The sequence below is a fragment of the Prionailurus viverrinus genome, chromosome C1 (genome assembly GCF_022837055.1).
Source record: "Prionailurus viverrinus isolate Anna chromosome C1, UM_Priviv_1.0, whole genome shotgun sequence".
Classification (NCBI taxonomy): Eukaryota; Metazoa; Chordata; class Mammalia; order Carnivora; family Felidae; genus Prionailurus; species Prionailurus viverrinus.
The window spans coordinates 98,253,985-98,395,070 of NC_062568.1; the positions used below are offsets into that span (position 1 = coordinate 98,253,985).

General features: G+C 44.6%; 2 protein-coding genes across 11 annotated transcripts; one reads left to right on the top strand and one right to left on the bottom strand.

Moving 5' to 3' along the window:
- Nucleotides 1-13,394: 13,394 nt before the first annotated feature.
- CC1H2orf76 (chromosome C1 C2orf76 homolog) lies at nucleotides 13,395-109,962 on the bottom strand. 10 transcript variants are annotated; one of them, XM_047872248.1, is made up of 8 exons: nucleotides 69,426-69,578; nucleotides 69,188-69,308; nucleotides 65,594-65,798; nucleotides 54,333-54,477; nucleotides 38,852-38,902; nucleotides 33,782-33,819; nucleotides 24,673-24,754; nucleotides 16,355-16,557 (listed from the first exon to the last, which is right to left on the bottom strand). In XM_047872248.1, the coding sequence occupies exons 4-8, from the start codon at nucleotides 54,463-54,465 to the stop codon at nucleotides 16,481-16,483; spliced, it is 381 nt and encodes a 126-aa protein (XP_047728204.1). In that variant the 5' UTR covers nucleotides 54,466-54,477; nucleotides 65,594-65,798; nucleotides 69,188-69,308; nucleotides 69,426-69,578; the 3' UTR covers nucleotides 16,355-16,480. The 10 variants fall into 10 exon arrangements, 8 of the variants coding, with proteins under 8 accessions (XP_047728204.1, XP_047728196.1, XP_047728199.1 ...); XR_007154987.1 differs by lacking the exons at nucleotides 65,594-65,798; nucleotides 69,188-69,308; nucleotides 69,426-69,578 and adding exons at nucleotides 13,395-13,429; nucleotides 15,368-15,533 and having other exon boundaries at nucleotides 16,426-16,557; XR_007154988.1 differs by lacking the exons at nucleotides 65,594-65,798; nucleotides 69,188-69,308; nucleotides 69,426-69,578 and adding exons at nucleotides 13,404-13,425; nucleotides 15,368-15,533 and having other exon boundaries at nucleotides 16,426-16,557.
- Nucleotides 81,210-86,667, top strand: DBI (diazepam binding inhibitor, acyl-CoA binding protein). The gene is made up of 4 exons (XM_047872250.1): nucleotides 81,210-81,336; nucleotides 82,376-82,493; nucleotides 84,906-84,968; nucleotides 86,371-86,667. Exons 1-4 carry the CDS (start codon nucleotides 81,328-81,330, stop codon nucleotides 86,442-86,444), a joined length of 264 nt encoding a protein of 87 aa, XP_047728206.1. The 5' UTR covers nucleotides 81,210-81,327; the 3' UTR covers nucleotides 86,445-86,667.
- Nucleotides 109,963-141,086: the final 31,124 nt, after the last annotated feature.

Sequence of the window (141,086 nt, forward strand, 5' to 3'; positions counted from 1 at the left end):
ATCTACGTAAAGTGCTCTGGTGAGGCCCCACACGGACTACACACTCACTAAATACTAGCTATTAAGTACTAGCTGTGACTACATTAGCTGTTACTACACTATTGCATGGTCTCCCTTTTCATGGCTTGGCTTGGCTTGCAGAGGTTGCTGACCCTGGTTGTGGGAAAGATACTCAGACGTGGCATTTTCAAATACGGCTTCTGCCACTCATAGGAGGTCTACATGAAGGGAGCAGCCACCAGCCAGAAGTCAAGCAACTAGCACACCCCAGTTCTTAACACATAGATGCCACAGGTTCCCTCTATGTATATGCCCCCCCGCCCAAGACCCACCCCTCACTGCACCCCTGTGCGCCTGAGTGCACACACTTCAGAAGGTACTGGAAGGATGGCTAATCATATATTTTTTTCATAAGAGCTGAGACACACGGTCAAAAACAAGGGAAATTTCATTTTTTGTTCAGAAGAACAAAGAAGATTATGACCTTGAAGATCTGTAAAGGGGACATGATGCTTGTTCAAAGACATTAAGGATCTTTTTGATTACTTGAAGCTTTTCTTTTTTTTTTTTTTTTAAGTTTATGTATTTATTCTCAGAGAGAGAATGTGTGCACATGCACATGTCACTCCCAGGCAGGAGACTGGAGGTTTATTCTCTGGGCTCTGGGACCTGGAACATTCTGGAGGAACAAGTCTCACCCAAACACAGAGCACTTGTATGGAGCTTTTAAACACCTCAAGCTTAGGAGCACTGGGGTAGCTCAGTCAGCTAAGCATGCAACTTTGGTTCAGGTCACCATCTCACAGCCTGTGAGTTCGAGCCCCGCGTCGGGCTCTGTGCCGACAACTCGGAGCCTGGAGCCTGCTTCAGATTCTGGGTCTCCCTCTCTCTGCTCCTCCCCCATTTGTACGTGTGCTCTCTCTCGAAAATAAACAAGTGTTTAAAAAAAATTAAAATAAATAAATAAATAAACACCTCAAGGTTAAATATAAGTGGACATTTAGGGAATGCCTCTACGATGGAAGAAAGAACCCAAAGCCAACAACTGGGAAAAGGAATGCAGAGAAAACAGAGACACTATGAGAAGCAGAAAAAACATTTAAATAAAATAGCAATTATTAATATCTTTAGAAGAAAAGAGAAGATATCATACCCATAAAATAAAGAAAGGATACGATAGAAAAGAAATACAGAACGAGAAGGAAATTGAAAATATGATAGCAGAAATATTTAAAAATAGAAAAATAAGGGGGTGGCAGAGTGGCTCAAGTTGGTTAAGCATCCAACTCTTGACTTCAGCTCAGGTCATGATCTCAAGGTTTATGAGTTCAAGCCCCACATTGGGCTCTGTGCTGACAGTGTGGAGGCTGCATGGGACTCTCTCTCTCTCTCTCTTTCTCTCTCTCTCTCTCTCTCTCTCTCTCTCTCTGCCCCTCCCCTGCTCTCTCTCAAAAATAAATAAATAGGGGCACCTGGGTGGCTCAGTCGGTTAAGCATCCAACTTCAGCTCACATCATGATCTCATGGTCCATGAGTTCGAGCCCCGTGTTGGGCTTTGTGCTGACAGCTCAGAGCCTGGAGCCTGATTCAGATTCTGTGTCTCCCTCTCTCTCTCTGACCCTCCCCCATTCATGCTCTGTCTCTATCTCAAAAATAAATAAACGTTAAAAAAACTTTAAATAAATAAACTTTTTTTTCTTTAAATAGTAAGATAAAACTGAGTCAACTTCCCAGGAAGGAAAACCAAAAGACAAAAGTTAAAAGTTTAGAGGAACAATCCTGGGAGTCTCATATCTGGCTAATGAAAATGCCAAAGAGAACAAACAAAACAGAGAAGAAAGAAATCACTAAAGAGCCTATACAAGAAAACTTCCCCAAACTCAAAGATACGAGTTTCCAAATTAAAAGTGTCTCCCAAATGCCCAGTCCCCCAAATCTAAAACACACCCTTCACCAAAGAGAGAGGAGTTAGGTCAGGAAACAGTGGTAAAGTCTTTCAGTATGATTGATTTTTTTTTTAACTTGGTAAGAAGTTACACACATTTTTTAATTCTCAAAAAAGAGGGGTGGATTCTTTTGATAATTTGGAAGTAGAGTTTCATTCTGTTCTCTATTTTTATTAAATTATCCTTTTGGCTGGTAACAGAAATTGAGTGGCTATATTATCTTTCCTTAAATATTAAACTGGGCCAACCCTAGCATGTTGTATATGAATTTGTGATAACAAACACATGTATAAAAGACATCTTTCTCTTTTTCTTTCTTTCTTTCTTTCTTTCTTTCTTTCTTTCTTTCTTTCTTTCTTTCTTTCTTTCTTCCTCTCCTCTCCTCTCCTCTCCTCTCTTCTCCCTTCCTTTCCGTCCTTAGTTTTTATTTAAATTCCAGTTAGTTAACATAGAATGTAATATTAGTATCAGGTATACATCCTATTTCTTCCTTTTTTAAGTCTGATTCCAGGTCCCCATCTGGCTTGAAATTCAATCTCAGCCATTAATTGACCTTTCTTATCCTCTACCGCAAGGTTATGCAAAGGTCCTGGGGCGAAGTATTCTAGGATTCTCTTTTAGTCATCAGTTCACAGTGGCTTTCCCAGAGGAAACTATTGTTGCTATCCATGTGGTCCCGAGAAGCTGAGCAACCGGGCATATCCTATGAGGAATGGAGGTCTGGAGTCTTGAGTACAGTGGGAGGGCTTGTCCAGTTGGGGGTAGCAATTTCCTCCCCAGAACACACAAAACTGCCAGTGGTAGAACTTGCCCTGTGGAATCATTCCAGCCTCCCGGCCTGCTCCTCCTTCCCCTCCATCTCAAGACTTACGGCAAAATCTGCCTGACCAGCTAAGGCTCCAGGAAAGACTGAAAGAATCTGCCTTCAAACTCTTCTGCTTTCAGTCTTAAAGCACCCCTGGGTGAAAACACCAAAGAGCCTGACCACCTTGGAATGACGGGAGAAACGAATACAGAGAATTGCATACAAATTCCTATCTCAATAAACTACTCTGTCCCCTTGGTCTGGAGACTTGAGGAAGGCTAGTCAGCAGAACCTTTGCACACGGGTCTTAACATGTTTCTGTCACACATGGGAGACCTGAGACCAGGGACTGCTCATGAGGTCACGTGAGCCCCATTCTGCCAGGGGCTGTAACCGTTTGGAAAAGGAAGAGCTGGGAAGGAGCTGATGAGCTCCCGCCTGGTGCGGGCCTTCCTAGGACTGTCACATGTGACCCAGCCTCTCCTCAGCATCTTGGCCTGTAAGCGTCTACCAGCTACGGTGTGTGCATTAAAGAGCTAAGTGGCACTGACAGGACTGAGGACCGCAGTTAGACCCCAAGAGAGTCCCCAGAGCTATACAGAGACCCTGCCATCTCGGGCCCTGCCCTCCGCCCTAGAGTTTTCTTCCATCGGCCAGACTCGAGCTCAATCATGAAAAGAACATGCAGAGGAAGTTCTGCACTGTGGCGGGCTGGTTCTTTATTCTGTTCACTACCTAACAGCTGTATTTCTTTAATAATCTAGAAATAAACAAGGCTTTTTGTAAACTATTCAAAGGGTTAATGGTATCGCCTCATCGCATGTGAGCACTTCCAGCCTCCAGAAGGGACGAGATACTACCTCGTGCAAAACAACTGCCATGTCCCTGAGGCAGCAGTCACCATGCTTCCAAAGCTCTGGGCTCTGCTGCAAACTCACCTTGTCACCTGCAGAAGGATCGTTTCCAAGCCCCTCCGCCGAGCACAATGTCTTCTCTAACATCACTGGTTTGGAAAGGGATTTGTTTAAGCATCTAAGCTCAGCTAAACAAAGGGAGTTGCACACAATGCAGTATCCTTGGATGCTTTAACAAAGGATCTATTAAAACTTGCTTGCCAATTTTCAATCTTTAGCTTCCAAAAGTAATGCTCGACAAATAAGCAGGGGAATTTTCCAAAGCATTAATGCGTTGTTGGTATTCACTTTAGAAATAAGTAAGATTATTGAAGTCTAACCGATTAAAGCTAGTATTGGTTTTGAAGTAATCAGGCACTGACTTTTGAAAGAAATCTGAATTTGAGGCAGTAGCCGTCCCATGATCACTTTCGAACAAGAGTACAACATTCCATACCATTTACAGGCTGAAGGCTTTGACTTTCAGCTAAAGGACTCCAAGGCTGATCTGACAGGTGGACAAACCTCCCCAGCAAAGCACAGTCACTGACAAATGTCCAGCCCTCTCGCCTTTGAGACTCCGAGGCCCAGGCAGACTCTGCTGACACCTGGTGGCAGACCGTGAGTTCAAAGCTGATTTCCCTCCACCTGACCTGCTGCCTGGATTTCTAGTCTGTGTAACGTACACCTGCTAAAACAGCAGGAAAGGTGTTTTGTGGAGGAAGAGCTGCTCTACAAGATCTAAAGATTAATAGCGGGGCATTAGCACCACTGAAGAAGTCTGGGCAGGTACCAAGAATATTCACACTGCAAAGCCTGGCTTTGCAAAATTGTTCTTCCCAAAGATATTTGTCTGAGCAACCTCTGAATCCACTTCTGTATCTGTTCATTCTACCACGCCTCCCCTGCTCCTGTTCTTTATGGCCAAAGAATACAGAAAGGAATGGCCTTATTCTTACAAAAAGGAAATTTATTTATTTTTTTTTAAATTTTTTTTTCAATGTTTATTTATTTTTGGGACAGAGAGAGACAGAGCATGAATGGGGGAGGGGCAGAGAGAGAGGGAGACACATAATCGGAAACAGGCTCCAGGCTCTGAGCTATCAGCCCAGAGCCCGACGCGGGGCTCGAACTCACGGACCGCGAGATTGTGACCTGGCTGAAGTCGGACGCTCACGGACCGCGAGATGGTGACCTGGCTGAAGTCGGACGCTTAACTGACTGCGCCACCCAGGCGGCCCACAAAAAGGAAATTTAAATGGCTCTGCTGATGTTAATGAACTCAACCCTAATTGGGAAAAACTCCAACCAGAAGAAAGAGGACAAGTACAGGAAACATTTGACTGGTAACATTTGACAGGTAACATGCCAAGCGTTAGCTTCATCCAAGGGCAAGGCACCCAAGGAAAGGGAATGGGAGGGAAGGTTTTGTGGAAAATGAAAAGTTGAGTCCTTGCCTGGGTCCCAGGAGCAGTACTGGGCAGTATTATGGGAGATGACAGGTGCAGGTGGAAGGGAGAGAATTCACAAGCAGTGGAAAATACCTGACTTGTAGGAAAAGGCCTGTCTTTACTTCCCAATGTGCTTCTCTCTTTTGAGAGAGAGAGAGAGAGAGAGAGAGAGAGAGAGAGCACAGCGCCACACACTCGAGCAAGTGGGAGAGGGGCAAAGAAAGAAAATCTTAAGCAGGCTCCATGCCGAGGGCTAAGCCCTACGTGGGGCTCGATCTCACAAGCCTGATATCATGACTTGAGCTGAAATCAAGAGTCTGATGCTTAATTGACTGAGCCACCCAGGCGCCCCACTTCCCAATGTTTGATGTGGGATAACCTTTCATTCTGTGCCTAAACCTTCCCTCTGTGCAATGAATCTTCTTTGTGCAACAGCAACGTGACAGTTGTCCCCAAAATAGAGTATGTGTGTGCCAGGCACTGAGCCAGGTCATCTGACCAAAACCTCAGAGCCCTTCTGTGAAGTCAGTGCTATCATACCCCATTTAACGGGGAAAGAAACTGAGACGCAGACAGACTGGGCGGCTGGCCCGATGTCACACCTCCCAACTAGTGACAACATATGCATTCTTCTAACCCAGGGCCATCTGCCTTCAAAAACCCTCCTCTTTCCTCCTTCCTCACGCTCGCCAAAACCAAACACTGGGGGAGAAACAGTTCCGATCCATGCCAAGGTGCACCACTGGCCGTTTTGAATTTGTGTCATTTCAAAATGTCACCACAAGTTCACTTCTGGGTCACTTGTAAAACAAGCAACTTTGCTTTAAGGTAAGTGGGTGGCGGGGGTGGGGGAGGGGGGAGATCCTGCTGTAATTTGTACAGTTGTAGGATCCACGGTTCAATTCCAGCAGAAACCGAGTACAGCTTTCCAGGGACAGTGCAAACAGAAACAAATGACAGTCTAGGCCACCTATGTTGCCTCTTGTGAATAACCACCACGGCGCTTTTTCCAGCTCACGCGAGAACCCCGCTGCAGAAAACACCTGGCAGCAGAGGGTAGCCACAGGTGCCGCAGCACCCAGCTTCAGGCCAGTAAAAACCAGCTAACTCTTGATGAGATGTTTCATCTCACGTTCAATTCCTCAATTCCATCCAAGACACATATGCGCGCAGGACTGCTGACCAATTACAGCCTACGTCCGTGTATAAATGCGGATGGCCGTTCTTCAAGTGCAGAAGCTTCTCGAGTGTCTGATCAACACGGGTCTCCTTTGCTATGAAATGAGCTTCAAGAATCTATAAAGTTTTGCTTTCAGGCTCTAATACAATCTCAAGGTCATTCATTCATTCAAGAAATATTTATGCTGCCCCACTAAGTGCCACAGACTTCTATACACTGGGGGCATTCTAACAGCAGGAGACAGACCAGAAAAAGATTTTTTTTTTTTTTTTTAGAGTTAGAGGGGCAGGGAGCGCTGCAGGGGGCAGGCTTTTGCTATTTTATATGGGGTGAGCGGGGAAGTCTTTAACAGCATTTATGCAGACACCTGACAGAAACAAGGGTAACTCACAAAAATAACGAGGATAAAAGGCATTGCAGGCAAAAGGAAGAGTGAGTGCAAAGGCCCTGGGCTATGAATGTGTTTGGCATGCACCAGGAAGAGAAGCAAGGCCAAAGCTATTCAGAGAGAGGAGAGATGCCGGTTGAAGTCACATAAGCTTAGGGGCTGATCACATAGGACCTCACAAATCTCAGCAAGAAATTGGCTTTTTTCCTCAGCAAAGCATGACAGGATTTAGGTTCTGGAACAATCACTGACTGCTGGGGGAGGGACACCGTAGCAGGGCAAGGAGTAGGAGCAGGGGGGTCCCAGTTAGAAGGCTCTTGCAGTAATCCAGGGGAGAGATGGTGATGCCTTGGGCCAATCAGTAGCAGGGAAAAAGGCGAGTCGAGGCTGGAGGCTGGATATATTTCGCAGGTGGAATTGACAGGGCTGGTTGATGGACTGGATGCGGGATAGAAGAGGAAAAAGAAAAATGTCTCCAAAGTTTTGGGTCTACACAAACGGACGAGGGTTCTTTCCTTCGGTGGGGAAGACCGAGGGGTGACCAGGAGAGGGGAGAGAGCTCAGAAGCTTGTTCTCTGACATGTTAAAGTCTGAGATGTCTGTTAGCTCATTCGCCACCTTAATGGAGATGTAGAGTGGCCAGTTAGAGGTACGAGTGTGGGGCTCGGGGGAAGATCTGGGCTGTGGGGTAATATGAGGAGTCGGCAGCATGTAGTTGGTGTTGAAAGCTGTGAGATGCCTGAGCTCATCACGGAGGTAGATGCAGTCGGAGAAGCCAGGGGGACTGGGCGTTCCAGTATTGGAGGAGATAAGGGCGGGCGGAGGAAATGAGGTTGAGTGGCCAGTGGAGCGCGAGGAAGCCACAAGAAGCAGGGGTTTGCAAGAGGAGGGTGTCCGTTGCTTTTGTGTCAAATGTCCCTGACAGGTGGACTCAAACACGGAGAAGCATATTCCTCTGGCAACAGGGGAACCACTGGTGACCCTGCCCGGCGCCGTGTCACTAGACCGAGGGGGACAGAAGCCCAACCAGAGAGAGTTCAAGAGAAGCTGAGAAGTGGAAAAAAGGAGGGTGTGCAGAACTCTGTCAAGGGTTTGTGTTAACAGGAAGATGGGAGTCACCCCAGCATGTTCACATGCCGGTGGGAATGACCCGGAGGAGGGGTGAGGACAGCACTGTGGTGGTGCTTGGGGGCGGGGCGGGGGCGGGGAGCATGCCCAGACGGAGGACAGACTTGGAAAGGGGCACTGCTGCTGGCTCACCACCGTCACAAGCAGGGGGACACGGTAGTGGGAGCAGGAGCAAGCCACCCGCCGATGGCCTGTTTTCTCAGTGAAACAGGAAACAACAGGAGCAGCCCTCAAGAGGAGAGGAGGGGTCAGGGTCGAGGGTCGAGGGTCAAGGAGAATGTCCACTGGAGGACGAAGGAACCAGGGACATGCGGGGCTGCTGGGCAGCGTTAGGAACTTACTGGAGCCCGGCACTCACGAACCAAAGCTTTGTCAGTCCACATGCTTGTATCCAGCCGTGTGCAGGCATTCCAGGCACAGAGTGGGACTAAACCCAGGGGCATGGCGGATGAGGACCAGAGAATCTCCGGGGAGGGGAGGGGCAGTGAAAAGGTGGTAGGGGCCACGAACTCTAGGCCCGGTGAGGCTGAAGAACCGCTGAGGGGGTGGGCACTGGAGGGGGAGGGACGGAAGGGCAGGGGGCCACGGTTGGAAAACGAGAGGTGTAGTTATGAAGACCGTGTTGCCTACTGGGGTGTAGCTACTGATGATGACCATGGCTAAGGTGTGACTGCGGGAGCAGGAGGCCGAGACTGAGTACGGGATCAGTACATCGCAGCCAGGCTGGTCAGTGACCGGAGAGCCCCGCAGTACCGTGAGGCTTCTCTGTACTGAACCCTGACCAGAGCGGTACTGGAGAGGTGACGGTGGGCCAGGAGCTAATATGGTGAAGGAATGGGGGGCGGGCGGCCGGGGGCCTGCAGGAGTCTGCAACGGGGGGTGGGAGGTAGGCAGTGCATAGTCTGATGGCACTGGGAGCAAAGTTGGGGGTTAGAGGGAGGAGGAAGGACAAGGATTAGGAAATTAAATGAGTTTTTTTGTTTGTTTTTCACTAAACAGAATTTAACGCTGAAAGGATAGGAGAGAGCTCGTGATCTTTCTGGCTCCTACCACAAACTCCCCTCCCACAAATGCTGGCAGGGCACAGAGAGAGGTGGAGGGTGGCAATGAGTTTGATAGTGTGGGTCCAACGTGCGCGATGGGGGCTGCCCAGGCCTCCAGAACCCAAGACCCACCGCCTTGACGGTGGAGTTCAAAATATTAACCTCCAACCAATTCAGGAACTATCCTGCCAGCTTCAGTTACTTATGCTAATCTAACGAATCAGAAGAGTTCTGAGGAAAGTAAGGGAAACTGTGAAAAACCAGTAATCAGAGCCCTGCCCCCAACACGCATGCACACACAACAAAGGAAAGATGACAAGGGTCGTACCTCGAACACCGTCATCCTCAGACTTATCTTCCCACTACAGATGCGAGTCCACAGTCTCAGACACCCCCTCCTTGCCTTCATATGCAGCGGCAGTTTTCCAAAGGGGCCCAGGCAAAGCCGCCTCTCTGGGTGTCCCAACGAGGCAGGAACATCCTCACCTCCCCTGCCTGCATGTGGAGGAGGCAGAAAGGAAAGCAACTAAAACAGCTTTGCTGAGGGAAAGCTCCTCAAACTCGCATACAGCGAGGCTTAGCTAAATGTGGGACTAAATGTGGGACTAGGGCCTGTATGTTCCTGTGGCACAAGAACAATTGGAAAGGGCACAGAACCATGCAGAAGGGGTGCCAACCAATAACCATGGGACAGCGTCTCTTGGCCGACACCCTTGCTACCATGTTTCTCCAAGGGCCCAATATTGCTAAGTATGGCATTTGAAGGCAGGAGGAACCTGTTCTGTGACTTCTCAGGTTTTAGGTCTTGGGCGAGTGTCTTCATGTCTGAGAGCATCAAGGTTCTTGGTGCCTTGATAAAGTTGGTGGCTGCTGCAGTGCTCATAATAAGCATAAGACACTGTGCACTTACCTTTGTGCTAGCCCTGCGTGCCCCGTAGGCAATGTCTTGCTCGAGCCCCAAAACTCTGTGAGGTGGGCATTGGCTTCTCAGTCTACAGATGGGGTTCTGCTCGGAGTTCTTTCCAACTTGAGGACTTATGAGATCATACCTACGACACCTGCAGTGTCTGGAACATAGTGATGATTCCAAAGGAAAAGGATACTCCTGAACCGTGTTTAAGAGAATGAGAATATTTTAAATATCAAATGAGGGGTGCCTGGGTGGCGCAGTCGGTTAAGCGTCCGACTTCAGCCAGGTCACGATCTCGCGGTCCGTGAGTTCGAGCCCCGCGTCGGGCTCTGGGCTGATGGCTCAGAGCCTGGAGCCTGCTTCCGACTCTGTGTCTCCCTCTCTCTCTGCCCCTCCCCTGTTCATGCTCTGTCTCTCTCTGTCCCAAAAATAAATAAAAAACGTTGAAAAAAAAATTTAAAAAAATAATAAAATAAAAAAAATAAATATCAAATGATAGCGCTTTAGAATGCATGTGTAAATAATGAGATATATGCATAAAAAAGTATGGCATATCGGGCTATGCAAAGGAATGACCTTGGAAGAAGGGGATTTTTACTTACCTTAAAAGTTGGTTGTTTTTAACAAGCAGATGTTACCTGCTTGTTAACCAAAATTGGGGAGCCTGGGGGCTCAGTCAGTTAAGCGTCCGACTTCGGCTCAGGTCATGATCTCACAGTTCGTGGGTTTGAGCCCCGTGTCGGGCTCTGTGCTGACAGCTCAGAGCCTGGAGCCTGCTTTGGATTCTGTGCCTCCCTCTCTCTCTGCCCCTCCCTTATTCATGCTCTTTCTCTGTCTCAAAAAAATAAAAATAATCAAATAATAATAAAATAAACAACAACAGAAAAAAACACACCAAAATGATCAGAAACACTAAAAAACCTATATAGAAGAAATAACCCTAGATGGGATAACCAAAATGTTACTGGAGATTGCCTAATGAGTTTTTTTCCTTGCTTCTTTTAATTTTTTAAAATTAATTTTTTTAAGCAGGCTTCATGCCCAGCATGGGGCCCGAACTCACAACCCTGAGATCAAGACCTGAGCTGGGATCAAGAGTCAGACGCCTAACTGACTGAGCCACCCAGACGCCCCTATTTCTTTTCATTTCTATACAGATATTAGTTATTAGTAATTCTTAACACAAATACATTCTCCTTATAAACATTACAGGCTTTTACGATTTTAGGACTTTCACCTCCCAATTGTGGTCCCCTCCCTAAGAGGTAATCAGAGTTACCAATTTGGTGTATATTCTTTTTTGCATATGTACATATGTGTATACAATGTGTATATTCATATATATGTACATATATAGACACATTATAGGTATTATTTTGTGCCTTTAAACAAATGACATCACAGTTTGAGTCCCTCTCCAATTCCATCAAGATGTCCCGAAGACAGTCCCATGTCAGTAAATAATATATGTGCCCCTCATTGTTTCAAATTAAGTAGTTGAGAATCCAGATACACTGTACTTTGTTTACTCTGCTATGACTTTAATTAGGTTGTTTACAGTGTTTTTCTATTGCAAATAACACTGCAGTAGATTCCCTTATAAATGCCTCCTTCTGCAGGCACGAGAGGGTTTCCCTGGGACAGATTCTGGGAGGTGGAACTTCTGGGTCAATGGAATCTGCACTTTTGGTTTTTTACTAGCTACCACAACCTAAGGGACTGCACACGAATTTCTACTCCCACTGACAGCGTGGGTACACATCACTGCCAATATTTATTACCAAACGCTTTTTTACTTTTTGCCAACTTGACGAATGAAAATGTATCCTTTTGTTTTGAATTTCCTTGAATAACACCATGTGCTCCTTTTCACATGTTTATAAGCCATACAGGTTTCCTTTTTCATGAACTCCTCCATAAAATGTGTCTGTTTTTTTGTGGCATGTGTGTCCATTTCTCATAGACTTATTATAATAACAGTTATTCACATATTCAGGAAATGAATCCTTTGTCTATGTAAAATTTTTTTCATGTTTATTTGAGGGGGGGAAGGGGCAGCGCGCGCGCGAGAGAATCCCAGGCAGGCTCCTCTCTATCAGTGCACAGCCTGACTCAGGGCTCGATCTCACTAACCCAACAGTAAGATCATGACCTGAGCCGGAATCAAGAAACAGACACTTAACCGACTGAGCCACCCAGGAGCCCCATTCTTTGTCTACTTTATAACTGCAGATATGGGGCACCTGGGTGGCTCAGTCGGTTGAGTGTCCGACTTCAGCACAGGTCATGATCTCACGGTTCGTGGGTTTGAGTCCCACATTGGGCTTTGTGCTGACAGCTCGGAGCCTGAAGCTGCTTCGGATTCCATGTCTTCCTGTCTCTCACTGCCCCTTCACTCACACATTTTTTTAAATTTACATCCAAATTAGTTAGCATATAATTATCCTTCTTTTCTTACAAATACATTTATTATATACTAAGTTTCCACATACATTAGTTTTACTTGTTATTCTTTTTTTTTTTTTTTTTTTGGTCTATTTCTGTTATCACTCCCCAGTTGTTTTAATTATACACCTTTAAAGCATATTTTGACACCTGGTGGGTAACCCCCCTTCCTTTTTGCTTTTTCAGTTGATCGTGGCTCTTTTCACATATTTCCTTTTCCAAATAAAATCTCTAAGCCAGTTTGTCAAATGCCAATATAAATCCTTGGGGGTTTTGATGGAGGTTACACTAAGTTACAGGTTCGGTACAAACCTACGTCTTTATGACACCGGGGTTTCCATCTATGAACATGTGATCCCTCTTCGCTTAGGTCTCTTATATCCTCTAGGAACATTGTGTGCACACGTCTCAGTAGGTTGGTCATCAGGTGCTCTGGAAGTCTCTCGTTACTTCTCCTAATGTGTCACTTGATACGCTTGGAATCCTGTTGTCTGCAAAGGGATGGTTTACCTCCTCCTCTCCAGTATCTGTGCTCCTTATCACTTTTCTTATTGTATTGGCTACAACAAGACCCGCGGAACAATTCTGGATAGTCCCAGCAGCAGTGGTCACCTTGGTCCTGCATCTTCTCTGATAGGTCTGCCTAGAACACTTGTCCAGTAAGCGGGTTCTCTGTGGACAACTTTCGCTAAGCGAAGGGCACATCCTTTTCCTGCCTTTCACTTATGCCCGGGGTTGCAGATCATCAAATGCTTTTTTGGCAGCTACTGAGAGAAGTGTAATTTCTTTCTCCTGTAATCTACAGATTTTGTGAATTACTTTGATAGGTTTTCTGTAGTTTTGAACCAATCTTCCATTCCTGGTAAAAGCCCTCTTCAGTCATAAGACATTTCTAGTTTTGATTTCCACACCTGTGTTTATAACTATATGTAACTGTCTAATCAGGAAAATACACACCAAAACAAAGGACTTTGTATGCATCTTTTTGCATTATTTGTTAAAAAAGAAAATATACAGGTAAAAAAAAAAAAGGCTTCATTTTTCTTAGAAAAGAAAAACTCGGGGCGCCTGGGTGGCTCAGTCGGTTGAGCATCTGACTTCCGCTCAGGTCATGATTTCGAGGTTCATGGGTTCGAGCCCCGCATCGGGCTCTGTGCTGACAGCTCGGAGCCTGGAGCCTGCTTCAGAGTCTGTGTCCCCCTCTCTCTCTACGCCACCCCTGCTTGTGCTCTGTCTCTGTCTTTCAAAAACGAATAAACATAAAAAACATTAAAAAAAAATGAAAAACTGGTGTGTAAACTGAGTGCAAAATGAGCAAATGTAATGCGCTCTAACCTGTTCTTCTCCTCACCAAATCCCCTACTTGGGTCAACGCCCTCGCCATCAAGCCAGCCACTGGCTCCGGCAAGAATCACCAAGTCCCCACTCCTCCTTCTGCTACACCCTCCACACCCAGCCCTCACCAAGCCCCAGATTCCCCCAGTCCCTCCACCCCACACCTCTAACTGGAGGCCACAGGGCTGACAGGGCAAGGTCAGGACTTCAAGATACACCCAGGTCCAATCCCACTGTACACGACTGCATCACTTTGGGTGAACTACCTTACCTCTCTGGGCCCCAATTTCTTTATCCACAGATAGATATGATACTATCTAGACTGAAGAGCTGGGGTAAAAAGTGAATGAGATAATATATGTAAAGTACCCCACAAGATGCTTGCCATGTAACGCGTGACCAAATGTCAACACTATCTCGCGAGAAAGTCTCCTCCCCTCCCCTTCCCCTGTGCCGAACTCTGGAGGTCAGGCCATCCAGACTTTTGCCTGGTCCATGACAACTGTCTTTCTGCCTTCTAGATGCTGCGGCCAAAGCTCCCTTTCTAAAATACGAATCTAGTCCTATAATTTATCTGTTTAAATCTTTCCATTGGCTCCCTACTACCTACTAGGTAAAGTTCCAACTCCTTAGCGTGATAGATAAAGCCTAGCTCAACCTCCCTTCTGGCCTTCTCTTCCTCCCCTCTGGTGCAAGGGCCTTCCACTCTAGTACATTGAAATCTGTAACTTCCTGCGGAAAATCCCAAGTTCTTTAACAGCATTTTGCCTTTATACATGCTGGTCCCTCTTCCTAAAAGCTTTTCCCTTATTTTCTACTAAGTAAAAATTCCTATTCAATCTTTTAAGAAAAAGCTCAATGGATACTTCTTTTAAAATAAAAATTAGGGGCGCCTGGGTGGCTCAGTCGGTTGAGCGTCCGACTTCAGCCCAGGTCATGATCTCGCGGTCCGTGAGTTCAAGCCCCGCGTCGGGCTCTGTGCTGACAGCTCGGAGCCCGGAGCCTTGTTTCAGATTCTGTGTCTCCCATTCTCTCTGACCCTCCCCTGTTCATGCTCTGCCTCTGTCTCAAAAATAAATAAACATTAAAAAAAATTTTTTTTAAATAAAAATTAACCAAGGGCACCTGGGTGGCTCAGTTGGTTAAGTGTTCAACTCTTACTTTTGGCTCAGGTCATGATTGCAGTTTGTGGGACAGAGCCCTATTTCGGGCTCCATATTCACAGCATGGAGCTTGCTTGGGATTCTCGCTCTACCCCTCCCCAGCTCTCTGCTCTCTCAAAATAAACTTAAAAAAACAAATAAATAAAAATAAAAACTAAGCCTGCACAGAATATAGAATTAACTAACTATCCCATCATCATTGTTCCCATGGCAGCTTCCACTGTTACTATATTAAAATTACTTGCTTAAATATCTTTCCCCACTTGCTGAGGCAAAAACTGTGTCTTATTTAAGTGTTTATTCACTCCTCGGGAGCCTGGGTCATTGGTCCATTCAGCCCTTTTTTAATGAATGAAACCATGAATAAACTTTCTCTTTTAAATAAGGCTCTACTATACTAAATCTTTCAACAAGCCCCAAAAAACCATATTTTGATTATGTTAATCAGACTTTCAAAGCTGATTTTTTTTTTAAGTTGGCCTCTACCACAATGAAACCAATTTGTCCTACTAGCAATTTTGAGGGTTCTTGGAATAATTCTAGGGCCGACTAACTTCGTAGGAGTTCTCATTAGATCCACATGCTGTCCGAGAGGCCCCTTTGAAATCAGGACTCTTTAGGAACTGGTAGTAGCCATTATAGGGAACCCAGAGTATTATATTATTTTGAAAAAAATGTACCTTCCATGACTTAGACTTGTTCTCAGTGAACAATTTTCTTCCAGAAGTGCAAACATCCTGCTACCTTTTCTCTCCAAAGAAATGAGTTTGGTTCTATTATAGTTTGCTCCTGAAGTAAGGAAACACAGCTCGGGGGGTGGGAAATCAGTCGTGTTATTTGTGTGGGCTGAAATATGAAAAGAAAAGAAACACTCTTACATCAGAAAACCTCTCACTGTGGCCAAAAGGATGCCACTGGTGGTCATCAGAGACTCATAATCTCTGCTAACCAAAGACGGTAACGGTCCACAGTGGCTCTAATGGAAACCATGGGAAGAACACAAAATGAACAGAATGACCTTAGTCTTAAATTCTTTTTTTATTAAAAAAAATATTTTTGAAATTTATTATTTGAGAGACAGAGAGGGTGGACACATGCAAGAGAGCACGTGTAGGGGAGGGGCAGAGAGAGAGAGAGAGAGAGTGGCAGGGAGAGAATCTCAAGTTGGACGCTTAACCGACTGAGCCACCCAGGCGCCCCATCTTCCAATCTTTTTAAGGAACCCAACATGCAAGCCACCCAAATAATCCCTAATTTCAGAAAAATAAGTTATGACTAGAGAACCAATCGTCCATGATGATTTTTGGATAACCATTTCTTTCACTTAAAAAAAAAAAAATCGGGGGCGCCTGGGTGGCGCAGTCGGTTGAGCGTCCGACTTCAGCCAGGTCACGATCTCGCACTCCGTGAGTTCGAGCCCCGCGTCGGGCTCTGGGCTGGTGGCTCAGAGCCTGGAGCCTGTTTCCGATTCTGTGTCTCCCTCTCTCTCTGCCCCTCCCCCGTTCATGCTCTGTCTCTCTCTGTCCCCCCAAAAAAATAAATAAACGTTGAAAAAAAAAAAATTAAAAAAAAAAATCGTATGTTTTTTTCTCATAAATAAATACATTATTTTACAACAAGAAAAAAAGAAAAAGTACAGACCTGCAGGGACAGAAAACACCACAGACTTCAGCAAAAATCGCAGAGCCTGCGATTAATTTTTTAGGTTTATTTATCAATTTCAAAAAAAAAAACTCACTAGTGGGATAAAGAGCTTAAGACAGGTATGCAAAAAGGGAGCCCCCAAAGGGTTTTCACCAGGATGAAATGGGATTAGCTTTGTAGTTCTTATAATCTTCTTCACAGAAGAATGCAATTTCAGTTTCATGAGCTGGAAAAAAAAAAAAAAAAAGACAATGGAAAAAAAATGTTAATGTAAAACTAGATTTTTAAGCAAGTATTGAAATCCATATTACTCTGATTCAGTGTTTCAGACGCCGAAAGTGAGAAAAATGAGCTACTTGTTTGGTTTCACATTTCATCAAATCAACAAGAAGTATCGGTTGTTGTTGGAAGAATTCTGAACTCGAATAATTTAAAATTAAAAAGAAAAAATACCCAAGAAAACAATTAAAAACAAGAATTCGTACAAGACTCTGGTGTCCAGGAAACCATAAAATTGCTCATGTTATAGACCTCTTAACAGTCCTAGAAAATTAACGTTTATTTTTTTTTTCCCCAAATTTGCTGCTCAGTTACTGAAGGCGGAGGAAGAATGCTCTTTTTTTCTCTCTCTGAAATTAGCCTGTAGGTATAATAATTTAATACTTAGAGGATCAGTAGAATACTTTACAGATCACTTTACATTCTCCCTCATGACCCATCAAAATATGTGTCTGAAGAAGTTAATTTTTTGCCTGCTTATGACTAATTCATGAGGCTTCAACAATATGCAAAGTGAAAGACACAAATTGGCTTCTACCGCAATACCTTCAAACACCTCTAATTATTCACAGGGGATATAGCACAGCTAAAGGACCCACAGAGGGGCAAAGCAGTCACATTCTTTCAACCCAGCAGGTCAAGGACTCCGTCTTCTAAAACAATAAGTCAGCAACATTATTAATTCAGACTGGAGACAAATCTGATGGAAAGCCTTCCAATTATTAAACATGCAATTCTTTAAGGTGTGCGCCAACAAGTTCCACATTCGTTTTTTAAATTAAACCAGAAGTTAATACAGTCTGCTTAGCTTTTACAGAAAGAGCAAAAGGGCCTTCAGAATCTCGACAAGAAAACAGACAAGATTATTTGTAATGAATACTGATCACTCAATTAACATATCCTCTAAAAACAGACAAGTAAAACTCTTCAAGCCAAATAAATAGGATAATAGGGAAAGATGCCAAGGATTACCACCCCCGGGTCTCTTAGTTTACCAAACTCATCTCATCGCTAGAATTTACCACAAAAGAATGAAATTAAGGAGCTTGGCACAGCACTTCAGTTAAAAAAAAAAAAAAGTGCTGGTCTTAAGAATATCAAATTTATTGTTTCTCAATCATGAGTTGCCCGTGCTCATTACAGAAAACACAGAAATGTGGAAAGAAGAAAATAAAGACACCCATAGTCTCAGATCCTCATTCCAGTCTCACTGCATCTTCAAGATTAAGTGAAGATGAATCTTGATGAAAATCAGATTACAATCTCGGCACAATGAGCCTGGGGGTGGGGAGGAGGTGGGCAGAGAGAAACTGAGAATCGGTGAGGAGGGGCTGTAAACAAATGCAGCCCAGGCAAACCAGAAGCTCACGTACAGCTACATTTTACAAGAAAACAGCCTTTAAAAGAATGGCTAAGAGGCCCCGCACTTGGAATCAGTAAACTGTTGACAAGGGGGCTTCAGAAAATTCAGTATTCAAAGAGAAGATGTTTTGGGGTCTGTCCTTTCTATAAAAAGCTCCCGGGGTTTCCTTTTTTGAAGTGAAGCAAGCTCAAAGGTAGACCTATATCATTTACAAGCGATGCTAATCGTTCTTCAAATGGAGAATGGGCAAAAGGCACCCTGTTCTTAATAATCACAATGCAAAGTGTTATCTAGGATGTGCTATTTACATACAGAACTTTACACAGTGCTTTGCCCACACAGCACTTTGCTCAATACACACTAACTGTAATTACGGTTTTCACTTACTGCAGCTGACATTTATCTGTACCCCTTTTGAGAAAGGGATGCATCGTATGGTTCCTCAGTACCGCAGTAACAGGTTCAGAATAAGCGGATGTAAAGAAAACACTGACGAAGCATTTTTGTTTTGACATGCAGGTTTGCTCAGGTTTAATTAACTTACAGATCAACTCATTATTTATCTAAAGTATTTACGCCTTCTCCCATAATACAGGCTCAAAATGAGATCCTCCTAAGATCAAGATTTTATTTCCAGATGAATACTTTTCCTCAAAAAAAAAAAACAAGACTGACAAATGGATTACACTCAAAAACTTCAGGCTGGTAAAACTGATACTCTTAAAAAACTGGAAAACAAGACACAAATTCAAAGCAGATTACTCGGAACATTAAAGAGTAAGACTTAAGATGTATTGTAAACTTTAGTAATGTGGTCCTCAAACAAAATGGAATGTTTTTTAAAATCAATAAAATTCTGTTGAAAATGTTTGAGACAACGATTTCCTGTATTGAGGATGCAAATTTACTTGTGAATTTAAAATGAAAACAAATTACAAAAGATTTTCAAGACCTCTCCATAATCACCCTTTCGCACCATCATCCCTTAAATTCTTGCTTCTCCAATTCTATTTAAAATGGCTCCAGAAGAACCCTCGGGAAGGCTACTGTGTGCCAGTCCCCCAGGGCACCTGATTTTAAATTAAATGTGCTGTAGGCGACAGGGCACTCGGGTGCACAGCGCCTTGGCAAGTGGATCTGAAATGAATGTAAAATCTAAAACGCAATAAATACATTGCCAGTTCATCCTTTGTCTTACTATCAAATGATATCAAGTAGGAATCCTTCAAATACCACGCACCATTTTAATGCAGACTTTCAAGTTTGCTGAAATGAACATAAGCCAGGACATTCAAACTTTGAAAATGAAATGAATAATTGTATGCCATGTGTCCAAACAGGTCAGACACCATATACGTTCACCTTTAAAAGGAAAATAATAATGACTTTACATAAAAGGATGTAAGAAAAACCAATTTTAAATGTGAAATCTCAAGGAAAATTGAAGGCAATCTGCTTAAACTCCTTAACTAGCTTATTTCAAAAAACTCATCCATCGACAAGGATTTATTGCAGTTTCAAACTCCCTGGCCTGTACTAGTCAACACCAATGTAGCATAAGGCACAGTAATTGTTGTCTGAGAAGAGAGACAGAGACCTGTGCGCTGACTCTGTGGGACAGATAATGATTAAGGCAGTCTGTAATGTGATAATAAGTGCAGATTATGGACACACATACACACACACACACACACACACACACACACACACACACACACACACAAAAATACGGGAAGAGTGAGGTTTGGTTTCTGCGGCCATTTGAGACCAAAAGGACAAAGTTCTGCCCTCTCTCCTGGTCCAGGAATACATCTTACCCTTGCCAGATTCACAAAATCCCAATGTACAAATCATTCAAAACTGTGCTCACAGCTGAGTTATATTTCTAACTTTGCACCAAAGGGATCCGGCAGAAAGTTCCCAAACACAGTGGTTTTTATTTTATGTTTGCTTCAAGCGTCTGGTGTTCCTGAGATCAGCTGGCAGAGAGGGTTTCAAGCTACAGTTTGAAGAAAACGAATAGTAAAAGAAATCTGACCTTTGACAGACTGGACACAGGCCTGTGATGTCCACAATGGTGAGGGGGAAAGGAAACAGTCCAGACCTCTTGCTCTGGAAGCCCAATTTCCTGGGTCTAGCACTTACTTCCCTGAGTACCAGACTATCACTGTGTTGATGTTTAAAGTACAGAACAGCCCCCTTCCCGCGCTGTCAAGGGAGGAGAGCACGTCCGCCCAAAGATATTACTACCCAGAAGAGAATGGGAAAGGGACCCAAACCTTCAGGAAACACAAATCAAACACGAGCCCGATAAAGGAATGGAAGCCAAAGAATCCCACAATATCAGCTGTACGTGTGAGGTCATCAGAAGGTGCTGGGCACAGGGTCAGGGATCTGGTCGTGGGCAGGCACCAAGAGGTGACATGCAGGAGGAAAACAGACCACAAGGGAGCTTTGGAAGGATCACAGGATCTGGTTTTACGCAAGCTCTTCCCTCAGATCAGCACTTCTGGTTTGGCCCACTGTTATCTTGTCTTAAAATATTTCCATCAAAACACAACTGGTTGGAAAGAGTTACCCTGCCACCATTTCTTTCCTAAGGAAAGAAGACTCAAAAGATAATAGTGGCAGAGTGTTGCAAAAGGAAAGAGATACCCCCAAAATACTTACATGCAAATCTACCACTTAGGGGAATCAGTGCACAAAACCACAATCATTAATAACAAGGTAAAAATCTTTCGATTACAAATAACAGTTCTGAGCCAAGCTTTCTTCTTCCTTCCAAAAAGCAAATCTTTTTACTTCTGTCTTTTAGCTCTGAGTCCGCAAGCGAAAATTTGCCCTGACGTCAGGCGCAGAATATACAATTGGGATCTGCAATGCAGATGAAAGGTCGGAGCAGGAACTGGAGAATTTCTCCGTGAGAAAAGAGATCTTCAAACAAGTTTGTTCCCCTAATTTCCCCTCCACACACACAGTCCTTCTTTCCCTTTCATGAATTCTGCAGAAAAGTCATAATGATAAATTTGTTACATTGGCATTATTCCCATGGCAACTGGCTGTGATGGCAGAGTGACAGCTCTACAGCAAGATCAAGTGGTACAAAGGGAGAGGGACGACTTCGAATTTTTCCCTTAAACCTCTTAAAAACCTAACCAGACACAGCACTGAGGGAGCGGCAATTCCCTAGAAAAGTCGCACACTTCAAGGGTCGTTTTTACAACTCTACTCCCACGTAGAATTTTTGGTTGGTCTCCAGGGCCCGTCGCCTCCTCCTCTAGGTGTTAAATGAAGCTTCTCCAGGGTACAGCTACACGGCCCCAGGCAACATGGAGGGACGTTGTGGGACAGGAGAGCCACTCAGGCTGGGCCTAGCGTCACCCCTGAGCAGGGCTAGGGGCTTGCAAGGTTCTTGTACCACCCTGGGACTCGTGGAAAGGATCTGATTCTCCCCAAAGACCCATGGCTTTAAAACAGGAATGACAAAAAGGTGGATTTGATGCTTACCTTCACAGGTGGTTCATTACATGAGTCTGAAAGGTTTTTTTTAATTTTTCTTAATGTTTATTTGTTTACTTTTTGAGAGAGAGAGAGAGCGCACACGCAAGCGAGCTTGTGCAGGGGAGGGGTAGAGACAAAGGGAGACACAGAATCCAAAGCAGGCTCCAGGTTCCGAGCTGTCAGCACAGAGCCTGACGTGGGGCTCGAACTCACAAACTGTGAGATCATGATCTGAGCCGAAGTCGGACACATAACCGACTGAGCCACCCAGGTGCCCATACAGGAGTCTGAGATTAATGACAATTAAACCAACAACTCACATTTGCCAACTGCCTTCTCCAAAATGGTTTCCAAACAAGTATTTCTGACGGTCTCTACGGACATCGTTCCAGATGCTTTCATAGATTTTTTTTCATTCAACTCTTAAGACAACAGTCTGACACAGGTCTAATTGGTTCTGTTTTGTGTTACAGAGATCAGAACATTCAAAAACACTAAATGCCTTCCCAAAGGTCACAAAATAAGTGAAATGCAGAGCCCTCACTCAAACCAATTTTCAGGAGTCTATTCTTTAAAATTGGTTTCTTAATTTACACATTAAGTATATGTGAACTGTGTAAAAATTTTCCACTACAAGAACAATTAGACAATATGGAGAGGAAAAAAAAAATCAATTGTTTAAAGTGCCACCACCCGAAGAAACATTTCTAAAATTTTGTTACATGATCTTTTCTCCATATACACATACAGATGTGTAAACATATATTTTAAACAGTAATGGTATCACACAATATATTCTATTTCCATTCAGTAAAGAAAGCTCTACACCAGTGATTTCACAAACAGGGAAGGTGAGAGAACCCCTGCCACCCCTCTGAAGGCACATCTCAACCTCCGGGGAGTCACAGAGTTTGAGGAAGCGTACTCCTGCTGGCCTGGTAACAGATACAAGACAAAGTTAAGGAGTGAGAAAGTCTCATTGGCCAAACTGACCTACAGGAAGTTAGAGGTAATATACATTCCCAAGAGTAGTACAAAAGAGCATCCACTTCCCAACATTCTCTTGGATACTACCACTTTTCTTCATGTCTGCTAGTCTTGAAACCACTACTTGTCAGGGAGCCTGGGCAGCTCAGTTGGTTAAGCGGCCGACTTTGGCTCGGGTCATGATTTCACGGTTCATGGGTTCGAGCCCCATGTCAGGCTGTATGCTGACAGCTTGGAGCCTGGAGCCAGCTTCGGATTCTGTGTCTCCCTCTCTCTCTGCCCCTCCCCTGCTCGTGCTCTATTTCTCAAAAATAAATATTTTTTACAAATGTTTTTTAATGTTTAAAAGAAATAATAAATAACAAATTGGTACTTGTCCAAGGTCACCCAGCCAGTAAGTGGCAGAATGAGGTTGTAAACCCAAGCGCTCTGGCTCCAGTCTCTAATTCTTAACCACTAGATTACTATTGCTACATAAAATAGCATCTATCATCATGTATCTCTCTCTCTCAGGACTAATAAGGCTGAACTATTTTTCATATGTTAGCTATTTCTTCCACCAGTAGGATTTCTTATCTTTTTCAAGCTAATTATAAGAGCTTTTATCAATTCAGGCTAATAACTTTTTTGTCATATACAAAGTATTTTTTCATAGTTTGGTGCTCCTGCTTTAACTCTGTTTACAATTTTTCGTTTTTACGTGGTCAAATATATCATTTCGCCCCGATTTATGGCTCTGCCTTCAAAGTCATGCTTGGAGAGCTCTTCTCCCCATGATTATGAAATTACTAAGCTACATTTTATTTAAAAAAATTTTTTTTTACATTGTGACATTTAATCAATCCACAACTTATTTTGGAATAAAGATTGAGATAAGGATTTAAATTTTATTTTCCTGAATGCTTTGGCAATGGGCCTGACATCATTTTCTGGCTAATTCACTCTTTCCCCACTTATGTGAGATGTCAAAACTGTATCGTATTGCGAACTGTGACTTCTTTTTTAGTTTGCTTCTGATCTTTTCCATGGAACTTTCAATCCGTACATTAATACCACAGCAATCTGTTATAATAATTACAGCTTTATGCGTTAGTAACAAGCGGGGCTAACTTCTAGGTGCTGTATGCGTCAATAACACAGGTGCCACTTGCTGTAATAATATAATAGCATTTGAAGAAATAAATGCCAAAATAAAAACCGTGTTTTCAAACAATAGCAATCTTACCTATTTATAATATGAAAAGACACTAAATCCAGCTAATAGTGGAAACAAACAGGGAAAGTCAGTCTAAGATTTTGTAACATGCTATTCAAAATCCTACTTAAATGAGAAGACATGTCAGGAACTTACCTTAGCCACACGGATCCTTCGAAACTGAATTCCTGACATATGTCACTAAAATGACTCAAGAGAACACCTGCCAAAAAGATGGAAAGCTTCCTAACAGGGACCTCACTTAGAGTACCCCTTAACCAGTACATGTAAATAATTATGAAGGAAGTGTGATCTGTGCTGTTTCATTAGAGTCACTGACCGCAGAGGTACGTCAGAGGCATAGTGCCTTTAACTGCTCACACCTCTGAAAATCTTCACTGCTATTGCCAGGTGATCTTTAGGTGTACATACACAGAATTAGAGTGACATCTAATGGTCACAAAACATGTCACATGGTATTTCTTTAAAACAGAACCACACGCAGGTTGAAGAGCTAGGTGGGGCCCCTTTTCAACCGCACACACTAGGCTCCTGCTTGAAATTCCACGGCTTGGTGGCCCTGAGTGATCCAGAAGACTATTAGAAACTGCACTGCACGTTATACAAACAACATCTTACTTCATTATTCCACGTTACTTCTACCAGGTCCGTTTCTCTCAAACCGTCAGTTCAAATGATGCTGATAAAAGTAGGTTATTAAGTGAGTAATAACCTGTCAATCACTTAAAATAACTCTCAGCAGAATTCTGAGCATACCTGCTGAAAAGAACTATTTGCATTCTGCACATTTGGAGAGCAGATATCTCCTGCCCTCAGTCAAATGATCTGAATGTACATCATTCTCGTCCTCCTCCTCTGAATAATTATCAGGGAGTGTAAAGAGCACCCAGGGTAGCATTTACTTTGCCGTGAGTTATCCAAACATCAGCCGGGCGTCAGCAGAGAGGCTGGGGGAGCCAGCGCCCCTCCAGGACCGCAGGGCCCCTCTCGCTTACCGATTCCAGCGGCTCGCAGCGTGCTGTCTTCCTTCAGCATGAGTCTGTCGTCATCTTCCAAACTCAACACAAGCTCATTCGTCTGGAAAGAAAGAAAACCTGCATCTTACCAGTACTTATAGGTGCTTTGTGTTTGGTAAGACTTCTCGAAGACACAGGATTGTCACCCTGGGTCACGGCAATAACCGGAGTCACATGCTGTTCCCACCACCGACAGGGCAGAAGCACACACATGTGAGCACCCATTATGTGTGCTCGCTCCGCAAGGGCTGGGGAGCACAGGGCTTTGGCACCAGGTCCAGATTAAAATTTGGTTTCTGGGGCGCCTGGGTGGCGCAGTCGGTTAGGTGTCCGACTTCAGCCAGGTCACGATCTCGCGGTCCGTGAGTTCGAGCCCCGCGTCGGGCTCTGGGCTGATGGCTCAGAGCCTGGAGCCTGTTTCAGATTCTGTGTCTCCCTCTCTCTCTGCCCCTCCCCCGTTCATGCTCTGTCTCTCTCTGTCCCAAAAATAAATAAACGTTGAAAGAAAAAAAAAATAAAAAAAAAAAAATTTGGTTTCCACCAATGCCCCGCTGTGTGTTCTCAACAAACTACACAGCCTCTCCAAGACTTAGTTTCCTCCTTTGTAGAAAAGGGGAGAGGAAGGAATCTTCTCTTTTGCCCTGTGGTGAAGATGAAATGAGATGAAACCATCAATAGGTTATCCGTCACAGAGCAAGGACTCTCCACGTTAGCTGCTGCTATTCTGTTGTTGCTGTCGTCATCGTCGTCATCATCATCATCATCATCATCATCATCATCTCATCCTCACAGTATTCCAGGAGACCACCATCACCATCATTACCACCACCACCACCATTATCATCATCATCATCATCTCATCCTCACAGTATTCCAGGAGACCACTATCACCATCATCACCACCACCACTACCATTATCATCATCATCATCGCCACAACCACCACCACCATCATCACCACCACCATCATCATCACCATCATCATCATCGCCACAACGACTACCACCACCATCATCATCATCACCACCACCACCACCACCACCACCATCATCATTGCCACAACCACTACCACCATCATCATCACCACCACCACCACCACCATCATTATCACCACCACCATCATCATTATCATCATCGCCACAACCACTACCACCATCATCACTACCATCATCATCATCACCATTATCACCACCACCACCATCATTGCCATAACGACTACCACCATCATCATCACCACCACCACCACCATCATCACCACCACCATCATCATTGCCACAACCACTGCCACCATCATCATCATCATGACCACCACCATCACCACCACCACCATCATCACCACCACCATCATTATCATCATCACCACCACCATCATCATTATCATCATCGCCACAACCACTACCATCATCATCACTACCACCACCACCATCATCACCACCACCACCATCATCATCACCACCACCACCATCATCACCACCACCACCATCATTACCACCACCATCATCATCACCACCATCACCATCATTATCATTGCCACCACCACCACCATCATCGCCACAACTACCACCATCATCATAATCACTACCATCACCATCATCACCACCACCATTATCATCATCATCACCACCACCACTGCCACCACCACCATCATCACATCACAACCACCACCATGATCATCACCACCACCATTATCATCATCATCACCACCATCATCATCGCCGCCACCGCCACCACCACGATCATCACCGCCACTACCATCACCATCATCATCATCTCATCCTCACAGTATTTCAAGAAACAGAGAGGTTACGAAACAGACCCAGAGTACATGGAACTGAAACCTGAGCTCTGGCCAGCTTGACTTCAGGGAAAAACAAGCTTACCTCCATGTATCTAAAAACCTTGCCCTATCGAGTAAACACATGATCCCATGTCATATTAACTTGATCCCATGTGATATTGACTGTAACCTTTCACGATGAGGTTTCAGGTGGTAGTGGATGAATCTGTCCTCCAATGATTTTTCTTTTTTTTTTTTTTTTTTTTTTACAAATCCAGTTAAATATTATAACTATAGGAGAAGACTTGGAGTTGATATCTGCCCCCAAAAAGCACACAGAGATGAACACACAGTCCACTTGTCAACCAGAATGCAGCTGCTTAGCAACATAGTCTATTTCTAGAATATGGTTAAGAGGGAGAGTCAACAGAAAGGCCACTCCAGCAGCCAAAATAGAAGGCCCAGAAGCCATGCTCCACAGTTCACAACTTCACCTACTAGAGGGCACAGGGCTTGATCTCCAGAGCACAGAGATTAAACGGGTGGCGGCGAGGGGGGGGGGGGGGCGGGGAGAGGGGGAATGTTATTTAAAACAAATCATTTTAGAATAGGTAACATACTCATAATACAAAATTCTCCAAGTGCATATGGATGGAGTGTAAAGTACGTCTCCTTCCAATCCCTGTCTACCAGGTGCCCAGTTCTCCTACAAATAACTTCTACTAATTCTGGTGTATCCTTCCAGACACTGTCTCTGTATATGTTCATGCAGGCAGAAATGTGCATGTAAGATTTTTCAAACAAATAACAGCACATTGTACGCTATATTCTAAGACTTTGCTTTTTTCTCTTAAAACATAGCTTAAAATCATTCCAAATCGCTATATGAGATGCCTCATAATTTAGCAAGGCTGCAGGGTATTCCACTGAAGAGACACAAACACACATACACACACTCTGTCCTCACTGATGGCCATTAGATTGTTTCCATCTCTTGCCACCGTAAAGAACCCTGCAACAAATAACCTCTCATACGTGTGTCATTTTGCATACATACAAGTTTTATGGCGAAGATAGATTTTGCACAAGTTTTAGATGTAAGATAAATTCCTAGAAGTAGAACCGTTGGGTCAGAGAATACACACAATTTTTTTTCTGGCAGATATTGCTAAATTATGCTTCACAGAAGTGGTACCACTTTACAGGAACTCTACCAATTGCTGAGAGTACCTGTTTCTCACAGCCCCCCTGACACGGCGTATTATCAACACCGTCTGATCTTTGGCAACCTAACAGATGAAGATTATGTGCAGTCTTAATTTGTATTTATTTTGAGTAAAGCCATAAATATTTTGTTTTTTAATGGGCTCAGAGGATAATTTTTTTAAAAAGACTTTATTTTTAAGTAATCTCTATACCCAACATGGGACTTGAACTCATAACCCCGAGATCAAGAGTTACATGCTGTTCTGAGCCAGCCAGATGCCCCTCAAATGATAATTTTTTAAATAGAATTGTAATACACACACACACACACACACACACACACACACACACACACACTAAGAAAATTAGGCCTTGTCTGTAATATAACTTAGAAAATTTTGCTCCAAACAAAAGAGACTCATAAATATGGAGAACAAACTGAGGGTTGCTGGAAGGGTTGAGGGGGGATGGGCTAAATGGGTAAGGGGCATTAAGGAATCTACTGAAATCATTGCTTCACTATATACTAACTAATTTGGATGTAAATTTTAAAAAATCAAAAATAAAGTAAAAGAAAAAAAAGAAAATTTTGCTCCAGTGTTCATTCCTTCCTTGATTTTTTTCTTATAATGTTTTTTTTTTTCTAGTAAAAGTGCTGAATGCCTGTTGAATAAATACATGAAGTAAACTTAGCAATTTTTCTTACAGTTTCTGGGTTTTCTACATCTTACTTAGAACGGCCTTCATTCCAAAATTCCTTCTAAAATTTCACATTTTCTTCAAACATGTTCATCAATTTCATTTCTTCTAAGCTTTTAATTATGGAGAATCTCAAACATACACTGTATACCGAGCAGCATACTGAACCCTCCACGTACCCATCACCTGGTGTGAACAAATGATCTACCCATGTTCAATCTGTTTCATCTACATTCTTACCTGTGGGCTCTACTGTCATACTTAAGTCATTAACCCGATGGATATTTCTTTTGGCATGAAGAAAAGAATACGGATTCAATTTAGCTGTTTTCTGGACGTCTCCCCAGTTGTCCCAGTAACACTTACAGAATCCTCCATATTTTCTCTACAGCTTTGAATTTACTATACACTAAATTCCCATATATATTTGGGTCTCTTTCTGTACTTTTAATTCTGTGCCATTCACCTAACAGTTCATGTACTACGCTGTTTTATTTACTTTAGTTTAATCATATGGCTAATACATGTCAGGGCTGGCCACTCTCCTTTCTCTTCCTTTTCCTGACTGTTCTTACTTTTTGCATATTAGTATTACAATCAGCTTCTTTAATTCATATATATACACAACTGCTGCTGTATTTTATTGGGGTGACATTAAATTCATAAGTTAACTAAGAGAAAACAGACATCTTCAAGCTGGTGCATCTTCCTATTCAAATACCCTAAGCATTTCCATTTAAGTCTTATGTTGGATCCTTTTGGTGTGTCTATTTTTTTTGTTGTTGTTGTTAAATTGAGGTAGAATTTCACATAAATAAAATGCAAAGATCTTAAGGGGAGTTCAGTTCAATGGACCTGGACAACTGAATAACCCTCACTAGCATTTTGAAGTTTTCTTCTTAAAGATCTTGCACATTTCTTAAAAAATGTCTTGCAGGATATGACTTCTTCCTCTCATAAACTTTTTTTTTTTTTAATTTTTTTTTTCAACGTTTATTTTATTTTTGGGACAGAGAGAGACAGAGCATGAATGGGGGAGGGGCAGAGAGAGAGGGAGACACAGAATCGGAAACAGGCTCCAGGCTCCGAGCCATCAGCCCAGAGCCTGACGCGGGGCTCGAACTCACGGACCGTGAGATCGTGACCTGGCTGAAGTCGGACGCTTAACCGACTGCGCCACCCAGGCGCCCCTCCTCTCATAAACTTTTAACAAGAGTAGTTACCTGGGTTCCAAACTCACAAAATAGGAGAAATTAGAGTTTTTATTTAAAAAAAAATTTTTTTTATGTTTATTTATTTTTGAATTTATTTGAGCACAAGTAGGGGAGGGACAGAGAGAGAGGGAGACACAGAATCCAAAGCAGACTCCAGGCTCTGAGCTGTCAGCACGGAGCCCAATGTGGGGCCCAAACCCAAGAACCTCGAGATCATAACCTGAGCCAAAGACGGACGCCCAACCGACTGAGCCACCCAGGCGCCCCTAGAGTTTTCATTTTAAAACTCTTTAATAGGAATTATTCTGACTTTACAAACAGCCCCATAATACACACACAGGTACATTTTCTTGATAACCATGAATCATATTACGGTAATTATTTACACTGTACTATTGATTGACTCATTCATTCAACAAAAACTGAGCTCAGGGGGCACCTGGGTGGCTCAGTAGGTTGAGCATCTGAGTTCAGCTCAGATCATGATCTCGCAGTTCATGGGTTCAAGCCCTGTGTCGGGCTCTGTGCTGACAGCTCAGAGTCTGGAGCCTGCTTTGGATTCTGTGTCTCCCCCCGTCTCTCTCTCTGCCCCTCCCCTGCTGGTGCTCTGTCTCTCTCTCTCTCAAAAATAAGTAAACATTGGGAAAAACAAAAAACAAAAAACTGAGCTTGTGAGCTCCAAACAGTAGGTTCCTCCAAACAGGAGGCTCTCACAGGAAGGTATCCAGATAGTTTCATTGTAATAGTGGGAAGAAATTTCTGTAGATACCTGGTAATTAAGAAGTCTCTAAAAGTAGAAAATTGAGGAAATGGGGGAAATGCCTTTGTGATCAAGGTCATTAAGACAGTTGGAAGTCTCTTCCTCTGGCTGAGGAAGGAGACTAAAACTACAGCTGGGTTGCTGGGTTGTTGGAAAACTGATGGGCTGGTCGCTGGTCCAGGGTTGCTTTACAAGCCCCACAGATGAGGAACAGAAAATGGAAAACAGGGGCGCCTGGGTGGCGCAGTCGGTTAAGCGTCCGACTTCAGCCAGGTCACGATCTCGCGGTCTGTGAGTTCGAGCCCCGCGTCAGGCTCTGGGCTGATGGCTTGGAGCCTGGAGCCTGTTTCCGATTCTGTGTCTCCCTCTCTCTCTCCCCCTCCCCCGTTCATGCTCTGTCTCTCTCTGTCCCAAAAATAAATAAACGTTGAAAAAAAATTAAAAAAAAAAAAAAAAAAAAGAAAACGGAAAACAGAATGCAGATGGGGAAATGAGAAAAATGACTGGAAGCTGGATAAAGCACGAATGAGGGCTTTGGGGTAAAGTTTTTCTTAAGTTTTAAATCTGTATCTGTAAAAATATATTAACCCTTTTCCTTATAAAAAGCTGAAGAGGAAACGTGGAAGAACCATCCCTGGGGTATATAGTCTGTACTTAACTAGAACGGTTATGGCTTAGATGAAAATTTATAAAGCCAGATTCCAGAAACATTCTAACGCAACTGTATTTCTTTAAATAAAGACATTGTTCAACTGGAAAGATAAGCTCTAGTTGTATAACAATTGTATAATTGTATAACATGCCAGGTTGGAACATGTGTTTAAAATATAAGAAACAGGCTCCTGGGTGGCTCAGTTGGTTAAGCATCAGACTCTTAGTTTCGGCTCAGGTCATGATCTCACAGTTCATGAGTTCAAGTCCCATGGTGGGTTCTGCACTGGCAGCACGGAGCCTGCCCAGGATTCTCTCTCTCCCTCTCTCTCTCTGCCCCTGCTCCACTCTCTCTCTCTCAAAATAAATAAACTTAAAAACCATTTTTAACATAAGAAACAATTCTAATAGATTTCCAACTACAAGAGGAAAATTTCCTGATTTTTTTTTAAATGTCATGATATTGAGTATTTGAATATTACGAATCAGGTCTTTGTACCTAATCGTACGATCATATGGACAAGTCCCACAATGTAAAAATGCAACACTGAATGGAGAATGACATCACTCTATTTCACAACCTTTTCAAAGAGCATATTGTTTCCTTATAACTTTATTATATATATATATGTGCGTGTGTGTATGTATGTATACATATGTATGTATACATGCACATATGTATACACACATATGTATGTATGTATACACACACACACACACATATATGTATACGTATATATTTTTCTCCCTCTACAACAAGCCCAAACTTCCTATTCTCCACATTTTAGAGACAAGGTTGTAAACCCTCCTGTCCCAGAAAAAGAATGAAGTCGGCGGCCATAGTGGAGGGACATTCTAGCACTCACACAAAGTGCAGATTCCACACCGCAGCCCGGACACATGTGGCACTGAATTTTAAAGCATCTGACAAGGGGTAACGTCAAATTGGTACATATAATCCGTGGTATAAAAAAGTAAAATTACTGGAAAGAACTAGTCCCACCAGCACCTTGATTTTAGCCCAGTGAAACTAATTTTGGACTTCTGGCCTCCAAAACTAGAAGAGAATAAATGTGTGTTATTTTAAGCTACAAGAAAAAACAAATGTTTTTTGAAGGTACTAATTCACAGTTGATAGCCATACCCTGATGCCATTTTCTTTGTAATGTCTGGTATACATTTATTTGAAGGCTGAGTTTATGGTAGGCATCTATGACTAGAGAACACAATGAAACTAGGTGAATTCAAAAATAAATACTTAATTCAAAAATCAATGGTGTGCCTGGGTGGCTCAGTCGGTGAAGCATCTGACTTCGGCTCAGGTCGTGATCTTGTGGTCTGTGAGTTCGAGCCCCTCATCAGGCTCTGGGCTGACAGCTCAGAGCCTGGAGACTGCTTTGGATTCTGTGTCTCCCTCTTTCTCTCTCTCCAGTTTACCCTCTGTCTACTCTCAAAAATAAATAAACATAACCAATTTTTTTAAATTGTTATAAAAACACTCTTATGAACGAGGCATTGTGCTAGATATTGGGGATATGAAGAACAGATTATGGTCCCTCATCCTTGACTAGTTTGTATAATAGACTAAGGTTACAGCTTTAATGAGGAGTCGATGCAAAGTCATTGACATTCAAGAAAAAAGATCGCTTTAGCCTGTACGAGAAGCAAATCTTTGATTGTGGCTTTATAAATACATTACTCTAAAAAAGTAAGAAAACAGACATGTAAACACATGATAAATAAACAGCTTTCTCCAAGCAGGTTAAGATACCATTAAGACTGCAGGCCATGCCCTGCGTGCAGCTTGAAGGCGTGTTCCCAAGAGCCGGAGTCCTGGACCTTCTCTTACACACAGAAAGAGATAGGTCAGAAAAAGCAAATTATTTTTACCTGCTTTTGGCTCTTTTCTTCTGGTACACAATTAAGAAAATCAAAGATATTGAATTGCCAGATAACAAGTGGTTTCCTCTTTTTTTTTTTTTTTTTGTAACCTAAATTTACTTTACCAAGTTTTATGCTTATGTTTATTTTATTTTAAATATTCGCTTGATATAGAACATGTATTCTTTGGGATGCCTGGGTGGCTCAGGTAAGCAGCTGACTCTTGATTTTGGCTCAGGTCGTGATCTCACGGTTCATGAGTTTGAGCCCCGCTTGGGATTCTCTCTCTCTCCCTCTCTCTCTGCCCCTCCCCTGCTCATGCTGGCTCACGCGCTCGCTCTTTACATAAATAAATAAATATTAAAAAAAATAACATGTATGCTTTTTTATAAATTTTTCTTTTAACGTTTATTTATTTTTGAGACAGAGACAGAGCACGAACGGGGGAGGGTCAGAGAGAGGGAGACACAGAATCCGAAACAGGCTCCAGGCTCTGAGCTGTCAGCACAGAGCCCGACGCGGGGCTCGAACTCACGGACCGTGAGATCATGACCTGAGCCGAAGTCGGGCGCCTAACCAAATGAACCACCCAGCTGCCCCCATGTATGCTTTTTTAAAAATTAACACTTTTTAACAAGATCTACTACTCACAGGGATATGATAATTAAGAGGTCATTGTTACAGAGTCAGAATTTGCCCAATGCGGAGAATGGGGCATGGTGAGGTTGTTTTTTTTTTCCTTAATGGAAAAGTAAGGCTGTAGGAAGGGTACTTATGAAATAAAAAAATGCTACTATAATGGAAAATATTTTAGGAGTGCATGTGTTTGTTCCCTTATTCACTGAAGACAGCCGACAGCGATTACCTTCTACGTGCCAGATGCCGTACATATGAAACGTACCTTTGATCTATGTGCTTGATGAACAATCTTGAGTTTATCTGAAAGAAAGAAAGAAGTATTTTTACAAAGATTATTCTAAAACTTCATTTTAACAATTTGCAATGGAAAGATACAGCTACAGAACTGAGACACTTACGTCCTTGCCTTACGACCAGTCCACTTAAAAATGTAGTGCAGTAGAAGAAAAAGCACCACTATAGGCCATTAAAGATCACTGTGTTTAAAGACATCTGAAAGCCGTGGCCTTTGGCACACACAACTATATGCCGTAACCTGCAGTCACCTTGGCACACCTTCCCCTTAGAACAGAAGCCAGATGGGTCATGTCATTCTGTCTTGTTCCTGGGGGGACTTGCAGAATGCTACAACGAGCAGATAATGTAAAAAAAATATCGGACATTAACGTAAGCAGTTCAAAACAATCTACCCGGCTCTCAGAATGCATACAAGTGGCAGGAGGTCAAAGGATCACCCTGGTAATCTGGCCAAGGCTGCTAATGCCCAAAGAGTACCAGTATTTGCCTCCTGGGTTTCAAATGATGCACAGGCTCACACCGTCTAATCTGCTTTATTCAATCCTCCTTCACTCTTTAATCTGTTTACCTTGAAGTCAGGCCACACTGTGCTTTTCCAAGAAGTAATTTCTCCGCATTGGGCAAATTCTGACCCTGTAACAATGACCTCTTAATTATAAATAGGCTCAGCATTCAACAGGCTTAAAGTCACAAAGTTTCCAATCCTTCACTTGGTTTTCTTTCACCATTTAATTAGTGTACTGTGATTACATGTATTATTATATCTGGATAAACTCTTAAGCTTAAACTAAAATTTATTTCTATCAATCATGCCGTTTGATTCCATAAGGAATTCCAATAGTAAAACAAAAGGATCTACTTTAAAAAAACAGGCCCTGGGACGCCTGGGTGGCGCAGTCGGTTAAGCGTCCGACTTCAGCCAGGTCACGATCTCGCGGTCCGTGAGTTCGAGCCCCGCGTCGGGCTCTGGGCTGACGGCTCAGAGCCTGGAGCCTGTTTCAGATTCTGTGTCTCCCTCTCTCTCTGACCCTCTCCCATTCATGCTCTGTCTCAAAAATAAATAAATGTTTAAAAAAAAAGTTTAGGGGCGCCTGGGTGGCGCAGTCGGTTAAGCGTCCGACTTCAGCCAGGTCACGATCTCGCGGTCCGTGAGTTCGAGCCCCGCGTCAGGCTCTGGGCTGATGACTCGGAGCCTGGAGCCTGTTTCAGATTCTGTGTCTCCCTCTCTCTCTGCCCCTCGCCCGTTCATGCTCTGTCTCTCTCTGTCCCAAAAATAAATAAATGTTGAAAAAAAAAAATTAAAAAAAAAAAAACAGGCCCTGATTTAACTCTGTTCTAATAACACAAAAGAATAGGGTAGCTATCCAGTTAAGAACCAGCACTCAGAGTTACCCATTATTTTAAAGTCAGCTTTCAATTATCAATTGCAATTTTTAATACAAGGTCAGCCTAATCCTAAAACTCTATGTATTGTTAAGAACTAAAACTAAATCTAATCTAAGTGAAAAATGAGTATTAGGAATGTAAATATACCACAATTGCTAAAAATAAGCTTATAAGGTACACAAGAAAATAAACAAATAGGCTTTTGGATTACCTATTATTCCAAGTTCGCTATTCTCTTTTTCTCACTATAGACAGATACTGGTTTATTATTAGAGACAAGTTAGAAAAGCCAGTAACAGTTTTTTAAGTAAAAGGATCCTGCTTAGGGTTCAGTTGGTTAAGCATCTGATTTCGGCTTAGTCATGTTCTCATGGTTTGTGGGTTTGAGCCCCAGGTCAGGCTCTGTGCTTACAGCTCGGAGCCTGGGGTCTGCTTCGGATTCTTTCTCCCTCCCTCTGCCCCTCCCCCGCTTATGTGCACACATGTGTGTTCTCTATCTCTCAAAAGTAAATAAATAAACATTAAAATTAAAAAAAAAAAGAATCCCACTTAAAGCCTGTTACAATCAATATGTAAAACTGTAGTGTGGCCTTACCAAATATTAATTATGTTCTATATTTTTTGCTAATGAGCCTTTAAATTACAAATATCTTTGTTCTAATGGGTTCTGCAAACCCATAATAAGAGGGCTAAATTTTTTTTTAGCATTAGAAGAAATAATGTGAACAGAAATTTCTAGATTTTTCCCTCCAACAAAAACAGGTAAGATGTGATAAGAAACAACAAGCTAGCAAAATATATTATATTAATAATAATGTCCCTTTCTTGTTAAACAATCTTTTTTCACTTGTTCTTACCTCTTTTTTAAAAAAAAACCTGCATTGGGGCGCATGGGTGACTCAGTCGGTTGAGCGTCCGACTTTGGCTCAGGTCATGATCTTACCGCCCATGAGTTCGAACCCCGCGTCGGGCTCTGTGCTGACAGCTCAGAGCCTGGAGCCTGCTTCAGATTCTATGTCTCCCTCACTCTCTGCCCCTTCCCCGCTCATGCTCTGTCTCTATCTCAAAAATAAATAAACATTAAAAAATTTTTAAAAATTAAAAATTAAAAAAAATTTTAAAACCTGCATTATTTTTTTAAATTTTCTTAAGGTTTATTTATTTTTGAGAGAGACACAGAGACAGAGCCCAAGCAGGGGAGGGACAAAGTGAGAGGGAGACACAGAATCTGAAGCAGGCTCCAAGCTCTGAGCTGTCAGCACAGAGCCCGATGTGGGGCTCGAACTCACAAGCCACGAGATCATGACCTGAGCTGAAGTTGAATGCTTAAACGACTGAGCCACCCAGGCGCCCCCCAAAATATCCGCATTATTAACAGAAACAACATCTATGGGTATTGCACCCTTAATGGAAATTCCTTGAGGAACATAACCTCATAAAAATAAAAATAAAAAACTTGTTAGGTATTTGACGTGTTCACACGAGCATTGTTTAATCTCACACAGCCTCATGAAACAAACAGTATTAGAAGCTCCATGCTGCACAGCCAACAATATTTATTACACACATGCACAGTGTCTAGGTGACAAGGATTTAAAAATAAGACAGCATCCGATGTGCTTTAGAGCAGTCTGGTCAGGATAAATCAATAACAGATGTAGATGACATTTAAATGGGAGAAGAGCCCATGAGAAATCTCAGACTCTCAAGTCGAGTGAGCCAGCCCTTTGCCCAAGGGCACAAAGACCGCAACCAACAGAGTGGAAATCTGACTCTGCACCCTTTCCACTCCCCATCACCCAATGGATTCTATTCCCACAGAGTATGTAGCAATATCGAAGGACAATGACAGGTGAGAAAGGAATGCTTGGCTGTTCTTAGTGAACACAAAGCAGTAGATTGTTACAAAGCCAAACCCAGACTGAGTTACTAAGTCCCTGGAAGTCTATCAAAACCCTAGTTCTCTAATTTCTAATTTCACAGATAAATGTATTCACTTCTTCTGCCAATTCACCTAAATAGTACACAAATCCTAGAACAAAGCAGTGTTAAAAAGGTGGAAAAATATAAAAGGCACATGATCTACCACCATGATGATTAACAGACATTCTAATGCCAGTATCTAAAAGTTATTTTTCAAAATAACTTACATGGAACACAAGTTTGAGTATGTATGCATATGCATGCACATGCACACACACACACACACACACACACACACACACACACACACAGAGGCATGCACGCACCATGCAAAAAAGGAAACGGCATTTGTAGGTTGATTCAAGTTTAAGGTTATATTGCAAGTGATTATACTCTGAAAGCCATGAAAGCCAGAATTGAGAAGTTTCATATTTACTTAACCATGCTTTTTTATTCCTTTCTCTTATTCAATATTTAGTATGTAAATTCTTTAAGCCCAATAAATCAAAGTACTTTCCATTCAGCGCCTTCAACTTCTGCTTGACTACCCCTTATGACCTCACAATTAGTCTCTGGATATTAAAATGCATACACACGGTGAAGATTGTGATTTCAAAGTATTTTAGGTCATAAGTTGCTCTACCAAATGGGAACAGAATTAAAAGCCACTCCAAAAAAAATGATCTAAGGTAATAAAAAATTTATACTTCAAAAAATGTCTGTACCAATTAACAGAAATATTTATTAGGTGCGTCATAATTTTCAAGTGAAGTCTCAGACTCAAAGTTTGATGAGTGTCATTCTGCTGAAGGTTAATAACCATGCCATCTTTTTACCAAATAATGAAACCCAACTTCCTGCCTCATTACTACATTTTTAAACAACACTGCAACATACAAAACTGCTATGTAATATGGTCAAGTTACTGGCATTTAAATTAATGTTTAATCTCTTCTTTTAATTCCTAGTCTTTAATCACTTTTCTTTTCTGGTTACCTTACAAAGAAATTCATTTAATTTTTAAAAAAAATTTTTTTTTAATGTTTATTTATTTTTGAGAGACAGAGAGAACATGAGCGGAGGAGGGGCAGAGAGAGAGGGAGACACAGAATCCAAAGCAGGCTCCAGGCTCTGAGCTGTCAGCACACAGCCCAACATGGGGCTCGAACTCACAAACCGCGACATCACGACCTGAGCCGAAGCCGGACGCTTAACCGACTAAGCCACCCAGGTGCCCCAAGAAATTCATTTTAGACATGGTTTGCCAAATATGCTATTTATTCCTCATAAATAGGCCACTTTCATACACAATTACAGTTTAATGATACACCAGGATTCCTAGATTTCTAAATAAACTTCCATATTGGTTTTTATTTACAGATAGTAAACTAATTTTTAAAAACCAAATTCAGGGGCGCCTGGGTGGCTCAGTCGGTTAAGCGTCCGACTTCGGTTCAGGTCATGATCTCACGGTCCGTGGGTTCGAACCCCGCGTCGGGCTCTGTGCTGACAGCTCAGAGCCTGGAGCCTGCTTCAGATTCTGTGTCTCCCTCTTTCTCTGACCCTCCCCTGTTCATGCTCTGTCTCTCTCTGTCTCAAATATAACTAAATGTTAAAAAAAAAATTAAAAAAAATAAATAAAAACCAAATTCAAATTGCTAGCAACGTAAAACTAATGTGAAACTACATTAATATACACTTTTAAAGAATACGAAAAATTAGTTACCGTATTTATAATTTCTGAATGGTGGTGGCAGGCTGGTCCTCAAAGGAATATCTATAAAAGAAGTATTATTTTTATTATATTCAAATAGACACTCATAGTATATGCATAGTCTTTTGCTCACTCTGTTCTCCTAGACCTCCAGACTAAGCTACTTTGAAAAGGTCAATAGAACACAAAATGAAGCTAACATGCCACCAAAATCCAAAGGTCACCTAAAATAATGGAACCACTGAGAAGATGTTGAGCCGTTATTAGCTGAACTAAGAATTCAGCAACGTTCTTAAATGCACTGGCATTTTATTCAATACAACAGCATCTATGCACATTTGAAATATATAGCATTCATGTGTGAGGTAGTATTTTCTATACAGTTGATGTTAGTTTAGCATATGACCCCTTCAGGGTCTTTGGCCAATAGTGGAAACCAATGATCTAGAACAGTCATTACTCTTCCCAAAATTCAGACAACCTACAATATAACTACTCTACCTCAGCAAAGAATGAAAAAACAAAAAACAAAAACAAAAAACTAAATATTCTTTTTAAAAGAGTACTTCAGGGGCGCCTGGGTGGCGCAGTCGGTTGAGCGTCCGACTTCAGCCAGGTCATGATCTCATGGTCCGTGAGTTCGAGCCCCGCGTCGGGCTCTGGGCTGATGGCTCGGAGCCTGGGGCCTGTTTCTGATTCTGTGTCTCCCTCTCTCTCTGCCCCTCCCCCGTTCATGCTCTGTCTCTCTCTGTCCCCCAAAAAATAAATAAACGTTGAAAAAAAAAATTTAAAAGAGTACTTCAAATACCAGTATTAGTTTTCATTAATAACATCTGATGCTACAATACCTACAGAGGGCAATCTTATATCAAAATTACACATGCATATACTCTTTGATCTAGGAATTCCACTTGGAGAATTGATCACAGAGATACACTTTGCACACTCTGCACACGTGTTCAATATAACACATATACCAGGATACTAACTGTAGCACTGGTTGCAATAGCAAATGCTTAGGAAAATCCAAAGAAATGTCCTCCAGTGGGGGGGGCTTTGCAAATAAATTATAATATGCCCAAACAATGAGACATAGTTTTCAACTGTACAAAAAAAACAAAAGAGGCCAAGAAAGCACTCTACTAATATAAGATATTCAAGATATGTTAAAGGTAAAGAAAGCATAAGGCTGGCCATTATTTTTCAAGTAAGCCACGTTTTGAGTAAAATGGGGGAAAAATAAGAATATATGTTTGTAACAATCCTAAAATTTGTATGGAACCACAAAAGACCCCAACTAGCCAAAGTAATGTTGGAAAAAAAAAAACCAAAGCGGGAGGCATCACAATCCCAGACTTTAGCCTCTACTACAAAGCTGTAATCATCAAGACAGCATGGTACTGGCACAAAAACAGACACTCAGATCAATGGAATAGAATAGAGAACCCAGAAGTGGACCCACACATGGATGGCCAACTAATCTTTGACAAAGCAGGAAAGAGTATCCAATGGAAAAAAGTCTCTTTAGCAAATGGTGCTGGGAGAACTGGACAGCAACATGCAGAAGAATGAAACTAGACCACTTTCTTACACCATACACAAAAATAAACTCAAAATGGATGAAAGACCTAAATGTGAGACAGGAAACCATCAAAACCCTAGAGGAGAAAACAGGCAACAACCTCTTTGACCTCAGCCACAGCAATTTCTTGCTCAACACGTCTCCAAAGGCAAGGGAATTAAAAGTAAAAATGAACTATTGGGACCTCATCAAAATAAAAACCTTCTGCACAGCAAAGGAAACAATCAACAAAACTAAAAGGCAACCAACGTAATGGGAAAAGGTATTTGCAAATGACATATTGGATAAAGGGTTAGTATCCAAAATCTATAAAGAACTTATCAAACTCAACACTCAAAAAACAAATAATCCAGTGAAGAAATGGGCACTTTTCCAAAGAAGACATCCAGATGGCCAACAGACACATGAAAAAATGCTCAACATCACTCATCATCGGGAAAATACAAATCAAAACCACAATGAAATACCACCTTACACCTATCAGAATGACTAACATGAACAACTCAGGCAACAACAAATGTTGGCAAGGATGCGGAGAAAGAGGCTCTGTTTTACACTGCTGGTGGGAATGCAAACTAGTATAGCCACTATGAAAAATCGTATGGAAATTCCTCAAAAAGTTAAAAATAGAACTACCCTATGACTCAGCAATTGCACTAGTAGGTATTTATCCAAGGGATACAGGTATGCTGTTTCGAAGGGGCACATGCACCCCAATGTTTACAGCAGCACCATCAACAATAACCAAAGTATGGAAAGAACCCAAAGGTCCATCAATGGATGAATGGATAAAGAAGATATGGTATATATATACAATGGAGTATTACTCAGCAATCGAAAAGAATGAAATCTTGCCATTTGCAACCACATGGATGGAACTAGAGGGTATTATGCTAAGTGAAGTCAGTCAGAGAAGGACAAATATCATATGACTTCACTCATATGAGGACTTTAAGATACAAGACAGATGAACATAAGGGAAGGGAAGCAAAAATAATATGAAAACAGGGAAGGGGACAAAACATAAGAGACTCTTAAATATGGAGAACCGAGGGTTGCTGGAAGGGCTGATGGGGTAAATGGTGAAGGGGCATCAAGGAAGACACCTGTTGGGATGAGTACTGGGTGTTATACATAGGAGATGAATCACTGGAATCTACTTCTGAAAATATTATTGCACTATGTTATATGCTAACTAACTTGGATGTAAATTATAAATGAATAAATAAATAAATAAATAAATACATTTTTAATCATGAAGAAAAAAGAATTAGCGTTGGATGCTATTTTCACTGTGGTTTTCTATTTTCTACTGCAATCTTTATTTGTTTATTCTGCTTACTTTGGTTTTCATTTTTCTTTTTCTAGCCTCTTAACATAGAAGCTGAAATCATTGGTTTGAGATCTCTTCTCTAATTTAGGCACTTCTAGTCCTATAAACATTCCTCTAAGTACTGTTTTACCGGCTTCCCATAAACTTTGCAAAGTTGTGCATTCATTTTTTTTCAGTTCACAATACTGCGTCTTTTGACCTCTGCTTTTGCACATAGGTTATTCAGAAGTAGGCTAATATTTGGTTTCCAAATATTTTGGAATTTTCCAGAGATACTTGTGTTATTGATTTCTCATCTAATTCCACCGTAGTCAAAAAAAAAGCCTACGTTGTACGAGTTTAATCCTTCTACGTTCATCATGACTTGTTTTATGGCTTGCAATATGGTCTCTTGGTATACGTTCTGTGTACACGAGACAGGAATGTGTATTCTGTTGTCCGGTGGAGTGTTCTACAAACGTCAATGTAGCCAATTTAGTCCAATAAGTGTTGTTCAAGTTTTCTGTATCCTTACAGATTCTCTCTGTGTTCCATCAATTATTGAGGGAGCAGTGCTGAAATTTCTCACAATAATTGCAGAATCACCTATTTTCCTTTGCAGTTCTTGAAGTTCTGTCGTGTCAGGTGCATAAACATTTAGAATCCTTACGTCATCTTAATCGGTGTCTTACCATTATCAAATGAGAGTCTTTATCCCCAGCAATATTCTTAACTCTGAATTCTACTTTATCTGATATCAGTTTTCTTTTGATTAGTATCAGCATGGTATAACTTCTTTGTCCTTTTACCTTTAACTGATTTTTATCTTTATATTTAAAGAGCATGCCCTGGGACACCTGGGTGGCTCAGTCAGTTGAACGTCCGACTTCAGCTCAGGTCATGATCTCACGGCTTGTGGGTTTGAGCCCCGCGTCAGGCTGTGTGTTGACAGCTCAGCGCCTGGAGCCTGCTTCGGATTGTGTCTCTCTCTCTCTCTCTCTCTCTCTCTCTGCCCCTCTCCCACTTACTCTCTGTCTCTAAAAAATAAATAAAAACAGTAAAAAAAAAAAAAACCAAATAAAGTGCATGCCTTATTGGTAACACATAATTTAGGACTGCTTGTTATGTCTGTCTTTTAATTAGGGAGTTCAGACCATTTACATTTAATGTGATTACTGATATGATTGGATTGAAATCTACCACTTTGCTATTTGGGTTTGGTTTTGTCCATCTGTTATTTCCTCTTCTACATTCTTTTGACAAATGGCTCTCTGACAATTTTTTATGATTCCACTTTAACCCTTCTGTTCGCCTATAATCTATAACTCAGGTAATGTGTGTGTGTGTGCCCGAACATGTGGTTGCTCTAAGATTTGCAGTAAACAGCTTTAACTTATCAGTCTACCTCCAAGCGACACTGTAACACTTTATAGAGAGTGAAAGAATCTTACGCTTCCAGGGGCACCTGGGTGGTTCAGCCTGTTGAGCAACTGACTTCGGCCCAGGTTATGAAGTCACAGTTCATGAGTTCAAGCCCCGAATCTGGCTCTGTGCTGACAGCGCAGAACCTACTTTGGATTCTGTTTCTCTCTCTCTCTGCCCCTCCCCGGCTTGTGTGCACTCTCTCTCTCTCTCAAAAATAAACAAACATTAAAAAAAAAAGAGGACCATCCAGGTGGCTCAGTTGGTTAAGCATCCAACTTCCGCTCAGGTCATGATCTCACGATTCGTGGGTTCGAGCCCTGCATTGCGCTCTGTGCTGACAGCTCAGAGCCTGGAGCCTGCTTCACATTCTATGTCTCACCTCTCTCTCTGTCCCTCCCACACTCGCACTCTGTCTCTGTCTCTCTCTCTCTCTCAAAAATAAACATTGCAGAAATGTTTTAATAAAAAAATTTAAAATAAAAAGGATCTTATGTTTCTATTTCTCCCCTCCTAGGCCTTGTACTAGTTCTGTCATATATTTTCCATAAATGCCACAACATGGTTAGTGTTTTTCTTTACGTGATGAAACATATTTTAAGAAAATTTTTTAAATAAGGGGAAAAAAAGCCTTTCATATTGACCCATGTTTACCATCTCCAATAGTCTTCATTTCTTCGTGTGCCTCCAAATTTCCATCTGGTATCATTTTCCTTCTGTTGGAAGAAGGCCCTTTAACATTTCCCGTAGTTGATGTTTCCTGGTGATGGTCTCTTTCAGCTTCTGTACGTCTAAAAAGTCTTTCTTATGCCTCCATTTCTGAAAGATGGGAATAGAATCCTAGATTGACTTTTTGTCTTTCAATACTTTAAAGATGTCGCTCCGCATCTTCTGACATGCACTCATTCTGATGAGAAGTCTGTGACTTTCCTCTTTGTTCCTCCTTATATAATGTGTTCTTTTTTTTGGCGGGGGGGGGGCTGTTTTTAAACTTTCTCTTTATCACCAGCTATAAGCGACTTCATTATATATGCTTTGGTATAGCTTTCTTCATCCTTCTTTTGCTTGGGATTTGTTGAACTGCTTGAATATGTGGGTTTATAGTTTTCATCACATTTGTGAAATTTTCGACCATCATTTCTTCCAATACATCTTCTGTCCCCCTGTCCCAGCTCCCCTCTTCATGGTCTCCAATTACACGTATATCTAGCTAATAGCAGCTACCCCACCCCTCCCTACCGCTCTATTTATTTTTCTTTCGGGTTTTTTTCTATGCTTTATTTTAGACTGTTTTTGTTGCTTTGTTTTCAGTTTAAGAATCTTTTCTTCCGCATCTGATCTACATGTTAATCCTATTCGGTGAATATCCATCTCAGACGTTGTAGTTTTCATCTCTAGTTCAATTTGGGATTTTTTTCTTTTCATATCTTCCATCGCTAACATGTTCAACTGTCCGTCTACCTTCCTGAACATTTGCAGTATAGTTATAATAATTTTCAATTGTCCTTGTCTACTCATTCTGTCATCTGCAGCATTTCTGGGCTGGTTTTACTGGATTGATTTCTCTCCTAATTATGGGTCATATTTTCTCACTTCTTTGCATGCCTGGTAAGTTCTGATTTGATTCAGGTCATTGTGAATTTTATCTGGTTGAGTGCTGGATATTTGTGTGTTTCTATAAACATCCTGAGCTTTGTTAAACTACTTGGAAACTTAGATCCTTCCGAGGAGTCTTGCTTTCGAGCTTTGTCAGGTGAGAGCAGAGCAGAATTTACCCTAGGGCTCATTGTGCCTTACAATTTCAGCAATACCCCTTTAGGTACTCTGCCTGATAACCTGTGAATTACAAGCTCGTCCATTCTGGCTGGTGTGGAGAAAAAAAAAAAAAAAAAACTATTCTCAGGCCTGAGCTCTGAGCATGCTGCCTTCTGCTTCCTTCAGATTGTTCTTCACCTTGACTTCCGGTAGTTTCCTTATACCCTTGTGCTGACTGTATTCAACTGAAGACACACGCTCTGCAAATCTTCAGAGCATTCCCTTTGCACAGCCCTCTCCGTTCCAGGTCTCTGTCCTATGAAGTCTCCAGGCTCCCCTCCAGTGTGCCAGCTGTTGAGCTGAACTCATGGAACTCACCACGTTCTACCTGCTCTGTAGCCTACAGACTCCCTCCAGGTGGTAAGGTGGCACAATCACAGGGGTCACCTTGTTCGCTTCCCCTATCCCAGGGACCACTGTCTTATGCTGCCTGATGTCCGGTATCTGAAAACCACTGTTTTGCATAAATTTTGCATAGTTTGGTTTTTTTGTTTTTTTTTTTTTATTAGTTGTTCCAGGCAAGAGTGAGTTTAGTTCCTGTTGCTCACCTTAGCTGAAAGGAAAAGTCTGGGGCCTACCTATTACATTCTGAAAAGGATGTCCAACTTTACACAGAGTTTTTCTTTTATCTTTCCTCACCTTTGAACTTAACTTTGAGACCTAATGAACTTTTACAAGAGAATCTGGGATTACAGCATGAATTCTGCAAAAATTAATTTAATATTTCATTATTGGAAAGTTGATGAGAAGGTAACCACTAACTTTCCTCATTCACTTAGGTCTCCATGAAAGGCATCCATAGAAAAATTAATAAGCAAAATAAGGCAACTTAATAAATATACTGCTGGCAGTTAGGATGCCCCCCAAAGAAGTCTGACGTGTTAAAACATACATTTCAATATAAAAATCAATAAAGTCTCAAAAATTATTAAAATATCAACAGGCAATAAAATAATTCTTTACCTCATAGTAAAGGCTATAAAAATAGAAGGAGTACAGTTTGTAACTTATTTTTAGACTTTTGGGAAAGCACAAACACCTAAGGGAAAAAAGTGACCAATTCAATGACTAATCAGTATAAGCAAGAACACCAAACACCCACCATTAATCAGAATAATGTCCAATGTTATAACTTAACAAGTTATATAATAGTAAGATTCCAAGGTTCAGCTCTATCGAGATGCTATTCATTTTAATTATGAAATACTCTAAACATAAAAAGTGTGGAGAATGGAAAATTCCTTTAACCCACCAACCAAATTTAACATACTGTCATGACTGCTTCAGATCCTTTTCTATTTTTTATGAAATAAAACAATATAGATACAGCTGAAACCTGTCTTTCCCTAGTCCCTTTATCTCTCCTTTCCTAGAAGCACTAACTGCCCCTAACTTATCATATCCCCTATGTTGTTATACTCTCATTCTATAAGTCACAGCCACAGAAAACAGAGTGTTATTTTGTGTTTTAAGTTTATAGAGTTCAGAATTTAAACTAAAGAATCTAGGGGCACCTGGGTGGCTGAGTCAGTTAAGATCCGACTTCAGCTCAGGTCATGATCTCACAGTTCGTGGATTCGAGCTCCATGTGGGGCTCTGTGCTGACAGCTCAGAGCCTGAAGCCTGCTTCAGATTCTGTGTCTCCCTCTCTCTCTGCCCCTCCCCTGCACGTGCTCTGTCTCTCTCTCAAAAGATGAATAAACATTTAAAAGAATTAAACTAAAGGATCTACAGTATATTTTTTAGTACAAACTAGAAAGCATCACCTCAACATAGTGTTGAAGGACGGGTCTCTTTGTGACAAGGTGATAATGTGCTGTGACTATGCTACTACAAAATTACCCTGTTCCTTTCTAAAAAAAAAAAGGGGGAGGGGGGAAACAGGAGACTGCTTCTTTACAGCAGCATGTGAAATAATAAATGTAGAAAGAACCACACAGTAAGAAAAATCCTGATTTCTAGCAATATCAGCAATTCAAATAAGGATCACTGGTAAATACTAAATCTGCTGGAAACAAGATATGTATATGGTCTCAATGTTTATCACTCCATATGCTACTTATTAATTAGAAAGATACTTTTACAACAGAGAAATCCAGCAGCCAGTGCCTTAACCAAATGACTGAAATCTGTATGACCAGTAACAGGACAAAGCAACATCAAGTGCTTTCGGATATGATGCAAACAAGAATGAGTCACCTCCATCGGAGGTCAGCAAACTATTTATGTAAAGGCCAGCTTGTCAACATTTTAGCTTTTGTGAGCCACACGGTGTCTGTCACAGCCATGGCTGTGTTCCAATAAACTTCATTTACAGAATCAGGTGGCAGCAGGTGGCAGGTCAGACTTAGCTTGTTGTAGCTTGTCCATCTGCAACCTAGGCGGTAATCCTGCCAAAAATGTTTAACCTGAATCTGATGAGAAAACAATCAAATAAATCTAGATTAAAAAAATCAATATAGTGACAGATAAAAGGTGGGGGGGCTGCTCCAGATCAAAAGGAATTAAGAAGACATGGTGTGCCAAGACACAATGGAACCTGAGATACATGTTTCTAAATGAAAGAAACCAGTCCGCCAAGACTATATATTGTGTAAGTCTAAGTACATGATATCCTGGAAAAAGCAAAACTAGAGGCATTAAAGGGCTCAGTGGTTGCCTGCGGCTTGTGGGGGAGGATAAGCAGGCAAACCGTGGGGGATTTTTATGGTGGTGAAACTATTCTGTACAACAGTGTCATGGTGGCTACACAACATTAGTCATCTGTTGAAGCCCACAGAACTTTAGAGCACAAAGAGTGAGCTTGAATGTGTGCAAAGTGAAAAACCACCATTTAGGAGGGCGGAAGATCCCAGGAAAGATTGCAGATAGTGACCAAAGAATCCAGCTGCATTGAAAATGTACGAAGCAACCTTCCTGAAGGCAGTGAAAGAAAGGCTGCTGATCTAATTAACCGTGGCAATGAAGAGATTCTTGTAAGACCAAGGCAAAAGGAGCTGCACAAAAGCACTGTGCTCTAGTTAATATCAAGTTGCTTCCCAGAGGGTACAGATGAAAAACTCTGATACTGCTAGACATGTAAACTGGAATTAAAGAATTAAGTAAGTGGATGGCAGAGGATGGGAGCCAGAGTTCTCATTCTTGGAGTGGAAACACAAATCCGCCAGGGGAGGAAGCTAGAAGGAGACATGTTGGGATGGACTGGAAAACATCAGGAAGGACTCATGTTTACCACACAGATACAGATGGTGACATGAAAACACTTGGGGATGTGTGTATGCGCACAGGCTGCCCTTTCAGTGGAGAGAGCTTTATTTTTGTTTGTTTTTAATATTTATATATTTTTGGGAGAGACAGACTGTGAGTAAGGGAGAAGCAGAGAGACAGGGAGACACAGAATCCGAGGCAGGCTCCAGGCTCTAAGCTGTCAGCACAGAGCCCGACGTGGGGCTTAAATTCACAAGCCATGAGATCATGACCTGAGCTGAAAGTCAGACGTTCAACCCACTGAGCCAACCAGGTGCCCCTCAGCTGAGAGAGCTTTAAAGAACAATACCCCAGGAGTAATGACCACACCCAGATCTGCGTTCAGGGACCAGGGATCCTTTGAGAAATGGCTGATTCTGGGACAGGGACAGGAAATCTACACAATGAGCCTGAAGCATCTTATAGCGCCAGAAAGTAAGAAAGTACTCAAAACACACATACACACAGAGACGGTATACAAGGGATGAAGGAGTTCTGAACTGCAAGTCTGGACAAACCCTCCACAGCTTTTTTCTGTTTTGTGGGTGAAATGATTTTACATTTAGAAGGTCTCACATGTTACAAAATATTTAAATGCTTCCAAATCAAAGATTGATTAAAAGGTCTTATATTAGCTAGATAGCTGGTTTGGACACTATTCTGAATCTAGAAAGTCATCTATATAAGGTAGTATATACAGTACCTCTGTGATCAGAATATCTGAATAACATCCATCCCCCATATGTTAATAACAGGTTTATTTTATTTTATTTATATACTCATACATAAATATAATCTGTATTTATATACTTATTTATAAATAAATGAGCTTATATTTACTGCATTTATATAACTTTAGGTTTTAATAGCATGATGTTGTGGAACAGTGATTGTCAATGGAGAATGAATCCAATTTAACCAAAGTTCCTTGGCTGAGGGAGAAGTACAGACAGACAAAGCAGGAGACTAGATGAAGGACAGCAGAAAAGTGAAGAACAGTTAGAAAGGCAAGAAGTTATCTAAAATAACCCCAAAAGATCACGGCATGCCTGGGTGGCTCAGTCGGTTAAGCATGGCTTCCGACTTCGGCTCAGGTCATGATCTCATGGCTAGTGAGTTCGAGCCCCGCATCAGGCTCTGTGCTGATGGCTCAGAGCCTGGAGCCTGCTTCAGATTCTGTGTCTCCCTCTCTCTTTGCCCCTCCCCGACTCTCACTCTCTCTCTCTAAAAAATGAATAAACATTTAAAAAAATGTTTTCAATAACCCCAAGAGATCATTCATCACAATGACCACTTTTGGCTCTGTGCAAAATTCACTGTGCCATGGTGGCAAACCTCTCTGCTCGCTGTCCGTGTTCAAAACGCTAGCGCAAGGTGAACTCCATGCAAAGACTCACTGACAGTGGGTCCATTTGGCTCAGAGATCCCACCTCAGCAAGTGAGGCAGGAGAACAGAAAGGAGGCAACTTAGCGCGGTGTTTAAGAGCACATGTTGTACAGTTAAACTGCCTGTGTCGAATTGCAGCTTTGGCTTTTATTAGCCACGTCACCGCAGGCAAGTGTGTTAACCTCTCTGTCCCTCAGCTGGTTCACGTGTAAGATGAGGACATAACCGATCCCACTTTAGAAGGATTCTGTGAGGATGAAATGAGATCACCTAGTTAGTTTAAGCTCCAAGCACAGGACCACATACAAAGTTGGTTATCATTATTACTTGAAAAATTCCCCAGAAATAAACTCTTTGGTCTTCGTCACATACAAAACTGTAAAAGGTAGACAGGTGGCCCACCGACCTTTCAGAGAGGTTCCACAGTGCTTCCAATCGGATAGGCTTGGGCACAGAGCCCACACCCCAAAAGTTCACCTTTTAGAGTCCCACCTGCATGTGTCCTACCCCAACAAACGAAAACAAGCAGCGGCCATGTTGTTACTAACACGGGTAAAAGATGTGGGAAGGTGCGGCCGAGCACCGAGCTGTGATCGGTACTGCTGCTCTAACGGAGAAGGCGTCCTAGGGTACCTAGAAAGAGAAGAGTACAGTGACCCCGGGGGGACTATGTCTCTTTCTGCCACTGCAGCAGCCTGAAGATCACACCTCATTCTCAAGGACTTCAGGAAGAACCTATCCTGCACCGTACCAAGAACATCAGAGCGCTTACAAGGTCAACACTAAGAAACGCTGTCAGCCATAACACACAGACAGGTTTTAAAGTAAGCAATGCAGGGGTTTGTTTTTACTTCAAAACCCAAATATGCTTTTTGGTGTTATCTTTTCCAAAAGCAGGACACTCTGCAATTGGCAATATCTTAGTGCCAACTCTCAACTCCCCCCTAAGAATTAAGAACACAGCAACAACAACACATACTCTATACGTCAGCCTGTAGTTACTTTCACGAACAATTATGTTCTCATGAAATCTTTCACAGTCACTACAAAGCCAACTGACTGGTCTGTCTTCTGTATGTGTCGCCCACCTTGACCTATACAGGTAATACTGAGTAGTAAAACTACAAAATTAGAGGTCGGGGGAGATGTGAGGGAGAAGAGTTGAGAAGATTTACAAAGTCAATCAGGAAGTACAATGTCAAGAATTCACCACATTTTGGATTTGGAGCATGCGCTCTAGGCTCAGACCCAGCCTGATGGAAGAAGGCCCCCTGAGTGGAGACCGCTGATCCCGAAGAGGCTGGTCTGCCAGATGCCTGGCCTTGCCCAGAGTCTGACCACATCTGGCATGTTCCGGGACAGGGCTAGCTGGGACTCCATCCCAGGCTGCGGGGGGAGGGGGAGGGTATGGAAAAATGAATCAACCTGCACTGCAGTCCTGACTGGTGTCCTCATCTGTGTGAGACAACATGTGTGTTCAGAGCAGTGAGGGATAAATAAAATACTGATGATGGTGGGGAAAAAAAAAAAGGAATTTACCACATTTTAGAAACTTAGCTATATACATTTCCACTGCATATATATAAACCAAGATACTGGTTTTGCAATATCATTCTCCAGTAATGGAATCAGAGCTCCTCAGAGAGACAGCTGCTTCCAGGGCTGAAGCAGGGAAAGAACAGGACAAGTCTGGGACACCTTGTACCAAAAAAGTAAAGAAGTGCTCAGAGAATGATGGGGACGTGTTAGAAGAGCCTGGGGCCCGATGGAAGGGGCTGTCACCAGCCAAAATGGGGATACCTGGAGCATCAAAATAAATAATGAGGGGCGCCTGGGTGGCTCAGTTGGTTGGGCATCCGACTTCGGCTCAAGTCATGATCTCACGGTTTGTGAGTTCGAGCCCCATGTCGGGCTCTGTGCTGACAGCTCGGAGCCTGGAGCCTGCTTCAGATTCTGTATCTCCCCCCCCCCCCCCCCCCGTCTCTGTCCCTCCCCTGTTCATGCTCTGTCTCTCTCTCAATAATGAATAAGCGTTAAAAAAAAATAAAAATAAAAAATAAATAAATTTTTAAAAATTAAAAAAACCCAACAAAATAAATAATGAGAGTAAAGAATTATAATCCTCTGACTAAAGTAAGAATCTGCGAGTCCACAGTGATATGATTAATGATTAAATAAATAAATGGGATGGCGGAGGTGGGGGCTGTTCCTTAGTGGAGAAAAACAACTATCATATGTAAGAGGAAGGACAGAATAGGAAAAATCACCATTTGCCAATTATCATCATAATCACTGATCCCGGCAAGAATCATCAAAGAATGCTACACTGGTGGATCAAAGTTTGAGAAGTAACAGGATATTCACATGGCCTCAGAATATATCCCTACAAACTACTTTTTGATTACGATTAAAATTTGCAGTGGAGAAACCTGACAGACTCCACTCCAACCAACTGATCAGAGTTACCATTGCCAGTACTGGTGTTGATGGACAGTGGAGCTTCCTGGTGTGATGCACAGAGAAGCCTGCATCACGTCCGGGACTGCTCTGCCAAACATAGAACCTAAACCCAACTGTGAGAAGACACCAGAAAAATCCAACCCAGATGCACTCTATAAAACAACTGGCCCGTGCTATTCAAAGCTGCCAACGTGGGACGCCTGGGTGGCTCAGTCGGTTAAGCATCCGACTTCGGCTCAGGTCATGATCTCACGGTTTGTGAGTTCAAGCCCCGCGTCGGGCTCTGTGCTGACAGCTCGGAGCCTGGAGCCTGCTTCGGATTCTGTGCCTCCCTCGCTCTGTGCCCCTCCCCCGCTCATACTCTGTCTTTCTCTAAAAAATAAACATTAAAAAAAATTAAAAAAAAAAAAAAGCTGCCAACGTGATGAAGACTGCAGACTAAAGGAATCACAATGTCAGGGGAGCCTGGGGGGCTCAGTCGGCTAAGCGTCCGACTTCGGCTCAGGTCATGATCTCATGGCTCGTGAGTTCAAGCCCCACGTCGGGCTCTGTGCTGATAGCTCGGAGCCTGGAGCCTGCTTCACATTCTGTCTGGGTCTCCCTCTCTTTCTGCTCCTTCCCTGCTCACACTCTGTCTCTCTCTCTCTCAAAAAGAAAAATAAACATTAAAAAAAAAAAAGTCAGGGGCGCCTGGGTGGCTCAGTCGGTTGAGCATCCGACTTCAGGTCAGGTCACGATCTCGCGGTCCGTGAGTTTGAGCCCCGCGTCAGGCTCTGGGCTGATGGCCCAGAGCCTGGAGCCTGCTTCCGATTCTGTGTCTCCCTCTCTCTCTGCTCCTCCCCCGTTCATGCTCTGTCTCTCTCTGTCTCAAAAATAAATAAACTTAAAAAAAAAAAAAAGTCAGATTAAAGGAATTGAATGTAGCATGTGCCCTTGAATTTTCTTTTGCTATATTTCAGTGTTAAGTTCCTGATTTTGATCATTGTACTGTAATTATGTACGAGAATTTCTTGCTTTTAGGAAATATACACTTAAATATTTAGAGATAAAGGAGAATCATGTCAGCAATATACTTCTAAATGGTTCAGAAAGAAAAAAATGAAGGGGCAAGTTCAGTAAGAGAGAAAAGGGAGAAAAGGAGACAAAGGTGGAGGGGAGGGGAGGCTAAGGTTAAAAAACAATGTAACAAACCACTAACATTTCAGGAACCTCTGTGAGAGCATCTAGGAATTCTCTGTCCTATTTTTGAAACTTCTCTGTGTCTGAAATTATGTCAAAGTAAAAAAAAAAAAATTAAGTTGGATATAAAGTGATACATTTGCCAAAACTCAGGGAACTGTATGTAATCTGTCCATTATATCATATATAAATTAGATTTCGATTAAAATAATAAAAGCTTATTCCAGAATTTTTATCAAATGTTGATGATTGGAACACTTCAATAATTAAAAACAGGGGTTAGAAACCCATCGAGGTCCTACAAAAAGCCTTCACTGACTTCATGCCTATCGAACGTCAAGCTCAAAATGAAAAACGAACACCAGTTGGTCTGGCTGTCATTTCTGTGATCACACTGACCCACAGCACTCATGATTTTCCGGCTATAAAGACGGAGGCCTGCCACCTTCCGAGCATGCTCCCCATGAGGCCCTCTGTGTGCTCAGCCAGGTAACGCCATGAGCTACACCACATTCCCTTGTTAATCAATCTCCAAATCCATAAACCCACCACAAGCAAACCGAGATCTTAAGTTTTTTTAATTAAAAAAACAGGGGGGGGGGGGTGGGAAGTGGCACCTGAGTGGCTTGCTCGGTTAAGCATCCGACTCCTGGTTTCAGCTCAGGTCATGATTTCATGGTTTGTGAGTTCAAGCCCCACGTCAGGCTCTGCGCTAACAGTACATACACAGCCTGCTTGGGATTCTCTCTCTTTCTGTCTCCCTCTGTCTCTGCCCCTTCCCTGCAGAGGCTCTCTCTCCCTCTCTCAATTTAAATAAATACACTTTAAAAAAAAAAAAAAAAAGGCGGGAGGGGGAGGAAGAAGCCAAACATGAGGGTAATGATTCCCGCGGAGGGCACACGCAATGCCCAAAGAGCCTTGGGAAGATATTCTGGCTGATGCCAAAGCCCAGACCAGGAGCTGGCCTGACACCTGGCTGAGAACCTAAATTAATATCTTTCAAAGTAGTTTTAAAAGATTACCATCAATATAGTAGTCAACTATTTTTCTCAAAATACTGATAAAATGAAATGATTAAGACATCTCATACCTTGCTTTAGAAATACTATAAATTCCTTTGTAGTTTGGTCCAAATTAACTCCATGATACACTATAGGTTTGAAATTGCGATGCTCAAAAGAACGAATGAGGCGTACTGTAATGGTCACTTCTCTGGAAGCCATGCGGAGAAATTCCTGTGGCGAGGGACATGAGAACAGTCTGAATAACATCCATTCACAATTACCCAACAAGCGTGCATTTCCACCATCAGCTCCAGGGCGCCCGGCCATCGTTCCCACGCTGCATGGTTACTGATGGAGTCCCCAAACCCAGGCCAGATCCCAGGCACCCAAAAGGGTCCCAAGGTGACCCCCGTCTGTCCACTGTGACCCTGGACAGCTCTGTCACAGTCACTGATGTCCTGATTGGCACAAAACGAACAGGGCCCAGAGGAACACAAGTGACACGGGTGTGTGGGTGGGTGTACGGGAAGAAGTGGGGTTTCCAAAGGGATGCATGGCATAGACATGACTGAATGGGATTTGCTGTGCCAGACGTCCCCTCGCTGGGTCCTGAGACAGAGTCAGCTGACGATACGTCACGGTGTAATCTCACAACGGCTGCCAGATTTCAGTGCTGATTTCATTTTCTGCTGTGGTGTTTTCCCTCTTTCACACTATTGTTTAAGCACGTTCGCCTCATTCTAAAACTACATGCTCGTGCTATGTGCCAGCTGTTAATGTCATCGCCCCTAACTCTATCATCAAACCATGGGGTATTACACTGATTTCAAAGATGAGGAAACAGACTTGGAGAGACTGCACAAATTGCCCAAGGCCGTAAAGCAGGTAAATAATGGAGCCACGTTTAATTCCAAACTGATGCCTGAATCGTGGCTCCCTTGTTTACCTGTTCCAAAGCCCATGCTCTCATACACTATCAGAAAATCACACCAAATTATTTCCTCCTCAAAAATCTGCAAAGTTGCTTATGATCTAATGAGAGAATTATGGTCTACTTCTATCCAGTAATAAGTACTTCATGCTTTCAACTCTGCATACAATTTGCAGCTGTAATATACAATTATATTTGGGAAAAAACACCTGTAATACTACACATTAGACATCTAAGCTCCCTAGTAATCAGAGAAATTCAAAATAATGAGATCACTTACTGAACTAACAGACTAAAAAATCTGATAATATCTAGGGTCGGCAAGGGTGTAGAGCAATGAGAATTTAATCAGGGAAGGTGGGCATCCCAAACAGGTACACTTTTGGAGACAACCTGGCAATATTTAGTCAAACTGAAGATATATGCTCCTTTCAATCCAGCAATTTCATTCATAGGTACCTGAGGGAACCTCCCAAATATGTGCAAAAGAACATTGTTTATTAATTCCAAAAACTGGAAACAAAATGTCCATCAACAGAAGAGGTAAGTAAACTATGGCATTCAGTGAAACAGTATAGCCACTAAAGATAAATGGACTATACACACCAACATAAATGAATCTCAAAAATATGGCAAACGAGGGGCAGCTGGGTGGCTCAGTCGGTTAAGTGTCCGACTCCAGCTCAGGTCATGATCTCACGGTTCATGGGTTCAAGCCCCGCACAGGGCTCTGTGCTGACAGCACAGAGCCTGCTTAGGATTCTTTCTCCTTCTCTCCCCCATCCGACCCCCACTTGTGCTCTCTCTCTCAAAATAAATAAGTAAACTTTAAAAAATATAAATTATGGCAAACAAAAAGAAAGCAAGTTGCTGAAGAGTCAGAGCACATTACCATTTATGCAAAGTTCAAAAACATAGCTTGCTTCCTCAAAAAATTAAAAATAGACCTACCCTATGACCCAGCAGTAGCACTGCTAGGAATTTACCCAAGGGATATAGGAGTGCTGATGCATAGGGGCACCTGTACCCCAGTGTTTACAGCAGCACTCCCAACAATAGCCAAATTATGGAAAGAGTCTAAATGTCCATTAACTGATGAATGGATAAAGAAATTGTGGTTTATATACACAATGGAGTACTACGTGGCAATGGGAAAGAATGAAATATGGCCCTTTGTAGCAACATGGATGGAACTGGAGAGTGTGATGCTAAGTGAAATAAGCCATACAGAGAAAGATGCCATATGTTTTCACTCTTATGTGGATCCTGAGAAACTTAACAGAAACCCATGGGGGAGGGGAAGGAAAAAAAAAAAAGAGGTTAGAGTGGGAGAGAGCCAAAGCATAAGAGACTCTTAAACACTGAGAACAAACTGAGGGTTGATAGGGGGTGGGAGGGAGGGGAGGGTGGGTGATGGGTATTGAGGAGGGCACCTTTTGGGATGAGCACTGGGTGTTGTATGGAAACCAATTTGACAATAAATTTCATATATTGAAAAAAAATTACTTAAATAAAAAAAATTAAAAAAAAACCATAGCTTGTATTACGTTTAAAAATGAGATAATTGTTATTTCTGAGCCAAAGGAAGGAGTATGCAATACGAAAGAAGTACACAGACCACTTATATTGGTAGAAGTTTATACCTTAGGCAAGGTGTTCGGTATATGGGTCGTACGTTATTCTTTACACCTTTTAATGTGTTTGGACTCCTTCATAATATACACCACAAGCTACACTAATTTGGCCTAGAAAGTCTTTCTGCATCATAAAATGCTGATACAATATTTTACTAAGGTTGAGGGAATATATAGACCATTATATATGAAAAGTAAAGGTTCAAGCTGCTTTAATACATAATATATAACTAATATTGTTTATATTTAAATGAATGGTTCTTAATGAACTGAAAATTATTTTCTCCCCCTAAAATAAAGTTAAGGATTCACCTTATAGTCTTGCATAGTGGTTAATGGCCTTAAATTAACAAATCTTTTGGGGCACCTGGGTGGCTCAGTCAGTTAAACGTCCCACTTCAGCTCGGGTCATGCTCTCACGGTTCGTGAGTTCAAGCCCCGTGTCGGGCTCTGTGCTGACAGCTCAGAGCCCAGAGCCTGCTTCGGATCCTGTGTCTCCGTCTCTCTCTGCCCCTCCCCCACTCAAGCTCGCTCTCTCTCTCAAAAATAAACATAAAAAAATTAACAAATCTTTTGATAATTCCAATATTAGCTATGACATTATTTCTTCTTACACTGGATTACAATGCTCCCCCCCCCCAAATTCTGATCCAAGAATCTACCAAGTAATAGCACTTCAGCAGACATCCACAAAATTACAATTTAAAATACACTGAAGTACTTAATAAAGCAAACTCCTTTAAAAAAAGGGATATTATAAAAGAGTCCTGTATTTTGTTTTTTTAATGTTTGTTTATTTTTGAGAGGGACAGAGAGATAGAGACAGAGAGTGAGTGGGGGAGGGGCAGGGAGAGAGGGAAACAAAGAATTCCAAGCAGGATCCAGGCTCTGAGCTGTCAGCACAGAGCCTGATGCGGGGCCTGAGCCCATGAACCGTGAGATCAAGACCTGAGCCGAAGGTGGATGCTCAATCAACTGAGTAAAATGCATCTAAAATTTCTGTATTTTAGAAGCAGCGTTAGCAGGTTTGTTAAAAGCATGACTACTTCTTCCTCCTGTCATCAAGCTCCCACAACAAAGAAGCCCTCCCGGGGCGCCTGGGTGGCGCAGTCGGTTAAGGGTCCGACTTCAGCCAGGTCACGATCTCGCGGTCCATGAGTTCGAGCCCCGGTCCATGAGTTCGAGCCCCGCATCAGGCTCTGGGCTGATGGCTCGGAGCCTGGAGCCTGTTTCCGATTCTGTGTCTCCCTCTCTCTCTGCCCCTCCCCCGTTCATGCTCTGTCTCTCTCTGTCCCAAAAATAAATAAACGTTGAAAAAAAAAATTAAAAAAAAAAAAAAAGAAGCCCTCCAAACGACACCCACACACATGCAAGCCACACATGCCAGGAAGCCCTACAGAGTAGTCCAAGTGCCCGAAGAGTTTAGAGACAGACAGAACTAACTAAAAACCACCTCTACCTCTTTGCTGTAACACAAAGTTGGATCCCACACAGTAGAATCTCAATGAATAGTGGTAGCTGCTTTTAGCAATAGTCAACTTGGGATAAAATAGGGTTGGACATAAAGGCAGCTCATTTAGACAGCAGTAGAAGATCCTAGATTCCCAGGTGCCATAAATGAATCGTGTAAATGGTCTAAGGAGGCTGGGCAGGCTGGTACATGCATGCCTTATGAAACTGTTTTATAATTACAGGTTTGTTTCTTTCCCTTAATACAAAGCTTCCCAAAAGTCATACTTAAATAGCTGAAATTGCAAGTCTGCATTCATATCTAATTTGGTCCACAATGCATTGCCATCTTCATGGGAAATTTGTTGTTATTTGTATCAGTAACTAAAGAATAACAGCTACTGTCAGAAACCAGCCATTTCCGGATTTGTTTTAAGGACTGCGGGAATTACAGCTTGTTGGTTTAGGAATGCAGACATAGTGAAGAGCCAGTTTAGAAAGCTAATATTACAGATTATAAAACATGACATTTTCCCAGAGGTTCAACCTACTTAAAAAAAAAAAAATGTCTTTTTTTTTTAATTTTTTTTTTCAACGTTTTATTTATTTTTGGGACAGAGAGAGACAGAGCATGAACGGGGGAGGGGCAGAGAGAGAGGGAGACACAGAATCGGAAACAGGCTCCAGGCTCTGAGCCTTCAGCCCAGAGCCTGACGCGGGGCTCGAACTCCCGGACCGCGAGATCGTGACCTGGCTGAAGTCGGACGCTCAACCGACTGCGCCACCCAGGCGCCCCAAAATGAATGTCTTTTAAAATCTCGTCAAATTTAAAAGACATTCCACTGAAGGGACAGAGAAACCAAAACAATACACTTGGGAATAAATTAATAAAAAATACTCAAGGACAGACAAAAGATCTGAATAAATGAAATGACCATGTTCTTAACTATGAAGGCTCAAAGCTGTAAAAGAATCAATTCTCCCCTAAATTATTCTATAAACTGAATAAAATCTCGATCAAAGTATAAAAGGTGCTCTAGGAACGTGTCACAAATATTTCTAAAATCTATCGGAAAGAATAAATTTGTGAGCTTGGTCATCAAAGTCATAAAAAATGAAAAAAAGCACCAAGTATTGAAACACATTATAAAGCAACAGGCATATAATAGTAATACATGAATTAGCTGGTATGATTCATATTCTTACAAAAGTCAAGAGTAAAAATGTTAAAGGACAACTTAAGTAATTTAATTAACTTAGGCAATTTAAGCTGTGATAATGAAGCAGGAAAACCTGGCAAATCAGTGGCACACAACAGAAAACTCAGAAACAGACTCTAGGTTAGAGAATTTGGTACAAGATACAAGTGGTATTTTACATTACTGGGGAAAAGATAGTTTACTTAACAAATGGCATTAGGAGAATGGTCAGACATTTGGAGAAAAGTAAGGCTACATTCTTACCTCACTCCTTATACAAAAATAAATCATATAAGGAACAAATATTTACATTTAACTGTAAAACCATAGACAGGCACAAGAAAAATGGGCACATATTTTTATAATCTTAAAAGGTAAGAAAGCCCTTCCTAACTGAATAAAAATCAGCAACCATCCAGAAAAAGGCTGACAGGTATAACAACAGAAATATGTCAGGAAAGACCAATATCTTGGTAGAAACATGGGTAAAGGTACTTGGTTATCTTTACAAACCCAATAATGTGAAAAGTTGATCAACTTTACTAGTAACTGACAAATCGCAAATAGAAACAGTAAGATAACAATTTTGCCATCAGATTGGTAAAATGTTTAAAAATTTTAAAAAGTGGCCAAACCAGTGTTGGCAAGGATGTGGAGAAATACTTTTACACACTATGGCTAACAACATAAAATGGGCACAGCCTTTCTGGAGAGGAGTGAGGTAATCAAAATTTTTAGTTTACCTGCCCTCTGACAGGGCAATTTCTCTTCTAATCTACCCCGAGAAAATTATTACACCAAATATTTTATAAATCCATGAGTTCATAATGATACTTTTAAAAGGCCAGTCGCGGGGCGCCTGGGTGGCGCAGTCGGTTAAAGCGTCCGACTTCAGCCAGGTCACGATCTCGCGGTCCGGGAGTTCGAGCCCCACGTCAGGCTCTGGGCTGATGGCTCAGAGCCTGGAGCCTGTTTCCGATTCTGTGTCTCCCTCTCTCTCTGCCCCTCCCCCGTTCATGCTCTGTCTCTCTCTGTCCCAAAAATAAATAAACGTTGAAAAAAAATTTTAAAAAGAAAAAATAAAAAATAAATAAAAAATAAAAGGTCAGTCGCTCTGGGAGTTAACATGGCACTTGTTTTTCTGAAAATTGGTTTACCAAGGTGGGATGGGGCACAGAAGTGAGAAAAATAATAAAATTTTATGCTTTTCTTATACAGACTGCATTTCACGGTTATCAAACAGCTGATGAAGAAAAGTTATTTTTTCTAGAAGAATTATAGCTAAAAAGGAAAGAATGATAGGATTTTAAATTTTTTTTATATTTATTTATTTTTGAGAGACAGAGTGAGAGTGGGGGAGGGGCAGAGAGAAAGACACAGAATCTGAAGCAGGCTCCAGGCTCTGAGCTGTCAGCACTAAGCCCAGTGCGGGGCTCAAACCCATGAACCGCAAGATCATGACCTGAGCCTAAGATGAAAGGTCAACTGACTGAGCCACCCGGGCGCCTGAAGAATGATAGAATTTTAAAATCATGATTTACATAGCTATCAGAATGGCTAAAATAAAACATAGTGATAACATCAAATGTTGGTAAGGGTGCAGAGAAACTAGATCTCATTCACTGCTGGTAGGAATGCAACTCTGGAAAAGAATAGGTCAGTTTCTTACAAAACTAAGCACGCTCTTATCATCCGTCCTGTCAACCGCACTCTTGGGCATTTATGCCAGAAAAATGAAAACTTAATGCTCACACAGAAACCTGAATATGAATGCTCGTAGCATATTCATTTGTAATACCCCAAACCTGGAAACAACTCAAACATCCTTCAATGCGTCATTTGCTACACCAACTGTGGTATATCCATATCATGAAATACTACTCAGTAATAAAAAGGAATAGACTATAAATACGTGCAACAATCTTAATGGATCTCAGGGAAATAAAGCTGAATGAAAAATGCCAACCACAAAAGGTATCATACTGTAGAATTCCATTTATATGTCATTCTTATAATGACAAGATTACAGAAATGGAGAACAGATTGGTGTTGTCAGGAAAGGAGGAGAGAAGGGAGCAGGTGTAGCTATAAGAGGGTAGCATAAGACAGCCTTATGATAAAAATGCTCTGATTCTTGACTGCGGTGTTATCCACATTGATCAATACGTGTGATAAAATTGCATAGAACTAAATACATGTGCATGTAAAACTAGTGAAATCTGTATACCATCCATGGATTGTATCAATTCCCTGGTTGTGATGCTGGACTATATACTCAAGCAAGGTATTAACCACTGGGAGAAACTGCGTGAAGGACATAAAGGAGCTCTCTGTATCATTTCCAACAGCTGCATGCGAATCTACAATTATCCCAAAATTATTAGTTGCTAAAAATCATCATTTTGAAAATTCTATGAAATAATAAATGTAAGGAAAGATCATAAAGGGATGCCAAAATGACGAGGCACAAGATTGATGGGAAACTTTAGAACAGATACATCGGGGGGCTGATGGCACCTGAACTTACTAACAATCAACCCTCATGAATGATGCTAGTTTCCAGATCTGACTTCCCATTTATGGGCTATCACGACAGGTAAAAGAACACGTCAAATGACACCAGAAGGAGGCTATCAGTCAAGTTCAGACTGGAACATTCTACTCAATAAATGACTTGGTTTCTTCAACAAATAACATGATAAATAAAGAAGGGGTAGAAAATTATAAATTAAAAGCGACTTAAAGAGATATATCAACCAAAGCAACATTTAGATGGGTTGTGATTTGCATAACATTAGATCATATTAGGAATTAATGTCAGTTCTGTTTACTTGATATTACGTTTGAGTCCTTATCTTAAATTTTTTTTAATGTTTATTTTTAATGTTTGTTTATTTTTGAGAGACGGAGCATGAGCAGGGGAGGGGCAGAGGGACAGAGGGAGATACAGAATCTGAAGTAGGCTCCAGGCTCTGAGCTGTCAGCACAGAGCCGGACGCAGGGCTCAAACTCACAAACTGTGAGATCATGACCCGAGCCGAAATTGGACACTTAACCAACTGAGCCACCCAGGCGCCCCCTCTGAGTCTTCATCTTAAAAGAGTAAGGTATATGGGGCCCCTGGGTGGCTCAGTTGGTTGAGTGTCCGACTTCGGCTTGGGTCATGATCTCACGGCTCGTGAGTTCGAGCCCTGCATCGGGCTCTGTGCTGACAGCTCAGGGCCTGGAGCCTGCTTCCGATTCTGTGTCTCCCTCTCTCTCTGCCCCTAACCCACTTGCATTCTGTCTCTCTCTCTCTCTCTCTCTCTCTCTCTCTCTCTCTTTCAAAAATAAATAAACATTAAAAAAAAAATTAAAAAAAAAAAGAGTAAGGTATATATAGGCAAAATGGTATGAATGATTTGCTTTCAAATACCCTGACAGAGGAAAAGTAAGTATGAGAGTGTAGATTTGGGGGGAAAGAAGGAGAAGAAGAAGAAGAAGAAGAAGAAGAAGAAGAAGAAGAATGGTAGGGGCACCTGGGTGGTGCAGTCGGTTAAGCATCCAACTCGTGATCTTGGCTCAGGTCATAAGCTCACAATCTGTGAGTTTGAGCCCCACATCAGGCTCTGTGCTGATAACAAGGAGACTGCTTGGGATTCTGTCTCTCTCCTTCTCTCTGCCCCTCTCCAGCTTGTGCTGTCTCTGTCTCTCTCCTCTCTGTCTCTCTCTCTCTTAAAATAAGTAAACTTAATTTTGGGGCGGGGGGGGAAACGAATGGTAGAACTAGAACATTGTCGACTGCTCAAGCTGGGTATATACGGGGCCTCGTCATACTATCCTATTTTTTTATGTTTAAAATTTCTCACAAGAAAAATATTCTAAGAAAAGGTAAGTACATGTAGATGTACATTCAATGAAGCTGTTTTTCACTAGAGTGCTTCCAACAGTTAACAAAAATTAGAATCCATCTAGAGGCCCACTGGTGAAGAACTGGTTAAGTAAATTGTGTCACACAGCTGCCGTAAGATAAAATCCCCTGCAGCCACTAAGGGCGATATGGTTCCAGGGACACTAACTTTGAAAGCTGCCTATGGCATATTAGTGAATAAAAATAAACACAAGCGAGAAAACGGCAGGTACGTAGTATCTCCATAAGCACGGCGAGACACTGTCCAGATGCTGACAGTGGCTTTACCGAAATGCTGACAGTGGCTATCTCTGAATGGTAGACATACCAGAGACTGCTACCTGTTTTATATGTTCTTAATATTGCTGGATGTTTTAATAACAATTATGTGTTTTTAAGTTTAGCTGTTTCCCTGTATGCTTACTTTCATGTGGTATGCACCAAGAAAAAGGTATTTTTAAAATGAAGCCATTTCCGTTTCTTTTAAGAAGAGATAACTGGACAAAAGCAAACAACCCAGGACTTATCAAGACTGTCAAGGATAGACGAGGCTAGAGACTCAGTTAGGCAACCAATAATGCATTAAGGGTTACCAAATAAATCTGAAGCACATGCAGCCCAGGCACCAGAAGTAGGTCACACGCCCAGGACGAGTCTAACCTTGTCCAAGATGGCACAAAGGCCCTGGGTACCCAGCCCTTCCCTCCTCTCTGATGTTACCTGTCACCACCACAGTCCACCTTCCATGTATCACTCCAGCATCAGTGACAGCCCATAGTTTCCCACACATACCACGCTGTTTCTAAGCCTCTGCCATACCTTTCCACCCCCCCGGCTTTGCCCCCAAACTCCCTCTGCCCCTCGCCTCTCTGCCTCACCGTGCAAGCAAGCATCCTGCAAAACTCAGTCCAGACCACCTGCTCCGGGACCATCTCTGCTGCCAGCTCCGCCTCTGCCCCAGGCTAAGCCAACAGCCCCTCTGCTCGCCCACAGCACTGGGTCATGCCGCAGGGAAGACAACTGTTAAAGCGGGTTAGCGTACAAGCCCCTTGAGGGAAAGAAGGTTCCATGGCTTATTTTTGTAGAGCCAGCAATACGTGTGGCCTGAGGCACATCACAGCCCCCCAACGATGTCAGGAGAAGTAATGTGCAGCTGAAGGGCTGAGGAAATGAGGAAAATCTGAAGCCTTTCCTACGGACACCCTGCCAAATCAGTCCTGCGCAGTCACGGTCCCTAGGGTCTATGAGCTTTTCCACAGCCCGTGAAAGTGTTTGAGACCTTAAAAAAAAACAAAAACAAAAACAAACAAAAAACCTTATTACTCCAGAATATGAAAACGTTTTAAAAAATCAAAATTAACATTTAATCAAATACCTACAACATATAACCTTTCAACAGCAACTCAGCTCTGTTCATAATTATATGTCAGGTTTTATGTAACATATGGGTACATTTTATATGATGTAAGGTGGGGATTTGAAATGTTATAGTGCCGAGGGGTGAGGGGCATGAGAGAAGAAAGAAAGGAAGGAAGGAAGGAAGGAAGGAAGGAAGGAAGGAAGGAACGAAGGAAGGAAGGCAGGCAGGCAGACAGACAGACAGACAGACAAGACAAAAGAAACATAACAGTGCCTGGGGGTTAGGAAGGAACCTCCTGCCTAAAACCTCCCTGCCTAAAAAAAACCTGTTCTGGTACTTCCCCAGCTGGTTTGGGATCATGAAGTAAAAGCCATATCCAATGCAAACTAAATTCTTGAAAGCACTGGGTGTTGAAACCAATTTCACAATAAATTTCATATTTAAAAAAAAAAATTTAGGGGCACCCGGGTGGCTCAGTCGGTTAAGCGGGCGACTTCGGCTCAGGTCACGATCTCACGGTCCGTGAGTTCGAGCCCCGCATCGGGCTCTGTGCTGACCACTCAGAGCCTGGAGCCTGCTTCAGATTCTGTGTCTCCCTCTCTCTCTGCCCCTCCCCTGTTCATGCTCTGTCTCTCTCTGTCTCAAAAATAAATAAATGTTAAAAAAATTAAAAAAAAAATTTAAATAAATGTCCATCAACTGACAAATAAATAAATAAATAAATAAATAAATTCTTGAAAGCAAAGATGCAAACACAAAATGTGTGTAGGAACCCCCTCACCTGGAGCTCCCAGGTCCCTAACAGGTAACCAGTGCATCATTCAGAGCCAAGAATGGACGCAGCCCAGCAGCCTCCCTCCTGGACCAGAATTCCCGGGTCCTTACAGGATAGGTTGGAGCTGTTTTTTCCGACCCAGGTTTCAGAAGCACAACCAGCAAAGGTGGAAATTCAGCAGGGAATGGTCAGGGAAAGCCAAGCCAAGCTGCATGCCAGCTTCCCTGAAGGCCCAGCTGTTCTCCTTCCAAGCCGGCTCCCCTCCTCGTGGCAAAATTCCAAGCTGAAGCACTATAAACCAGTTGGCACAGGCTCCTGAGGTGAAAAAATAGACACCGTACATAAAAGCTCAGAGCCTAGCATTAGGACAAGCACAAAACATGCATATTCGCAGAATACTCCATTGTTAACTTTAAGTTATCTCTATCAGCTCTAACTAACTACAGCCGATTCCGGTTATTTGCAGTAGACAAGGTCTAGAAAGTGAATCAGTGAATATTGAACCACTGCCCCTAAGGACATACAGGGTTAGGTTCTCATGAGTCTCTGGGATGTCCGGTCACAACATTTTCATCAAGCAACCAAAATATAACCTTGTTTTTATGTGTGTTGATGTTTAAAGATGCCTCTTTTATACTGTTGATTTATTATCAACATTCAGCTCACAGCCAACGGCACTGTAACTCAGGTCTGGGAAAAAAAAGTTGATCTTATACACGTATTTTTCTTCTTCGGGCATATCACAGCCTTCGTGCACTCAGAAACACCAGACTGCACTTCAGCACTACACGTAGCCATTTTGGAGAGTGGGTTCACCAACAAAAAGCACAACGATGTGAAAAGTATGGCACTAAACAGAACGTAAACCAGCCACTTGTTTACAACCTGAGAGCTGAAGCAAGAAGGTCCCCCTGTTTCACCTCAGCCGGGAGCGTGAACACTGGTGAACTATTTTTCACTGTTCTGCGCATGTTATTTCCACCAAAAAACTACTCTGAGTATTGCTTTCAGGGTTACAAATAAATTGTAGTGAGTTGGCGAATTCATAAATAAAGAATACGCAAATAATGAAGACTTTCTTACCAAAAAAAAAAAAAAAAAAGTACATGTGCCTTTAAAAGCATTTGAAGAAGGCATGCTCTTGACCTTTTTGTAAAAGAATGGAATCCAGAACGAGTTAACTATTAGAAGCTTTAAGAGTATGAAAGGAGTCAACATTGAAGCAGTCAACGAGGGGAAGATTCTATAACCACCAGACAGTAGAGGGCACTGGGCGACCTTCCTTCCTGCAACCAGCAGGTTTCTGAGAAGTGGTGTATTACGTCTTGAATTTTAACAGATTCCTAGGGTGCATCATTTTGAAAAACTAAACATCTTTGTAAAGTTATATCTACTTCCTAAATTTAAGTATTATAGAACCAAAGCTGCCATATATCAAGTTTGCTTTAAAGCTTGTAAATAATCCTATGCATTGCTAAATGTCATCCAAATGTGTCATTTCACTAAAGTCGGGGGGTGGGGGTGCCTAAGACCAGAAGGAGGGGGGAAAAATACCTTCATTATTTTTATTATTCTTAAAAGTACTGAGCACCTAGCATCCTGCTAAGATGGCGAATGATAAACGTTCACCTTTTAAATTTTTTTTTTTTTCAACGTTTATTTATTTTTGGGACAGAGAGAGACAGAGCATGAACGGGGGAGGGGCAGAGAGAGAGGGAGACACAGAATCGGAAACAGGCTCCAGGCTCTGAACCATCAGCCCAGAGCCCGACGCGGGGCTCGAACTCCCGGACCGCGAGATCGTGACCTGGCTGAAGTCGGACGCTTAACCGACTGCGCCACCCAGGCGCCCCAATGTTCACCTTTTAAACAGAACTTAACCTTGGCAAATTAATACCTTTATATAATATTTCAGTGTAACTAAAGTTCATAAGAACTATTTATGAAGTTCATAAATTAAATCACATCACACTGAAGACTATGACTAAAAGTGAAAGGCTCATTCCACTTTAATCTCTTCTGGCCTACTTCAAAAGCATATTTTGTTTTTTTAACCTCCAGAGGGAGAACCAACTTTTATTGTAAAAATAGATCTCAGTAACAATGAAATAGTAAAAGCTGGTCATTACAATAAAAAGAGAAAAACTGAACAGGAATTTGCTTTACATTTTCTCGAAAGCATAATTTTTTAAAATATGAACTTAAGTATACATTTATAGACTAAGACCACATGAGGATTAAATAAACATTTGAAAACCCCTTGGCCTTTTTCTTCTAAGTATTTAGTGGTATAACTGAAATCAAAGCACTATTAGAAAACTCAGTTTATTCACCTTTCATGGATATAAGACATTTGAGAAACATATTTTCAATGTATTAACTTATGAATGATGTTGAAGTTTTTAATCTCAACCATTTATTTAATGTTTATTTTTGAGAGAGAGAGAGAGAGAGAGAGAGACAGAGGGCGAGTAGGCGAGAGGGGGGGAGACAGAGAATCTGAAGCAGGCTCCAGGTTCTGAGCCGTCAACACAGAACCCGATGCGGGGCTCAAACTCATGAACCGTGAGATCATAACCTGAGTCAAAGTTGGATTCCCAACCAATTGAGCCACCCAGGGACCCCGACCTCAACTATTTGTTAGGTAGGTAAAAAAAACAGTCTTCTTCTTTAGGGGTTTACATAATACCTTAAGTACAAAATAAATATCAGCTAAATCTGATGACTACAAAAATGCTTCTCAGTGTTGTAACTACTCTGTTACATAATGCCATTAGCACCTGCCCTTTCCTGAGGCAGAGTCATAAGCAATTCTAATAAATAAAATGTTGAATGTCGTGAGTATATCACCCCCTGAAAAATCAACACCTGTAATTCCACAGACCTGCCTTTGTGACCCTCAAGTTGGGGTAAATACACAAAATCACAATTTGGGTTCTCTGTTCAAGACAAGTAAGACCCCGTAATAACTACTATCCTGGACAGTCAAGTTTCCCAAAGGGTTAGACACTTAACTATTTGGAAAGAATATTCCACACACTTTCCTTCTTAAACAAGGTATATTGAATATAAATTCTACTTTTTTTTTGATTCACAGCCCTCGGTGAGAACGTTAACCCTTGTACAATGCGTTGGGAGGCAATTCTCCAGGGATCTCTCGCACTTTTGCACATCTTATGAGGAAACGGCTGCTTTCATTCTGGACTATCTACACACAGATGTGTGTCTGGTAAACAGCCTAGAAACACAGACATCCTCTCCCTCCAGAGGAGAGGGCAGAGTTGTTTACTGTCCAGTAGAACAAAAGGAGAGTCCCCTTCCAGGTTAAGGTTAGGCAGGTTTGTTTGTACCACTTAAAAAAAAAAAAATCTGGATTACCTCAACTCAGGGTTCTACAGCTGCAGCCTCATGGGGCAAGAGGAGGAAATACACAAACGTGAGACTCATGCTATTGGCTGTGCTGTACTACAGTCCTCTGTCCGTGACCAGGAGTCTCATGCTCTCTGCCAGCACCTAGATTGGGATTTCCTAAACTCAGGGCTCTACAGCCATGACTCAAACCCACTGAGTGGGCAGCATCTTTCTGGACCACTCTGCATTGCCCCCATGGGATAAATGGGCCAAGAGGCGCTGACACAAACACGCAATTCATGCTGCTAACTGCACCGTGTAGAGACAGTCCTTTGTCTCTGACCCCAGATTACCATGTCTTCTGCCGGCATCCAGCAAACCGGGCTGTCGGCTTTCAACTAGGATAAAATTTCAGGTTCTTCACAGTTCTTGGCAGTTGCTGCTGACGATGGACGCTAGCAGAGACATGGCTTTCTGGAACAGAAAAGACAAAGGTCTCATGGGCTTTGGGGATATAAGAAGATCCCCTGGGGTCTGGCAGCAAATGCTCTTGTCCAAGAGGTGGGTGTTGGGGAGTAAGGGCTGATTAACCTTTAGAGGATGAGCAGCAAAGGGTAGGACTGACACAAGCTGTCCAGTGGTGCTTTGGCTGTGGCTCACTGTCCTTGGCAATGCTACACGCCACCTCTCAGATGAGAGGCAATGTGGCTGTAGCTGTTGGAACAGCAAAGGAGTCCCCAGAGCCTAAACAAATGATGTCCACAATGAGGATCTAGAGCTCTGGGTGACTGAAACGTTAAGTTGGACGATGAACAGCCACCAGGCCACTCGGAACTAAAAGTGTGCCTTGCTTCCTGGCAGAGAGCCCCTCTCCTGCTCTGCACCCCCAGTCCTTCCCCTCACCCTGAGATCTGCTTTAAGAAGAAGGACAATTCCCCAAAAAACAAATAATCCAGTGAAGAGATGGGCAAAAGACATGAAGAGACGCTTCTCCAAAGAAGACATCCAGACGGCCAACCGACACATGAAAAAATGCTCAACGTCACTCGTCATCAGCGAAATACACATCAAAACCACAATGAGATACCACCTGACACCTGTCAGAATGGCTCACATTAACAACTCAGGTAATAACAGATGTTGGCAAGGATGCAGAGAAAGAGGACCTCTTTCGCATTGCTGGTGGGAATGCAAGCTGGTGCAGCCACTCTGGAAAACGGTATGGAGGTTCCTCAAAAAATTAAAATAGAACTACCCAACGACCCAGCAATTGCACTACTAGGGAATTTATCCAAAGGATACAGGCATGCTGTTTCACAGGAGCACATGCACCCCAATGTTTCTAGCAGCACTTTCAACAATAGCCAAAGTATGGAAAAAGCCCAAATGTCCATCGATGGATCAATGGATAAAGAAGACGTGGTATATATATACAACGGAGTATTACTTGGCAATCAAAAAGAATGAAATCTTGCCATTTGCAACGACATGGATGGAACTAGAGGGTATTCTGCTAAGCAAAATTAGTCAGTCAGGGAAAGACAAATATCATATGACTTCACTCACATGAGGACTTTAAGACACAAAACAGATGAACATAAGGGAAGGGAAGCAAAAATAATATAAAAACAGGGAGGGGGACAAAACAGAAGAGACTCTTAAGTATGGAGAACAAACAGAAGGTTACTGGAGGGGTTGTGGGAGGCAGGATGGGCTAAATGGGTAAGGGGCGTTAACGAATCGACACCTGAAATCATTGTTGCGCTATATGCTAACTCATTTGGATGGAAATTTAAAAAATAAAATTAAAAAAAAATTTTTTTATTAAAAAAAAAAAAAAGGAGAAGGAGGACAATTATGGGTAGGCTGAGGTCTCCCTGTCCTTAAGAGAGACTATAAAGCCTTATGCACCTAAGTATGCTGGGGGACTTCTCGGAAGGGAAGGACTCCAACTTTTATGGCCTCTGTGGATACAGGTACCAAGTCACCACCCTACCTGGCCCTGTGTAAGGAGGTACTCAGATTCAGCCAATGCGGTTTAGATAAGATTCACAGTGGGGGAGAGAGACTAATGTGACCTAGTGGATGGGGCCCTTCAGGCCAATCCAAAGTACTATTGTTTTTTCATGTGAATGTATAAATGGTAGGTTACACTTACTTCTACTTCCCTGTCCGTAGTGCCGGGGGGATTCTCCCCCATTGGGAGGAGCTACAGGCAGAGAAACACCACCACAAGCTCCCCTGCATCCCCTCCCCAGGAAGAACTGAAAATGGACATGACCCCTCTGCTCAGTGGGCAGAACTCAAGGCCGTTGCCATAGCTCTGGTTGATGTTCCCATGGATGAATCTGATGTTTGTACTGACCCCTGTGCTGTCGCCAAAGGCCCAGTGGTTTGATCTGCCACTTGGAAAACTGTCCGCTGGGCTGTGAACCGTGGCAACGATTCTCAGCTGCTGACCGAACCAGCGGGGCAACTCATCCAGACGCCCACAAATCTGGTGGAGCCACACTCCAGCTACTGATGGCACCTACACCACCCGGGCTGCCCGCACGGCTGCCTTGGTCCATCCTCGCAGGCGGGCACAACAAAAAGAACTCCACCTCTGATACACGGCCACCGCCACGTGCCAGACTTGTGACTCCAGCCAGAGGCCGACGCGCTGGTCCGGTGGCGAGGGAGGCCACACCACATAGACTGTTGCCCCCACCGGCTTCTGGCAGACTGCTTACACTTGACCTTTGACCTCCTCTCAGGAAGCCACACTCCCAATGACATTTTTTTTTTCCAGGTTATAGTCTTAATGTCCCAAATCACCTGAAACCACTGTGACCTTTGAAAAGAATCTGTGCCATGTGTTTGGTTTTCCACACTATTTGCAGTCTGACAATGGTGCATCTTTCATCACAAATGCTAAGGAACGAAGGGCTAACGGTCAAGGTATTCCATAGACTGTCTACTCCTCCCTAACATCCACAGCCATCTGGCATCGTCTGAAAAAAGGCTCCTGAGAAATCAACTCAAAACGATTTTTCACCCTACCTGCCTAATCTCCTCCTGGAGCACATAACGTACAAAGTACAATGGTCTGTCCCCTGAATGTGGCCGTCCCCGGAAAAGGATCAGCCTCTCTCCGGAGCTTCCTGGTTAATGATCAGAACAAACAATATTGCAAGTGGGGGTGAGGGGGTTGATACAGACCAGTGTGAAATCCTGGGATTCCACACTGGCCATTCCTTTGTAAGATGCTTCTTTCTTTCCTCTGCAGAAACACCCTTGCCAGCCTAATTGGTACATCCTCCATGTGACAGGTCGCCAAAAGGGGCTTAGGGGATTTGAATTCTGGTTCAGCTGCCTGGATTCCCTTGTTGAATTGACCAAGTCCCAGATCACAAGAATAATGACCCACTCAAATGCACCGCAGTCCAAAGTAGGGGACATAATGCATCTCTGTGAGTTTTATAAAAATTCCCTTCAGCGGAAGTGCCTGGCTGGCTCAGTCAGTGGAGCGTGCGACTCTTGATCTCAGGGTGTGAGTTTGAGCCCCACATTGGGCGTAGGGATTACTTAAAAATAGAATATTTAAAAAGAAAAAAAAATCTCTTCAGGGAGTAGGAGTTGATTAGAAGAAAGGTGAAAGTGATAGATGCTGGAATGAAACATGCAGATTTCTGTACAGGTGGAGGGAGTGAGATAACCTCAGCATCTAGGGAGAGAACGACTTACACCCCAGGAAACGCAGGCAGGGAGCTCTTTAGAGATCTTTTGTCTTTCACAACTGCCTGTCCCTGCAATAGTCCTCATGAGGCAAAATACCCTGCTGAGTTTCCCCCAAACTACTGTAAGCACCTCCAATCTCCTGACGCCTGAATCTGCCGACCCCTAAAAGATGGCTCTGACCACCATACGATCACTGTTACCAACAAGTCTATCTGACGCATACATCCCAGCTCCGATGCCTCCCATGCAAAATACTTGTCAGCATTTCCAGGTGTCTCCTCCGCCTGTTCCCACAGACAAATGCCACTCGGCTGGTAGCACAGACAGGACAGACAGGACTGACTGCCCTCAGGCAGCCCCACCAAAGGCAAGTTCCACATGCAATGATGTGTGCTCGAGTGAAAACCCTCCAGTCCACCAGCTGGCCGAAGGTTACACCGGAGGCCTTGACAACCTGTGCCCTCTGAGCCACAAGGCTCCCAGGGTAAACTGTAAAGAAATTTCTTTCCAAGGACACCATGTGCACCACCAGGCCTGTGATTTGTGTGTGTGTAAGTATTAACTTGCCTCCTTCTCAAAAGCGCTGTTATTTGCATCTTAGACCCGTGGGTGTTTCAAGAAAACACCACAAGCAAGCTCTCGGGTAACCAACACAGGTGATCACTCCAAAACTAATCTAGTTACTCAGTGGGAGCTTCCAGAAGATTAAATGGCTCATTGCTTTAGGTGTGTCCTATGGATAGTCTTCCCTACCACCAGTCTTCCAGTTAGAAAAGGTGGTATGAAATCTGTCCCCAGGTGTGTTCTTTCCATGTATTAGCTCTTTTATTTATTGAGGTATAAATGACATACGAGTTACTTATATAATAATTACATAATAATTAATATTTACTACTAATAAATATTAATTGATAATCATTTAATTTTAATAAAATTGTTTAATTTTAATAATTAATATTACAAAATTATTTAAATTTTGACTTTCTGTATACACCTGTAAAAGCATTACAACATTCAAGATCATGAAAATATCCATTCCCCTGCCTCCCGACCAAAGTTTACTCATGCCCCTATATAATCACTGGTCCTCTCCCGAGGTAACCACTAATCTGCCGTCATGATAGATTAATTTGCATTTTCTAGAATTTTAAATAAATGGACTCAAATGGATTATACTTTCTTGTCTAGCTTCTTTCACTTGGCTTATTTTGAGAAATCTGTCCCCAGTTGTAGCTAAAGTGATTAGTAACACCACCTTGCACCGCAACACATTCAGGTCAGGATCAACTCACGGGCCAGACTTGTTATGAATGGCAGAATCATTCTAGACTACAAACCAACATGTCTTATGAATACAAACATAAACATCCTTAAATTATTAGCAAATGGAATTCAGCAATATATACAAGGAATTACATGCCATGACCGAGTGGGGTTTCTTCCAAGGAAACAAAGCTAGTTCAATATTTCAAAAGTAATCAGTGTAATCTACCACAGCAGAAGGCTAAAGAAGAAAAATCACATAATCATTTCAGAGCTAAGGAGGGGTTAGGGCTGAAGGGAAGCAGTTGTGCCTATTACAGAATAACAGGAGGGCTCCCTGATGATGGAAATGCCCTGTATCTTAAGTATTTCAATTGTGGTATTACTGTTTTGTAAGATGTTACCATTGGGAGAAAACAGGTAAAGGGTACAAGGGATCTCTGCATTATTTAACGACTGCCCGTGAACCTACAATTACCTCAAAATAAAAATTAGGGATTTTTTTTTTTAGTGCATTATCTCAAAATAAAAATAAAGTATTTGTTTTTTTTAAAATGGCATTGTCTCGGGGAGCCTATGTGGCTCAGTCGGTTATGCTTCCGACTCTAGATTTCGGTTCAGGCCATGATCTCCCAGTTTGTGGGAACCAGCTCCACATCGGGCTCTGCCCTGACAGTGCAGAGCCTGCTTGGGATTCTCTCTCTCCCTGTCTCTCTCTCTCTCTGCAAGTGCGTGCATGGATGTTCTCTCTCTCTCAAAATAAATAATTTTTTTTTAATCTCCAAAAAATCGGCATTGTCTCCAAAGGAATTATCAGTCAAAACACCTGTCATCATATTTTAGTATTTCTAATTCCTATCCCTAGTCATAAATATAATACTTCTTTTTTTTTAATGTTTATTTATATTTGAGAAAGAGAGAGACAGCGTGTGAGCAGGGCAGGGGCAGAGAGAGACGGAGGCAGACTCTGATGCAGCCTCCAGGCTCTGAGAGGTCAGCACAGAGCCCAAGGCAGGGCTTGAACTCATGAGCCGTGAGATCATGATCTGAGCCGAAGTCGGCCGCTTAACCAGCTGAGCCACCCGGGCGCCCCAGTCGTAAGTATTTCTAGACAGGATACAGGCAATATCTCAGCAGTGTTTATTTACGTTTAAATAAGTCTTAAGAAAGTCTTCCCTACTCCTAGACAACGTAGAACATTTCCTACCACAGCCCCCTGATCGCAAGCCCTGGTCTCCTAGTCTCACCTCAGCCCAAAATACCACCCCACCATGTTAGCTGGACAGACACAGGACAAAGAGCGAATCATACACATACAGGTCTCACACACACTCTTCTCTCACATCCAGCTCGCTACAATTCCTCTGAATATGAACACTCACAGGAACAAGAGAATGGCAAAGGGGAGGGACTGGCTAACCCCTCCAGCTGCCTGGCCACCAAAAATGAGTTATGCCATCAGAAGAGTAAGAGAGACACAGGAAGGGAAAAAACAGAGGGAACAGAGAGAAAAGCCACACTGCATTCTTATCCCCCCATCTCAGCACTTACCTCCTTCCTCCACCTTCACAAAACAAACGCCCGCCCCCTACTCTGCCCACCTCCTACCCCAGAAGCATTTCCCAAGTGCTTCCTTCCCTTTAAAACACACTAATCTCCTCCCAGCTTTGCTTGAGCCGTGCCTCAGGAATCACATACCAAGAAATGAAAATAAATACTGAATGGAGATAATTCATCATTTGTGAGCACTCTAGCCTTTGCCTTCTAGCAAAGCTTTCCTGTAACTGTAGTCCATTTTTTTAAATAACTAGGTTCCTTTTAGAAATTACAGGTTTAGTTTACATCAAGACACCTAATATAAAACTACGACTCACACCCACTGGGCAAGCACTGCTTTCAACCTCTGTTAAGGCATCTTGCCCGGCTGCCTCTACGCTGAGACCCAGCAAGGGTAGCCTGTGAGTACTCAAGACTGGCACCCCAAGGATGTGAGGGCAGGCTGCGGCAATGACAAGACCCTCTCCACTAAGTGGGAAGGCCGATTAGGCTGACTAGTTGGCTCATCAGGTTCCCCATCTTCTCTTAATATTTCAGGTGTTCTGTTTCCAGCTGGCTGTGATACAAAGAGGTTACATAGTCCTTTTACCAGAATTAATCTACTTTACCATAGCCTAGAGTTGCACATTCAGTTCTAATTGTTTCCAAGTTCACAGCTAATCAGAATGACTACATTTCCTAAAGAGCAAATGACTCTGTTCATTCACCTGCCATTTTGTTCAGGTGTCTAAGAAGTGCCAGGCACTTGGAGATACAGAACTGACCAATACAGGGTAATCCCTATTCTCCTTGGCTTATGTAGAGGAGGGAGATCAGACAGAAGAATACATAAATAAAAATGACTATGGGGGTGCCTGCGTGGCTCAGTCGGTTAAGCATCCGACTTCAGCTCAGGTCATGATCTCACAGTTTGCGCATTCGAGCCCCGCACCGGGCTCTGTGCTGACAGCTCAGAGCCTGGAGCCTGCTTCAGATTCTGTCTCCCTCTCTCTCTGCCCCTCCCCCACCTGTGCTCTGGCTCTCTCTGGCTCTCAAAAATAAATAAATGTAAAAAAAATTTTTTTTAATTTAAAAAATTTTTTTAAATGACTGTAAATAAAATAATTACAAAGTGTGCTAGTTGCTAGCAAGGATATAAACAAAGCTGAGGAACTTGCACTTTCTGGGGAATATGCAAAGCAATTTCCCTTCCAATGTTACCCAAATTTAGAATTAAAAATTCATATGATTTAGGGGAGCCTGGGTGGCTCAGTTGGTTGAGCATCCGACCTCAGCTCAGGTCATGATCTCAAAGGTTCGCAAGTTCAAGCTCCACATCAGGCTCGCTGCCGTCAGTGCGCAGAGCCTGCTTCAGATCCTCTATCCCCTCTCTTTGCCCCTCTCCAACTCATGCTTGCTCGCTCTCTCTCAAAAATACATAAAACATTTAAAAAATTCATATAATTTATTGACCCCCAAACATACTCTAAAATTTACTTTAAAAAACTAAATCGCAGATGCCGGCTTGTTATTATCTCTTTAGGTTAAAAGTTAAATGTCATTCCAACTGCATAGACTAGAAGCAGTAAGTGGAGGCCTTAAGACACCATTTCCTTAGGTAGAAATTACCCAAAATGAGTCCCTGAGGGAAGGAAGCAGGAAGCAGGCTGGAGGGCATGCCTTCACCTGTTTCAAAACCTGGCCCAGCGGGGGCTCCGCAACACGAAAAACCACTTAGCACCCTGCTCCCTGGGATCCGCAATCCTCACTAGTTCCATAGTTCAACTGCATTAAGCAACTTTTGTGGATTCACCTGGGCACAAAACCATCATGTGAAAAAGTGCTTTGTTTTAGGAATGTGGAGCATATTCCAAACAAGCAACCAACAAATCAACTCCACTTAAATTGGAGATTGCCCCCACAACTATATGGTCAACTGATCTTTGACAAAGCAGAGAAGAATACCCAATGGAAAAAGGACAGTCTCTTCAGCAAACGGTGTTGGAAAAACCGGACAGCAACATGCAGAAGAATGAAACTGGACCACTTTCTTACACCATACACAAAAATAAATTCAAAATGGATGAAAGACCTAAATGTGAGACAGGAAAGCACCAAAATTCTAGCGGGGAACACAGGCAGCAACCTTTTTGACCTTGGCCATAGCAACTTCTCACTCGACACGTCACCCGAGGCAAGGGAAACAAAGCAAAATGAACTATTGGTGCTTCAGCAAAATAAAAAGCTTCTCTTCTGCACAGCAAAGGAAATAATCAACAAAACTCAAAGGCAGCCTACACAACGGGAGGAGATTTGCAAATGACATATCAGATAAAGGGTTAGTATCCAAAATCGATAAAGAACTTACCAACCTCAACACCCAAAAAATAAAGAATCCAAGTAAGAAATGAGCAGAAGACAAGAGCGACATTTTTCCAAAGAAGACATCCAGATGGCAAACAGACACATGAAAAGATGTCAACATCATTCATCATCAGGGAAATACAAATCATCAGCACAATGAGGTACTACCTCACATCTGTCAGAATGGCTAAAATTAAGTAACACAGGGGCGCCTGGGTGGCTCAGTCGGTTAAGCATCCGACTTCGGCTCAGGTCATGAACTCACGGTTCATGGGTTCAAGCCCCGCATCGGGCTCTGTGCTGACAGCTCGGAGCCTAGAGCCTAGAGCCTAGAGCCTGCTTCGGATTCTGTATCTCCCTCTCTCTCTCTGCCCCTCCCCTGCTCATGCTGTCTCTGTCTCTCAAAAATAAATAAATGCAAAAAAAAATTTTTTTTTTAATTAAGTAACACAAGAAACAACAGGTGTTGACAATGATGAGCAGAAACGGGAACCCTCTTGCACTGCTGGTGGGAATGCAAATCGGTGCAGCCACTCTGGAGAACAGTATGGAGGTTCCTCAAAAAGTTAAAAATAGAACTACCCTATGGCCCAGCAATTGCACTACTAGGTTATTTACCCAAAGGATACAAAAATACAGATTCAAAGAGGTACATGAACCCTGATGTTTATAGCAGCATTATCAATAATAGCCAAACTATGGAAAGCGCCCAAATGTCCATCAACTGATGAATGGGCAAAGACGATGTGGTATATATACACAATGGAATACTACTCAGCCATCAAAAAGAAGGAAATCTTGCCATTTGGAAGAACATGGATGGAGCTAGAGTGTATTATGCTAAGACAAGTAAGTGAGAAAAAGACAAACACCATATGATTTCACTCACACGTGTAATTTAAGAAACAAATGAACATACGGGGTGGGGGGAAGAGAGGGAAACAAACCACAAGAGATCTCTAAACGATAAAGAACAAAGGTGATGGAGGCAGGTGGGTGGGGGATGGGCTAGATGGGTATTAAGGAGAACACCTGTTATGATGAGCACTTGGTGTTGTATATTAAGTGATGAACCACTGAATTCTACTCTTAAAACCAATAATGCACTGTATGTTAACTAACCAGAATTTAAATAAAAATTTGAAGAAAAAATGAGAAATTTTTGAAAATTAAACAAACAAACAAACAAACAAACAAACTGGAGGGGCACCCGGTGGTTCAGTGGGTTGAACATCTGACTTCAGCTCAGGTCATGATCTCGCGGTTCAGGAGTTCAAGCCCCGCATCAGGTTCTCTACTGTCAGCACAGAGCCCACTTCAGATCCTCTGTCCCCCTCTCTCTATCCCTTCCCCGCTTACGCTCTAGCAAAAATAAAATAAAAATAAAAGATAAAATAAACTGGAGACTACCATGTTAAAACACTACCCTGCTTTCTACAGTGTCCAGTCAAAACTCAATCACATCAACCAATCTCTGAGGAATATGAAGTTACACGGTCAGAGCTACCTAATCTTTTCAAATGTGCCAAACATAATAACCTAATGTTAAAACCTAGTGACTTTAAGATACATTTGACTAGAAATCTGACCCACACAGGCAATAATCTGAATTCCCATTAGCCCATCTGTAAGCACTACATGATGGAACAGAAATGAATCCAGGCTTCATCTGTGCCTCAGAAGGGGATTTAAAAAAATAAAAATAAAAACAAAAACAGCTCTGAATTGTCACTTTGGGAAAAAAACTGTACTTCTTAAGATTCAAATGTAATCTCCCCCAGTGTAACTCCAAACTTTTTGTCAATTTGTTTGGCTTTGCTTTCTCTACCAAAATTACACAGAGACTAAAATAAAGCCTCCAGATTTGTTCTCTGCTACTGGCCTCCACTTCTTCCCACATTTTATAAAGGCTGGCCTACCACTAGTTAGGAAATTACCTCTGAAAGCTTCCACCCCACCTTTTTTTCTAAACTCCTATAGCCATAAATTGGGGAGAGGGGGGTGTGGATTTGTAGTCTAGACCTCTTGACACAAATTAGGAATTGAAGAGGAATCATCTCCTTTCTTTTTTTTCAAGTTTATTTTTATTTATTTTGAGAGAGAGAAAGAGAATCCCAAGCAGGCTCCCCACTGTCAGCGCAGAGCCGGACATGGGGCTCAATCTCACAATGGTGAGAACATGATTTGGGCCAAAATCTAGAGTCGGATAGTTCACTGAATGAGCCACCCAGGAGCCCCATCTTTTTTAAAGTGATCTCCAGAGAATTTTCCATCAATTCCCTCCCTTCAGCCAGCTTTGTAACCACTACCAGAAAATTCTTAATCATCCTCAAACTCTGCCATCCACCTGTGCTGCACCTTTCTGTTCCCGTGGAGAATATCACCCTAACTTTGTAAAGACCTGACCTCTCAGTCTCATCCTCTGCTTAAAAGTCTGACTTCCCATCTCAAAATAAAAGTCAAAACCCATATAGTACCCATAAAGGCCACGCTCTCCGTCACCTAGCCAGCCTGCCACCTCTTTCAACTCTCCAGTCTCCTCTCTTTCTTCTTTTTCCCTCCACTCTCTGGTCACACCTTTACACTTACTTTCTGCCTGGAAATTCTGTTGAGGGGCTTTCTCAAATGTTACCTTCCCTTGCCCTCCACCTCCCATGTAAAACTAAACTTTCAACCCCCTATCCCCCTAACAAACTTTCTACTTATTTTGTTAACCAGCATCCCCAATGTTCCAGGAATGCAGGAATTTATCTGTTTCCTTCACTGCTGTATCCTCAAGGTCTAAAAGAGCGCAAGTTAGGTAGCAGAGAGTTCAGTAAACATTTGTCAATGAAGAGTCATTCACTTGACAGACACTTGCTGGGTACCTGGTCCGGGCGGGGTTTGTTAAGGCAAATAAGACACTGGCAAAGCTTTTAATGCACCCGATGGAGAAATGCAACACAAAACTGTGCATTGCAGGACCGCAAACTTAAAGCCACGGGCAGGTCACAGACACGCCCAAAGCTCAGAGGAAGAGGCCTCGGCTTCGCCTTTCTGGGGCCGGTCCAACTTCCCACGGCGCAGTTCTCCACGGACCGATCCCGGAGGGTCTCCTCTAGACCCCCGAGAGGAGCGGAGCGCACTCGCCCTCCCCAGGCCTGAGAGGTTGCTAGTCCAGAGCCGCAACTTCCGGGCTCTTCACTCCAGATACACGATTTAATGAAACATTTAAAAGCCTCTGCTCTTCAGCCACCGCCCCTTCCTCTCTGCCCCGCGGTGCATTCCCCCACGGCGGCCCGGAGCTGAACCCCGCTCGGACCTGCCTGCACGGACCCACAAGCACACCCGACTTCCGCGGCCCAGACCTGTTCCCGGCGTCCCGTTCGGCTCCTCTCTGCGCCTGTGCGAGTAAACCCACGTGGGTTCGGGAGAGGTTGGCCTCGCGGCGGAGGCTGAACACGCCCCCCGCGTGAGGCTGGCTTCTGATTGGCTGCCTGTCGCTGGCCTGGCCCGGTTGGAGCCGCCTGCGGCTGCGCCTCTAAAGGCGCTGCCAGTCGAGTCTTGTGCTACTGCTTCCTGCTCTTGGCCGCCTCCGCTCACTCTCTGGAATCCTTGCAACCCCGCCGGCATGTCTCAGGTATAGCGCGTGCCTAGCCTGGCTGCCAAGGTGCGGCGGGGCTAGAAACTGGGGGGGTCGAGGGGGGTACTATCCCGTAAGCAGAACTCCGCGGAGTCTTTCCCGTCCCGGCCCCGCTGTGCCTCCTGGACCCGTGCCCAGCTCTGATTCTTTGCACAGAGCTTTGTGAGCGGAACTTTCCAGGTTTGGACTTAGCTACCCACCGGTAACTGCTGGGAAGTTGCCCGTGGGGTGGACTCCGCGGTGAGGCAGGAACAGGAGTTGGAGAAGAGGGTCCTAGGGAGAAAGGTGGCAGGTAGAGGGTTGCATGGATTGAAGGAGCAAGGGGACCGAGTTCCCCATCCGGAAGGTCAGGGCAAGAGTAGGGAAGCCATACAGAATGGGAAAGCAAGGAAGTGGTTGTTAACAGTTTAGAGGTCAGGGGACTCAGGGGCCGAGTGTCCAACGTACGAGAAGGGGAGAGGTGACCCAGAGGCCTTTCCCTCCTTGGAATGTAGCCTCTTTTCTGAGACCGAGCTGTGTGGAATGACCTCTGACTCATCACCTCTCTCCAATTGGAACACCAGGAGAGAGGTCGGCGCTGGACGCCTGGTCCCAGGGGGGGAGGGGTCCAATGGCCTCTGGCCAGCCGCACTCAAAACTGTACCCATCTCAGCTGTTTCAAACACGCTGTGCTAGTCCTATCCACAAGTCGAGGCTTTACTGGGACCCCGGCCTGGCCCAGGGGTGGTCAGGCAGTTGGCCACGCCACTTTTTCAATGAAGTGAATGCCTACTGCAGGCACTCCTAACTTTCCTCCTTCACCGCTGTGTTTCTAGCACCTGATAAATAGTGAGAGCATCCAGTACATAGTTGTCCATCGAATGAGCGAACCAATGTGCTTCCCTTCCTTGTTTTGCTGAATCTTTCTGGCTTCCCTCTTGGGGAGATGAGAAGACACACTGCTTTTCCTCAGGGGCATCTCAGGAGTGCTGCCTTTCCAACCTGTCTCTCCCCATTACTGAGCTCTATTTAGGCCTTTCCTCTCCCCCACGTTTAGGCTGAGTTTGACAAAGCTGCTGAGGATGTTAAGCACCTCAAGACCAAGCCAGCAGATGATGAGATGTTGTTCATCTACGGCCACTACAAACAAGCAACTGTGGGTGACATAAACACAGGTATGCTGAGATGAGCTTGGGAAGGCCCCGCGTCAAAGCAGGCTCAGCACCCTTGATGGGTGCTGGAGCTCTTCTAATCTGTGGGAACCGCACTCTCAAAACTGCCCGAAGCCCTACTCTTCACGTGGGACATGGTAATAGTTCATGGGGCTCCCCCCGCTCCTCACGAAGATCACGTTCCTGAATGGGACTCACAGACCCTGCACTGTTCTCAGTGGCTCAGGTCACAGAATTCAAACCCGAGTTTGGGGAGGACTTTACGGGGTATCACCAGCATTTTCCATCTACTTGGGAAGAAGCAAAGACCCCAGCTTGGAAGAGACTTGGTCTCAACTCAGTACTAGCTTTGTTGAACCACACTGCTTCAGTAGCATGCCTCCCCAGACAGGACGGAAGTCAGAGCACTTGGCAGCCTGATATCGGGAGCAGAGAAGCAGCTGGCTTCCTGTGGCAGGTCAGAAGCCGTTTTGCTGACCACAGCCCTGATGACCATTTCTCGCCTATCAAAAAATCTTGGTACAGATTTTGAGGCCATAGTCTAGACTACCATAGTCTGAAGACAGCCTTTCCCCCCTTGGATGGTTTTTATTCTGCCCCTAAGTCCCTGAAACCCAGCTGTATACTGAGGCAACAGCACGATTCACTCTATGCAAAGGCTCAGAGGCGGTGGCCATGGCAGCCCAGAAGGAGGTCACCCCCTTGTCTGTTCAGGAGGGTGGCATGGCCCCCAGTTCCACTGCCGTTGGGGTGGAGGGTAGAGCAAGTCGGTGGCTGCCAGCCATCTGGAAGCAGGAGATGGTGCCCAGAGCTAAGGATCGTGAGCAGCACCAAATCAAAGTTCACAGGAAGGGCTTAGCTGAGAGAGGTCTAGGGGCAAAGATGAGTTTTACGCTAGGTTTATAAATTCTGTATCCTCCCAGGGAGGGGGGGAGAGATGAAGTGGCGGTGGCCGGAGGGGCTGAGATGCTTTTCTGCCAGACCGGATTTTCACAGACACTGGCCTCTGCCCTTCTTTTGCAGGAGCACACATAGACTGAGTAACTCTCACTTCCTGACTGCGGAGGCTTCGGCTCCTTCTAGGGCGAGGCAGGTGGCCCTGAGTTAGTGCAAATGTATGTCTCCCATCCTCACACAAAGGGCTGTTGGAGTGCGCTTGCTCTCCTAGATGATGACTCTGCAGGTGCACCTCCTGGTACCCCTGGGAATACCTCCCTGAAAGCACCTGCGGAGACTCGATGTTTCTCAGACACAGTGGTCCCGGCGGTGAGCACTGCCACTGCTCCTTTTGCCTTTGCTCTCGGCATGGCAGTAAACTAGGTCAGTGGGGAGGTGGCGAGGGTGTTTCCCACGTGCAGCTGATGACAGGCCTGGGAGCATAAAATCATGGTATAACTTTAAGGATGCTTTGCCTTCGGGGGGGGGGGGAACAACTGCCCACAAATCATCAAGAATTAGACTAACAACTTAGAAAAATGGGGCAAGGATATGAACAGACTGTTCACAGGAAGGGACTCCCAGAAAACTGATAGCAATAATAGCATGAAGGAGAAGAACCGGGTGGCTGAGAGCAGGGGTGGGAGGGAAACTTTATAGTAGCCCTCTTTATAGCATTCAGATTTTAAGCCATATAAATGGATGTAGTACTTGTTTTAAAAAAAAAAAAAAATGTTTTTAAGTATGCCTTTTAAAAGAAATCTTGGAGGGGCGCCTGGGCGGCTCAGTCAGTTGGGCAACTGACTTCGGCTCAGGTCATGATCTCACAGTTCGTGAGTCCGAGCCCCACGTCGGGCTCTGTGCTGACAGCTCAGAGCCTGGAGCCTGCTTCACATTCTGTGTCTCCCTCTCTCTCTGCCCCTTCCCTGCTCATGCTGTGTCTCTCTCTGTCTCAAAAATAAATAAACATCAAAAAAAAATTTTTTTTAATAAAAAGAAAAAAGAAATCTTGGAGTTGTTTAACTTTTAAAACAAAGACCATCTAGTAATGAAAAGTTTTCTTACTGTTTTCTTTAGATCATAAGTTTGGGTTTCTGTACATCTGGGTTTCTAAAGGCAGAACCCACTATGCTAGACCCATTTAACTCCATAACAGAGCCTGGAAGGAACAGATGAAGTGAAAGATGGCTTTCAGGGCAAGAACATCGATAATGTTCTCCGTTAGAACTTGAAGCAGATCCGGGGCACCTGGGTGGCTCAGCCAGTTGAGGCTTGGACTTCGGTTCAGGTCGTGATCTCACGGTTCATGAGTTTAAGCCCCGTATCAGGTTGCCGTCTGCTCTCAGCGCAGAGCCTGCTTTAGATCCCCTGCCCCTCTCTGCCCCTCCCCCACGCATGCACACGCACTCTTTCAAAAATCAATAAAACATTTTAAAAAGGCTTGAAGCGGATCTAATGTCCTTTCTTCCCTTGTTTCAGAACGGCCTGGACTGTTGGATCTCAAAGGCAAGGCCAAGTGGGATGCCTGGAATCAGCTGAAAGGTGATTGTTCTCATCAGTTTCCCCGGTTTGTGAAGCCCAGTAATGAAACACTCTTCATTATGAAGTGTTAGGGGTGAGGAGAGAAAACAAAGTGGATGAGGCCCATGCTAGAAACCGGCCTAACCTAGCCAGAATGGAAAAAAACTGGGCCACCTACTTTTTCTTCTAATACCATGTATGCCTCCTCCAAGAGCACCATCTCTGCGCAATGGCATCATTGGGAGAGGAGGGGCTGGGGACCAGGTTACTGAGAAAAGGCTGGGAGGTAATTAGTTGGCCTGGGTTTTCCGTATATTCCCGCACCTTCCTCTCCCCGACAAGGCCGGGTAGTGACCCCCTACCCAAGCAGCCTTCCCCAGCTCCCCTCCAACCAGAAAGGCACATAAAAGAAAGGAATGAGCTAATGCATGGCAGGCTGCTGGCACATCGTAGGCCCCTGAATGGAGCTATTATATGCTAAGCAACGGCAGCCAAGAAGGAGCCTGGCTCCGACTTAATCACGTGCCACCTGCAGCAGCAGGACCCACAAGTTGGCAGTGAAGTGCCTGCCAGCTTTTGTGTTCTTGCTAGCTCATTTCTGAATAAGCCCTCTGTCTTCCTGCAAATGGAAAACCCTTGAATTCAAAAAGGGCCAGAATACAATAAATACACTCCTAGGATTTGCAAGGAACTGGGACAGGAATGCCCGTCTGACTGCCCGTTGTCACTGGGCATTTCTGTCCCAGTGTCCGTGTACTCTCCAATGCTCCAGAAAGCACTCGGATTCCCGGTGTATCTCCCCTTCGCCGCAGAACCCAGGAAACTGGGTGTTACTGCTGCGGTCAGTGCCCTTTGGACCGCAGCATGAAGGCAAAACTTTGCCTCCTTCCACTCCATGAGCCAGCTGCTTTCACTCAGAGTTCATGAAACTTTACTCACAGCTTCCCTCTGGGGAGAAGAGGGCATCTGGCTTTGCTTTTTCATGGCCACATCTGGCAGATAAGAGCCCGGCAGAGGGCTACTTGATAGGCGAAAGCCAACCATGAGAGGAAGCAGGACGACTAAAGTCACTACAGCTCCCCGTGTTAGGCTTTCCTGCCTGTCCAGAGTGTCCAGCCTCTCTCCCCAGGTTCAGGTTGACCGCTCATTCCAGCAGTGGGGGACTCACATGGCCAGCAGGCCAATGACAAGCCTCAGGACAGCTGTATACACGTTATGGGTTCAGGGTTCTGTGGAGCATTCACCGTGGGCCAGGCGCCTTAAGTATTTCAGGCCAAGCCTGTGAGGTGCAGGTAGTGGAATCCCCACTTTACAAGGGAAACTGAGCCTCAGAGCATTAAAACTGGGGGCTGTCTAGGGCTGCAGTCTGCTGCTTTCCTACCGTGCTGCCTCTCTGACCAATAACCCTGTTGACTCCTTCCAGGGACTTCCAAGGAAGATGCCATGAAAGCTTACATCAACAAAGTAGAAGAGCTGAAGAAAAAATATGGAATATAAGGAACTGGATTTGGCTGCCGGCGATGCATTTCATCTAAACTGATAACAATGCCTTGTTTTTCTAATGCTGTGGATGACGAGAAATGATGAAAATAGCCCATTAACCTAGATCCTGAAGACTCTACAGGATACGGCCCTAACAGAGTAGGGGCTGAAATGGTTACTGACGTGCTCTGAGTAGTTTTTATCTGTAGATCAATTAAAAGTGCATTTGTTACTTTAAGTCTTTGGTAATCAGAGTTCTTGAAATCGCTTCCTCCGTTCTAATGGCTCTTCCTCACTTCCTTTTTCTAAAGATTTTGTCTGGAAGCGTTGGAGCTCACCCTCCACTCTGGTAGGGTGCGAGGTAGGGGACCCACCTAGTCTAAGACTGAAGTGCACACACCTCTGATGGGGAGGAAAAGAATTAGAGAAATCGCTTTTCCTAACTCCTTGTTCCTCCCCATTCCAGCCACATCAGTTGCATGCGCTGGCTGAGACTTCAGGCCGCAGGGACTGCCAGTCCTGTGCTGGGGACATTGCTGGCCTCAAGCTCTGAGGAAAGCAGGGTTGACAAATATTTAAGGTTCGCCTGAGGTCCATCCAGTCCGTGGTTCCAGAGCAAATGAACAAGGCCAGAGGCCCCTGTCAGGAATGAACTATACCTGCCACAGGGCATCCACAGAGCCCCAGGCTCACAGGCAGCTGGGCGGGCATAACCGAGTCGGGTGGTGTGGGTGCTTAGCAGGAAAAAAAGGAGATCAGGACCCCGGAGGCCAGGGGTTAAGGTTACAGAGAAGAAAGGCTGGAGCTCGACCCTGGTGGGTGTAGGTTGCTGAAAAGAAAAAAAAAGAGCTGGCAGGCCCTCCTCACCAGATGTTCTACTCCACTCATTTCCACGGTCTTGCAAGGAAGGTTGGGGTTTTCCCATCATGCACCTGTGGCTGCGGAGGCTGAAATCAAGGAGAAGCTCCTTGAGGCCAAGCAGCTCTCCGTTCCCTCCAAAGCCTGTGCCCTGGTCTTAGACATGGTTCAGCCAGAAGAACAGGAGTTACAGTGACTTGCCCAAGGTCGCTCCGCTGGTGACTAATCTGAGAGCCAGCGTTCACGTGCACGTCTCCCTGGCTCAGGTGCCCGTACCACACAAGGTGGCCCCCCAGGCGTGACCCGTGCTGGAACGGCAAGGAGGGCAACTGTCTGATATGGCTGGAGTACGGCACACCTTCGATGGAAAAATGGGACTAGAGAGTGAGAAGTCTTGATAATGAAGTTGAAAAGTACAAAATTTGACCGTCATCAAATGTGATAGGCGGCCGCTGGGAAGGAGATGTGGTCAGAGGCGTGCCGTGAACCTGGCTACATCAGTGGGTTTTGAGAACGGTGACCGTCTGGTTCCAGCCCAGCCTGCACATGGAAAACTCGGCCCAGAAGCTCAGGGGTAGGCAGGAACCTGCTCCCCATGGGGTCAAAGTCCCAAAGCCTAGCTGTGCAACTGGAGCGAAGTGACTTCCTGAGTAGCGATGCCATTTACGTGGAAGTCTCCCCTGGACGCTAATGTGACTGAGGGCATGTGGGGCAGGAGGCCCACAGATCCGCCCTCCTGCCACCTGGCTGCCCTGCACCAGCCTGGTGGTGCCAGCCACCAAGGCCGCAGAACTCCCAGGCTTCCATGATCCCTGAGGGAGGCAGTAGGGAGCTATAGCCACACACCTATTATTATCTGGATTATCTGCTTTGATCAGTTTTTGGCTGCTTCTGGTGTAAACCAAAGGAAAAGCCACCCTGAATGGAGCCCAGGGCGTGGTTCTGTCCACACAGACCTGGCTCCGAGCTCAGGCCCAGCACGCCTACCGCGAGGGTGGGGGTCCGCGTGAGATGAAATTGTGTGAGAAACTCCTGCCATAGAGTGGGTCCCCGGTGTGTGGCACTTCATCCGGAAGTTTTGTCCCGCCAGTTTGAAAACCACTCTTGTCCCTGGGAACATCCCTCGCAATCAACGTCTGTCAGAGTCAAGGACCTAGCCCAGAAGCAAAAGGCCCGTCCGCCCACAACTGGCGCGGCCTCCAGTCACTGGCTGTCAGTTGTGAGAACCCGCAGGGCCAGCCTCCCACTCGGGTTGGTGAATTTAATCCTGCTTTGAAGTAGGCACCACACCTCGGTGCTCTGTAATCGGGACTACTGGACCCATTATTGAGATGAGGGAATTAAGGCCCAGGTGACGTGAATGGATCCAAACCCAGGAGTCTCTGTCCAGGAAGGCCCTGCTTGTCCCCTTCTGTCACATTCTCTCTCGTGGCCACTGGCTGCCACTCAGACCTGCATCTCCACTGTCGCTCAGAGGACAAGGGTGACACTTGCCTCACTGGGCTAGCAGAAGGTGCTAGGAAACACCCCACCTGTGCCAGTCTTCCTGCGGAGTGGCTCAGGGAGGCAGGTCACATCTCCCAGGATGGAGCAGGGCCCCAGTGAAACATCCTTTTTTAAGCATCTCAGGTGATTCTGAGGCTCTGCGAGGTTTGGGGAGCCCTGAAGCACCCCCATCCCCACCCAGCCCCCACCCCCCCACACACACACTATAGAGTAGTGGTACTGATTTCTACCAAAGTAGCCAGTTGTGGTGTTCTGAGAACACATCACCAGTGGGCTCAGGGGTCATGCCTGCTCCAATGGCTTCTGCGGAAGTCCGTATACAGCCCGGGGAGGATTCACAGGGTGTCATTTGGGAACAAACGAGGAGGGCAGAGGAGCAGGGCAGGGCACCCAGTCTTCCCCTCTCCTCGGTGAGGCATCCGCAGCTCCCCTGAGGTACTTCTTACCTCCAATCTGCCTCTGGCGACAGACTCACCCGTGAATCGCACTGCCATCTCTCAGGTGCCGGATCACGAATCTTCTTGGAGCCACATTTTCTTCATCTAGAAAATGGGCTGATAGAGTAAAGAACCTCACAATGCCCGGCAGACACAACTTCCTAGCAGCCCGGAGGCCTTTCCTAACGCATATCCTCACCCTTGATACTTCCTTCCCCATTATCCGAACAGGTCCTGGCCTAGAGCCACAGAAGGCTGTCCCCCACCTTGGCCAGGCTCCATTAAGTGGGAAGTTACTGCAAATGCAAGTAAGTGTAGGTTGTCTCAGGATGTTCTCCCTACACAAGAGTAATGCCAAAAGCCAAAAGCCTGGGAACCAGTGTCGAAGATCAATAAGGGACTTGCTCTGCCACTATATGCCTCAGTTTCTTCATCAATAAAATGAGGCTGAGCAGAAGGGCATTGTCCAGGATAAATAGGAAGGAAAGCCGTAGGAGGGGAAAGAGAAGGCACCGGAAATGCCTGCCTTGATGTGAGTCAGGCTGGGAAGTTGTGAGGGGGTGGTTTAAGTAGCCAGATGATTAAAGGTGTTGAAAATTAAATTACAGGTGTTTGGAGTTGAGGACAGGGCAGGAAGAATAACCAGCAGAGGCAGGCTTTAGCAGAGCTCTGCCTGTGGGGCCTGGGTCAAGGCAAGACAACGCCTCTGCCCTTGGCAGCTCCCAAGGAAGAGATCAGAATGTTTCCTCTCTTAGTTATTTATTTGTGTGATTCTGCATGACTTCTCTTTTGAAAGAACATGGGGTAGCTAAGAACAGACCAGAAACTAAGCAAAGCTCCCTCGGGAGTCTAGCGTTGAAAGACAGCTCAGGTGCCATCTTCGCCTCGAAAGATCTGTAAGCCACAAACTGCAGGGCAACAGAGGTGCCCTGGGATGCCCTCTCTGCCTTCATCCAGAGAATCCGCCCCCTGCTTTGCAACACCACCCCCACCACTGCCCCGCCTTGGATACAACTCAACCCTTGGAAGACCAGGAATTGGTCAACTGACAGCTTGTCCATTTTTTTTTTTTTGTAATTTTCTTTATAGTTTTTTTTTTTTTTTTTTTGAGAGAGAGAGCAAGCATGAGGGAGGGAGGGGCAGAGAGAGAGAGGGAGAGAGAGAATCCCAAGCAGGCTCTGCACTGTCAGCGTGGAGCCCAACGTGGGGCTCAAACTCACGAACAACGAGATCATGACCTGAGCCGAAATCAAGAGTCGAACACTTAACCTACTGAGCCACCCAGGTGCCCCAACCGATAGCTTTTTCTGAATGTTTTATGATTTGGGGTGAGTATCCTTGCTAAGTAATGAATGAACATAGCTCTAGACTACGGATATTTTCCTTTTGTATGTAGCTGTGAAGTCCGATAAAGTCTTTCCAGGGAAATTGGTGAGAAAGCAAGCATGTGGCACGGCACTGTGGGGAGGGGTAATCTCTGGGGCCCTTGACCCTGGCTGCTGGCCCCGGGCTGTCACCACCACTTGGATCTGCCAGCCACAGTGGGGCATGCAGCTGAGTACTGGGAGAGCCCCAGGCCTCTGAGAGTCTCCCTCCCCCCCGCGCCCCAGCATCCCACTTCGACAAAGACATTCTTGCCCTTGGGGGAAGAAAAGGTTTTTTTTTTTAATTCTGGCATCCGGAATTATTGGAGAATAAATTTCTATTGCTTTAAGCTACCTAGTTTATGTGATTTGTTGCAGGAACCCCAGGAAACTAATGTGCCTGCCCACTCTGTGTGGCTGCCTGTGGGCTGGTTCCCTCCACCGGCAGCCCTCTAGAAGTAAGACCCTGAAGGTCTTTGTCAAGTGCAAATGTGACACCATTACCTGGAGGACTCTCTTGCGAACACTCGGTTGGGTTCATCTGTGTTAGAGATCCAGGGCCTTAAAGCACGGGGGTTAGCAGTTTTATCATGAACAGGTAGAGCTTCAGTTGCTGCCCAGGTGACCACACTGAGAATTCACCCACCAGCCCCAGAGCATCGCCACTGAGTAGGAGAGGTGCCGAAAGAAAAGGAGGACTGCAAAGTGGGAGGGGTTTTGGAGAGGTGATTACCCCACCCCTAACACGGTTTTGCCTCAGTGTGGCCCTGCCAGTACATCAGGTAATATGTGGGGGAGGATGGAGCCTGGGCTTTGCAGACAGATTTGAATTTGAATCGCGGTGTGACCACTTTTGTTCTTGGAGCAAGTTTCTTATCTTCTCCGAGCCTGAGATAGTTTGTGTATAAAATAGGATGATCTTGGGGCACCTGGGTGGTTCAGTCGGTTAAGCCTCTGACTTTGGCTCAGGGCATGGTCTCAGGGTTCACGAGTTTGAACCCCATGTCAGGTTCTGTGCTGACAGCTCAGAGCCTGGAACCTGCTTCAGATTCTGTGTCTCCCTCTCTCTCTGCCCCTCCCCTGCTCACTCTCTGTCTCTCAGAGATAAATAAATGTTGGGAAAAAATGTAAATTGCCTCATCTCTACGAGCGAGGATTGAATAAATGCCTAATACACAAAAGAAAAATTAATACATGGTAGCTATTATTGGTCAACAGAAGAGTTTTGAAATAAATGAAGAATGAATTCATCTTTTTTTAGGGATTTAGGATTTGAGAGGTTCTGACTGAAGTAGCCTACTCTTCCCAGTCTTAAATTGTGTATCTTTTGTGTTCATGTGTAGTTGGACCAGCATCCCTTCTTTTGAGGAAATATCTCTGCTCCACTATTCCTGAGGAATTAGCTCAATAGAACCCTAGAATATAGGACAGATACTTTTTCCTAAGGATCCCAGCACGAAAATTCTAGGCAAGAATGATTTCTTGGGCTACCTGACCATGAGTGGACCAATCCCATAGCCAGGAGCACGAAGCACCTTGATTGGCCAGGTCTCAATGGAAAGTTCCCCCATCCTTGGGAATCTCTAGCTGTGGAGATTCCCAATCATAAGTTTGAGCTTCCAGCAGTGTGTTAGAAATTATTTACCATAGCAAAAACTAAAGTTATATTCAAAGAGAAGCAGGGGCAAAAGAGAGGTAGAAGGAAACACAAAGCTCTGCAATATCATCTGGGTTCTGTATTCAGCTGGCAAGATGCCAGATTTACCCCTGAGCTATTCAGAAATGTGAGCCATACATTCCCTCTTCATACTGAAATAGCTGGCTTCTTGTTACGTTCAACACAAAAGGTGTAAAATAGTATCCTTAACTCTTTTTCCTGAGTTGACCTGCCTGGTGGATGTATTAGTCAACTTTTTGTCATTGTAATGCTCTGTAACAAAGAGTTCCCAAAACTCTGTCTTATAAAAATAAGCAAATACTTCTCACTCATGGGTCTGCTGTTCAGCTATGACCCTGATGGGCTTCCCTGAGATCAGCTGAGCCTGAATCAGGTTGAGGTTTGGGTTTGGGTATGGTCCATGTATCTCCTTATTCTTGAACTAGCAGGTATCTGGGAGTGTGTTCTTCTCCTAGAAGATTGCAGAAAGTTCGAGAGGCTGAACCAAGGTATGCAAGCACATTCAAAGATTCTCCTGGGTCATAGCTGCTCACATTTCATTAATCAAGTCCAAAGTCCAAAGGCAGCAGGGCAGGAATGTTCACTCTGCTTACTCCAATGGGAGTCACTACAGAGTTTCCTGGCAAAGAACATGGATATGTAATTCTGTTATAGGGAGGAAGAAAAAAAAGTGGGAACAGTAAGCTGAAAAAGAGAATAGGTTTGAAATCTGGGAAGTTGTAGGTCACAAACGTACTCCACCACTAATGTACTTGACCAAAGGACATTCTCCTGGGTCCACAAAGGTCATCCTCTCCAACCAAGTACCTAATTTTAGAAGAATACACAGGGAGTGATGAGAGAGAAAAAGGATATACAAGCAGACATGATAGAGGGAGCTCCAGCAGCCATTTAGGACCATGAGGAAATCTCGAGAATGGAAACAGAGAAGGATCCTGATTCCCGATGACTGATGATTCTGAAGAAGTATTGGATCATCCTTGGGCTGCTCACCTGAAGACTTCCTTCTGTCAAAGAATAATCCCTTGTGTATTTACGTCACCTTTTTTTCAGGGTACTATTACTCACAGCCAAATACAATTCCTAAGTGATACAGGTACCGTGAATAGTCAGGACTATGTCCACATAAAGTAAGTATGGTAATATTACAGTGTATGGGAACCAGGATTCTGGATCAGAAACTAATGCATTTATTATCTGGGGGTCTCAAAAATTTGATGTTCCAGGAGTAGTAAAAGAATAGAGACACCTGACTGGCTCAGTCAGTAGAGCATGCAACTTCTGATCTCAGGGTCATGAGTTCAAGCACCATGTTGGATGTGGAGCCCACTTAAAAACGTATATATTATATATGAAATATATATACTAAATTATAACTATATATGTATATGTATACATATATGTATATATATGTATATAAAGAATAGAATACAAATCTAGGGGATTCTTTTGACTAAAAATGATCTTTCAAATTTGGGTTGTAAGAACATATTCCAGTATGTGATATATTAGTCTCTGCACGTCTCTATATGTTTTATGTATTTTTTTTAAATAGTGGGAGGAAAAGAAATTACTTTAGTAGTCCCTCAGGTCAAGTGGACCCAAAGAAAAATCCCTCCAAGCCTCCCCCAGTGGTGAGGGAAATGGTTTGCTTTACACTATCGTGGCCAAGTGGATGATGGCTCCCAACCCTTTGTATCCTTCATGGATAGAATTACAGGGGCGCCTGGGTGGCTCTGTCAGCTAAGCATCCGACTTTGGCTCAGGTCATGATCTCACAGTTCATGAGTTCGAGCCCCACATCAGGCTCTGAGCTGACAGCAGAGCCTGCTTCGGACTCTGTGTCTGCCTTCTCCCGCTCATGCTCTGTCTCTCAAAAATAAGTAAACATTTTAAAAAACTAAAAAAAAGAGAGAAAGAAGAGAATTACATACCCGTGCAACTTTGCTGCCTCACCTTGAAGACTCTCCCACTAAAATGGCCAGAATTTTCGTCTCCACTCCATTGACACGAGGTGTGGTCATGAGACTCGCTTTGGCCAATGAAATGTGATCAGACACAAGGCAAGCAAGAGCTCTAAATGCGCCTGCTTGGCTTGCTTTGCCCTCATCTGCTTTGCCATCTGCCATGAGAAGAATATTCCTGAGGAGCCGCTGTCCCAGGGGGATGAGAGACAGATAGATCACACCTAACTTAACCCACAGCCTAAAGTTAAGCCCGGTTGGTCGCAGAGAAGCCCGACTGAGCCACCATCAGCTGAAGACCTGTGAGCTACTACCCACTGATGATAAATGTCATCAGATCTCGGGTGGGGGGGGGTTGGTTATGCAGCATTATTGTAGCAGATGTTTACAGAGGACATTTGGTGTTTGGGCCCAGCCAGCATCCCTTCCCTCTCTCATTTGAGCGATTGCCGAAAGTGGTTCTGGTAGGCTGCCAACCACAGTACCTCGTCCCAGAAGTGGACATATCTGAGTCCATTCAAGATAGCAGGAAGGGGGAGGAAAGGACAAAAGGACACCCACTCTCCTCTAACCATCTACGATAGGCAGAATAATGAGACCCCAAGGATGTCCATGTTCTGATCCCCAGAACCTATGAATATGTTAGGTTACATGGCAAAGAGCAATTAAGGTTGCAAATGGAAGAGTGCTAATTAGCTGACCTTAAAATAGAGAGAGGATCCTGGGTTATCCAGCTGGGCCCAATGGGTCCGTAAATGTGGAAGAAACAGAGAGAACAATCAATATCACAGTGACATAGTATCGCTGGCTTTAAAGATGGAAGGGGTCATGAGCCAAGGCATGCAGCAGCTTCTAGAAACTGAAAAAGACAAAGAATGAGAGCCTCCCCTACAGCCCCCGGAAGACATACAGACCCCTGACACCTTGACTTTAGCCTAGTGAGAGCCATGTCAGACTTCTGACCTCCAGAACAGTAAGACAATAAATTTGTGTTGCTTTAAGCTACTAAATTTGGGTTTTTTTTGTTTGGTTGGTTGGTTTTTATATATATATATATTTTTTTAATTTTTTTTAACATTTTATTTATTTTTGAGACAGGGAGAGACAGAGCATGAACAGGGGAGGGTCAGAGAGAGGGAGACACAGAATCTAAAACAGGCTCCAGGCTCTGAGCTGTCAGCACAGAGCCCGACGCGGGGCTCGAACTCACGGACCGCGAGATCATGACCTGAGCCGAAGTCAGCCGCTTAACCGACTGAGCCACCCAGGCGCCCCAAGCTACTAAATTTGTAATAAATTATTAAGCAACAGGAGATCAGGCAGGATTATAGGAAACAAATACAGGATCTGTCCCTAAAGAACCACACATGTCTCTGCCTATATCTCATTGACCAGAATTTAGCCATGTAGCTTTGCCTAGCTGTAAGACAGGCTGGGCACCTGGCCAATCCAAAGAGAACTAGGTATCATTAAAAGGGGAAGGGGAGAATGTACAGGTGGCAACCTTGGTCACAGAATTCCACTCCTTGGACCACAGTGATTACCGGGGGTGGACATGACTTAACAGATTAGCTCTGACCTCAGACTTCATTTGGACACTGAAAGAAAACACTTTTCTTTTTCTTTTTCTTTTTTAATGTTGTTTTATTGAGAGACAGAGAGACACAGAGCATGAGCAGGGAAGGGGCAGAGAGTGGGGGAGACACAGAATCCGAAGCAGGTTCCAGGCTCTGAGCTGTCAGCACAGAGCCCGATGCGGGGCTTGAACTCACAGACCACGAGATCATGACCTGAGCCGAAGTCGGATGCTCAACCGACTGAGCCACCCAGGTGCCCCAGAAAACACTTTCTGTTAGTGTGTAACAAGTCACCCCCAAAATTAGTGGCTACAAATAACAACAATATGTCATTCTCATGACAACAATATGTCATTCTCATTCTCCTCGTTCTGGACTTGACTGGGCTCCACGGGATGGCTGTCATTCAGAATGGCTCACCTGGTTTTCCATGGTGGGCATGGAGTCCTCTGAGAGCCTCCTCACTCAGGCTCGCACCCGGTGCCTGACACTGGCTGTCAGCCAGCACCCCTACCCAGCGATCTCCACGTGGAGTTGGCTTCCTCATAGCACGAGTTCCCAAAGTGAGTGTCCCAAGAGACGCTGGCAGAATCTCTACAACCTCGCCTCCAGAGTCACACGACATCCCCTCTGCCATCATCATAAGCTCACCCAATTTCAAGGAGAGAGAACACAAGCCCCATTTCTTAATGGAAGAAGCGTCAAAGTCCCATCGTTGGAAGACACGGTTACAGCCATTAGCAGGAGTAGAACCTGCCAGAGATTCATGACCTTAACACATGAGGCCTCCATCAAGCTGTCCTTCCTAGATAACTGAACCATTACATCCCCTTTTTGCTTGAGCTAGTTTGATGTGGGTTTCTGTCACTTCCTGGCTACAACAATATAATGCACAGCTCACAAGGCTGCTCTAAGGATTAGACGACTGACAATGCTTGCAAACTTCACATCACGAAGCAAACTCTAGGGACTCTCTAAGTGAAAGTTACTTCCCTTCCCTTCCAGTGACCCTTCACTTCCTCTGTGGATGGTAGGAATTTGCAGCTAATGCCATCCATGTGGCAAGACAGCAATGGCAGCAACCTTTGCCACTATGGACAGTTCCTTGCTTGCAATTATACTCTTGGGAATTTTGTAACGCATTTGCTCCAGCCCAATGCAGACAAAGTTCTGCTCGTCAGTGGTAATCTTTGTTCCTTCTACCCACTGACTTAACATTTCCATCAAAATGAGCCTAAATGGAGACCGGCACTGTCTTTTTTTTTTTTTTTTTTTTTTTGGGACAGAGAGAGACAGAGCATGAACAGGGGAGGGGCAGAGAGAGAGGGAGACACAGATTCGGAAACAGGCTCCAGGCTCCGAGCCATCAGCCCAGAGCCTGACGCGGGGCTCGAACTCACGGACCGCGAGATCGTGACCTGGCTGAAGTCGGACGCTTAACCGACTGCGCCACCCAGGCGCCCCGGCACTGTCTTCATAGTATAAGCAAAATATTCTGCAAATGATTTGAAGAGTTTTTAAACAAACGTTTCAAGGTAGAGTCTCCTTAAATGCATCATATTATGAATCCCCGGTAGACCTCTCTTTCATGTCCCAGTTTCAGACTGCTGCCTTTAAAATTCATTTTCTGGGGTGGCTGGATGGCTCAGTAGGTTAAACATACGACTTCAGTTTGGGTCATGATCTCACAGTTTGTTGGTTCGAGTCCTGCATCAGGCTCTGTGCTGACAGCTCAGAGCCTGGAGCCTGCTTTGGATTCTGTGTCTCCCTCTCTCTCTGCCCCTCCCCCACTTGCACTCTGTCTCTCAAAAATAAACAAACATTTTAAAAAATAATAATAAAATAAAATGAAATTCCATTTCTAATTTGAAAACAGTGTGCATGTATTATAGATAACTTGGAAAATACCAGAAACTATAAAAAGGAGAACAAATAATCTCTCATAATCTTTTAACATATCATGAGGATCACATCATGTATAAAGTTCTATAACCTCATTTCTCTCCTGTAAGAGAATATCATGAAAGTGGCTACAATTAACAACTTAGGAAACAACAGATGCTGTCGAGGATGTGGAGAAACGGGAACCCTCTTGCACTATTGGTGGGAACGCAAACTGGTGCAGCCACTCTGGAAAACAGTGTGGAGGTTCCTCAAAAAATTAAAAATAAGGGCACCTGGGTGGCTCAGTCCGTTAAGCCTCTGACTTTGGCTCAGGGCATGATCTCGCGATTCGTGGGTTCGAGCCCTGTGTTGGGCTCTGTGCTGACAGCTTGCTCAGAGCCTGGTACCTGCTTCAGATTCTGTGTCTCCCTCTCTCTCTGCCCCTCCCCTGCTTGCACTCTGTCTCTCTCTCACTCTCAAAAATAAATAAACATTAAAAAAAAAATTAAAACCAGAACTACCCTATGACCCAGCAATAGCACTGCTAGGAATTTATCCAAGGGATACAGAAGTGCTGATTCATAGGGGCACATGTACCCCAATGTTTATAGCAGCACTTTGAACAATAGCCCAATTATGGAAAGAGCCTAAATGTCCATCAACTGATGAATGGATAAAGAAGATGTGGTTAATATATACAACGGAATACTACTTGGCAATGAGAAAGAATGAAATCCTGCCATTTGCAGCAACATGCTTGGAACTGGAAGGTATTATGCTGAGTGAAATAAGTCAGAGAAAGACAAGATATTATATGCTTTCTCTCATATGTGGATCTTGAGAAACTTAACAGAAGACCATGGGGGGGGGAGGGGAAAAATAGTTACAAATAGGGAGGGAGGGAGGCAATCCATAAGAGACCCGTAAATACAGAGAACAAACTGAGGGTTGATGGGGGTGGTGGGGAAGAGGGGAAAATGGGTGACGGGCATTGAGGAGGGCACCTGTTTGGATGAGCACTGGATGTTGTGTGTAAGCAATGAACCATGGGAATCTACCCCCAAAACCAAGAGCACACTTTGCACACTGTATGTTAGCCAATTGGACAATAAATTATATTTTTAAAAAAAGAGTATGTCATGAAAAATGTCTGCATAGTATTTCTAACATATTGTTGAACTGTCATTTAATTAGTACCCTGATAGGTAATATCCCATTTTTGCTATTATTATAACTTATAAAATATCTTCATATTTAGATCTTTAAAAAAATTTTGACTTTTCACTTATATATGGGTACATCCTTGGATATAACTTATTGATTCAGAATATAGAATCTTTTTATACATATATAATTATGTCCATAAGAAGCTCTTTTTTTTTTAATATATGAAATTTATTGTCAAATTGGTTTCCATACACACCCAGTGCTCATCCCAAAAGGTGCCCTCCTCAATACCCATCACCCACCCTCCCCTCCCTCCCACCTCCCATCAACCCTCAGTTTGTTCTCAGTTTTTAAGAGTCTCTTATGCTTTGGCTCTCTCCCACTCTAACCTCTTTTTTTTTTCCTTCCCCTCCCCCATGGGTTTCTGTTAAGTTTCTCAGGATCCACATAAGAGTGAAAACATATGGTATCTGTCTTTCTCTGTATGGCTTATTTCACTTAGCATCACACTCTCCAGTTCCATCCACGTTGCTACAAAGGGCCCTATTTCGTTCTTTCTCATTGCCATGTAGTACTCCATTGTGTATATAAACCACAATTTCTTTATCCATTCATCAGTTGATGGACATTTAGGCTCTTTCCATAATTTGGCTATTGTTGAGAGTGCTGCTATAAACATTGGGGTACAAGTGCCCTTATGCATCAGCACTCCTGTATCCCTTCGGTACATAAGAAGCTTTTACTGGTGTGCCACCTGGGTGGCTCAGTCAGTTAAGCCTCTAACTCTTGAGTTTAGGTCCAGTCATGGGTCCAGTTTGTGGGATCAAGACCAGTTGGGCTCTGCAGTAACAGCATGGAGCCTGCTTGGGATTCTCTCTCTCCCTCTCTCTCTGCCCCTCCCTGGCTTGCATGCATGCTGTCTCTCTCATTCTCTCACAAAAGAAATAAGTAAATAAACTTAAAAAAAAAAAGCTCTTAATACTAATGTATAAAAGGGCCCTTCATCATTACATCCTTGCCAGCCTTGAGTATTAACATTTTATTTTTTTCCCCAAAGTTTTTATTTATTTAAGTAATCTCTACACCCAACATGGGGTTCGAACTCACGACCCCCCAAGATCAAGAGTTGCATGCTCTTCTGACTGAGCCAGCCAGGTGCCCAGAGTATTATCGTTTTTAAAATTATAATTTGGAGGGTAAAAAATGAGGCTCTGTCTCAGTCCCAGCTCCGCTCTCCAAAGTCTAATTCTGCCGGAGGGAGCAGAAGGCCAAGGGTTTTCCATGAACCAAGGTGGTGTGCCTGAAAGGGTTAATTAACCAGGGAGGCCCTGCCACTCACAGCGGGTGTTCTTTGGGCATCACTGAATGGAGCCATCAAGACTCAAACGCTCACACAGGAATCTGAGCTCCTGCATGGACAGAGGGAAACGTGTCAGGGGCTCTTAGGCAGGAAACCCTTTTCCAACGCAGATGGGACCCACGGACGGAGGGAAGGTCTGCAGTAGCTGGTGACAGGGAGCGAGAAAAGCTGGCCTCCTTTCAACTTTAAGGGACTTTGAGGGTGTTCAACTTACTATTTATTTCTCTCCATTTTGTTAGGGAACCTTTCCAACGCACAGAAAAGTTGAAAGACTTTCACTACCTAGACTTTTAGCACAGCATTTTACTCCAGTTGCTTTATCATCTAGCAATTCATCCACTCCTTTATCCAGCAACCTGAATTCTTCTATTTTTTTTTTTTTTTAAGTAGGCTTCACAGCCAACATGAGCCCAATGCCAGACTTGAACTCATCACCCTGAGATCGAGGCCTGAGCTGAGCTAAGATCCGCCCAGGCACCTCTTACCTGAATTCTTTTCCATGCATTTCAGAGTAAGTCGCAGATGTTAGTATGCTTCCCCCTAAATACTTAAACAGGTATGTACCTGAGTACTTGAGTACTTGAACATTTGTTTACAATTTTATTGTGTCTTTGGGGTAAAATTTATCTCCAATAAAATGCAAGCATCTTAAATATACCACTTGATAGCTTTTAACAAATGCATTTACTTGTGCAACCCAGATCCCTATCAAAATATAGAGCACTACCTGGGGCGCCTGGGTGGCGCAGCCGGTTGAGCGTCTGACTTCAGCCAGGTCACGATCTCGTGGTCCGTGAGTTCGAGCCCCGAGTCGGGCTCTGGGCTGATGGCTCAGAGCCTGGAGCTTGTTTCCGATTCTGTGTCTCCCTCTCTCTCTGCCCCTCCCCCGTTCATGCTCTGTCTCTCTCTGTCCCAAAAATAAATAAACGTTGAAAAAAAATTTTTTTTTTTAAAATATAGAGCACTACTATAATCCAGAAAGTTCCATCATGCCCCTTCCCAGGCGGTATCTTTCACCATGCTCCCGGAGGCAAACGCTGCTCTCATTTTTTTCTATCCTAGATTAGTTTTACCTGTTCTACAAGTTCATATAGGTGAATTCATACATTTATATTGTTTATAGGAGGTTTTTTTTCACCTCATCTAAGGACACTTTGTCATATAGGGAAAAAACTAGCAAGCTATAGGGCTTACTGGGAATCTCGTTTTCACGTGTAACCAGGGAAAAAAACATTTTCCTTTAAATAGAATTTAAAACAACAGTGGAAGGGGCGCCTGGGTGGCGCAGTCGGTTAAGCGTCCGACTTCAGCCAGGTCACGATCTCGCGGTCCGGGAGTTCGAGCCCCGCGACGGGCTCTGGGCTGATGGCTCGGAGCCTGGAGCCTGTTTCCGATTCTGTGTCTCCCTCTCTCTCTGCCCTTCCCCCGTTCATGCTCTGTCTCTCTCTGTCCCAAAAATAAAAATAAACGTTGAAAAAAAAATTTTTTTAAACAACAGTGGAAAATGCCATTGAGAGAGTCCAAAGGCAAGTCACAGAGAGGGAAAAAAAGGCTTGCAAAATGTCTATCCTACAAAATACTCATATCCAGAATATGTAAAGAACTCCCACAAATCAATAATAAAAAGACAGATAATACAAAGGAAAAAAAGAGCAAAGCACTTGAACTTCTCAAAAGAGGCTATGCAAATGGCCAGTAGTAAACACATGACAAGGTGCTCAACCTTGCTAGTCATCAGGGCAATTTGAAACCACAATATGACACAAGTATGCAGCCACCAGAATAGCAAAAAGGAAAAAGACAAATAAATGTCAAGAGTTGGCAAGGATGTAAAACAATCAGAACTCTCACACACTGTTGATATTCTAGTAGCACAAATATTTCAGCTCAAATATCTTACGCATTGGTTGATAGTATCTACTAACGTGAAACATGTCTATACCGTAGGGCCCAGTAAGTCATTTCCAGGGTATTCCAAATGAAATGCATCACCAAAACACTTGCATAAAAATGTCCATAACAACACTATTCACAATCGCCCCACACTGAAAATAACCCACAGGTCCATCAACACGAGAACAGATAAGTAATATGGAGTAATATACAGTAATGAATGGACAAACTACTCACACAACAATTCAGATAAATCTCATAAATATTGCAGTAAGTGGGGTAAAAGACAAAACATAACATAGATGTATGTTACATCCTTACTAAAAAAATAGCAAATCAAATCCAGCAATATATAAAAAGAATGAAACGAGATTTATGATAGGAACACAAGGTTGGCCCAACATTCAGAAACGAATCACTGCAATTCGCCATGTTGAAAGACTCAAAAAACAAAATGTGATCACCTCAAGACACAGAAAAAGCATTTAACAGATGGCATCCCCCATCTATAATACAAACTCTGAAAAAACTAAGACCAGAAAGAATTTTCTCCAACTTGATGAAAGGCATAGATAATAAACCTCGAGCTAACATCATACTCAAAGGAAAAAGACTGAAAGCCTTCCCTCTGAGAACAGGGACAAGGTAGAGATGTTCACTCTTACCACTTCTATTCAACAGTCACTGGGGCTTCTAGCAAGGCCACATGGTAAGGAAAAAGAAATAAAAGGCATTTAGATTGGAAAGAAAGAAGTGAAACAATCTTTATTTACAGGTGATATGATTATATCCAAAGAAAAACCTAAGGAATCTATCAAAATCTACAAGAAGTAGTAATTGAGTTTAGCAACATCATAGGATACAAGATCAATGTTAAAAAATCAGTTCTGGGATGGCTGGGTGGCTCAGTCAGTTAAGTGTCCAACTTTAGCTCAAGTTATGATCTCACGGTGAGTTCAAGCCCGGCATTGGGCTCTGCACTGATCGCCCAGAGCCTGGAGCCTGATTAGAATTCTGTATCTCCCTCTTTTTCTCTGCCCTTCTCCACTCATGCTCTGTCTGTCTGTCTGTCTCTCTCTCTCAAAAATAAATAAACATTAAAATTTTTTAAAATAAAAAATCACTTCTGTTTCTATGTATTAGCAATGAGCAACTGAGAATCAAAAGTAAAAAAAAAATTTTTTTTACAGCAACATCCAAAAACGTGAAATACTTACAGATGAATTTAACAAAATATTTGCAAGACTTGTACAATGAAAACCTCAAAGCATTGCTAGGCAAATTCAAGAACACTTAAAGAGGTATACAATCCTAATGGATCAGAAAACTCAACGTTAAACTGTCAGTTCTCCCCAAAGAATCTGTAGACTCAACACCATCCCAATCAAAATCTCATCAGGCTTTGCCAGCTGATTCTAACATTTACACGGAAATTCAAACCTTAGAGAAAAGTAAGTTGGAGAACTTTCACTACTTACTTTAAGACTTATTGTAGAGCTACAGTAGTGAGTGGTATTAGCATCAGGGTAGACACAGATAGCGATGGAAGAGAATAGAGTCCAGCAATTGACCTACGATTATACGACCAATTAATTTTTCTTAATCTTTTTTCATTGAGATATAACTGACCTATAACATTATATCAGTTTCAGGTGTACCACATGATTTGGTATTTGTACAGACTGCAAAATGATAACCACAATAAGTCTAGTTAACATCCATCACTATGCAGTTACGAATTTCTTTTATTGCGATGAGAACTCTTAAGATTTACTCTTTTAGCACTTTTCAGTCAGGGGCGCCTGGGTGGCTCAGTCGGTTGAGCGTCCGACTTCGGCTCAGGTCATGATCTCGCGGTCCGTGAGTTCGAGCCCCACGTCGGGCTCCGTGCTGACAGCTCAGAGCCTGGAACCTGTTTCAGATTCTGTGTCTCCCTCTCTCTCTGACCCTCCCCCATTCATGCTCTGTCTCTCTCTGTCTCAAAAATAAGTAAACATTTTTTAAAAATTTAGCACTTTTCAATTATACAATACTGTATTATTATAGTCACCATGATGTATATTACATCCCCTTATCTTATTTATTTTACGACTAGAAGCTTACCCTTTTTGACTCCCTTGACCCATTTCACCCGCCCACCATCCTGCTTCTGGCAACCAGCAACTTTCAAATATACAATACAGTATTATTAATTATAGCCACCGTGCTGTACGTTCCATCCCCAGAACTTCTTTATTTTATAACTGGAGTCTGTACCTTTTGATCATCTTCACCCATTGCACTCCCTCCTTCCCTCTCTGGCAAGCACCAATCTGTTCTCTGTATCTATGAGGTTGGTTTTTGTTTTTTAGATTCCAAATATGAGAGCAATCACACGGATTTGTTCTTCTCTGTCTGACTTATATCACTTATCATAATGCCCTCGAGGTCCATCCACCTTGTCACAAATGGCCAGATTTCCTTCTTTTTATGGCTGCATGATATTCCATTGTACACATGTACCACGGCTTCTTTCTAAATTTTATTTAAATCCAAGTTAGTTAACATGTGGTGTAATAATGGTTTCAGGAGTAGAGTTTAGTGATTCATCACTTACATATAATACCCAGTGCTCATCCCAACAAGTGCCCTCTTTAAGGCCCATCATACATCCCTCAGTTTGTTCTCTATATTTAAGAGTCTCTTACGGTTTGCCTCCCTCTCTGTTTTTATCTTATGTTTCCTTCCCTTCCCCTAAGTTCATCTGTTTTGCTTCTTAAATTCCATGGATGAGTGAAATCATGTGATATTTATCCTTCTCTGACTGACATTTTGCTTAGCATAATACATTCCAGTTCCAACCACGTTGTTGCAAATGGCAAAATTTCATTCTTTTCAATTGCCGAGTAATATTCCATTGTATGTATATATATACCACATCTTCTTTATCCATTCATCTGTCGATGGACCTGTGGGCTCTTTCCATAATTTGGCTATTTGATAGTGTTGCTATAAACATTGGGGTGCGCATGTCCCTTCGAATCAGCATTTTTGTATCCTTTGGATAAATACCTAGGAGTACCATTGCTGGGTCATAGGGTAGTTCTATCTTTAATTTTTTGAGGAGCCTCCATCCTGTTTTCCAGAGTGGCTGCACCACCAGTTTGCATTCCCACCAGCAGGGCAAGAGGGTTCCCCTTTCTCTGCATCCTCGCTGACATCTGTTAGGTGCCACAGTTTCTTTATCCATTCATCCACTGATAGACCTTGCCTGGCTCGCACTTCTCGACTATTGTAAATAATGCTACAATAAACATGGGGTGCATATATCTTTCAAGTTAGAATTTTCATTTCCTTTGGATAAATACTCAGATGTGGAATGCTAGGTCATATGGTACTTCGGTTTTTAATTTTTTTTTGAGTAATCTCTTTTTTTTAAATTTTTTTTAACGTTTATTTATTTTTGGGACAGAGAGAGACAGAGCATGAACGGGGGAGGGGCGGAGAGAGAGGGAGACACAGAATCGGAAACAGGCTCCAGGCTCTGAGCCATCAGCCCAGAGCCTGACGCGGGGCTCGAATTCACGGACCGTGAGATCGTGACCTGGCTGAAGTCGGACGCTTAACCGACTGCGCCACCCAGGCGCCCCTTCAGTAATCTCAAAAAGCTTTCATAGTGACTGCAGCGATTTACATTCCCATCAACCGTGAACAAGGGCTCCTTTTCTTCCACATCCACACCAATACTTGTTATTTCTTGTCTTTGAATACCAGCCATTCTAACCAGTGTGACAAGATATCTCATTGTGGATTTGATTTGCATTTCTCTGATTCGTGATGGTCAGCGCCTTTTCAGGTACCTGTTGCCCATTTGCATATCATCTTTGGAAAGTGTCCTTTCGGACCCTCTGCCGAACTGCCTGCCCAAGTAGCTGCACCATTTTCGCATTCCCAACAGCCATGAAAGAGAGTTCCTTGGGTCCACACCCATGTGAGCACTTGGTATAGTCAGTGTTTGGATTTTAGCTAGGTGTATAGTCATATCTTGTTCTTTTAATTTGCAATCACCTAATGACTTACGAAGTCGAGCATCTTTTCATATATTCATTTGCCTTCTGCTTATCTTCTTTGATGAGGTGTCTTTGGAGCTCTTTTGCCCGCTTTTTAATTGGGCAAAATAGTGGGGGTAGTATTGGCATCAGTATGTTTATTTTCGTATTGTTGAGTTATAAGAGTTCTTTGTCTGGGTGGGATGCAAGTGCTTTATCAGACGTGTGTTTTTGCGAATATTTTCTGCTGGGTTGTGGCTTGTCTTTTCATTCTCTTTACAGTGTCTTTCACAAAGCAAGCATTTAAAATTTTCTTTTATGGGTTGGGCTTTTGGTATTGTAGCTAAAATGTCCCCACCAAAGCCATAGGTTTATGTCCTACGTTATCTTTTAAAAGTTTTATAATTTTGCATCTTACGTTTAGGTCTATGATCCATTTTAAGTCAATGTTTATGAAAGGTGTAAGGTCAGTGTCTAGAATCTATATATATATGTATATATTCTCTATATATTTCTCTATATATTTCTATATTCTATATATATATTTATATATATTCTATATAACCCATATATATGTATATATATTATTTATTTATTTATTTTTTTGGCATGTGAATGTGCCATACTTCCAGCACCATTTGTTGAAAAAATTACCCTTTCTCCATCGAATTGCCTTTGTTCCTTTGTCAAAAATCAATGGACTATATTCATGTGGGTTTATTTTTGGGCTCTATTCTATTCCATTGTTCTCCGTGCCTAATCTGGCCCTAATACCACACTTTTTTAATTACTGGAGTTTTATTAGTCATTTGATTTTTGACAATGGCTCCAAAATAGTTCAGTGGGGGTAAGGCTATCCTTACCCTTCATTTGTTTTAACAAATGAAGCTGAAACAACTCATGTCCTTATGGGGGAAAAAAAATGAATAAATCTGTCCCGTATTTCATATCAGGTACAAAAAGCTAATTCAAAATGGATCTTAGACCCAAATATAAAAGATAAAGCTATAAGACTACTATAGGAGGGGCGCCTGGGTGGCTCAGTTGGTTAAGCATCCGACTTTGGCTCATGTCATGATCTCACGGTTTGTGAGTTCGAGCCCCATGTAGGGCTCTGTGCTGACAGCTCAGAGCCTGGAGCCTGCTTACAATTTCTGCGTCTCCCTCTTTCTTACCCTCCCCTATTCATGCTCTGTCTCTCTCTCAAAAATAAACATTAAAAATTTTTTTTAATTAAAAAAAATAAAACTACTAGAGGAAAACATAGGAGACAACTTTTGAAAATTGGGGGTAAGCAGAGATTTCTGAGATAAGACACAAAAAGTACAAACCCTAGAAGAGAAAAATTGATACACTGCATTTCATTAGTATTAAAACCTTTACCCTTTCAAGAGCATAGTTAAGAAAATAAAAGGGCAAGCCTAAGCTTGGAAAAAGATACTACAAATACATTTATCTGACAAAGAAATTGTATCTCAAATATGTAAAAAGTTCTTACAGCCCACTAAAAAAAAGACGAGCAACCCAACTGTAAACTAGGCAAAAGATTTCAATAGTCACTCCACAAAAGAAGATATGCAAAAGGCCCATAAGCACAAGAAAAGATGCCTAACATCATTAGTTATCAGAATGATGCAAGTTAGAGCCACAATGAGGTAACATTACATAGCCACTAAAATGGCTCAGATTACAAAAGATTAACACTACTAAGCATTGAAGATGTGCAACAACTGGAACTTTCATGCACCTGCTAATGGGAATATAAAATGGCGCAACCGCTTAATAATTTAGTAGTTTCTGGGGCACCTGGGTGGCTCTGTCAGTTAAGCACCCAACCCTTGATTTCAGCTCAGGTCGTGATCTCACGGTTCATGGGATTGAGCCTCGAGTCGGGCTCTGTGCTGCCAGCACAGAGCCTGCTTGGGATTCTCTCTCCTTCTCTCTCTGCCCCTTCCCCACTCATGCTCCCTCTCTCTTTCTCAATAAATAAATAAACTTAAAAAATAATTTAGTAGTTTCTTATAAAGTGAAACAAAAATCTTACCAGATGGCTGAGCAATTCTTCTCTTTGGTATCGACTACAGACAACTGGACACATGTGCCCACAAAAAACCCAGTACGCAGGCGTCCGTAGCCGTTTTTTTTTGTCAATGACCGAGAAAGCTCCAATGTCCATAATGGGAGAACGGAAAAGCAAATCGTGCTGTACTAACACAATGAAACTACTGTTCCACAGTAATATAGAAATACTGGTCCGGGGATGAATATCTAATACATTTTGCTGAGTGAAAGAAGTCAGACACAAGAGTACGTATTTTTTGTTTCACTTATATGAAACTCCAGAAAAGACAAATCTAATCTATAAGGTCAGAACCCAGATCAGTGATTCCCTTGGGCCAAGATGGAAATGGGGAATTGACTGAGAAGGAACATGTGGAAATTCTTTTGTATAGTATGAATGTCCTCTATCTTGATTATGGCGGTCTAACATGGCGTATAAATTCATCAAGGGGCGCTTGGGTGGCTCAGTTGGTTGAGTTGGAGCCCCGCATTGGGCTCTCTGCTCTCAGTACAGAGCCTGCTTCAGATCCTCTGTCTCCCCGCCCCCTCTCTCTGCCTCTCCCCCACTCCCTCTCTCTCTCAAATAAATAAATAAATAAATAAATAAATAAATAAATAAATTTGTCAAGATCCATCGAAATATACACTTTAAATGGGTACATTTTGTTGTATTAAAGTATACCTCAACAAGGCTAATATTTTTAAACAAAAATATGCGATCAGAGGAAAATATAATGTTGTACTTTAAATACATCTTATATTTTAAGCCTATTCAAATTTGCCTATTAAAAGCCTATAAAGGTATTATGGAAGAGACATGTCTTGGGACAACATATGATGAGTCAACTAGCATTCCAGAAATGAAGGTAATAAGCAAGGTAAAGGCAGAGGACATTTTGGGTCAGCAAGTTGGGGCCCTGATGAGCAAAGCATACAGCTCCTGGGATACCCTAGAACAGAACGCCTAAAGCAAGGGATTTATTTCAGCGCCGGCAGGTCTGGATTCAAATCCCAGCACCTCCACTTACTAGTTAACCTCTCCATGACTCCATTTACTCATCCGGAAAGGGGGCTGTTACTAGGATTCAACAAAATCTGATGTGTTTAGATGTACAAAATGCCTGCCACTCAGCATCTGCCCCATAAAGGAGCCAGGTTTTATTGTGTGGAGGAAACAAAATTGGTGTACTAACCCCAGAAGGTAAGGAAAAGGAGTCTTTCCCTTTTATGGACACATAGCCAACCCCTTCTCCGAGATCCTATGATATCCTACGTTCATGTCTCTCGGAGGACCAGTCACAGGCATGGTGTGTAAATGATCTATTTATGTATCTGCCGTCCCACTGCCTACTAGACAGTGGGATTAGAGCTGTACCTTGTACGCAATAGACCCTCTGTTTATACAGTAGTCCTTCCTTATCCATGGGGGATACATCCCAAGGTCCCCAGTGGATGCCTGAAACCCTGGGTCGTACTGAACCCTTTGTACACTCTGTGTTTTCCTATACATACATACCCACGATAAAGTGTAACTTATCACTTGGGCACGGTAAGAGATTAATAGCAATAACTGATAATGAAATAGAACAATTATAACAATATACTGTCATGAAAGTTATGTAAATGTGGTCTCGCTTTCTCTCAAAGGATCTGATTGTCCTGTACTCACCCTTCCTGTGATGATATGAGCTGATAAAATGGCTACGTGATGAGATGGAAGTAAGCGAATGACGCAGCCATGGTGACATAGCATCGGGCTGCTACTGACCTTCTGATTCTACATCAGAAAGAGGATCGGCTGCTTCCGGTGGGTGGTTGACTTGGGGTAACTGAAACCACAGAAAAAAACCGATGCTGGGTGGACACGACTGTATTCCAAGAGTGAGCCTTCGTAGGAAGCGTTGGCGCGCCCTCTGGAGGCCAAGGGAAGAACTATGACGGTACCAATCATCTTCCTTTGTAGGAGTCCCCACAAGCTTACCCAAGCTCATGGCCCAGCTCATCTTGCAGCCTTTTCCTTTTTTTCTTTTTTATGTTTTTATTTATTTTTTGAAGGAGACAGAGAGAGACAGAGAGACAGAGCATGAGTGGGGGAGGAGCAGAGAGAGAGGGAGACAAAGAATTCGAAGCAGGCTCCAGGCTCTAAGCTGTCAGCACAGAGCCTGATGTGGGGCTCAAACTCACGAACTGTGAGATCATGACCTGAGCCAAACTGGGTCGCTCACCGGACTGAGCCACCCAGGCGCCCCTGGCAGCCTTTTCTTGATGGTAGTGCTGTGAGAGATTTCTGCTGAATCCTGTAGTTTTTATGCAGAGCCCAATCCTGGACCCCACCACCTGCCTCTTGCCACCTGCCTGGTGGGGCTTGAGGGATATCTGCCTCTCTAGCCCACCTCCTGGTACTCCTGCCCTCCCCAACTTCCCCCTGGTAAGTTATAGTTCCAGCTGGCCCCAGGCTGTGGCAGCCATGGACGCCCTTGAAAGAAGCTGGTCTCTCCTTCCTCTGAAATGGCAACTCCCTCCTCTATCCTACGAACTCACATGGATCTATTTCTATCACAGGGCACTCTAAGTGCTGCATTACAATTATTTGCTAGGAATACCTGAGTGGTTCAGTTGGCTAAGCGTCTGACTTCGGCTCAGGTCATGATCTCGGAGTTCGTGAGTTTGAGCCCCACATTCAAGCTGGCAGTGAGGAGCCTGCTTGGGATTCTCTTTCTCCTCCTTCTCTGCCCCTCCCCTGCTTGCTCCCTCTCTCTCCACCCATTCTGGTAAATACACTAAAAACAAACAAACACAAAAACAAAAACAATTATTTGTTAGCATAACTGCCTGCTCCCTCCTGGATGAGGTCTTTGAAGACAGGGGCTGTGCCTTTGTCTTTGCCTCTTCAGAACTTAACCATATAAATCCTCAATAAATACTTGTTACATGTATGGACAGATGGATGTCAAAATTCCATCTTCTTGCCTTCCTTTACCCTACCCCCTTCGAAGATATTCCAGAATAAATTAATAAATCTCCATCGCTATCTGCCATTACCGTAATTAAGATAACATTATTGGCTGTGACAGTTAAGCCCAAAATCTCAGTGGCTCACACTGAGCCACTGAATTTTATGGCTCACTCATGGGAAGCTCAAAGCAGGTTTCCCACTCAGTGGATGGCACCTTCCAGACATTGGCTCTGTCCTCCCCTATAGCCTTGGAGTTGTCAGTATTCAGTGTGTGGCCTGGGAGGCAAGGCAGAGGCTTTTTTTTTTTTTTTTTTTTAATGTTTATTTATTTATTTTGAGAGTCAGGGGAGGGGCAGAGATAGAGGGAGAGAAAGAATCTTAAGCAGGCTTCATAGGGCTCGATCTCATGAGCCATGAGATCATGATCTGAGCCGAAATCAAGAGTCAGATGCCTAACCAACTGAGCCACCCAGGTGCCCCACAGGGTGGAGGTTTTTACGGGCCAGGACTGGAATTGATGTACATCACTTGGGCTGATAGTCTATTGACTACCATTCAGTCCCACAGTACCCTAACTCTAGGTGAGGTGGAGAAATGCATTTTGGTTGTGTGTGCTCAGAGAGAAAGAAAATGGGTTTGCTTTGTAGCCAGCCAGTTTCTGCCACACCACCTACATGGGAATTGTTTTACTAATTGAAAGATGTGGGAATTTACAGTCTGTCATTTACATGGGTGGAATATGTTTTGCTTTTCCATGGGTAGAATATTTTAATATCAGAATGGCTTTTTTTTTTTTTTAATTTTTTTTTCAACATTTATTTATTTTTGGGACAGAGAGAGACAGAGCATGAACGGGGGAGGGGCAGAGAGAGAGGGAGACACAGAATCGGAAACAGGCTCCAGGCTCCGAGCCGTCAGCCCGGAGCCCGACGCGGGGCTCGAACTCCCGGACCGCGAGATCGTGACCTGAGCTGAAGTCGGACGCTCAACCGACTGCGCCACCCAGGCGCCCCTCAGAATGGCTTTTTAGAGCAGAGAGGAGTACTTCCCATCACTTGTACGGGAATTCACGCTTTTATTAAACACGACAGAATTTAAATAAACCGCATTTGGAGAATAATTGTTCATAAATGTTTGAACACTGATTACAAACTGAATTCGATAAATATCCTAGGGGTGCCTGGGTGGCTCCGTCGGTTAAGGGTCCAAGTCTTGATTTCGGCTCAGGTCCATGATCTCATGGTCTCTCTCTCTCTCTCTCTCTCCCTCTCCCTCTGCCCCTTCCCTGCTCGTGCATGCATGTACCCGCGGGCAGTCTCCACTCTCTGTCTCTAAAAAGCAAACAAATAAATATCCTAAACAATTTAAACCAAAATTATAGTCTGATCACAACTGATTATTAGAAGCTTTCAATACACAAAGTACGGCCCACTATCTGCTTTCATAAATACTTTTATTTGCACACAACATGGCTCTCATGGCCAACAGCCACGCCCTTCATTTGGATGCTGTCCGTGGCTGCTTTTGCTCTACAACAGCAGAGCTGAGCAGTTGCAACACATCCCGCGTAGCCCGCAAAGCTGAAAATATTTACTATTGGGCCCTTCACGAGAAAGATCTAAGGGAGTCTGGCTGGTCGGTGGTAGAGACTCTTAAACTTGGAGTTGTATTGGGTATAGAGATTACTTAAAAATAAAATCTTTTGGGGCGCCTGGGTGGCTCAGTCGGTTAAGCGTCCAACTTCGGCTCAGGTCATGATCTCGCGGTCCGTGAGTTCGAGCCCCGCATCGGGCTCTGTGCTGAGAGCCTGGTGCCTGTTTCAGATTCTGTGTCTCCCTCTCTCTGACCCTCCCCCGCTCATGCTCTGTCTCAAAAATAAAATAAAAACGTTAAAAAAAAATTTTTTTTTAAATAAAATCTTTTTAAAAAGGAAAGGAAAAGACCTAGCCTGTTACAAAAATATCCACAAATCCAATAGCTACTACATTTACATTGATACGTGCTTTAAAACACCAGCCCCACGGGGCACACGGGTGGCTCAGTCAGCTAAGTGTCGGACTTGGGCTCAGGTCTCATGGTTTATGGGTCCGAGCCCCATGTCAGGCTCTGTGCTGATCATGCAGAGCCTGGGTAGCTCATTTGGTTAAGCATCCCACTTAGGCTTGTGAGTCATGATCTCACGGTCTCACGGTTCTTGGGGTCAAGATCTCATGGTTTGTGTGTTCCAGCCTTGCGTCGGTCAGCTTGGAGCCTGGAGCCTGCTTCAGATTCTGTGCCGCCCTCGCTGTCTGCCCCTCCCCCGCTCATGCTCTGTCTCTCTCAAAAAAAAAAAATAATAATAAACAAATAAATAAATATCAGTACCACGGGATCATCTTCTAATCATCACCCTTACACTTCTTCTTTTACCTTTATAGAAGAATTATGGTGGTGATTATTTTGACAGCTTCTAGGAATACAGCAAGAGGCCTTGAAAAATGAGGGGGAAGAGAGGGAAAAGGTCAGAAAAAGAGACGAGGGGAAGGGAGGAGGCGCGAAAGCACCCTTGCTTTCTGAGGACTCATTTTAATTGAGCAGGATGACTAGAGGTTTCATCTCCCAGAACTCAAGGACTATCATCGAGGCAGCTAGTCTCTCCTTCCGGAGACTTATCTCATCCTTCATCTTGCAACACAGTCTCAGGTTTCTTTCTAGTTTGTGACTTTGCGTGACCCCCAGCACCATCCATCCTGGTCGCCTCTCACCTGCTCACGCTTCCTGTACTCACCCATCCCCACCTGCAAACATAGAGAACACGCTGGACATCGTTTTATAAACAGACAGAGACTTAAGAAATAAGAGATCCGGGGCGCCCGGGTGGCGCAGTCGGTTGAGCGTCTGACTTCAGCCAGGTCACGATCTCGCGGTCCGTGAGTTCGAGCCCCGAGTCGGGCTCTGGGCTGATGGCTCGGAGCCTGGAGCCTGTTTCCGATTCTGTGTCTCCCTCTCTCTCTGCCCCTCCCCCGTTCATGCTCTGTCTCTCTCTGTCCCAAAAATAAATAAAAAACGTTGAAAAAAAAAAAAAAGAAATAAGAGATCCATACATCACACTCTCCCTACCACTGAAATACATTTAAAACACTGTCTTTTTGTATATACTTCATATAAACTTTCCCACATATCACTATAGCCTCAGGTCTTTTTAGACGAAACTTGCTCTTATCAACTACAATTATTATTCAGCTTGACCCGCGAATTGTGATGAGTGGCCAACGGTTGCACGCAGACCCTTTGTTCTGTTAGCACTTCCCGCCCCTCTGGCCCACCCCATATCCCTGTAACCTTCTGATGTTGGAGGCCAACGGCAGGGTAGGTCAGGCCCATCCCTGTCTTCTCCTCCCTGGACATGGAATCCATTACCTCCTCTCTCTCTTTTTTTTTCTTAACGTTTACTTATTTTTGAGAGAGAGACAGAGTGCCAGCGGGGGAGGGGCAGAAAGAGGGAGGGAGACACAATGTGAAGCAGGCTCCAGGCTCTGAGCTGTCAGCACACAGCCGGACACGGGATTCGACCTCATGAGCCGTGAGATCATGACCTGAGCCTAAGTTGAATGCTCAACCGACTGAGCCACCCAGGCGCCCCTGGAATCTGTTAACCGTTCTAATGGAGTCCTAATTGCCTTTAGTGCAGAATTATATTAAAGTACAAAAGCTGGGTACATAGAAATGAAGCAAAATAATAATAATCTTCTGCTGTCATTTTTGAAGTTATAGACCTAGAAAAGAAGGGTCTTTCGAATGTGTGATTGCTCACATTCCAAATTAATGGTTTTGTGTGTGTGTGTGTGTGTGTTTTAATCCTAAAAAGACAGCAATCTTGAAAACCTGACTTGACGGAGAGAAAAAAGGTTCTGATTTCCAAAAGCCTCTCTCCCATTACTTATCAACAGCAGAGCTTGGAGGGTGGAGAGTGGATCATTCATATAAACTACAGTGTAAAGAGAATGCAGATCTGGCCTAAGGAAGGGGTGATTTCACTCCCTGGGACAAAAAGGAGCCTCTAGGTAGGTCTAGGAGGGAGGGAGAAGGCAGCTGGCAAAAGAGAGCGAGAGGGCAGGAGGTGAATCCTAAGAATCTCTTCCTCTCTCCCTCCTGTGGCTGAATATGGAGAGGGGAGATCAAGTCCCCTAAGCGCAAAATACTGTGGTATTTGAGGGTGGGGGTGCTTCAAACAGGTGCCCCCCCACCCCCCGCTTCCAGGCACTCGGGTAGATCTTGGAAAGGCTTGAAGGCCTCTGCCAGGGAAAACAGTGTGCCCATGTTGAGGGCTGGGATGGGACAGCTCCAGGACCCAGAGGCGCTCGTGGTCCCAGAAGGATAACCCAGGCGCTGACTTCCTCTGCAAGGTGCAAAGGGAATCTGAGGAGGAGGCACATAGGCAGGACTTATAAGCCAGGCAACCAGGCCTCGAGGATAGTAGTGCCAGCAACCATGAGGTGAGGGCAAGTGAGCACAGGGCCACGGGAGTGCTGGGCTTGGGGCCGAAGACATCAGCAGGTCCTGAGTTCCTGGAGCCATCCACACACCAGTAAGGGATCCAGGGGTGCCCCAGACACAGCCCTAGGCCGGAGACCACCCTCAGCCTCTGGTCTCCCAGGAAGGAAGGATGGGAGGGAAGACTCCTTCAAAGAAGAGGCCTGATGAGAGTCTTAAATCTGAAAACTAAATATTTGCAAAAGCCTCTTTTAAACCAGGAGAAACCCAGTACCTTTAATCTGCACGTTACCACCCCCAATGCTCAGTTCCCATCCTCAGTGGATTGGGGGCATGACAGGGTAAGCCAGGACGAACATCTGCCTGGGCCAGTGCCTCGTCCCCCAGCGCCTTGCCTTCTGTGTAAGTCTTGCCTCCCTGCTGGACGGGCCGCCCGCGTAGGCTGCCGCGCTCCGCGAGCTGAGCTCCACGGGCCCCCGCAGAGCAGCGGGGCCGCAGGGCGCTTTGACCTTGGCTCGCGCTGTACTTTGGGCACCTGGCCTCTAGAGGGCGCGCCGACACCTCCACTGGCCAAGCCAGCCTCGCAGTTTTTCCAGCCTCATTGAAACCTGTGTTCCCGGTCCTCATTCTTACCAGCTTATCACAGCTTCACTGATACTTTGTGTCGGGCTCTAATTCTGCAGGCGGTGCTGCAGTTCGGAAGGGCTTTTGTCCTCTCTCAAACTTAAGTTATAATACGACGTGGTCGCTAAATACTCGTGTTCCATCCCACCCTGGAGATTTTCATAACCCTACACACCCACGCGCGCACACACACAAGCCTTTAAGAATGATTCTGGAAAGCCTGTGTGCCCACGTGGCCGTTCTCCAGGACGTCCTGGGACAACCTGGGACAGCCCCATTCATTTCTGAGCTCAGTCTGCCCCGAGCCTCTCACCTGGTGAGTTACTGCCCCCGAGGATGGGAAGGGAGCTGCCTTTATAGACACTCCCTGCCAAGTCTCCATTTTCTGCATTTTTCCCCCTCCCTCCCAACTCCAGAAATTACTTGGGATTTAATGCCGTCTAGGAGTATTTGCTTTTCAAAAGGAGAAATGGGGGGAACAAAGCAATGCTTAACTCCAAGAGATGACTCACTCCTCGTGCAAGCATCAGAGAGCCGGGGAACTTGTGTCTGGGTGATGCCACCTCCCCGGGGCCCCTCCCAACCCAGGCCGCTGCCTTTCCCACCCGCACTGTCTGAGCGGTTCACCTGGGTGTTCAGGCAGATGGAAGGGCCGATGGCGAGAAGGTCCACTAAACTTGGCAGCGTTTATCAGCTGTGTACTGGGAAGGCTATTCTAAGCCCTTACACGGAGTAGATACAATTATCCCCAGCTGACAGATTAAGCAATCGGGATCCAGGTTAAGTGAGTTAAGCAGCAGAGTGGCTGTGACCCAGGTGTCTGGCCCCAGAGCCCTCCTCTGAATACGCCACCTCGCCTCCTCCAGGGCAAGAGACAGAAACGGGGACCCTCCAGTGCCTCCTGTCCCCACCTCAGTCTGTCCTGGGGGGCAGGGAGAGTCTGGGGAAGAGCCGCCCTGGAGCGGACCCCCCCACCACTGTGACTGGGAAGAGGGATTCGGGTGCCCCTGGCCAGGGATGGGTACGGGAGCCTAGGGAGGCCAGGTTTGTACCTTGTGAGGGACAGCTGCTGAGGCTCCTGGTCTTTTGGATGCGAAGGTTTCCAGAGGTCCTGCCACACGTGGGTAAATTAGACTCATGCGTTTTCAAGAGTTCTCTGTCGCCAGAGAGCAGCGCACGAGGACCCACTGCTCCACCTCTGTCTTTTCTTGCAAGTAATCTCACCTCAATCTGATCAAGGCTCCGGATCTAACTCTCTGCTGACGAGAAGCGTGGGAGGTAGAGGAAGAACATGTAAAAGGACTCCAGAGGGTTGAAACCAGCAAAATCCAGATGTACAAGCTGCCATGGGGCAAAAACCCAGCTTTGTCCAAATAAACACATGGTAGGGGAACATAGAGAGGCGGGGGGAATCCCTACAAGACAAATCGACCAAGTGCAATGCGCCCACTGTGTTTGGATCCTAATTTGAACAAAATCACACACTCTCTCTTTTTTAATGCTTATTTATTTTTGAAGGAGGGAGACAAAGCATAAGGGGGGGGGGCATAGAAAGACAGGGAGACACAGAATCCGAAGCAGGCTCCAGGCTATCAGCGCAGAGCCCAATGCGGGGTTCAAACTCACAAACTGTGAGATCATGATGGGAGCCGAAGTCAGATGCCTAACCGACTGAGCCACCCATGCACCCCTTAATGTTTATTTTTGAGAGAGAGAGAGAGAAAGAGAGAGGGAGGGTGGGAGTAGAGGAGGGGCAGAGAGAGAGGGAGAGAGAATCCCAAGCAGGCTCTGCATAGTCAACACAGAGCCCAGTGCAGGGCTTGAACTCAGGAACCGCGAGAGCACGACCTGAGCCAAAATCAAGAATCAGATGTTCAACTGACTGAGCTACCCGGGCGCCCTAGGTTATGCCTTTTTTTTTTTTTTTTTTTTAAGAACTCTTACATTTACATTTAATGACACACACAGAAGTATTTATATATGAAATATGATGTATTTGCTTAAAAACCGTTGGGGAAGGAGAGTAGGTAGTAACATAGAGATAAAACAAGAGTGGCCATGAGTTACTAATTGTCGAAAGTAGGGGATAGGTACATGGGGTTTTATCTCTGCTTTTAGGTAGAAATTTTAAAAACTAGGCACGTGAAGAATCAATTACCCTATTTGCAGCCCAGCCCCCGGGGCTTGAATCTCCCCATACGGAACCAGGCCTCTCCCACCATCAGGAGCCGTGTTTTCCCCCAAATTTCTGCCGCTCTCAGGAAAGCCAGGGTGCTTCTACATCTCCTAAAGCCCTGGGCTGGCCCCCTGACTCCCTGAGAAGCCAGATTTCTAGAAGTAACCCAGCCATTCTTAACTACCCCGAACAGTGAGGATGCCTGAGCCCCGTGGAGGCCAAACCCGCACTGCGACCAGCTTCTAACAGTGAGCACCTGCTGAGTATCCCCTCACTCCTGGCTCTGTGCTCACTTAACACAGCGATTCAGCAGGTGAGCACATCGGGCTTGGAGGACAGAAATAGCGTGCATAGGGCACCCATGCATCCAGTTTGCTCAGGACTGCCCAGGTATTATTAGCACTGAAAGTCCTGTGTCCTAAAAAAACAAAAACAAAAACAAAAACAAAAACAAAAAACCTCCTCAGCCCCAGGCAAACCTGAACGGTTGGTCACCCTGAGTTTGCTCCTAAGGGGCCCAAGATCTTTCCACCGCGAAACAAGGCTTTCCCAAGTTAATGAGTAGAATGTTCTCAATGTTAACTGCTTTCCCATACACTTTTTTTTTTTTTTTTTAGTGGCAACCGATTAAAACATAAATGTAGAAGGGGCGCCTGGCTGGCTCAGTCGGAAGAGTGTGCGACCCTTGATGTCGGGGTTGGGGGTTCGAGTCCCACGCTGGGTGTAGAGATTACTTAAAAATAAAGTCTTCAAAACTAAACTAAGTGAACAAGTTAATATTAATGGAAAACTGAGCAGATAATGATGAATGTTAATTTGGCAGCCTATTTTTCTGTGTGAGCCTCATAGACTTGAGGCTCCTCCATTAGGTAGTGCTTTCCTAAGCACTGAAGGTTGCCAGAGTCTGGAGACACCCACAGTGCAGGGCAAAGGTCCCTCGTTCCTGACGCCTCCGGCTACACACGCCAATCCATACAGGGCCTCAAGGGAATTTCTGCTCGGCTTTTGAAATACAGACCCAAACCGAAGCACGGCCTGCAGGCTTTTGGAAGGAGTGTTTCTCCTCCACCCAGGTATATTATTCAGTTCTCTGTTCATTCACTCAGCTCCGGGAGCATTTGCTGACTGCCACTGTGAGCCGTCCCCTGAGCCCAGATAGATCAGCTGCTTTTAGTACCCAGGGAGTAAGTGGAAGCTTCCTCCCTTCCCTTAGTGGTCCCCCCGCCCCTGCCCCCACAGCCTCCCTCCCAAAAGGTCCTCAACATCAGTGACCAAGGGTAAAGACCAACCCAGTAAGGAACCTCCAGGGCCCTGCTCCACGATGCCCGCTCCGGGCAGCTGTCTCAGTTTTTGGACACAAGGTGCCAGGGGAGACGCAGGCAAATAGACCTCACGGTGCAGGACAGGGCTAGCCCATGACGGAGGCCACCCAGACCAGACCCTGAGAGTCTAAGGGTCCCCCTGAATGCTCTGGGTGCGGCAACCATCTGGGCTCTACGTGCACATGGGCAAGGTGAACTAACACTTATCAAAAAGGCTTATAGGGCAAGGCACGTGGGTGGCTCAGTGGGTTAAGCATCTGACTCTTGATTTTAGCTCAGGTCATGATCTCACAGTTTGTGACTTCGAGCTCTGGGGGAGCCTACTTGGGATTCTCTCTCTGCCCCTCCCGTGCTCATGAGCTCTCTCTCTCTTAAAAAAAAAAAAATTGTTTAAAGTCTTATAGGGTGTGATCACCCCTTCCATGCCTCACAGAGTCCCTGCATCAGCTCTGAGTGTTATTCCCATTTTTCCCATGAGGACACAGGAGGACCAAGAGTCTTGTCCAAGATTCCACAGCTAGGAATTGGATTCTGTGAGGAGCAAGTGAGATGACTCATTTTCAGAAATACCAAATAAAAGCTGTGCTGTCTAGTCAACAATAGGTTTACAACCTATTGGAAATATGTACAAACCCCTTCCCCCGACAATGGAGTCCCAAACCCTTAAGACACTTCACTTCTTGTTTCTTCTTCCCCTCTCCATTTCGCAGGGTTATTTTTCACAGGCTCTGCAATGAGCGTGTGCCAAAGAACTGAGGTCTCTGCGTCACCTCAAGGAAATGTACATTTGTTCCAACCAGACTACTTTTTGCCTTACATGGGCATAGGCGGCTTCCTGGCAAGGCTGTGACCTCCGGAGTATCAGCCAATGAGGAATCAGGGGAGGGACTTCATGCTGGGAGGTAAATTGTCTGCTGTAACCGCCCCAAGTGTGCCTGTCCATCAGACACCTGCTCTTGCAAGAACGTTGATTGAAGCCTTGCTTCACTGTGCTCCGAGTCTCTGAGTCCCTTTGATTGGGTCAGTGGGCTCATTTGGCAACTTCCAGTCCATCTGACACCACTACCCGGATGCCCCGTTGCTCTGGGCTGCAGCTGCAGGAAGCAGACACAGCCTTTGCCTCCGGGATATTCCCAGGAGCTGCTTCAGCATTGAGGAGTCTGGTGTGGAGGTGGAGAGCCTCCCTTTGGAGCCTAACCAAAGTCCCTCAGGTCTCTTGCCCCTGGAATTTCTGTTTCCTCCTCTGCAAAATGAAGGGGTAGGAAAGATTTGGATTCCCCACCTCTCAAGTCCTGGCTCTGGCCCTGCTCTGCCCTTGTATCTGCTCCTACGCAAGCAGGACCGGCTGCAGAAGCTGCGGGCCCAGAGCCAATGGAAATGCAGAGCCCCTTGTACAAACACTACTAAGAATTTCAAGATGGTGGCAGCCGAAAGTTGAACCAAGCAAGCAAGGGCCCTCTTGAGCATGGGGCCCTTTGTGACTGCAGGGGCCAGCTCTGGTCCAATGGAAACTGACAGAAGCTGGCTGCCTTGGTGAAGGGCAAGGTGTCACTTACTGAGTGCTCCCTATGCAGAGGCTCCTGTACCTCATGCTGTACGGGGTGCCCGGAAGACAGAAAGCTCTGCCTGTGGAGACAGGAGACACGGAGAATAGCCAAGTCAAGAGCCGTGCCTTACTCCGTGCTTGCTGGCGAGGAATCACAGTTGGCCTACACCAAACATGGGACTCTTTGTGGCCCTGTGTCCTCCTGGGGTTCATGGGAGAGCTTTTTCCTTCTCTGATTCTTACAATCCCTCTTTAAGCTGCTGCGGGTTTCTCCGGTGCCTTCCACTTTGTTCCACTTGTCAGCCCAAGGTGGCCTTTCCCTTCTCCAGACTGAGCCTGGACTTGAATGGGCAACAGACCTTATGATCTAAAAGCGTTTATGATATAGAATAGGGCAGGCTTGAAATCGGTGTTAGCGAAAATGCCACACATTCCATAGCATCGTAGGGGGAACTTACTATGTGGATTACCTCATCTTCCTTCAGAGGATGGAGAGGGCCCCAAGTGACAGATGGTGCTTACCAGAAAACTCCTGACTGTCAGGTTAAGGTTTACATTTTTGGGAGAGGTTAAAACAGCATTTAGGTTAGGTATTGGCCAGATGTGGTGATGGCCTAAGTGATACCATTTGGACCTGTGGTTTTCTTCTTATCACTGGCCATCTTTCCACTGCAGTTGAAAGATTCCAGTCCCTCAAAGGCACCATGTGACCTGGGGTGGGGTTGAGGGATCAGGAGTGACCCTTGACTAAGACAGCTAGGTCTCCACCACTCCAGTAGCCCCAGGGATGGGGGCCCACCTTAACCTGGAAGGTGATACATGGCCATGGGAACACGGCAGATCTGGTTCCTGAACCTCAAGGATAAGACAAGGCTGGTCCTAGAAGGAGAAAAGAGTGGCCCTAAGATTTTGAAGATTAGGGGTCTTCAAGGGCCAGCAGACTAGTCAGCCACTGCAGAATCCCCTTCCCCACTTTCCCTAATCTCTCACCCTTTCCTGAAGACCACCTTCTGATTCTCTTCGTTAATTGCACTTCCCTGCTAGAGAAGAGAAATGAACACACTTTCTGTCTATGCAACACTTGTTTAGAAGTTGGAACCCAAGCCCTTAACCTGGGCTTAACTAGACCTAGGACCTCCCTCCCCAAAAGAACACACTAAAATGGACAACCAGTGCACATGGGTCTTTTTTTTTTTTAAGTTTATTTATTTTTGACACAGAGAGAGAGCGTGAGAGTGTGAGCTAGGGAGGGGCAGAGAGAGAGAGGGAGACACAGAATCCAAAGCAGCCTCCAGGCTCCGAGCTGTCAGCACAAAGCCCGACGTGGGGCTTGAACTCACGTACCATGAGATCATGATCTGGGCCGAAGTCGGACGCTTAACCACCTGAGCCACCCAGGCGCCCCAAGGGTCTTGATCTGGCTAGAGGTCTTCACCTTTCAGTGTGTGGAAGGTCGGGGAGCTTCCCATCCAAAGTAATTCTCTGACACCTGCTGGGTGTCCTACAATTCAACTCAATGCTGATGCTATCTACCCAGAGACAGCATCGGATTCCACAGCTTAAGGGCTCAGTCCCACAACACTGCCCTCCTCCCCTTTAGATGTCAGTCACAGCCAAGCTGTCACCTGGGCTTCTGACCGCTGGCTATAAATCAGAGATTCCCACCACCTCTTTCTTGGGTTCAATTCATTTGCCAGAGCCGCTCACAGAACTCAGAGAGGCATTTTAGGTACCAGATTACCACTTTATCATCAAAGGATGTAAGTCAGGAACAGCTAGATGGAAGAGATATGTAGGGTGAGGTGTGTAAAAAGGTTGAGGGGGGGGGGTTCCATGGTCTCTGCAGCTGCACCACTGTCCCAGCACCAACCCAGAAGCTCTCTGATCCTGTTTTTGGGTTTTTATGAAGGCTTCATTACACAGGCACAATTGATTAAATTATTGGCCATTGGCCACTGGTTCAACCTCCAGCTCCTCTCCCCGCCTGGGATGCTGGGGTGGGGGCACTGAAAGTTCCAACCCTCCAGCCACAAGGTTGGTTCTCATGACATCCAGCCCCCATCCTTAGGTGCATTCACTCATTTAAACAACAAGACACCTTTATCACCTCTCCTCACTTAGGAATTTCCAAGGGTTTCAGGACTCTGTGTCAGAATGGGGACAAAGATCAAATATACATTTCTTATTATAAATCATAATATTATAACAGGTTTCTTATGACTTTTTTCAGACGCTCTGATTTGCAAAAGAGGTAAAGAATGGATGCTCTGGAGTGACTCAGGTCTTCCCAGCTCTTTAAAACCTCCCAAACTCTTGAGGAATGCCTGGGTGACTCAGTCAGTTAAGCGTCTGACTTCGGCGCAGGTCATGATCTCACGGTTCATGAGTTCGAGCCCCGCATCGGGCTCTGTGCTGCCAGCTTGTGAGCCTGGAGCCTGCTTTGGATTCTCCCCCTCTCTCTGCCCCTCCCCTGCTCATGCTTTGTCTTTCTCTCTCTCTCAAAAATAAGCATTAAAAAAAAAAAAAGAAATCTATCGGGGTGACTGGGTGCGTCAGTTAAGTGTCTGACTTTAGCTCAGGTCATGACCTCATGGTTTGTGAGTTCGAGCCCCGCGTCGAGCTCTGTGCTGACAGCTCATGAGCCTGGAGCCTGCTTCGGATTCTGTGTCTCCCTCTCTCTCCGCCCCTCTCCCACTTGTGCTCTGTCTCTCTCTCTCTCTCTCTCTCAAAAATAAATACACATTAAAAAAAATTTGAAAACAAAACGACAACAACAACAAAAATCCCAAACCTTTGCAAACTTTTTTCCTAGGCTGGAGGTTCTTTCAACGTATTTCTGGACTTTGAAGGAATGTTCAGGAAGCCATTTCAGGCCAGATGCTACAACCACCACAGCCTCACAGAAGACTTCTTGAAGATGGCTGTAGAGAGCAAGATGGAGTCACTCACGTCAAGCAGTGACTCACGTCAAGCAGCCGCGTAAGCAGCCAAGGGCATTGCCGTTAAGACCAGACAGCAGAAAAATCAACACAGGCTGTTAACACCCACAACTGCCACAACTGGAGACCAAGAAAGCCAGGAGAGCGTGGAAGAAAGGGATGAACGCTGGTAATCGCTAGAACCAGAGATCTGCAAAGGCCCAACACTGAACTTTAAAAAGGAAGAACTTTTGCGGCCAACTGTCAGAACCTCCAGACACTGACCCTTCCCCATCGGGCTGCATTTGAAAGGCGACTGCCACCGAAGGCTGTGCCCCGTGGATCTCCAAATGCAACAGCGGCCCACCGCTGCCTGAGGAAAAGAAGGAGTGTGTGCGGATTGCTGAGCTGGACCGCATCGGACCAGATCTGGGCCTCACCTCCACTGTGTGCTCACAGACTCACTGTGCGCTTGGGTCATTAACTTCTTACTCCTTATCGTACCTTGCTTGTTGTGTGACTTTGTCTTGCGCTTTGCTTTGTGTGACCTGTGTGGAGCCAAGTGAAATGTGTGGCGCCATGCCATTGAGTTTGGAATCCTGAAACCTCTCTACAATCACGTTAACCTTGCTGAGTAATACAGCTGACGTTGTGAGTAAATACAGCTGACGTTGTGGACATAACACAACTCGTGCGTGCCCCTTCAGGGCTTGCTTGTGACAGTGGTATAGATTCGGTGTGGTGGGTGACTGAAGATGGAGTGTGCCTGGAAAGACAGACGGACTCCTCCAAGAATCCTAAAGGAAACAATTCATTCACCCTAGAAGAGCTCATACATCACACTGCCAAGTGGCTGGTCCCAGAATGTTCCGGTGACATAACGGGACACCGTAGTTTCGACAAACGTTTGGTACAATGTTTTGACCTGAAAGTTCTTACCAAAGAATGGTGACTAGTTCCTGTCCCAAATCAGAGCACTGACATGGCGTCTGAGAGTAGTAATCTCTCTGGGAAACGGATCTGTTTCTCTTGGAGTTTCACCCCATCTGGGCAGTTCCGTGGGTGGCTGGGGTGCCACGCATAAAAGCTCAAGAGTGACCCCGGGGCTGGCCTGAACACTGCTGAGATTTCCTCAAATCAGATCAACGGTAGTAAAATATGCATCACGTGAAATTTACCATCTTAACCATTTTTTTTTTCAACGTTTATTTATTTTTGGGACAGAGCGAGACAGAGCATGAACGGGGGAGGGGCAGAGAGAGAGGGAGACACAGAATCGGAAACAGGCTCCAGGCTCCGAGCCATCAGCCCAGAGCCTGACGCGGGGCTCGAACTCACGGACCGCGAGATCGTGACCTGGCTGAAGTCGGACGCTTAACCACTGCGCCACCCAGGCGTCCCATCATCTTAACCATTTTTAAGTATACAGTTCAATCGTGTTAAGTACATTCCCAGTGATCTACGATCATCACCACCGTCCATCTCTGGAACTTTTTCTTATTTTTATTAATCAAAAAAAAAATTTTTTTTTAATGTTTATTTATTTAGAGAGAGAGAGAGTGTGGGCAGGAGAGGGCCAGAGGGAGACAGAGAGAGAGAGAGAGAGAGAAAATCCCAAGCAGACTCCATGCTGTCAGTGCAGAGTCCTATGCAGGGCTCAAGCTCATGAACCGCGAGATGACGACCTGAGCTGAAATCAAGAATCCAGCGCTTAACTGACTGGGTCAACCAGGCGACCCTGGAACTTTTGAATCTTGCAAAACAATACCCACTAAACGCTAACTCCTTATTCCCCCACTCTCCCCCACCAGGCCCTGGCAACCATAATTCTACTCTTTGATTCCATGAATTTTGCTATTTTTATGTTTATTTACTTTTGAGACAGAGCGTGAGCAGGGGAGGGGCAGAGACAGACGGAGACACAGGATCCGAAGCAGGCTCCAGGCCCTGAGCTGTCAGCACAGAGCCCGTCGCGGGGCTCAAACTCATGAACTGCGAGATCGTGACCTGAGCCGAAGTCGGACGCTTAACCGACTGAGCCACCCAGGCGCCCCTGCCCTTCCTTTTAAAGGCTGAATAATATTCCATTGTGTGTGTATACCACATTTTGTTTATCTATTCATCTATTGACGGACACTTGGGTTGCTTCTACCTTTTCCTTATTGTGAATAAAGCTTCTGAACATGGGTGTGCACATATGTGTTTGAGAGCCTGCTTTTTTGTTGTTTGGGGTGCAAACCCAGAAGTGGGATTGCTGGATCACACGATAATTCTATTTTCAATTTTTTGAAGAACCACCACACTGTTGGCCGTAGTGGCCGTGCCGTTTTGCATTCCCAGGAACAGTGCGCGAGGGATGCAATTTCTCCGCCCTCACCAACACTTGTTACTTTCTGCATTTTTGACAGTAGCCATCCTAATGGCTGTGAGCTGCGGGCGGACAGCTTGTACATGTATCTTCCTTGCATGAGATACTCAGATTAATAATGCCATCCAGCCCCCTGCAGAACATCTATCTGTATCTGGGACCTGAACGGAGAATGCAAATAAATGCGAACAGTGAGGAGAGCCACTAAGCAGAGACTCAAAGGGCGACGCCTATCTTGGAACGTTCCAGCATGGACCAAGTGTGATCCCGTGGCAGACACTGCCTCTCACCCACCTAATATCCATTCCTCCTTTCCTTCTTACAAGAGGACATCAGTTTTGTATGGGAAAGCAGTGTGCCGGTCAAAAACTATAAATTCCTGTCTATTCACAGATAGAAATGGCCAGTTCTGGCTAAGGAAAAGCCAAAGTTGTTAGATGATGCATCTGAGAAAATCCTTTCAGAGGGGGCTGAGATGCACCTTTCGCTCTTGACTCTTCTCCTTCTGTATCAACCCTGGATGCCCAAACACCAGCTCTTTTGATATGTCGGAAAAAATTAGGTTTCTGATTGTTAAAAAACAAAAAAAAAAGATACACCATATTTCTACATTCCAGAACTTGCTACTGGGCCCACCAATGGGAGTTCCCATTTTAGTCCTGCCCTAGTGTGTCTGGCCCCAACAATCCTTGTTCCAAACCCTTCAGAGATCATTAGGAGAGAAAGAGAAGGAAGGAAGGAAGGAAGGAAGGAAGGAAAGAAGGAAGAGGGGAGGGGAAGGGAAGGGAAGGAGAAAGGAAGGGAGGGAGGGAAGAGGGGAGGAGAAGAGAGGAAGGAAGGATGGAAGGAAGGAAGGAAGGAAGGAAGGAAGAAGGAAAGAAGGAAGAAGGAAGGAAGGGAGGAAGGAAGGAAGGAAGGAAGGAAGAAAATAGGAAATCTTTTCCTGCAGAAGAATTTTGCCACCATCCCTAGAATACAGAAATGATGCAGGCCTTAAAATTTGCTCTCTCCTTTGGCCTTGATGAATGGGGGACCCCAGCCCTAAGGGCAATGAAAGCCAAGCCTTTGCCCTTTGTGGGAAATCCTGCCCCTGTAGGTTCCCGTATCACTGCAGCCAGCAGCTGTGTGAACGTGAGGAAGGAAGAGGTGTGCTCCTGCCATAGGGCCCCCAGCCACATCACTAGGTGAACTAAGGCTGGACGTGAGGCCCTCCCAGTTTAAAAACACAGGACCAGAAAGACTGGAAGGAAGGAAAGCATCTTTCCCAGCTCAGGAGAGAGCAAGAGAATGTGGCATTTTCGTTGAGGGGTGGACAAAAAGACATACATAAGAAGGGTTTGACAAACAGGAATTCAACCAATCTAACGAGTAGTGTGCTCACTGACCCAGGGTACTCCCGGGAACACGTGGCTAGTTAGTTCAGCCACGTCCACAAGGAAGTTTGAAGATGGGAAATCCTCCAAGGAACTCCCAACTTCCTCCTTTAGGGCCTTTTCCCCCACCTAAGTTTCAATCCCACAGCAAAGCCTGCATTTGATAAAGGCAGTGGTCAGCTCTCTCTGGATCTTAGAACTCATGTGAAGCTCCCGCCCACCCCCAGCGGGTTTCTCTGCACACCGGCCTTGTTCCTTACAGTGGTAGACAAGTCTTCTTATGTGGGAGGAGAGCCGAGCCCACAAAGAACCCAGGCTCCCAGCTGGAGAGAACCAGGAGAATGGGGACTTCCATAGCACACATATAATGCCCCAGGACTGTCCTGTTTGGGTTATGTGTCCACCCCTCAGGCACATCACTGTCACTGCCTTCGGCCACATGCCCACTGCCATGGCCAGGGGGCACGGGATTCTGAGATTGTGGCTCTTTTGGGATTGAGAGACATGGACGGTGGGCAAGAGTCATTCTCTGCCCCCCCCCCCCCACCGCCCTCCCCAGAGAACTGTAACCAGAAGGGGTGTGTGTATGGGAGGCAGTTGGGTGCAAGGCTTTGGTGGGGGAATGAAACACTGATCCTTTGACTGTAATCTCAGGCAGAGGCCAGCAGAGGGAGGCGTTGTAATTTTCTGGGATTTGTGGGGTCCTCTGACCACAGACTTGGGCAAATTTATGCCCTGCTGGGACAATTCCGTCGGTGGTGTTAGGGAGGAGACCTTTTCATCTAGCCTTCAAGGTTCTAGTGGTCCAAGAATTAAACTGACATGAAACAGACTAACAGGAGAAAGTCAAATTTAAATGCGTACATGCTGAGACCCCACCTAAAAGCGAGATTCCAAGACGGTAAGGCAGAATGAGGCATGCATGGCTCCCTGAGCTAAGGAGAAGTGGGTGGGGGTCTGGGACTTCAAAGAGAAGGAAGACAATTCACAAAATGTCTGGTAAACAAATGTTTGCGGGGCTTCTCTGGAACGAGACAGAGAGGAATTTTAACAAACAGACTTTGCTAAATCCCTCCCTCTCCGTCACCCCTAGTTCCTATCATCCTGTAGTTACCTTTGGTGATAACTGCCTTCCTGGAGCAGGCCCTCTCCCTACATACTTTTAGGCAATTAAGGGAAAGGCCAAAATTTCTTCCTGTCTTCTGTGCTTTGATCATTTTCAGCTCAATGTAATTTGTAAGCCAAAATAGCACATCCTGGGGCAACTCGTTCTGAACCCTCACAGTAGTGACCTGGGTGAGTGGCAGAAGAACCCAGCCCAGCCCCTCTGCCCAGGCGTGTGGGGTGGGCAGACCGAGAGCCACAGACCCACAATTCTCCTGCCTGCTCCAGTCTCCAATTACATTTTGCCCAGAGAGAGGCATTTCCTGGTTCTCTGCTCACCATCTTGGCAGCTGGGGATTCTGGAAAATCTCTAGAAAATAGCCGTGGTAAACTTAGGAGACTCTTCAAATAAACACGGGCCTTTTCAGGGCACCCGGGATGTGAGTAGTGAGTCCGGGTTGTGAGTCTCATGCTGAGGTTCGGAGCGCTGACCTCGCAGATAGGCCTAGATTTAAACCCCCACAATGCCATTACTGTCTGTGTGTGCCTGGGTCGGTTGCTTAACCTCTCTGTGCTTGTTTTCCATCTCCAAATGGATATAATAGTATTACCTGCCTTAAAAGGGCGATGGGAGAGAGATGGCTCACTCAGTTGAGCAACTGACTCTTGATTTCAGCTCAGGTGATGATCTCACGGTTCATGAGATGGAGACCTGTGTTCAGCTGTGTGCTGACAATGCAGAGGATTCTCTCTCCCTCTCTCTCTCTCTGCCCCTCCCCCACTCACGCATGCTTTCTATCAAAATAAGTAAATAAACTTAAAAAAAAAAGGTAATGTGAGGAATAAATCAAACAATATATTCGAGCATGCCTGGTGTGGCACCCGGACATAATAAGCACTCAACAAATATTACTGATGAAGTTTGGGGGTGATGGAGGGCTCGTGGGGACTGGAGCCAAAGACCAAGAAAGAATTCTTGAAGATGCCCGTTGGTGCAAAAAGGTGATTTTGTTAAAGCGCGGGGACAGGGGGACAGGGCCTAGGGGCCGAAAGAGCTATACTGCAAGTGTGGGGGGTAATTACCATTTTATGGAGTCATGGGAGAGAAGTCAAGAGGGAGTCTCCAAAGAGACTTTCACATGTAAAGATTTACTGGAGGTCTAGCTGTTGTCAAGCTGAAGTTGTTTTTCCCTCTAGCAAAGTATTAACATTAAGACAGTAGGGAGTTCTTGAACTTTAGGCTATAATGGGGTTGCCTCTTTCTGGCAAACTGGTGGAGACTACTCTTATCAGTTTCACCATTTGTTTTTTCATCCTCTCCTGGTTTGGGGGTAGCCGGGAGTGTCCAAGGAATATGACACCCGTCCCACCGGGGGGTGGGGGGGGCTCTAGCTTGTGCTTTGCCCCTCAGCCTGCCCCATTCTCCCTCGTCATTACCAAATTCTTGTGCCCCTAATAACACAAAGCACACATTTATACCTTATTTATCTGCCTGCACATATCATCTGGGGAGCTTTATGGAAGAACACCCATGCCTTGCCCCCCCAAAACACCGAACTGATTGGTCTGGGGTGGAGAATGGTCTTGAGTGCCATTTTATTTTATTTTATTTTATTTTATTTTATTTTATTTTTTCCTGGGTGATTCTACCATGCAGTTAGGGTTGACAATCCTAGTTTAGGGTCTCCCTCAGCCTAAAACTCTCTCTAGGTGCACTTTTCTACACTGCCACACAGTCTTCGAATTAGGGATCTGTCTCCCTAAACCAGTACCTTCATGTTAAAAGTTTACTTCCTTGAAGGAAGTAAATTGGCCGTTTACTACTTAATGTTAATTAGTGCCTCACACCCAGTTGAGTTCCAGGTCAATGAGGGAAGGAAGTTGGGGAAGGTGAAGTTGGAGAATGTTGGGGAGGGTACCTGGGCTGGGTGTGCACCAGCTGCAACTCTAGGATAGTGTTGTTAACTGGCCAGCCCAGACCATTAAATCTGAATCTCTGTCCATTGAGCAGCCAAGGTTGGGGAACCACTGGTGTAGGGGGGAGAAAGTCACCAGGAAGCAGACTCATAATAAGAAAGAAGATGGTCCAATATGGTTGGGGGACAATAACTTTTCCCCTACCCTCTTATGCTAGGTTATAGGGGCCTGTGAATTAAACAGACAGATGACAACTTAGCAAGAGAAAAGACAGGGCTTAATCATGTACAAACAGGAGTTCACACACACACACACACACACACACACTCACAAAATATGATTCAAAGAGATAGTTGGAATTTGAAGCTTATATACCACCTAAATAGAGAAGAGAGAGGGGAAGAAGGTACTTGCTGGAAAAAACAAATGGCTTCTTAATAGGGGAAACAGGAGAGAAAGGGCACTTGTGGGAAAACAAATGACTTTTTGGAAAGATAAACAGGCTCTCAGGAGAGCTGATGGGAGACAAGACGGTCTTGTGACAATGTCTGTTTTGGTGGGATGTGGATTTTTAGTCTCTAGTGATAAGAGTCCTTCCTCCCTGGTTGCTTCTGGGGAGGGGATTCGTGACAATTGAGTCAGAAGGATGGCAGAAGAAGCCACCCCGAAATAGGTCACGGTGGCCTAAGGATCGTTTTGAGCTGAAGGCAACTGAGAAAGAGCAGATACGAGAAAAGCTCTCCGCCCTCCCCGTTTCTCTAGAAGCAGAACTTAAGTTCACAAAGGTTTCCCTCCTCCCTTCTCTACAGGGATGGACAAAACTTGATCAACAGTAGACCCTTACCAGCCCAGAGATGGCGCTGCAGCACACGCTTACTGCCGAGCCCTGACCTTCCATTAATCTTCCCCGCGAGTACTTGCTGCCCTAGAAACTCCGTCTCTTTCCTGTGTCTTGCCATTTTGGTGTCACTTATATGTGGAATCTAAAAAGGAAAAAAAAAAAAAGACCAAACACACAAAACCAGACTGAAATACAGAGAACAAAGTGGTGGTTTGTTCACCCTCTGACGTGGAGCTTGAACTCATGAGCCGTGAGATCATGACCTGAGCCAAAGTCATCACTTAACCGACTGAGCCACCCAGGTGCCCCATAGGGTCAACAGTTTAGACCAGTGGTTACCAATGAGGGGAAATGAATGAAATAGGAGATGGGGATTAAGAGGTGCCAACCTCCTCTTGTAAAATAACTAAGTCACGGAGCTCCTGGCTGGCTCAGTTGGTTAAGCCACAGACTTTGGCTCAGGTCATGATCTCGCGATTCGTGGGTTCGAGCCCCGTGTTGGGCTCTGCTCTGGTGGTGTGGGGCCTGCTTGGGATTCTCTCTCTCTCTCTCTCTCTCTCTCTCTCTTTCATCCTCTCTCTCTGACCCGCCTCCACTCGTGCTGTCTCTCTCAAAATAAATAAACTTAAAAATAATGATAATATGTGATAATGTTGTGCGATGACAGCTGGTGACTACACTTACCATGGTTATGACACATATGTGGAACCCCAGAGAATGTCTTCAAGTCGGAGTACCCAGGGTCATGGAAATACAGCTACTCAATACTTCACATTGCAGCCCTCTCAGAAAAAATGTTGAGCACACACCTCCAATGTTTATTGTTATTTATAATATACTACACTCATAAAATACTATGCATATTATAAAGTATATGTTTGTAATAGAAATTTTAAAGTGGATAAGTAAATCTATGATAAAACAAACAAAAACGTATACAACGTATAGAATTGTCGAATCTCGGGGCGCCTGAGGGGCTCAGTCGATTAAGCGTCCGACTTCAGCTCAGGTCGTGATCTCATGGTTTGTGGGTTTGAGCCCTGTGTCGGGCTCTGTGCTGACAGCTCGGAGCCTGGAGCCTGCTTCAGATTCTGTGTCTCCTTCTCTCTCTCTGCCCCTCCCCCACTTGTGCTCTGTCTCTCAACAATAAATAAAGGTACAAAATTAAAAAAAAATAAAAGAATTGTCGGACCTCTAAGTTGTACCTCTGAAACTAATATAACACTGTATGTCAATTATACTTCAATAATAGATAAACATAATAAAATAAAATGAAAATCTATTGTTCTTTTACTAAAATGCTGCATCGCCAAGTTCTAACCTACCCCCCTTTGAGTTACTAATCACTGAGTGCTCCCCAGTGTATGTGGGGAATAGTCGTGCTTACAAACTTGTTTTCCTCTTGTTCATCTGTCTTTTGTCAGTCCAATGTACGGGGCCCCAGACAATGAACCAAAGATGGGTAGAGGGAAAACAAGTTTTTCCTTCCCTTCAACTTCTTTCGAGAAGCTCTGCATTTAGGTGGACAAAACAATTCAGGGAAAAAAAACAAACACACAGAACAACCTATCTGGAAATATCTTCCGCTCCAAAAGGTTTTGATGTCCCAGTGGTGAATTCTGGATCCCTTCAAGTCTGAAACTCTTAACCTCTTTGAGACCTGAGCCTGTGTTCAGGGAAAAAGAGAATTCCTTCTTCCCCTCCTGTACCCCAGTCCTCCAAGATTGCAGCCTTGGGGCCATGATACAGCTCTAGTGGGCCAGGCATGTTCACCACGTATAACCAACTTCCAGGAGAGGCACACCCAAGTCAAAGCAAGAAACTTCCAGAGGAAAGCTTGAAAATCACGAGGGGAGAACGTTTGGAACATATTACCTCCATGGTTAGGAAAACCTTTTTATACCTACAAATAAATGTGTAAATGTGTAACATATACCTATATCATGAATTCTACTCAATTTGGAAGTTGGAGTTGGAGGGCCTTCTGGGCCCCTACTATGTACTTGTCAGCCCATCACCCCTACAGAGCACATCAACAGGTCCTCAGACAGATAAAAATTGAGAACAATGGTTCTTTGATAGGGTCAACAGTTAAAAATTTTTTTTTTAATTTTTTTTAACATTTATTTATTTTTGAGACAGAGAGAGACCGAGCATGAACGGGGGAGGGGCAGAGAGAGAGGGAGACACAGAATCGGAAGCAGGCTCCAGGCTCTGAGCCATCAGCCCAGAGCCCGACGCGGGGCTCGAACTCCCGGACCGCGAGATCGTGACCTGGCTGAAGTCGGACGCTCAACCGACTGAGCCACCCAGGCGCCCCTAAAATTTTTTTTTTTTAATGTTTATTTATTTCTGAGAGAGACAGACAGAGACAGAGAGACAGAGTGCAAGCAGAAAAGGGGCAGAGAGAGAGGGAGAAAGAGATTCCAAAGCAGGCTCCAGGCTCTGAGCTGTCAGCACAGAGCCTGACGTAGGGCTTGAACTCATGAACCGTGAGATCATGACCTGAGCCAAAGTTGGTCACTTAAGTGACTGAGCCACCCAGGCACCCCATAGGGTCAACAGTTTAGACCAGTGGTCACCAGTCATGGGAAGCAGACTGGAGGAGGCTTTTGCAAGGAATCTGGGAATCCACATGCAAACATGTACTTTGCTCAGTCAAGAAACTATCATGTAGAACTCTGAACATTTTCTGAAGCTATAAAAGTGCCCTGTTTTATACCCATCAAAAGAGCAATTTTTTTTTTTAAAGAGATAGTTTATTGAATATACAACAAGGGATTGGCAGGCAGGACAGCAGAGGAGAGGCCGTCTGCCAAAACAGCAAATTTTAACAAAGAGGATAAAATCCAATGTTGACAAGGATGTGGGGAGACAGAAAGTCTGATGCAGCTGCTGGTGTTGGTAGGCGCCAAGGACTCCTTCTGAGGAGCGACGGGCACACTTAACAATTTCAAGTACATACACAGATGCTTCATGCCCCGGTATCTTGGGAACAGGTCATGTGCATTTGCTAAGTTGTTTGAGAACATTCAGTTCTGTCAGAAAAATGGGAAGGATGAAACTCGGAAGGTGTTAAGTACAGACAGATAGGACAGAACAGATGGACCAAAAGATCATACTGCGAATATAGATAGAAAGAGGTTGAAGGAAGAGAAGATGGGAACTATTCCTGATATGTTACATTTTCATGGGGCGCAGTCTATTTTTAATACGCTAGATCTACACAAGGCATCCAAGACACCTAACTTTCTTGATCTTGATGCGGGCGGGCACCCATTCCGCCCCAGGGTCCCTCTGCCAGATAAAGCCCAGGGCTGTTCATCAGACCTCTGGTGAGTTACACCTGGGTCAGGCCCACTGTCCCTTTGACGCTAATAGAGCAAGGCTGTGTGTTTGCCCCAGGGCACTTTCTCTCTGCTGGGCCCCTTACTCAAACCTCAGTTCTAGCCCATATAATTCACATTGAATGGAAAAGGCTAATGTCAGAGAGAGAGATGGAGACATATGACACGTAAGCATTGCATACTCAGGAGCCAGGTAGCACATGCCCCGCCCCGCACCCTGTCCCAGGTATCCCAACCCGTGTCTTATCTCTCTGTGCGCTTTATACTGATTTAATCCTCCCTGTGAGTCAGGTATCCCAACTTGGTCTATGAGCCGTCCAAGATTTTGTAATCTTTGGATCAACGTGCTTGGTAGTGTACCCGGAGGTTTTCATAGCATGAAGGTAATTCTCCACACGACAGAACATGAATCAAGATATTCATCAGTGGTCAGCATGGGGCGGGGGTGCTGAAGTAACCCTACTGCTCATCAAAAAGATAAATACACTGCGGGGGGGGGGGGCGCCTGGGTGGCTCCGACGGTTAAGCGTCCGACTTCGGCTCAGGTCATGATCTCACGGTTCGTGGGTTCGAGCCCCGCATCGGGCTCTGTGCTGACAGCTCAGATTCCAGAGCCTGCTTCAGATCCTGGGTCTCCCTCTCTCTCTGTCCCTCCCCTACTCATGCCCTGTCTCTCTTGCTCAGAAATAAATTAAAAAAAAAAGATAAGCAAACACAATACAGTGGGGGAATAGAGCACTCTGTAGCAGTAAGAAACAGTGAGCTAGACCAGGAGCTTTCAGACTTTTCTTACTGGGACCCACAGGAAGAAATACTTCTCACGTTGTAATTCATGACTATCTATTGTTTTTAATAATTTTTTTTAACGTTTATTTATCTTTGAGACAGAGAGAGACAGAGCATGAATGGGGGAGGGTCAGAGAGAGAGAGGGAGACACAGAATCCGAGGCAGGCTCCAGGCTCCTAGCTGTCAGCACAGGGCCCAATGCGGGGCTTGAACTCATGAACCACGAGATCATGACCTGAGCCGAAGTCGGACGCTTAACCGACTGAGCCACCCAGGCGCCCCTATATCTATTTTTGAACAACAACAACAAAAAAAACCTCATGAAATAAGATTTACCTAATTATGTTTGAGCCACTCTGATATTTTCTGTTAAGTTCTGTTCATTTCTTATAAATGCTGGTGATGCCTCTGCCAAATCGTTTTCAGTAGCCGCTCTTGGAACTTAACCTAGCATCTGGAAAACATTGAATTAGATCTATAGGTACATTAACAGGGATAGTCTTAAATCAGGTGGTTGGGTGGGAAAAAAAATAGGACCCTGAATAAGATTTATAGCCCAGTGCCACTTAAGAGAGACAAAAGCACACGTGCACACACATGGATCTTCACATGGTTAAGGAAATATAGCAAATATATTAAAGGGGGTGCCAGACGGGAAATGAAAAAAGAAAGTTAAATGCCAGAAGGATCTTGAATGCAAGGATTATGCCACCGGGCCATGCTTGGAGCAGAATGGTTGATTGTGTCCTAAACCAGGGTCCAAAAAAATAGAGACGGGGTGGAAAGATCCAGAGATATGTAAGAGCCAGAGAATGCTGCATTTAGAATTCTTTAAAAACAAAAAAAAATTTTTTAATGTTTACTTTTGAGAAAGAGAGAGACAGAGCGCAAGCGGAGGAGGGCAGAGAGAGGGAGACACGGGATTCGAAGCAGGCTCCACGCTGTCTGCACAGAGCTAGACACGGGGCTCGAACTCACAAACCGTGAGATCATGACCTGAGCCGGAGTCGGATGCCTAACTGACTGAGCCACCCAGGCATCCCTGCCATATTTAGAAATCCTGAAATGCATTAATAAAATCAGTTTGCAAGGGTCAGAGACAAAATATCATCCAGGGCACACTTGGAAGAAAGGAAGAAGGGTCCCTTCACCATCGATAAGGAGATGCCAGCTGAAAACTAAGGCAGTGGGCTTGGAAGTTTGCAAAGAGATGAATCAGAGGGCCTGGCTGGTCGGTATATACCCTGCCTTGCTGCCGTCCCTTTCTGGCCCACCGCATTTGCTGCCCAGGAGGCCATATCTTATACTATGTGACCCTGTCCCCAGCCTTTGGTCACAGCTTTTCTGGACTGGGTTGACCCCTAGCCCCAGAGGAACAAGCACTCGGGATGTCTGATTCCCTCTAAATGTTATTTATTCTTTGAGCCGGGGGAGGGCAGAGAGAGAGAACACGGGAGAGATGTCTGATTCTCTTTCAACTGAGCAGACTGGCTCTCCTGGACAAAGGGAATTCTGTGTCCGGGCCCTGAACGAGGGAGGGAGACATCACTGCCATAGGAGTGAGGGTTGTAGCAGGACGGTCATAAGTCTGGGCAGGAGAGACGGGGGTGGGTCTGGGGCAGGCCAGAGTTACAGGGAACAAAAACCAGGGCCAAGTCAGAGAAGCCAGGGGTGGTGGGGTGGAAACATACAGACTCGGAAGGCATGGCTGGGTTACTTTACCAGCACAACACCGAGCTGGGCTTACAAAAGGAAACCCTACAAGGGCCAGGCAGGCAATACACAGGCGTGGACAGAGCCTGGAGTAAGATCGAGTGGGGCCCATCGAGCACGGTCTGTCTGAAGAACATCTATCCACAGTGGCCATCGTTTCCATGTGGAAAAGGGACCCTCAGGGTTCCAAGCTGTCGTATTTCCTAGCAAAGCTAAAAATCAGGAATTTAGTGTCAAGTCTCCTGATTTTTGTATTGACTTTTTTTTTTTTTTTTTTTTTTTTGCTTTTAATTAAAAACATTTTGTGGACAAAACATGTCCAAGGACGGAGGATGTAAGCAGCCAGCACATAGAGGCCACCGCCCTCCTCCTGGGGAGACAATCCTCCCTAATGAATTCCCTAGAGAATTTTGTCTCCTTTATCACTCCTCCCTCCCAGATCCTTTGACCCAGCGTGCCTTTCTTGTAAACATCAAATCTAATAAACTGGGGGGAGAGTATTTCCTGGGCTTCCCCAGAGCTCAGGCAAAGCTGTGTCTACACCATTGAATTCCCCTTGTCATCAGTCTGTGCTCACCAGCCGATTCCTGCTGCCTAATCTTGATTTGCGGGCACTTTGATGTCAACGGGGTGCCCTGAATAGGGCAGAACACCACCTTTTTCAGGCAGGGATGGGCTGGCAGTCTGCTCTATGCAACCTCTCTGAGTGTGTTTCGTTAACAGGGGACTGTCCCCAAGAGACTGGGTGCCTCGGTGTGTGCCAACAAGTCCAAAGTCCAAGTCTGAAGAGAAGGTGCTAGAAGTCTCCCCAGCACAGGTATGAGGTCTGCCTGGAAATCTTTGGCTCCTGGTGCCCTGGAGGGCTCCCATCTCAAGGAAGGACTTGCCTTGGAAAGCAGAGACCCCCACCCTCAGATGTCCCTGTACATCACTTCCCTTCAAAAAGCATGTGTCTCTGTGTGTGTGTGTGTGTGTGTGTGTGTGTGTGTGTTTCCTGCTTCATTCATTCATTGCTTCAACCACAGCTAGTTCTCCCCACCTTCCCCAGCAGAAGCTGTTGCCATGGGGCTTGCTAAGCCTGCCTCAGGCCCTTTCTTCAGATGCAGGGTAAGCATTACACCTGAGGCCTGCCTGGAAAGAAGGTGAGACTGAGGCAGACCCCCTGGCCCCCAGCCCCACTAGAATGCGGTAAACAAGGTCTGTGTTGCAATCCTCTGACTGAGAGGAGGTCACAATGCAGGGCTGGAGTGCAGAGCAGAGGAAGCAAAGGGCAGGAGGAGGCCTGGGTGGAGGGAGAGCCGGACTGGCCAGGAGGAGGGGGCTGGGAGAAGAGTAAGACCTGGTGGGTAAAGGCAGGGCAGTGGGAGGTACAGAGGAGAGAGGGGAGGGGCAGCCCGGTGGTGCTGCTCTCTCTCCAAGGCCAGAAACCAGGCAAGAGTCGGAGAGGTCCGAAGTGCAGGGCACGGGGCAGGCAGGGTTAGTCATCAGCTTTCAAGCCACCCAGCGAACCGCAGAATCCCTGTCATTGCCTCTGGGTCTCCGGAGTGTCTGCCTGCCTTGCCCCTTAGACCTGGAGCCCCTGCCCCCCAACGCCAACCCCTCAGAGGAGAAAACTCCAGGGCAGGGATCTCCCTCTTCAGGCTGACACTCAGGGATTGAGCCCCTTCTCTGATCTGAGGTTCCCTGGGGTCGGGGACACGGGATGGAGGTGACCACAGGTTATCGGACACTTGGATGCCGAGCGGTCTGCAGGGCACTTTGCACACATTGTCGCATGTGACCCTCAGGACGCCGAGATGGATACGTTTCCCCATTGGGCAGCAAAGAGAGGCACACAGAGGGGAAGTGATTGGCCCAGGATGCATCTGAAGCCTGGTCACTCAGTCCACAAGCTTTATGGACAGTCCCTATCCTTGGAACCAGGCATGCGGCTGTGAGAGACAGTCTCCACTTTCAGGGGGCTTCGGTATTTTAGAGCGGAAGACAGAAAATCAAGCAGCGAAGAGAGAAGTTGAGCTAATGACTAAGAACATGAAAAGGTAATCTAGAGGGGCAAGCCTGTGGGGGCTGCTGCTCAGGCTGGGGAGTCAAGGGAGGCCCCTGCCCAGCAACCCCAGCTCCCCAGGGGGGGAGGACCTGCCACATGGAGAGAACAGTGAGCACAGAAGCCCTGAGACCAGATGGAGCTTCCTGCCTTGGGCCCACGCGGCAAGCAGGCCAGCCAAGCTGGACCTGAGCACCGAGGGGTGGGCATGGGTCAGATAACTCCAGCCTCGAGCGTCGTGGGCTTCGGGAAAGGGGCTGGGAAGCCTCATGAAGGGACAGAGGAGGTAAGAGCAGAGGCAGGGAGGCCAGGCAGGAGGCCATTCCACAGGTATCCAGCTCAGAGATGATGAGGCCTATGGGCAGGAGGATGGATTGGACCCAAGGCACGAGGGAGTATAGAGACAGAATTGAGGAGGCCAGGGAGGAAGCAGAAATGAGAGGGAAGCAGATTTTAACCCTACAACCCAAGCATTTTACCACTGACAGAACCTTTGTCTTTTTCTTCCTTGTCCCTCATTGGCTAGGACAGTGGTGGGTACATAGTAGGTATTCAATTCATTTATGTATTCAGTGAATATTTATTGAGCACCTACTATGTGCCTGGCTCTGTCCTAGGCACCAGGGATATACCAATGAAGATGGAAAAGTCCTTGGCCCCTCGGAGCTTACACTACAGAGGGAGAGGATACGTGTGTGCACGCAAGCGCATGTGTGATTAGTGATGAGAAGGAAAAGGGGAATAGAGGGGGCTGTTTTTGATGTGGTGGTCACGGTAGGCTTTCCTGACGAGGTGACCTCTAAGCCCAGACTTCAAAAGAGTGAGGTGGTGAGTCAGATGTGAGTATCTTGAGGAAGTACGTTTCAGACAGAAAGCAACAAGTCCAAAGGCCCAGAGGTGGGGGAGTGCTTGTTGACCGACCAATAGATCTGTTACTTGCTGATTCATTAATCAGTACCTGTGTCTCCGCCTTGGAAGTCTCTGAGAACAATGCCTGGGTTTTTTCCCACCAAACAAGTGTGGTCAGAGGGGTGGAATGGGAGCCGATTCCTTCCTTTCTTTACGCCGTCCCTCTTTCCCCAGCATAGGCCAGGCCTAGAAGTCGGGAAGAGGGAGGAACAGGTATTGAATCTGTCCCACCACCTAGAGGAAAGGCAGAGACAGTCAAGGAATAAGGCAGGTGGTGCTGTCCCAGAGGCCACCCACTCACCCCCATGCTGTTTCTGGTTTTAATTCCTGGGGGTCCCACCCTGTCACCCCACGCCTTGCCTCTGCCCCTGCCATGGCCCCCACGGCATGGGGAAACCCTTGCCCCTCTGGACGGACAGTCCATCTGGTGAGTTATTTGCCTCTCTCTCCATCTCCCCAGGG

Coding starts and splice junctions, on each gene's coding strand:
- DBI (XM_047872250.1), top strand. Junction 82,494..84,905: donor TGTGGGTGACATAAACACAG/GTATGCTGAGAT, acceptor CCCTTGTTTCAG/AACGGCCTGGACTGTTGGAT. Junction 84,969..86,370: donor TGCCTGGAATCAGCTGAAAG/GTGATTGTTCTC, acceptor GACTCCTTCCAG/GGACTTCCAAGGAAGATGCC.
- CC1H2orf76 (XM_047872240.1), bottom strand. CDS start 109,959: ATGCTATGTCACCATGGCTGCGTCATTCGCTTACTTCCATCTCATCAC. Junction 38,903..54,332: donor TATAGTATTTCTAAAGCAAG/GTATGAGATGTC, acceptor CTTCTTTTATAG/ATATTCCTTTGAGGACCAGC. Junction 23,880..24,672: donor GCTGCGAGCCGCTGGAATCG/GTAAGCGAGAGG, acceptor TCTTTTTGGCAG/GTGTTCTCTTGAGTCATTTT.